At 38.5% G+C, this 113,458-nt stretch overlaps 3 protein-coding genes across 3 annotated transcripts; all 3 read right to left on the reverse strand.

Moving 5' to 3' along the window:
* Positions 1-11,544: 11,544 nt before the first annotated feature.
* On the reverse strand, positions 11,545-20,003 carry LOC140238624 (uncharacterized). The gene is made up of 4 exons (XM_072318526.1): positions 19,458-20,003; positions 17,991-18,122; positions 17,293-17,349; positions 11,545-13,256 (listed from the first exon to the last, which is right to left on the reverse strand). The coding sequence occupies exons 1-4, from the start codon at positions 19,885-19,887 to the stop codon at positions 12,682-12,684; spliced, it is 1,194 nt and encodes a 397-aa protein (XP_072174627.1). The 5' UTR covers positions 19,888-20,003; the 3' UTR covers positions 11,545-12,681.
* A 26,391-nt stretch (positions 20,004-46,394) lies between these two features.
* LOC140238633 (uncharacterized) lies at positions 46,395-84,074 on the reverse strand. The gene is made up of 23 exons (XM_072318536.1): positions 84,003-84,074; positions 76,947-78,949; positions 76,857-76,889; positions 74,672-74,857; positions 72,747-72,944; positions 70,444-70,586; positions 69,722-69,828; positions 67,614-67,711; positions 66,549-66,807; positions 65,752-65,840; positions 64,680-64,923; positions 64,008-64,117; positions 62,344-62,599; positions 61,169-61,257; positions 59,768-59,999; positions 59,096-59,141; positions 58,168-58,256; positions 57,003-57,240; positions 55,477-55,652; positions 54,569-54,891; positions 53,448-53,675; positions 51,823-51,966; positions 46,395-47,436 (listed from the first exon to the last, which is right to left on the reverse strand). Exons 2-23 carry the CDS (start codon positions 78,915-78,917, stop codon positions 47,296-47,298), a joined length of 5,400 nt encoding a protein of 1,799 aa, XP_072174637.1. The 5' UTR covers positions 78,918-78,949; positions 84,003-84,074; the 3' UTR covers positions 46,395-47,295.
* A 15,063-nt stretch (positions 84,075-99,137) lies between these two features.
* Positions 99,138-108,659, reverse strand: LOC140238642 (kelch domain-containing protein 10-like). The gene is made up of 7 exons (XM_072318545.1): positions 108,505-108,659; positions 105,771-105,913; positions 104,394-104,636; positions 103,552-103,821; positions 102,299-102,413; positions 101,509-101,648; positions 99,138-99,776 (listed from the first exon to the last, which is right to left on the reverse strand). Exons 1-7 carry the CDS (start codon positions 108,590-108,592, stop codon positions 99,567-99,569), a joined length of 1,209 nt encoding a protein of 402 aa, XP_072174646.1. The 5' UTR covers positions 108,593-108,659; the 3' UTR covers positions 99,138-99,566.
* Positions 108,660-113,458: the final 4,799 nt, after the last annotated feature.

Here is a 113,458-nt window from a genome sequence, read left to right on the forward strand (position 1 = left end):
CTCGAACGTCAGCTGATAAGGCAGGTTAGGGCAGACATAATCTCAAAGCGACTAAAGGTTTTCTATGGAATTCGTTCTCCCATTGGATTGCGCTGGGAGAACGAATTCCATAGAAAACCTTAGCGCCTTGCCGGACTTTTTCCCATCATTTATATCGATCAGCCTGAAACACCGGATTTTACGCTTGGTCGGGCGACAATCCTACATTTCTTGTCATCATTGTTCAAGGAAAAACACGGCAATTTCGCGTCTCCTCGTTGCTGGCTTTGTTTCTGTTTACGTTTGAGCTCAACACATTTACTGTCCGTGTAATATCTCAGATGTTGAGGCCTAAAGATAATTATATGCCTGCATACAGCACATGAAATGAACAAGGGAATAACAGTTACTACTAGTATGTACTATCACAGTTGGCCTATATGTTGCAAAGGTTGTCCAATACTTACGATGATTTAAGTAGGCGGGAAAGGGACACTAAAAATTGATTTAAATCGAATTGTCGGTTTGTTTTGCTTGATCATTATTTTGGGAGTAGGATTCTAGGGGATGATAAGTTTGGTTTCACATTAGTAGATTTACGAAAGATAGTGGGGAGGGGTGATGGGGAGAATATCACTCTGACATTATCAATCATTTATATACAAATGTATACATGTATTATTTTCCGTCAATTTCAGTGGCCAAGTCACTCGTTGACTGGTACAGCAGCAGGAATGGCATACTCCATGGGTTTACGAATATATTTATGACAATAGTATGACTATGACAGACTCATTGGATAAGCAGTGTTGTAGCGTGAGGGTGTGAGAGTGGATTTTCCCCCTTATATTGCGGCCTGTACAGAGCATTATCATGCTGCACGATGAAGTAGCTAGGGCCTATATGGCGTGTCCCCAGTTCCAGAAAGATAGTAATCGGTATTCTGATTATCGTGTTCATCAATTTGCCTACTCGAAGGATTGTATTTATTAAAAAATAAAAAATAAAAAAAAAACCACTGGTAGCTTATAGGCCTATATAGGAAAAACAGTAATGATAATATTAGTTACTGGTTATAGGATTTTGAGTAGCTCCATGTCCCGACCACTTGGTCCCGACCATGGAGCTATCCCTGGTCCAAAAGAGGTCCGACTCAGCGCTTATTGGCACGGGCACAATCACAGATGCGCAACCTGGATCAGATAAAACTCGGACTATCAAAGTCAGTAGCGTAGCATTGGAGTGTCAATAGCATGATATAGCTTCGATCGATGTACAACGCATAATTATGACAAGCACACCTGCTTTACGTGGAGTAAAATCTTGGCTCTCTGCCTGTGTGGACATCGGAAACAAGCAATGAATCAAGGCCAAGGGTTGGGTGGATGAAATTACCCCCTTTCCGCTATCTCTCACGTTTTTATGAAGACGATATGGATATAAGCATACAAGCTATATAATCCTTCTTGCCTGCTCCGACGTACGATATTGTGGGGGTAGCAGTATAGTACTGTAGTGTGGTTGTTGTATGAATCTTCTTTACACATGTAAGGCTATTCCATGTGTGATAAATCCTTCGTATTATTGTAAGCCTGCTTACTTGGTCCTGTTGTAGAAGGAAAATACAGTTGTAGTGGTTTTCTGCCTTTGAATAAGTCGTCACTTTTCAGACAGCGGCATGACATCATGTACTTCAGTCCTCATGTATACTAGGGGTACCTAGCTGTTATATACTCATGAACATTGTACATTATAATTATCATAACAATTTACTGGCTCGCCTTGTATACACCGTACCTCTTAATGGCTTAAAAAATACACCTGTAGGCTGTAGCATGGATGTAGCTCCAAGGTAACAGCATGTGGAACTCATGGTAACAGTTGGGGCTCCCACCTCCCTGGTAATAGCCAGAAGAGAATCATGCGAATGGGAAAACAAATACATGTAGTCATAACATAATGGACGCGAGACCTGTAATAATATGGCCTCCAGAGAATGGCCATATTGCCATAAACAGGAAACCTCAATACATGTAGTAAAGTGATTGCATTTAGGCGTACGCTGAGCGTCTCGTAAATTTTTATGATCAGCAAATTCTGCCCATGATGGACTTCACATTCAATCGTCGCCCACGCTTGCCCATTGATCCTATCACCAGTGTGTGTGGGTGACTGTATATGCCTGATGTGCATACTTTGTGTGTGAATATATGTGTTGGTGAATGATCGAACCTACTGGAAAAAAAAAAAAGAATAGATCTATATAGCTGTGTTTGTGTATGTAGTCATGTGTTCGTGTCTGTTACTTTATGTGTGCGTCGATTTTCACCAATGCCCAGTTGTGAGAAGAAATAATATTGTTTGCTTGCTCGCTGCCGAGCGCTTACAAGCGTGTGTTGTTGCTTGCTTGTTATGTGTCAGGCAGGGAGGTGAGACAAAAACACGTCCCGGTGTCAGGTTATAGTATATGCAGTGCTGAAAAGATTACACTACATTATTTCCTCGTATCAATTGTACGTAACACAAATTTATAATCTATATTATTTTTGTGTTATCTACTTCCAATTTTCTTTAAGAATATATATCGTATCATATTTGTTATACATAGATAATATCTTGTATGAGACAAAGTGGCTGCTTTTAAAGCACATCTAGAACTATTTGCTATTACATGGGTAGTGCTGCCTCTTTTTTTTCCTTTTTTCCCTTTTTTATTGTATTTCTCTTTTTCCCGATGATTGTTCTTATATACATGTTCATGTATGTATTGATTTGTTTTTTACTCCAATAAAACACATTAAAAAATAAATAAAAAAAAAAGATTACACTACATTACATTACACTACGTACACTAGTGCACATGGCAAGGCAGACGACATCATAAGTGATTAGGCTACTCCATGGAGTTACAACACATGGATACTCTAATAACCAAGAAAATGGACATCCATTCTGGTCTTGTTTCGGAAGCGCAAATTCTGATCAGAAGGCCTACTGAAAGCGTTGAAATTCAAAGGTAGTCTCGTAATACATACAGTACAACGTTTTTTCGCATTAGAATTCGCGAAGAAAGAAAGACAATCCGTTGATTAAATTGTACTTTATTTGATTTACTGAAAATTATTGTATGACCATGACAACAGACACGTGTCATATCTGAATGCACGACATAATTATCAATTTCTATGTCGTGAAATTCATTGCAAAGATTACCGGTTGTACCGTTTTTAATTGACATTGTGGGAAACAACAGATTTTAATATGCTCATCAAGGAAGAAAGGCAGATAACGATGTTCACACTCAAAAACGAACTTTGATCAGTTTGTTTCAAAAAAAAAAAAACTGCTGAAAACTACTTATCAAAATAGTGGAGAACCAATGGAGTATATAAAATGGAATCAAAAGGGGCCTGAGCTTTCGATATGCATATTATGTAGATAAGCATGATGTATGAGCATAATGTATGCACATAATATAAATACAAACCACTCACAATAGTGTGTAAAGGGCTGTGCAAGAGACTTTGACAAGACTAAGGAATCAATTGGGAATAAAAGGCTTGCAGTAGGAAAAAGTGCAAAGAATAAAAAAAAATGCATATGTTTATGCTCATAATATACATGCATGCATATCTACATAAGATATGCATATTTTTCTCTCCCTTGGGGTTCTTGTGCTTTTTCTCCCTTTTTTTCATAATTATTATTCTTTACCATTACCAAATTATCAATATCATCTTTTTGTTGTTTTTATTATGTGTGTGTGTGTGTGTGTGTATAGAAATATAAGACACACACTTTGATATGTTTGATAACTTGCATTTGTTGGTTGACTCTCGCTTTCATTTTGTTGCCTATAATTCTTCGTGCACCAGGTTAATTGGGCTCTCTGCTTGTTCAGTCCCCCCCCCCCCCTCCTTTGCTGTTGCTATTTCACTCTTATCCTTTCTTTTTCCCTCTGTTGTTCCTTATCTTGTTTGATGTTGCCTCCCTATTCATCCTTATCCTTCAGAGGTTGCCTCCATGGTCCTCGGGATCATCACTGACCCTCCTCTGCCTTTTGTCTGTTCACCCTCCTTTAACCCCCCTCCCTTTACCTGTTGGGCTCCTTGCCCATGACCTCCAACCCTCCCCTTTTGTTTTCTTTGTTCTGTGTCCCTAGCCCTCCCCCGACTGTTCTTGTTGTATAGTCCTTATATGTGATTGCTTTCCCAACCTGTTTTTCATTTTGTCCTTGACGAAGATTCTGCTACGATCGAAAGCTCGTTTCAAATTGGGACTTACGAAATTTCTCTGCTCAAATTCTAGATAGAGTCTATTAAACTATGAGTAGAATCTATACTTAAATATGAAAAGAATTCATTCAAAAGTAATTGACCATAAGTGAGTAGAAATCCTGTAAGTCACAATTTGAAATGATTCCTATATTCAAATTTGATTGAGTTTGTTTTTAGAGTTGTTGTATCATTATTATAACACAACCGGATTTTGCAAACAATGCTGTCATGAACTTACCCCCCCCCCGATAAGTTCCCGTCAAAGAGCGGATGTAGTTTCTTATCATCTGTTAATAGGCCTATATCAGTTTCATTTCTCTGAATTTTACAGAACAGAAGTCCCTCGTATTCTAGAAGTACATGTATAAGAAAAAAAATATAGATTGTGAAGTCAAGGGGACACATATATAGTGGAGCTCAAGAGCACTATACATATAGTACATGTACGAGGTTAATTTCGTCTAATTCCAGATAACGTATAGGCCTAACGATACGCGGAAATATCATCTATGCAACCTTTTATGTTCAACTTATCAGCTTTCTCGCAAAATGCGTGCATGATCATTGAATAAACGAATCTGAAAGGTTTCATTTTTGTCTGACCTTCTTATTCTGTTCATGACGAAGAGCTCTCGCTTGACAGAACACGTAATTTATGAAGGGCATCCACGTTTTGTGGGGAATTTACAACATAAAAGAAACAGTATATCAAAAGCATTCGAACAGGACCACAATGTATTCACTATCATCTCATATAAGAAAGATATGACAGATAAACGTGAAATATAATACTATTCATTTCCCTCTTCGTGTTCATTTCAAACAGCTGATTAGAATTTGGCTGCTGCCATGGTAGGTGATTCCTAAAATTGACTGGTTCAGAGAAAACGATCACTGGTTTGTTTAAACCATTCAAGTGTGGTGGATGAAAGAGAGAATATTCCACCTCAAAATGTTTCCATCGAGTATTGTAAAGTCTAACCTGTCTCGTCTGTCGACAGCGGCCACCCTGCCGTACACGGTCGATTGAAAAGTTCTCTCCGAGAGAACAGCCATGTTAACGACCCTGTTCTATAACGGTCACCTTTTTCGTCTCCCTTGCCTCTATAGGTTTGACTGCTTGTAGTATATAATTATGTTCTGTAGGGCCTACTTAGAATTGTATAGTAAGACCAAGGAGGTACTAGGCAGACCTCACGTACTGTTAGTATTCAGCTCGTGATAATTATTATGATGCGTGTTTATCTATTCCCATCACTAAGCATCAAGATGTGCTTATCAGATCCAAACCCTATACCAAGAATTGCTTGCTTTGCTTGTTACACAGAATCCTAGATCTTGATTATACATCACGACACAGCGGGGCGTGCATGCAGTGAACCATTTTTTTAATGCCATTTTATGGCGACGCACTTTGTACTTATGTAGACCTTATTTGTTTCAGGAAAATACTCAGTAAACGTTTACATACAGAAGATGAAACAGTTGGTATCTAGACAGCATTGGTTGATTAAAGTGAATCTCAAGACGGCAATGAAAAATTACATCCGTTCACATGCAGAGCCTTACATGATATTCTTTAATAGAAGACTAAAAAATGACGATGATTACAGTGTGCAAAACGATGGGGTGCGAAACAAACACCTTTGGATTTTATCATTGTATTGCCTCCCCCTCTTGACAATCATTTTGGTCTCTGTATGGGACAGACAAGTATTATTAGGGCCTATAGCTGCAGTACACCAAAGGCGGATCAAGGATTTCCTTAAAGACGGGGCGCACGCCCCCCCCCCCCCCTTTTTTTTTTTTCCTTTTTAACTCTCTTGTTTTGACAAAAAATAAAGGAGGCGCGCCCGGTGCGTTGTGCGTTATAAATGTCTGATGGTTGTTGTTGTTGTTGTTGTTATCATTATTATTATTATTATTATTATTATTATTATTATTATTATTATTATTATTATTATTATTATCATTATTATTATTATTATTATTATTATTATGATTCGATAATGGCTGACTGTAGTCCCACGTATAGTATATAAAGGAAAGTGATGTCAGACCTTCAAGGCTGACATAGGCCAGCGATACCTCTGTGGCTTTCCGATATCACTATTAATCGTAGACGATTGGTTGTACATGTACATTGTAGGTTTCACATAAATTATATACTGTACCTGTTAATAATATAATCTTGATAGTGATCAGTAATAAACAATTAAAAATGGTATCGAAATAGAATATGGATTCTACTAAAGTTTTAGGCCTAAGTGTTTCGAAGTACAATCTTTGCAATCCTTGTAATCCTATTCATGCTCTAGGCGCCTATCTAATAACGGCACGATTTAGAATTACATTGTATATCGAAATAGAATATGGAATCTACGAAAGATTTATGTGTTTCGGAAGTGCAATCCTATTAATACTATCGTAGCTTAATTATCTAATAACTGCACAATTTACAGTTTACAATAGGGCTTTTGGTTGTTTTCAGATAAAACTCCGTTAATTTGATTATTGACCATTCAAAAACTTAGTTTTTATCTGCGTCGAGCGAATAATAATAGTCCAATTGAGCTATAATGCGTAAATTAATAATACGTTTTGTACTATAAATCCTTCGAAGAGATATTCGTCATTAGGCTGGGTTCACATAGAATATTATTATACGGTATGCGGTATACGGTATTCGCTATACGCTATATTACGGGCATGGCGGGTAACATACGCTAGCACGCGTGTCCTACACTTCAAAGTCCCGTTTACCTTTAGGAGCAGTGATTTAAAAATGTTCCAGATATCACATTTCATGCATATGCGTAGGTCTGTTGTACCACAAAACATCATACCATATACAATGTTTGCAATAAAGTCTAAAATACAAGGAGATATCTGTATTTTCTCAATAAACCGTAACTGTAGATGGCTTACACCCTAATCTTTATTACAAATGTATAAGTACAGTATTGTTCACATTCTGTATATTTAATGATACTTAACATCGATTTTACTGATTCAAATTTTCACAGTATGTAGTTGTTTCTGCCCCTAACTCACATTTCAGAACTATCTAAACACTAATGCTGGGTTTTTGTTTCATCTGCAAATGGTAAATTATGCCTGTAATATCCTTTTGGCGCCGTCAAAATGGATACTTCAGACGAAAAAGATGTGGCTCATCTCCTACTGGCCGAGGCTGAGGAGGCACATGTGAGGAAAAAAAAAAAAGAACGGTATGGGTACGACAACACTTCCAAATGCGACTTGCGTTGGGGGAGTTCCACACAACATTTTAGAACCTGCTAAATCACCCCGATGAGAAAGTACAGTATTTTTCAGCTACAACCTGTATATGCGGATGTCATGCAACAGCCACAAAGGTTTATTAAAGGGAAGATAAACCCCAAGAACAATGTGGATTGAGTGAAAGCAGCAACATTAGTAGAACACATCAGTGAAAGTTTGAAGAAAATCGGACAATCGATGCAAAAGTTATGAATTTTTAAAGTTTTGGTGTTGGAACCGCTGGATGAGGAGACTACTAGAGGTTATGACGTATGAGTGGACTACAATATCAAGAAAATATAAAGAAAATACTACAAAAATCCATTTTTCATGAAAATTAGAAATTCCATCAACTTGATATTGACATATGTTAAGGGTAGCAATTATTCCCCCTGCTTTCTGAAAGCGGTTGGTCCACTGCTCTTTCATAATTCTAGAAAAGTGATTTTTTTGTTGAATATCCTTTATATTTTCTTTGTATTGTTGTCCACTCATACGTCATATCCTCTAGTATTCTCCTCATCCAGCGGTTCCAACACCAAAACTTTAAAAATTCATAACTTTTGCATCGACTGTCCGATTTTTCTCAAACTTTCACTGATGTGTTCTACTAATGTTGCTGCTTTCACTCAATCCACATTGCTCTTTGGGTTTACCTTCCCTTTAAACCCTAACTAGGCCGGGCTATTTAGGAAGATCATACTAGAGCCGGGGGGGGGGGGGGGGGGGGCTCCAAATCTCGGCCGTCGACCGCGCGATCGCGACGAAAATTGGCACACACATTGCCTATGATGTAATCTAAAGTACCAGAAGTTAAATTTTAAAAAAAATTATCATTTATGCTAAATTATGCTAATTTATTCGTGATGATGCATGAAATCAGACGATTTGGTATAAATCACTAAATAAAGCTCAAAATGGGCACATTTTTTTGTGTAAATATTCTTTTTAGTGTCCTGAGCAAATATAAGAGAAAAAATTGTGCCATCAGAAAAAATTTCTTAAGTATTTTATTGCTTTTTGAATTTCTTATGTATTTCTTTGTTTTTTCGACTTTATGTTTTTCATTGTTTTTTCGATGAAACTTGTTTGCGACATTGTTCCGAACAAGAAAATATATTAATAATTGATTTTAATCGATAAAACCCCCAAATAATCATGCTTTTGTGAAATTTGCCTGTAAGCACAGTTTGCATTGAAATTGTACACAAATTCATGTTTTTGAGCAATTTTTGGTCTGACATGCACATACATATTTATGCGCAACTTCGAAAGCGCGCCCCCGGGCATCGCAAATTTCGTGTCAAAAGATGCGGGAGACTTGAAAGAAAAAAGTCATGAAACGTCGCGGCGATAGCTTTTCGCGTTAGCGATACATCGCACGGAACGTCGAGGAGGGGGCCTCGGAGGCCCCCCCCCGGCCTAGTTAGGGTTAAAAGACCTGATTTTGCCCCACATCCGTCCCATTGGATCAAACGGGAGGAAACCGATATCAGGGGGGCATTTCATAAAGGAACTTGTCGGATAAAATGTCCGACAAGTCAATTATATCCGACAAGTTCAGAGAAATCAGCCAATCAGACTAAAGAATTTCTCAAAACTTGTCGGATATAATTGACTTGTCAGATATTTTATCAGACAAGTTCCTTCATGAAATGCCCCCCCCCCCCCCAGGACATTTTGACAATCAGGTGAACGAAACAAATATCACTGGAGTACGTGAATACAAATCGACCCAACAATTTTTGGGCAAATTGAGTTAAATATGGGAAATTGTTGCTTATACAGTGAAACCCCGTTATAACGAGGTCCGTGGGACCGGCGAAATTACCTCGTTATAACCGGTACCTCGTTATAACCGTACGCATCAAAAACAAAGAAAAACATAAGCACGACATCGGAATATACCCATCAATGAAAGAAACTTAAGAACATCCTTTGCGTTGTTATTACACAATAATGGATCATTATTATTGAGATAATAAAGGGAAATGATTTGTGAGTTAGACGAAAAAGTAGGGGTTGAAATGAGATAATTCTTTATTGTAATTCTTGTTTGTTAATTTTTCATATCACCAGCGCAAATAGAGTAAAATACAGGCGTTGTTTACCATAACTTGCGAGGTATTTTTACGCTGTTGGTGCCCAGCGGGAATGCGATGATTTCATGAATCATTTCGGCTGTAATCTTGTACAATATATGATCGTTGCGCTCGAAGGGATTAAAAATGCGTCCTTTACTTTCTTCCGAAAATCTCTTCGCGTTTTGTACATCCGTTCTTGAAAAATATGCGACAGGATTGAATGTGAAAGGTTACGTTGTGATCCTTTTTACGCAAATCTGTACCTCATAGACCATTCTGAAAGAAAGAAAAATCTTCATTGTGAAATGCAGTGTTAAAATTGTGATAATGAACAAACCCAGATCTATTCAAACTAATAAATACGTTTGTTTCTTTTTCTGATTTAGGTTAACATGCGTTATACAATTATTTTTTACGCTACTGTCACCTGGCGAGACGCGATAATTTCAGAGTAACATACATGCGTTGTTTTATATCGTTAACTTGAGAGGTATTTTACGCTGTTGGAGCCCAGCGGGAATTCGATAATTTCATGAATCATTTCGGCTGTATTTTATGATCGTTGCGTCCGACGGGATTAAAAATGCGTTCTTTATTTTCTTTCGAAAATCTCTTCGCGTTTTGTACATCCTTGAACTGTTAAATGCGTTTGTTTCTTTTTCCGAACACCGATTAGCTTAACATGCGTTATTCAACTATTTTTACGCTACTGTCACACGGCGAGATCGCGATGATTTCATTAATCATTTCGGCTTTAATCATACACACTCATATTCAAATTATCATTTGTTAAATGATAATGAACAAATCCAGATCTATTCAAATTAATAAATGCGCTTGTTTCTTTTTCTGAACACCGATTAAGTAGGTTTAAACATGCGTTATTCAACTATTTTTACGCTACTGTCACCCGACGAGATCGCGATGATTTTATTAATTATTTCGGCTTTAATCATACACACTCATATTTGAATTATCATTTGTTAAATGATAATGAACAAATCCAGATCTATTCAAGTTAATAAATGCGTTTGTTTCTTTTTCTGAACACCGATTAAGGAGGTTAACATGCGTTATTCAACTATTTTTACGCTACTCTCACCCGACGGGATCGCGATGATTTCATTAATTATTTCGGCTTTAATCATCCACACTCATATTTGCTAAGCAGCAAAAGAACTGGAAGTCGGAACTAAAAATGGAAAGGATATAATAATTAGTTGCACACGCATTCCAATTGTCCATTTTTGGCCAAAAGTGTCGCTACATGAAAAGTTTTTGAATGCGTTATCTTTTTTTTTTTCTCGTTGCGGTGTGGTCTACCCTCACGCACGCGTATCTCGCGGAAAAGAAAATCGAATGATTATGTTTAATGATTTAGTAGGAACATCGGAAGACATTCCTGTGTCTTATCGCGTGATTTAGAAGAAAACATGGAAGGAACGGTTCTCTGCAAAACGGAAAAAGACGTGGATAGCGTGAATTCGGTTTTCAGTGTTTCGTTTGTCGCGTGTTTGAAAGCGGCAATTTAGTCAAGAAATGGAACCTCGTTATATCCGATCAAATTGCTTATGTTTTTCTTTATCATGATGCACCGAAATTGTCCTCGTTATAACCGGAATCTCGTTATAACCGAACTCGTTATAACCGATTCGTTCTGCCATAGGTTTACACGCAAAGGAAAACGGGACCGACGCGATCACCTCGTTATAAGCGGTTCCTCGTTATAACCGAACTCGTTATAACGGGGTTTCACTGTACAGTACATGGGCTTTTCTTATGCGTAAATGCATATTACACTCACATCATCACTATCCATAATCACACGCACACACACACGCCTACACACAGTCTCGAACACAGAATCACCACACGTACACACAAATAAATACATGCAACATGCTCGCTGAAGTTGTGATGCTACATAGCAGAACTAATATTTATTATAGACATGTACCAACCTCACAATTTTCTGCACATTTCACTTAGAGAAAATGACAAAACTCTCATTTTCAGGTAAACTAGAAGTACGTAATCCGTTGTTTACCTTGCATATGCCAAAAAGAAATTATGTTTCACAATTTCATGGATGATATATGTGTTGAATTGTGAGGGTATGACATCACCACTTCACTAAAATGAATATTCATGGGGACTGGTCAAGAAGTGTTTTCCGAAAATATGAGAAAATTCAAAAAATTCATAACTTCCTTTTTTCTCATCCGATTTTCGTGCCATTTTATAGGGAAATTTTGTTCTCTCGTTTATGAAATGATGAAAATTTTGGTCTGGATTTGCCCTTAACGAAAATTAGCATGTAGACTGATATTCTGATGCAGTGTTGTGTATCATGATCAAATGTATTGTTATTAAGGGGCCCTGAAATCCAAATGCATGTTGATTAGTGTTGATTTATGATACCCTCAACATCACCTTTGCGGTAAAACAAATATTAATGTCATATTAATGTGACTAACAAAAGACACGGCTAGGGAACATGCAAGTTATGCTGAGTCGAGGGGAAGGTGCATTCCAATGTCTTTTGTTAAACATTTCAGTACTTTAGCAATGATTGACAGATGAGGGCAACTCAAGAATATCAATATTGATTGGTTTGGAAGGATTTTTTTGTGGGTGTTCCCAAGTAATCTGAAGAAAAATAGAAGAAAAAACTCGTTAAAAATATATGGAATGTTTCTAGATATTCGTTTCACCGCAAAAGTGATGTTGAGGGTATCATAAATCAACACATATCAACGTGCATTTGCATTTCAGGGCCCCTTTAAACAAATTAAAAATAATCAGTTTTAATTGATTTACCCAAAATGACCCACAGTGGAGTTGGGTCAGGTTTTTATTCATATACTGTACTCAAGTTATAACTTTCTTGTAACAAAAATGGTACATTCCAATGTAATCTCAGTTCAGAAACTGATAAGAAGATTGCTGGGATGGTCGTGTAGGAGAAGAAATCCTCCCTGCATGGGATAGGGAATTGATGGTGCGAGTGACGGTGTATCTGGGTCCACTTGACGTTGGCGTTGACCATGTTGCTGGGGTCATACAGGGCGACTGTCATTCAAGCATTCAGGGACAGGATCATGTTGTTGGAAACGTTTGAGACAGCTCAGAACTTCTATCTGGAAGTCTAAAAAACAATTATCTGTCATTTCATCAACACGTGGCATTATTGACTCAAAGAACTTGAGTCGAGGGGATTTTTGTTTTTCTTCCAGACATTGGGTCATAACTTTGTACAATCCAGTTCGCACGTCGTCATGCGCATCATCGGTTGCTTTCCTTTTTGAAGCCCTGCTTTTTGTATTGGGTTTGAATGACGTCGATGGAGCCAAGTTGTCCTCGTCATGAACGTCATAAATGCCCGACTCATCTATGACCTGTTCATACAGTATCCCTCTTCTCGAATTCTCGTCACCTTCAGAATCGCCAATCTCATCCAGATTGGATGTAGTGTTCCTTTTCTCTCTGACGGCTTTCACAAAACTCATTGATGTTTCAAATTTCCATGGCTTTTGATCGTTACCTTGGCCACTACGAGATGTCTTTTTTCGTCGACTCAAGCCACTGTTGAAAGCACGGTTCAGGCCTTCCCAAGTTTGTTTCACTGTCACCCCTAAAAACGAAAAGAAAATTGAAAAAACAAACATGGAATTGCAAATTTATTTATTTTTCTATCAATCTCAATATGTATTTTAAAATAATTCTTTATGTGTTCTGTTTTCAGACATCTTGCCACAGGATCCTCGTTTGCGTCAATGTCAGCACAATTTCACACGTCAAAAAATTTGATAGCGCAACATGTGTATGAAACCTGATAGAAACTATGGAGGGACAGTACTTCAGCCTCTCGAGACCTCCAAACCGTCCGAGGATGACTGGAAACAAATGGCGAAACGTTTCTGCGACTTGTTGGATTATCCTTTTGCAGTTGGTGCACTTGGCTTGAGCTTGAAGAATAGCGCGCTAATGGGGGATCAGAGAAATAAGCCTGAAGTCAGCTGAAATGTGCAATCGCGTCTTCACCAGCTCAAGCTTCAAGCACGGTCGGATTTACGCCCGATGCCGGTGCATGAGCACTTTATGCGAACAAGCGCGCGGTTTTAAATTTTACCCGCGCGAACACATTCCGACCCGACTGCATACGTTCCTGCCTGGTTCACAACGCATGCAGTGCAGGCGATCACAGCCGTCTAGTAGCCGGAGCTTGTCGGTGTACGCTGCGCACGTGTATGCAATTGCGCGAATAGCCACGAGGAGGGATCTCGATCTCAACATTGTGCATGTGAGCTACGAGCTGCACTACAGCGAAGTGGATTCTGAGAATTATCGCGATCGAGATACTCTGTTAACATTTTACCTTTGCCTAGCTAGCACTGTTGTGAAAATATGGACAATTCTCCAATTGCGTAGACCCTCTGGATGATAAGGAAACTTCACAGCTAGCTCATTCACTTTGATAACTGTTTCTATTTTACACAACATATCTTATTTGTCACTTTCGTAACCATAACTGAAGAAGGCCTTCGATCTATACACAATACATGTAGTTCTAGCTGAATGGCCATGTACCCAACACTTTCGTACAGAAACTACACTACGTACTAGTATGTGCAAACTTGGTACACGTCAGCTGAAGTTGGCTGACCATCAGTGTAACACACTCGCACAGCAGAATTGTAATGTCTGACCGTAAATTAACAACAAAATACTTCTTTATGCTCTCATATTTTTTGATTGTCACACAACCATCACAATACCCACTTTTATGGCAGGATAACCAGGCGACTCTCTATCAGAAATAACCCCTTATGGAGCTACGTGTACATGTATTTGGCTGGAAACCCCCAAGTACTGTTCAGAAAAACAAACATATCTGCTTCCATTATCAGTAGCTCTCTGAGGTTACGGACAAATTTTGATGTACATGTCACGCACGTCTACGGTGGCTTCACCTACTGTGGCTTAATCAACAGTTACCTTACAACCAAAATATCTATGAAGTCTTCAAATTGCCACTGTACACAACGAAACCAAACTTTCATCGAAGGAATGTTGATTCAATGGAACCAACCATAGTTCAACACAACAACAAAGAATCTGTCACAGGAAAACAAGATCATACGCCAAGGTAAAAAGAACTCAGAAAGAACGAGACTGGAAAAGGTACAGAAAACTGAAGAAGGGAGCTCAGAAATCTTATTGAAAGGGTTACAACAAATACCTCAATGACATCATCTGTAGCGAACCTGGTGCGAGCAAGACTTGGTGCCATCATCAAAGCAAAACACTGTGACCAAACAGGTGTTGCTCCTCTGAAAGAAGGCCAACAACTGTTCACTGACCCCAAGACTAAGGCTGACCTGCTAAATCGCCAGTTTGCTTCGGTCTTTACTCGCGACTCTACATCAACCTTACCCAATCTGGGACCATCCTCTCACCCGACAATGAATGACATCTTCATCAACACCAATGGAATTGTCAAGTTGCTTAAGAACCTAAACCCATACAAAGCTTCGGGACCAGATGGTGTCCCTGCTAAGCTCCTGAAGGAAAAAAAAAAAAGCCCCAGCCATAACCCTCCTGTATCAGGCATCACTCGACCCAAGGGTCTGTTCCATTGTCATGGATGAACGCACTCATGTTCCATCATCATGGAAGAAAGCACTCATCTTCCCAATCTTTAAAAAGGGTAACAGGTCATCACCAGCTAACTACAGACCGATATCACTGACCAACATACTGTGTAAGCTACATGTATGTGAACATATAGTCCACAGTGCCATTATTACTCACCTGGACAAGCACAGAATTATTAGCAATGCCCAACCAGTTTTCGCAAGCGACGGTCCTGTGACACTCAACTCATTTTGACAATCAATGATCTGGCTAGAGGCATAGAAAACAAGGGCCAAACAGACCTTATCCTTCTAGACTTTGCCAAAGCCTTCAACAAGGTATCCCACAGGTTGCTCCTTCATAAGATGTAGCAATATGGAATTCAGAGTCACACACTGGAGTAGGTCAAAGAATTCCCCAGCGGCCGCTCACAGCAAGTCCTTGTAGATGGAAAGGTCAGCTCTCAGGCTAATGTGGAATCTGGAGTCCCCCATGGCAGTGTCCTTGGTCCTTTACTGTTCTTGATCTTCATTAATGACTTACCAGACTGCATCGAGACCTCCAAAACCCACCTTTTCGCAGATGACTGTGTATTGTACAAGAGGATAGCCTCTAAAGATGATGCTACACTACTACAGGGAAATCTGGATTCCTTACAAAAGTGGGAGCGTACCTGGCGCATGCAATTTCATCCGGCAAAGTGCCAGGTGATTAGAGTCACCAAAAAGCGCAAACCCTTTTCCTTCCCATACTACATCCATGAAACCCTCCTGGAGGAAGTTTCATCTGCCAGATACCTGGGCCTTCATATTGACAACAAGCTCAGCTTGAACACCCATGTTGACATCACAAGCAAGAAAGCAAATTCTACCCGTGCTTTTCTCCGACGCAACTTCAATCATTGCTCTAAGAAGATCAAGGAGATGACCTACAAGACATACAGATGTATGTCAGACCCATTGTTGAGTATGCAGCTGCTTCATGGGATCACCACACTCAAAGAAACATCAAAAGGATTGAACAGATACAACGAAACAGTGCCAGGTATGTGACTGGCCACTAAAACCCAAGAGCAAGTGTTTCAACAATGGTGGGGAAACTTGAGTGGCCCACACTTCAATGCAGGCGTCAACAGATCCGTTTGGCAATGCTGTACAGAATCCACTTTGACCTGGTTGACATAGAATGGGACAACCATCTTACTCCATTGTCTTCAGTCACCAGGGGCCACACATGCCGTTTCTGGACTCCAGTCTGTACTTCCCAGGCTCTGGCTTCCTCCTTCTTCCCACACTTTTAAGCAGGGAATGGAATGCACCCAAGGAGGATCCAGCTGACTTCCCATCACTTGATGCCTTCCAAAAGGCATTACGGGAAGTCAAACTGAAGGAAGTATTCTACAATGAATTTTTAACTGCACCTCACTGTAAATATGTGCACCGAGAGCCCATCTGTGCTCACAGTTTGATAGATGTGCACGCACAACTCTGCAGTGTGATTAATCTTCAGACCCTGAAGGATACACTATGGCCCGAATTAACGAAGGTGGTACAAATGAAACCATGGTTTAAACCATGGACAAAAACCATGGAGCGCCAAGTGCCGCATGGAATATTTCGTTACGAAATCAGTCATTTCGTCGATGAAATGATTATTTTGTAACGAAATGAAAACATTTTGTAACTTAATGAACATTTCGTCCACGAAATGATAATTTCGTTAACGAAACGGCCATTTTGTCGACGAAATGACCAATTTTGTAACGAAATATTCCGTGCGACACTTGGCGCTCCATGGTTTTTGTCCATGGTTTAAACCATGGTTTCATTTGTACCACCTTCGTGAATTCGGGCCTATATGATTAAGTGTAAGACACTCTCTTTACATTTTAAGCAAACAATTAGGTTGAAGAATCTACAAGCATCCTTGATTTATCTGAAAATAAGATATTACGGTTTACTAGTTATTTGTGTTTGCAAAATATCATTTTAATCATACTTCATGTACAAAATAAAGAAGAGACAGGAAATCACCTGGACATTTCCTCGATGCTGTAGCTGGTTGAACTTGTACATCAGTCAGTTCGTTATCTAATTGATTTGTGAAAATAAAAGGTAACATAAAAAAATAAAAAATACAAAGACCAAAATGTTACATCCTATGTCAGTCATATTTGATAATCATAGTTTAAATACAGTGCACTCCTGTTATAACGAACACGGTTATAACAAAATTCCGGTTACAATGAAGTAAAAATTCAGGCCGAAACATTATCAGCTCTATGTATTTTTATTGTTCATTTGTTCTGTTATAACGAAATTTCGAGAACAAAAGGAAACTGCCAGTCCCGAGGACTTTGTTATAACGGGAGTCCACTGTAATCAGATTATCAATTTGGCACTGTGAACTCCATAATTTCAAATTATGGTGAGTCAAACATTTAAATGTTCACATGACCATTTTGTTGAAAAACATTTTGCAATTGTTTAAAACATTTAACCACTAAAAAATAAATTAAGTATTCATAGACCTAAAAATATTCACATACTACATGTACACCCCATACAGTCTCCTAATTACATTGCATGCCTTTATTCCATGGTAAATGGTTTGTGCCTAGAGAAGAGAAATATTTGCACAAAAAAGCACTTTTTCAACTTTCTTATATTATCATTAGTCGAATAAAATTATGCAACACGTGGACATCAAGAACTATGTACGCCTATCTCACCAGCTTCCACAGCAGCAGCATCATCATCTGTTGGTTCTACATTTGGTTCTTCAAAATCATCCGCTTGCAGTTCTAGCACATCGACTGACTCTGCACCAGAATCTATGGCATTTGGACAATCATCGACTTGAACTGGAAAAAAAACCAAAAGAAAATTAATCAATGGTTATCTAATCCCAACAGGATTGTAACAGCATGGAAAACAAGCTTACATTCAGGTAGTTTCCTTGCAATACCACAGTCACATATAGCACATAATATGGGGCAGACAGACAGTGCTTACTTTACTACAGCTCTGGACAAAATGTTCCTTTTTTTCATGTACCAGGTATTCTATGTAGAACCACTTTATAAGAAAAAATCATCGGGACATTCTTGCATGGTGAAGGGGGCTGGTGTCTAGATTTACACTCTAATATTCAAAGCAAACATCTTCATGTAATTTTAAGATTATAAAATGTTTCTTAAACTTGTTTCACTTTTTTTTTTTTTTTTGGGGGGGGGGGGGGGGGGTTGACAGGTTGATGTGGAATAGACTGCATTGGAGGTCAACCTCTTTATTCTAGTATAGACTAGTACGTATGTATATCTAACTGCGACCAGCCCCAACACGCAGTGTTGGGCTCCCACAGTGTGTAACTGTGTACACGGAGCGTCCCGGGGTTAATGTATATCATGATTTTTTTCTTTCTCATGTCCATGCCATGGCAAGAGCTCACCAAAATATAGCTATTAAAGTTGAGTGCTCACGGCTTCAGACAGTGTTTTGTTGTATCTTCCTTCCTCCTTGAAGAGACAAAAACACTGGCTATAGTCTGAAGTCTTTGGACTAGCTAGTGCTCACTAACCTAAATACAGTTTCTGCTTCATGTTTGTTAGCTTCCTTTTTTTTTTTTTTTTTTTTTAGTCTCAATGTCTCAAATTTGATTCTAGAAACAGACCTAGACAAATAGACTGTCTAGGCAATAGACAGAAAGATCCGTCTGTCCGGAGGACTCTATATATTTTGCCATTAACGCTGTCCTTGGAGGGGATCCGTGAAGCCAGACGCAGTCTCCGCGGAACATTCCCCGACGGACAGATACAGACCGATCTTTCGGTCAATCTAGGCAACTGCAACCTCCTACTAATTTTATATAGATAACTCTAACATTACTACTCTATAATTGAGATAGAAGTATGATAACTTATAACCGTGAAACATTGAAATCACATTAAAAATCTTTTTGCCAAATTAGGTATTTCTTAAGGCCAAGAAGTGCCTTTATTAACTGTAAATACATAAAAATACGCCCTAAATAAAATGAAATTTACACATGTTTTCTACGTCCTGTAGGAGGCAGAATAAATTTACTGTTTTTGCCGGTTCCAAACACCAGTGCCTGTCACCTGCATTGGCTTTCATATGTCGAACTTTCAAACAGAAGAAAACAAATTTGTTCGGGGATATTGCAAAAATACACAAACCTTCCAACACGTCCAGCAGATGTCGGCCGCGTTCGTCGGTCTCACTTTCCTCAGGATCGGGGTCATCCTGATCCACACTGCTGTCACCTACAGATGATGCAGGCTTGGTCTCGACAACATTCGGGGGATCAATTGCTGGGCGACCCCCGAGAACTTCATCCAGTATATCATAGTATTTACTTATTTTCCGCTCCCTTCCACTTCTTATGTTACTGTCTTTTTCTTTTTTGTACTCAGCCTTTAAGTTTTTTAGTTTTGACTTCACCTGTTTCGCTGTCTTCTCTATACCAACACTCTTCAGCTTCTCGCTGATGGCATCGTACACTTTCTTACTTCTTGTCGTTGTCGCTGCTACCTGCGAAAAAATAGCGTCTTCCCTCCACAAATTTATGAGAATTGCCGTCTCATATATGGTCCACCACTGCGACATAGCGAGCTATTGATAAAGCCGAAATATCCACCAAATCAAAGGTCGGATCAAAATCAATGAAAATGAAACCACAGTGGTAAATGACGCGACGATCTCAGCTGTTCACGTTTAGCTAGCTGAGTACAGTTTACTATGGAAAGGATAGTGTGATGTGTATAATCAAAGCCGCGAGATATCGCTAGCGCACACACACGTGTGTACGAGTAGCGTACGGATGCCGTACAACATGCTCTGTTGATCGTTGTTGTTGTAAAAACCGGAAATCAACATTCTCGCATTGTATGATGGGATCGATAAGCCCGCTCGAGCTGATGAAGACACGTTTAGATCACTAGGCGTTTTCACATCAGCCCGATAAAAATCCAAGCTCGAAATATTTACCGCGATTGCGAATCAGAGCGCTATTCATTTATTATTCACATCAGCCGGAGAGGGGGTAGCCCGAATAGTTAAAATTTTTAAGATAGCTAATTCGACAGCTGAGTATGTGCAAACAGCATCATATAATGTGTGTGTCCTCTCAAATATTCCTCATAACTTACTAAGTATATTGTGTGCAGTTTGCCTCGATCAGGGAGGTGCGCTCGATCGAGTCACACACGCTAGGCATAATGGGATTCATCGCGCTAATTTCTCGAGTCGTTTTCACATTATCAAATATCCCGCTATTTCAAAAATTTCCCGACTTGGAGTCGAGAAATTTTCTCGATCAGAGCGATACAATTAGCGCGGTAATTTGTGTTCACATTATCAAATAGCGCGCTATTTCGCTATCGGGAAAATTTCCCAAGTCAGAAAATAGCGCGCTATTTGGAGACATCGGGCTGATGTGAAAACGCCTAATGAAATCAGTGGTTTAGATTAGGCGTTTTCACATCAGCCCAATAAAAATCCAAGCTCGAAATATTTTCCGCGATTGCGAATTAGAGCGCTATTTCATTTTTTGTTCACATCAGTCCGAAGAGGGGGTAGCCCGAATAGTTAAAAAATGTACAATAGCTAATTCGACAGCTGAGTATGTGCAAACAGCATCAGTAATGTGTGTGCCCTCTCAAAAATTCCTCATGATTTGTGTACAGTTTGCCTCGATCGATCGGGTCACACACGCTAGGCATGATGGGATTCATCGCGCTAATTTCTCGAGTCGTTTTCACATTATCAAAGAGCGCGCTACTATCCCGCTATTTCAGAAATTTCCTGAGTTGGAGTCGAGAAATTTTCTCGATCAGAGAGCTATACAATTAGCGCGCTAATTTGCGTTCACATTATCAAAATAATAGCGCGGTATTTCGCTATCGCGAAAATTTGCCAAGTCAGAAAATAGCGCGCTATTTCGAAACATCGGGCTGATGTGAAAACGCCTAGTGCGCAGAGCCTTCGCTAGATTGGCGCGCTATTTTGAGAATTGTGGCCATTCTGAAAAAAAAAAAATATATATATATATATACATATATATATATATATATATATATATATATATATATACAGTTCGACCTCGATTATCCGGCCTCCTTTTTTCCGGAAATCTCTATTATCCGGACGCGTTCACGCAGTGAAGGACTTCTTTTGATCCAAAAATTGAGAAAAAACAGTGACTTTAACATCTTTTCATGGATCTATTTCACTAATTTCATAAGATGTGCATGATAGGTTTCTCAATATCTAATGAGGTAAAACATGTATGATTTTCACTTAAAGATATACTTTATTTTTTGTGAAGAAGGGACTACAATTTTGCGCAGGCTAGCATAGATTACACCACCGTTGCGGGGTACGCTACCTGCCTAGCTGCCAGTGCACTGGGACGGCTGCTTGGACGGCAGCTATGTACTATCCGGCCAATTCGCTTATCCGGATGAGCGCCGGTCCCGACATGACCGGATAATCGAGGTCGGATATATATATATATATATATATATATATATATATACAGTATATATATAAATATATATAAGCCAAAAAATTTTTTGGCTTATTTTCCGACCGGAAGAGCGCGCATTGGTCTTCCCAGCAAAATTAGCGGGCTATTTTCTGATTGGGCGAATTGTTTGGATTAGAAATAGCGGGCTATTCATCAAGTTATGAAGACCCACCTAGCAATGCCTAGTGGGCCTGGGTCATTTATGTACTACTACAAAGGATTTCACTCAAGGCATTAAGTGATGCACTTTCTTGTTTCACCTTGGTTGATGAAAGAGTTTGTCTTCCAGTGATATCTGATCTTTTGGAATGGAATCAGCTTAACATTCCAAAGGTATGGCCTATATCTCACAATTAACACGTCAGATGAACAGATTCCGTTCATGATTGTCGGGGATGAAGCGTTCCCCTTGAACATGACTTGTATAGTGTATATAGTTTATGCGCCCTTTTGCAGCCCGTACCCTGAATGATGACAGACGTAAACTATAGACATTCCAGAGCCTTGTGTCGAATGCGCTTCTTATCGGCATTTTGAAAAGAAAAAAAAAAATGAAGTTTTCCAACCCCCTGTGCACCTTCAACCGGACATGGGCAGTTGTAGTTACGAATGCAGGCACGGCTCTTCACAACTATACATGTATCTACGTAGGCCTAGGCCTATGTCAGAAGACGGGATGGCCATGCACATGAAAGATCGCACGTCAGATGTGAAGTATGCAGAAACAACCCAGAATCCAGGAGATGGTTGCATCATCAATCTCCAAGCTCTTCATGCATGGCACAAGGTTTGCTGACGACCCTGTTGGCCTGAGAGATGCTATCACAGATTATTTTTTCTTTGATCCGCAGGGGAGTGAGGAATGGCAACATCATCATGTGTTCTGAAATGTACTACACTCCCCCCAAAAAAAAATAATAATAATTAAAAACAAGTACAGTATCACCAACCTTTATTTGGCGGCTGCATATCACTTTCGAGCTTGTCCCATGCCTGCTGTCGTTGATCCTTGTTTTTATAATCGACATGTTCTCGATCCCACAGCAGAGACATTAAATTGTCTATAACTTTTCTATTACCATGTACTTATAGTCATCCATGATAACCTGATGAAGAAAATCATTTGGTTGATAGAGCATAAAGGTGTAGGGGAGATTCAGGTTAGTTTCACTTTCAGTTTCAGTTTATTTTATTTTGCACCAAGCATTAAAAATAAAAATAAAAAAGAAAAAGAAAAATTCATAGGACATACAACATACAATTAGAAATAATGTGGCGGTATGACTACATACAAAGACAATGTCATTGGTGGGGGAAGCAGCAAGAAAGGAAAAAGCCCTTGTGAGTAGCTGACCCATGTACTGTAACATACATTTTTACACACTTTTAACAGATTAAAAAAAGAAATGTCACTTTAAGTTGACAAAACAGAACAAGTAAAACAATGCAATCATTACAAGACAAAAATACGGAGGTATAGACGATAACACACAAAAAACAGCAACAACAAAATACGCCTTGAATAAGTAGGTATGTGTGTAATCTTCCAATGAAAATTGTTTAAATTAAGTTTTGAAATTTATCTTTATAGATTTTGATGCTTTAATTTCTCTAGGGATAGAATGCCATGAATGAGGACCCTGATGAGGTACCCCCTCTCATTTAAAATAGAAAATAAGAAAAATGTAAATGCCACAATTTATCATACATGTGAAATTATTTGTTATTTTTTATTTATCCATCAGGACTTACGCTCTTCTTCCTACCTGAAGCTAATTTCTGTAAAAAAGACCAAAAAAAAAAACAAACAAACAAACAAAACATATACATGTATATTTTTAATACTTAGGCTATCTACATTCGAAAATTAACTTGTTTTGGACTAACTGCAAGCAGAGAAATCACCTCTGCATTTTTTTTAATGGGGTTAGTTCAGCCAGTCGATCGAATTGGGTTTGAGCCATATGATTTTACACAACAAAAACTAAAATTTTATTCATATTGGGGGGGGGGGGATGGGGAATGTGATTGGAAATAGTTATGTTTCCAAATATATGTTTTAACATTTCAAACACGTATCAGCCGATTTTATCAATTATTCCTATTTTTGCTTTGATGACGTAGCCCCCATCCCAGCTCTGTGAACTCATAGCAAAAATGAAATAATAAAGAAATCATTTTATAAACAATATTTTCTTGGATTAAATTTATTTCCACATTATGTGTTAACTTATTATAAGAATAATCAAAATAATGCTAAGTTAATTAAATATGGCTCAACTAAACACAACAACATGGCTCAACTAACCCGCGCTGCGGGTATAGTTCAGACATTCTGACCTTGTGTCTCCAATCATTTCAAGGTCAAAAAAAAGAAAGACATAAGTGCAGAACCCACATGAATCACACAGAATGTGTATGAGATTTTGTTCTTTCATAAGTTAAAAACCTTCGGAATAACGAAAAGCATCCAAAAAGGGGGGTTAACCCTGAAGTGCTGGATAACAAATATGACGGCATGTGCTATGAAATTTCAATAAAATGAGTACCAAGAAATCCTGTGATTTGTAACTTGTTGACCAAAGCACACATTCAGAATACCAGCTGCCACACCCGAACAGGATGGTATACCCTGCACGAAAATCCTACGCAGCTATACGGCATTTTCGTATAGTGCCCTCGTATGTGACCCATTTAGTTCGAGTCAAGCTATTCGCGTGCCCTCGAAAACGTGCACCGTATACCGTTTCTCGACTCCAACTCGGGAAATTTCTGAAACAGTGGGATAGTAGCGCGCTATTTGATAATGTGAATACGACTCGAGAAATTAGCGCGATGAATCCCATCATGCCTAGCGTGTGTGACCCGATCGATCGAGGCAAACTGCACACAAATCATGAGGAATTTTTGAGAGGGCACACACATTACTGATGCTGTTTGCACATACTCAGCTGTCGAATTAGCTATTTTAAAATTTTTAACTATTCGGGCTACCCCCTCTTCGAGCTGATGTCACTAAGAAATGAAAGAGTGCTCTAATTCCCAATCGCGGAAAATATTTCGAGCTTGGATTTTAATCGGGCTGATGTGAAAATGCCTATTATCCAAGCACCTGAATGTACTCATTAAGATGCACATAATCAGGTGGCCGTGGTGATGATGGGATCAAAGAAAGACCTTCTTTACCAGTCCATGTGTGTGGTAGGTCCATGCTTTACAGCTAAGGTTCCTTTGTTTTTATCCATTTCCCTGGTCTATGTACTCTTTTTTTTTTCTCTCTCTCCAATTTTATCACCAGCTGTTGTGATGACAAAGGTTACAAAATTCCGAAAAGTCTTTTGAATTTCATCAAGGTGGCCTAAAGAGGTAAAGGATATCTATGTCAGCCCATATGCCTGGTGCAGTGTGTGAAGCAAGAAACGTGTGTCCCATGAGATCAAAGTCCATAGCAGTGTAATGTTTGGTAATGGTAAGGTAGTGTGTTTGCACTAATGGTATAGTAGTCTGTTTGCATTCAGTAACCTTTCGTATAGGTGTTCTCGAAAGTTATGACTTCTAACAGGTCTGACACAAGAGTCGCATAACCCCTCCACCACCATCCCCCCCCCCCCCCCGGTTCGTGTCACACTTCTCATTTTTTTTTTTTTTTTTTTTTTGGGGGGGGGATGGTGTACGTGCTCATTTCAGCAGATTTTGTGAGGAGAGCTTACATGCAGACACTCGTGAATGATCTACGATTTGTTTGAAGGTTATACATTTCCGCTTAAAACAAGGTTTACTGCAGTAAAGCCTTGTTTTGTTTACGATGTAATTAACAGTATACCCTATTACCCTGTCTAAATGTTAAGAAAGTCAATCTTGTGAATGGTATAATTAATCATTCAGGGTGATTGATTTTCATCTTATCACTCATGATGACTGTGAAACTAGAGCGCTCACTGCGGATTTTCATAAAACTCTGAATTCTTCCGAATATACTGTATGTTCTTTGATATTTCATAAGAGATTTCCCACTATCTCACAAAAAGTTAAAATAATTATGATCCCCCATCTCAACCAAAGTTCGTGCCCTGACGTACAAGAGATGATGGACAAAACGATTGACTGCTAACAATGCGTGAATGGATGCGTGAATGCCAAACAGGCTCTAAATGACCAACTCGAAACCAGTCGATTGTGATGCTCGTGAAGAATATTTGACACAAAAAGAATCGGTATCGATTATGCAATGTATAGGGCATATAGGTGAAGAGTCATACTCATATTGGTATAGATATTTCCCCCGGTGCTCACACTTCGTCATGATTATATATATATATATATATATATATATATATATATATATATATATATATATCTCCCTAGTTGGCACCTTAGGGAGACATATTGGGGGGAAGTGTCTTCATTAGGGAGACAACTGGTCATTAAGGAGACAATTTTCGTGTCTCCATTGCGTAAACTGCCATTGAACATGTAATAATAAATTTGCATATAAAACAAATGGAAATGTCTTCCAAATGACCCATCTAGGAGTATATATATATATATATATATATATATATATATATATATATATATATATGTATATATGTATATATATATATAAATATATATATATATATATATATATATAATGGTATTATTATCCGCGTGTTGGAATAAGAGCATGAAGACGATGAAGACAAACAAGTTGACATAATGCATTAGAATCCAACTTCATTTATTTGTAAACCAAATTAAACTGTTACCCTGAGGAAGATCCGTGCAAGGGTCGAAAATTTGGTTTACAAATAAATGAAGTTGGATTCTAATGCATTATGTCAACTTGTTTGTCTTCATCGTCTTTATATATATATATATATATATATATATATATATATATATATATATATATATATATAAATATGTATATATATATATCTATATATTGTTATAGAGAGTTATGAAACCTGACTCGTGCAGTTTTCGACATGACCATAATTCATCCGTCTTAAAAAATCGTGCATAATCTGTTAAGCTTTTCATCATATGTAAGCAATATATCGTTAATATTCATTTTGTGCTATGACTATCATTTTGGTCTATATAAATCATTTATATCACTCAAGTCTTGCAGAATACATTGCGCTCTTGTATATAGAACGGTTGATGTTTGTCTTGTTCATAATATTCCCCATCAATTAACTCATCTTTGGGAGCCGAAAATAAACTCTGCTGGATGTCAATTAGATCTATATGCAACGAACGTTATACTTCTTAAAGAAAATGTTTCGTTTTGGACCTATAAGTTTAAAAACTCGCAGGAGATCATTATACATTTCTACAACAGGAAACAAAATGTTTGACACAACTTGGCAAGGGAGAGCTCTGGCGGTGAGAGCAGTCAGTGGTATATTGCATATTGGTATTTGGTGCTTGTTTTTGCTGTGGATGCTGTCGGCCCTATTTTTTAGGACTCTTCCTACACGTCTTTCGATCCTATTTCATCCTTTACTTGGTCTCAACGCCTTGTAGGCCCTATATAGCTGACGTGAGAGAACATCTCTTACTTTGTTAAACTCATACTCTAATTATTCGGTTTCCTTGAAGCCTTCTGACAAATCCGGTTTCATCCGTTCGTCTGTGACCTGAACGTCTTCTTAGTTCCAATATGTAAAGTTTGAGTTTGCTCAAAGTTGTGTACTTTTTTACCTAGCAATGTATAACGCGAGGATACGTTACCATGGTAGGTATACATTGGTTGTGTATGAAGATCACGAGTTGTTTTGTTCGTGTTTTTTTATTTCATCGCAGCAAATTTCCTGTAGCTAGAAGTCATCCTCATTGTGTTGCTCACCATACAATGCTTGTTCTCCACAATTCAACATCGCGCAGTGCCTTTATCATCTCTCTCCACCTGTCATTTACCCCTCTCACTCGCTCTCTCTCCTTCACGTTTCACTGTCACGTGCACTGCGACATACACGGGAATCGTCGCTCATAATTATCAACTAGAGCTCCAGTATACACAAACAAATAATGGAGCCCGAAGTTCACTGGCATGTTTGTGGCTATCGGAGCGAGCAACGTGATCGGCTGTTCACATGCAGACGGGTTTTCGAAACCACTGGAGGACGAAACACGGACGGGGAACTCACGCTGAGCTAGAGGAGTGGGGAGGAGGAAAACAGTTTAGCATGGGGCAGACATCGTCATCGAGCTAGCATGTTAGCGTGGGTCGTGCTTGGCGTGTGAAGACAACACTGACTGCAGTAAGGATTCCGTGAAGATGATTGTGCAGTGTGGACATCACAGTGCAAGGCTGGACGAAAATATACATAAAATATACTGAAAGCTACAGTGGAGCATCAAACGCTTCACAACATATTGTGCTTCCAACTCTAACCATCATCAAACGTACGATCCACTAACAATGTCCTTGGCTTGCCTTAAACACATCTCATGAAAACATGACAAATTTGTACCTCCTTGATATAGCCTACCATAAGAGGTATCATCCTTCCATGGTAGGGCAGTGGGGCTATAGAAGGCCTATTACATGTTGTACATAGCAAAAGCGAAAAGATACATGTAAACTGCACTTAGTATGCAGTTTAAATATAAACGCAAAACGCAAGAATTTATTTACAATTAGGAATCACAATTTATGTCTTGCCTGCATGGTAGCCTATCTGAACAAAATGTATAAACGTGTAGCCTATATGAAGTATGTAGACCTACAGCCAACCGACTTCTCTAATCTGTGCTAAAAGTAAAATCATGTAAGGGCCTTGGATTGTCCATGGAGTAGTAGCTCCATGGTTTGTCGTATTTTTTTCTCTTTTTCGCCTTTGTTTTTCGGAAAGCCTCTCGTATAGGCTCTACTATCGTGTCAAGTTTTCAGACACAGTCACCCGAGAAATTGCTATGCATCCTGTATTGCAGACATACAGGGCAGGGGATATATTTGATAATTGCCCAACTGTTTTCTTTGCTCGTAGAAAGAAGTGTTATTTTACCATGGAGACAAACTCTGTGCTTCGTTCCAGTCCAGAGGGCAGTACGTGTAGTGGCAACCACTGGAAGGCTCGAGTAGACGCCTCTCGATGCCCTTTGACCCTTGCCTTTGTCACTGCGGTTTGTTGACAATGCGAGTTAGGTGCATGCACTCAGCCAGTCCATTTTGGTATCGGCATCATATTAGGAGTACATGTACTAGTCTAATCTGTTCGGACCTTTCATTTCCTCAAACCAAACCAAACCATGGACCCTGTACTTTGCTGCACAAACCGAGTACAATGTAAATGTATAAAGTACGAGGTAGTGATATAAGTTGGCTATCAATGTTTGCTATTCTGTGATAAAAATGACGTCTGCACAGCTGGTAGGTCGATATCTGATCGTTGCTTCCTCGCAATCGGCTCGATAACAGGTCATCTTGAATCAGCACAAACACGACGTCATTGTATCGGGATTGACCTGTCTTGGCTGTGGAGTTTAGTTTTGTACATCATAATTTTTGGAAGTGTTGTCTAGCATTGCAAACTTTCAGGAGAATTAATCCACCAAAATCATTACATGTTATGTGAGTTAAAAAAAAAATATGGAAATGTTATTAGCAATACACATCAGTATTAGAAAGTCTACGTAAAATCGGAAAATCTCCGTTCGAAAGTTGTGATTCTTACTATCAAACATGATAATTTAATAACAATGATGGGTAAAAAGTTGTAACTCCCTAGCTTGATAAAGGTCACTGTGCTGTAACTAGCTGACAAGGAAAGATACAGTGAATGAAAGTCACCAGCCAGCGCTGCTCAGAATGATGTTGGTCAGTAAATTTGTATAGAAAACCATGATCAGTTTATGCGCCAAATTACATAAGGCACTCACCAGATGTTGAAGAGTCATTCATGACAGTGATTAGCTGTAAACTTTGGGGCTAAACATGACCAAGGATTTAAAAAGAGAGGGTCTGTATAAACTGTGAATCTCATAGTGAGCCATTGGAATATAGTGGGTATAGTGATCGAGGGATGGAGGCATTGAGCGAGAATGAAATATTTGGGTCTTGAACTGTGCGTGACGACAGCGATCAAAAATCTGTTCTCTTCGTGGACTGCTCTTGTTGCTATGGTTACAGCATGGAGCTACACTTGGTAGCTCCATGGTTACAGTAGTAGTATCCATGCACTGGGTATGCATGTCTACCCATGGTGCGACTTATCGAGCCAAAAGCTTGCTATTATCAGGGAGGTGTCACCTCCCTGCTATTATTTTGATTCATGCACCAATACCTTGTGCCCCATGCTCGGGCTCTATATAATACATAGGATTAGGCCTTATGTACTATCCATCAATCAGTGAAAGAGTGAATTAATAGAGAGAAATTTTAATTGTATGGGGGAGAGAGAACGAGCTAGAGAGAGAGAGGAGAGGGGGAGAGGCGAGGTATAGATACATAGAAATCAAGATAGATGGATATATTCAGGTAGATAGATACATTACGAGATAATACATACTATATAGATAATGTTAGAAGACGAAAAGATAGACTAATTGATCCCAGTAAGTGGGGTGGCGGATGGGGGAAGAGAAGATGTTGAGCTGCGTAATGTTTTTAAACATGATCCGGGTGTAATGTTGGCGCAGCAAGTTGTATATAAAGCATGATATTGATAACAATCATTTCTATCTACAGAGTCAGTACAATCGACTCTTGGCATTTATATCCACAGCGGGGGGGAGGGACAAAAGGCATTTTGCGGTTTTGAGTATCCTCGTCAGATGTATTGTGCAATGCTCACTGATGACGGCACTTTTGGGGGACTCTGCGTAAACGAAACTATAAAGAAAAGCAATGTACAGCTTACACTTCCCTGGTTTCGTCAATAACCGATTGTTCATGGGTGTGTGTCCGTGTGTGACGAGGGAAAAGTTCGGGCACACACCCACTAAAGCTCCAAGGCTTACCCTGCGCTGGAGGTAACAAAACAATCTTTGTTATCAAACCATCGAGTGGTTCCACCTCCTTGCTTCAGCGATCCCAGGAGTTTGAGATCAGCTTTGATGATTGTTCCATGAACACGCATCTCTCTCAGGTAAGAAGCGAGACATACACTGAGAGACAAAAACATTTCCACGACCCAAACATGTCTGGACCAGAATAGGAATGGAAGCAAATGGAGGAGGATGGATGGGAAATGGGGTGTTTGGGGGGGGGGGGGGGGAGAGGTGGAGGGGATGAACAAAGGAGAAAGAAAGATGTTCTTCTTCTTCATGTTCAGGTTGGATAACATTTTGCCCTTGGTAGGCAGGCGGTTGCCTGATACTGGCGGTGCTACAAACGAAGAATATCGAACGATATCACGATCATTAATATCATCTGTTTTGACAAGCAAATTAATACAAGTGACTACACAACGACAATGCTTTCCAACTGAGCTCATGTAAACTAGATGCATATCCTCTTCTAATATGCTAGTATTCTTCCTCATTCTTGCCCCCCCCCCCCTCTCTCTCTCTCTCTCACTTGTTATCTCTCCCTCATAATACATAATGTAATCAAATATGACAAAGATGAATAGGGGGAGAAAGTGGGAGATCAAAATGAATGGATAGATACACAGAGATGGTGTATATTCATATACACTAGCTGTCGAGAGCAGCTACTCTCTGTCTTTATAGTAACCAAGCGTGCCGAGTTTCACCACTGTGCCTTTAGCCTACACAGATCAAGGGGATCATAACGAGAGAAAAACGTCGCAAAAAGATCGAACTTCTGCCCGATTATAAGGTCACTGTTGCAATTAAGGAGGAACGAATGATTCGTGTGCTTTCCGTAACAGTATATTATTTTATAACTATAGTTATGACATGAAGAGGGATATAAGTTCACAGTCGTAAAGAAAGCAGCCTTTCACTTCCATTATTTTGGGGAAATATATTGCATTTCACGGCCTGCAATTGGTGAATTTATTGCAACAGGCTTCGAGAAGTCTGTTTTGCAGTGAGCTCATGTGTGGGAGTGTCATCGATCGATAACCTCATCACTTTCAAGTGATTAAACACAATGTGCAGTACAATGTACTATGGTCAATTCAAGGAGATATCGCACACTGTGTAACCTCCTGGGTCCACTCCACTTCCGTACATCGATACACTGTCTCCATATGCCTACGAATCGCACCAATGTCATCCCATTGATTGAAGCAATACCGCTGCTGATGACATAGACTTCGAACGAGTTTGTTTTTCATTCATTTATTTCTGTATTAATTCATGAATTTTCGGACTAATTATTGATATTAATTCATTTATCCATAATTCAGTCATTAATTAATTACATGTTCATATAATTCATTTATTCATTCATTTATTTATGTTTTATCATTTTAGGGGTCGGGACTTGATAAGTAAGAATAAAATCATACGGATACAACAGTGAAATTTGATCAAAATCTATCTCTCAAAATTTGATAGAAATTATGTAAGTTATGAATTTATTGTGAAGTTTCACTAATTTCTGCAGAACAGTTCTCGGACAGTTTATTATATGCAAATTAATGAGCTGATGATGTCATCACCTCGCAATTTTGTATGTCTCTCAATGTCTCTGTTATCAAAGTTTAAAACGTGATATTCCTGGTTGAATAACTTCAGAATAATGCTCAATTATGTTGTATCAGGATTTGTTTGAATGAAAAACTGGAATTTTCACAATAATATGTACCATGATAGCGAGGGGATGACATCATCACTTTACATATCATTGACTATTCAAGAACTGTTTACTTAAAGGGATCGTATAGTTTTGGTCCAAACCTGACGTCAGGTTTTTAATATTTTTGTTTGTGTGTGTGTGTGTGTGTGTGTGTGTGGGTGTGTGTGTGTGTGTGTGTGTGTGTGTGTGTGTGTGATACTAGTAAAAAATGATATATGAAAGAGCATGAATTTCCAAGAAGGATTCAACGTTTATTTGATGAAAATTGGTCTTGAAATGACTGAGATATCCAAAAAAGCAATTCTAATATAATTGACAGGACACAACTTCTATCAGTATCGCTTTATTTTACCTTGTTTTTGGATATCTCGGTCATTTTGAAACCGATTTTCATCAAATAAACGTTTGATTCCCCTTAGAATTGTATGCTCTTTAATCATAGAGTGGTTTCTAAATATCTTGCAAAACGTTACACGTAGAAACCTCACCTCAATCAGTACTGTACAGTCCCTTTGAAAACTGGCGACATTTCAAAATGTCGTAACTTCCTTATTTTCGTCTGATTTTGATAAAATATGCATTGTTGTGCTACGAAAATTTTACTCCTAATTATCGAACTATACATCTAGTATCTTTCCAACTGCACAGGAAGGAAAACAGTCGAGACTTGCGAGACTCGCATCGACGCAAGAGGGCGGTAAATCTATTTGCACAGTCATCTCGGTCGCTGCTAGCCAGATTTCAATGGGTTTCAAGGCGTAGCTGATCACTGTGCAAACATTCTGAAGAGATCAGTGGTTTCAGGGTCTGGTGCAACCCGGGAACTCATTGCCATGCAAACTTTTAACAAAAAAAGAAATGAAAAAAAAAATAACAACAACAATAAGAATGGAAAAAAAGAGGAATGACATACATGTAGGCCCTAACGTGCAATAATCAACCTCTCGGTTGTAACCTGTCGGTAAAAGAGTCTTCTCTAGTAATGGGCGACATAATGTTCTGATCGAATAATAATAATGATAATGATAATAATAATAATAATGGTAATAATAATAATACTAATAATAATAATGATAATAATAATAATAATGATAATGATAATAATAATAATAATAATAATAATAATAATAATAATAATAATAATAATAATAATAATAATAATAATAATAATAATAATAATAATAATAATAATAATAACAATAATAATGATACATCACTCCCCAAGAATTAGATTTGGATCTTATTGATCTTGATTGATGAAGATGTCTCCAATACAATAATGTTGGATGTAAACATAGCTATTGTCTCTTCATATTACGACAGAGCAAAAACCGAAAATCTTTACAGTCGTTCATCTTTCATCACATTTATTGCACAGGCAATACGAGTACGCGGATTCAACAAAATAAATGCAGAAATATTTAGTTTATGTACAGAGAATTCAAAATTTTTCGTTAGCGTAATGAAAGAGTCTTGACTCATCTCTTTCGTAAACAGAAGCGATTATATTATCCCTTACAGTGATGTCAGTTCAACAAGTGGTCGAACTTTGTACTTCTCACAGATTTTACACTATGGCGGACCACTCTATATTCTGTTTCTTTCAGTATCATTGCCCTATAAAATTGCAGTGGCATCACGGATGTTGCAGTCTTCATAATATCAAGCGATGACATGGATTCAACCAAAACTTTAAAAATATAACCTTTGAACGGATCGTCCGATTTTCCTCGAACTTCCCCATTGTATACTACCAGTACTTCTGCGTTCACTGAATTCACATGCATACAATTTGAGGTGAATCCCCTTTATAATGCTTACAATGCTACCGTGAGTTATCACTTCCATGGAAAATGAACATCTCGTTAAATGATAGGCCTATGGTTTATCAATCTTTCTCTCAATCAGTCCATTCTTTTTTCTGTTTGTCCGATTATTTGACTTTCCGTTTCTCACAGTAGAAAATTTAGACATTATCAACCGCTTGTATGATGCAAACGCTTACACAGATACACAATAAACAATATTATAATGATATATACCTGAACACACACAGAATGCGCGTGGTGTTTACATACATAAACACAAACCCAAGTACATTCTCGATTCCCATTAAGTATAAATTCCTATACATCACTCTATTCATATCACTTATATCATTCACATAATGTACGTGTGTATTTCTGTCATCGCTGTTTATTCATTGCGCTTAGATCGGACTTGATGTATAGGGGCGTTTCTTTGGTTGAGTGCCAACTAAGGATAAACCTATTATATTGGCTGATTGACTGTAAAAGAATCACGTCATCAGTCATGCGCAAATTTCATTGTTCTAGAAGCAAACATGGCATGGTGGCGTTTTTCAAAAAGTTTCCATTTAGACAAATTGTCAAGAATTTAATGTGCAAATTCATGGATTCACGTTGATTTCGCTAACATGAAACAAAAAGAATTGTGAAGGTTTCCCAGCCTATAATATAGGGCATAAATAAGAATGACAGTTACGGTATTTTAGGGTCGTACAAGCTGTTCATAAATAATTACACTGTACAATAAGTTTTGTTAACATGATGTGGATATACACAGATCATGACATTGTGTTTGGTGGATACTTAAAGGGATAGTATAGTATTGGTTGAGGTGAGAATTAAGCGTTTATTTATTTTTTTTTGCGAGATACTTAAAACACTTTTTGAAACGTTAAAAAGCATACGCTAGGAGGAATTCAATGTTCTCTTTGAGTTTGATGAACTTCCATTTTGAAATGGCTGATAATTTATATCCAAAAACGAAGCGACCCTTATAAAAGATGAGGCCCGCCTTTTATTAAAATCGCTTTGTTTTTTGATATCTCAGCCATTTCAAACCAATTTTCATCAAATAAACTTTAAATTTCTCTCAATCAGACTAAATATGCTCTTTCGTGTTTCATCAGAGGTTTCGCATTGTCTCACAAAATCATCATCGAAAAACAACAAAACAAACATTGGATACCTCAAGCCCAATTTCAACGGAAACTGTAGCGCTTTGATCCTCTGGCAGTCATTGTTACAATGTTGACTGAAAATCTTGATTTGAAATCTAACAGCTTTTCTTCTTGAGCGTGTGCAGCTTTTAAAACAACAACAACAAAGTCCAGGAATTCAGTGAAAATGTTTGTAGGTCGATACGTGAAACTCACTTGTGAAACAACATCATCTTATGAATATATGAATGTTATTGCGACAGTTAATCACTAAAAATAATAGTAACAAAATTTGTAACTTTCCGATTTCGTAGGTCCTATTTCTGTGTGGCCTATTGCACTGTAAAGTTCGCTGAACACGTACGGACATTCCAAGGACCATGAAACTGACAACCACAGAGCTGTTCGACGTATGAAAGCTGGTGTACAGCACAGTGATGAAGTCGGGAGAGAGGTGTTGTAATCAATTTAGTATCGTCGCCCTTGATGACACATTCAATGGAAATAATAGAAGGGGGCCTACACAGCACCACACCCTGATTCAATATTGTCTCGAATGGGCATCTCTTCATATCGAAGATGGCCCAGAGAAAATAACGGTTGTTTTCATTAAAAATAGTGGTTTTTGATGGGGGGGGGGGGGGGAGGGAGTAACTGTTAATAACCGAGATATAAGCATTACCTTTATGAATCAATGACAATGAAAGTCGAATCTAGATCTACCATCAGAGTTTGAGACTATCGCGATTATTGGCTATAATTCTTGCGACGCGGCCAATCTTGGTCGAGCTATTCATTATACCCAAGATTATTTCAGATGCAGAAACTTTACGACTTAAAGGGAAGATAAACCCCAAGAGCAATGTGGATTGAGTGAAAGCAGCAACATTAGTAGAACACATCAGTGACAGTTTGAGGAAAATCGGACAATCGATGCAAAAGTTATGAATTTTTAAAGTTTTGGTGTTGGAACCGCTGGATGAGGAGACTACTAGAGGATATGACGTATGAGTGGACAACAATACAAAGAAAATATAAAGGAAATTCAACAAAAATTCACTTTTCTAGAATCATGAAAGAGCAATGGACCAACCTCTTTCAGAAAGCAGGGGGAATAATTGCTACCCTTAACATATGTCAATATCAAGTTGATGGAATTTGTAGTTTTCATGAAAAATTGATTTTTGTAGAATTTTCTTTATATTTTCTTAGTATTGTTGTCCACTCATACGTCATAACCTCTAGTAGTCTCCTCATCCAGCGGTTCCAACACCAAAACTTTAAAAATTCATAACTTTTGCATCGATTGTCCGATTTTCTTCAAACTTTCACTGATATGTTCTACTAATGTTGCTGCTTTCACTCAATCCACATTGCTCTTGGGGTTTATCTTCCCTTTAACCATGGAACCGGATACAATAGTTAAACAATGAGCCACAAAGAAAGTGTATTTTAATGAATAGTAATAATTCGCAGGTGTTGCGATGTGCTTCTTTTCATGTGTGTCCGCCCACAAGACTAAAGACGTATTCATACTAGATACCTGAATACAATATACGTGTACTAACAAACAGAATACACACACAAAAATATTCCTGCGAGTACGAACAAACAACCCAGATTCAGCACCCCGCGGAGCGAACTTTAGGCTATGACGTCATCATTAGAACTGAGATCGTGACGGTGTGTAAACATTCTAGTATTTTCTTAGTGGCAGACGCCGCATACCAGTGTATGGAATACACCCTATGACGATATGACATTGTGTTGACGCGTTACTCATCTTGCTGGAAATAGTTCGCAGTGAGGCTCCAAATACACATTCATGACCTGAATTAATGATATCTTAGTACATATAGTTTGCCTTTTCAGTGTATTGTTCTTTACTGGAAAACGTAGTCATGGTAGTGGCAGTGGCGTGTCTATTTTCGTGTTATAGGACTCTCTCAGCCGAGCATGCCAAATTGACGTGCCAATCCTTAAATTGGCTTTAAGGAAGTATTATTGCGCTGTCTTTTGAATGCAGAGATGGAGTTTGACGCAAGTCCAACCAGAATGTATTTATGGCTCTTACTGACCTTTCCTAAATAACGTCAGCTGTCAGAAAAATAAATGAAAATATTCTGTCAGCGATACGGTGACATGCATTGTGTGTTGTATATCAACTAACAACCAATATATTGCTATCAAGGGTTTGTAAGATCAAATAGCGCTGGGTATCGCGAAATCAAGCGAAGAAAAGAAGATGAATAGACCTGTAGCCTTTAAAAAAAGACAGAGACAAACAATGTATGGAGGAAAACGTCCCCCTCCTCCTCCTCCTCCTCCTCCTCCTCCTCCTCCTTAAAGTTCTTCACCATAAAAATAGTTTAGATGTTGTAACTCCTCCAACCTTTTTCTAAATGTTAAATTAATTTTAACGCCCAAAATCTTGGTTTTACCATTTCTGAAATGGTAGTTCAACGTTTTAGGTGTACAATTTAACATTTTCAGTTTAAAATATAACATTTCACTAAAGATTTGAGGTGTGAAAACATTTAAAATGTTGATTTATCATTTTTTTTAGAGTGTTCATTCGTCATGCGTAGGTGTGTGTATGTGTGTGTGTGTGTGTATGTGTGTGTGTGTGTGTGTGTGTTTGTGTGAAGTGCAGTGAATTTTTTTTTTCAATATTATACCAAAAAGGTGTTAATTTATGTATGATTTGAATTAAATCAATAAAGATCAAGGGAAAAAAGGTGATATAATTGAGTTTTGTTTTTAAAGAGTATACTCGTTGAAATTCTTCATGTACATTGGATTATTACAGTGGCCCGCATCTCAGATGGAAAGTGCTAATGTATATCATACCAATGAGATCTCAGTGAACTCATCAAGCCATATCATCCTGGTCGTAATCTGCGCTCAAAATAAAAAAATCTCCTCTCTGAAATAAGTGTCAAATCTAAGACATATGGTGATAGGTCTTTTGGAAAAATGGCACCCTCATCATCACTTCTGGAGACAGCTCTAATAAGATGCCAAACACAAATCTCTCGTTTTGCCACAAAGCCGTGAAACTCTGGAATGATCTCCCCCAGTATACCGTCGACATCAAACACAACATGACTTTCAAATCCACATTTCAAAATGAATTCGAATTGTGAAATTATAGAAACTCCACTATCGTCCACTTTCGTCGTACCCCAAGTTATAGTCCCTATAGAGGACCCTTCGGAAATGATGAACACAAGGTATAAAGAAACGAGAATGTAATTTCCTTATTGTTGGATCTAGACATGGCAAATAATGTTTATTGTGGGAAAGGGCGTGATCCATAGTTCCCTCACGTCGCTGTGTTGACTGAGACACATTATGATTTAGTTTGCAGAATTGCATTGATGACGTCAGTCGTGTCTGATTTTATCTGAGGAAAACGAATACAGCAAGAATGAAAGCACTGAATAAAATATAACTCTTCGGCAAAATAGCCATGAATAGAGCGTAATCGACCGAAGTATACCTGAAGAAAGGTTTAAGGATCTTAAAAGAGCGCACTGGCTACAATGGTACAATGGCTGACTGTGACGCTCATTATGTTATATCCCGGATGCTGTCTGCTCTTAAAATGTCACTAATGTCCTCTTATCTCGGCAGTAAAGTTCATCGTCAAGATGTGCAAAAATACAATGCTTTCTGACAGTGAGTTCTCAATAAAAGCAATGTGTTTCCTCCCGAATCATCGGAAGTTTTTCTTTCCTCTACGTGTATCAGAAGCAATAAACAAATCATGAAATGACGACACTCAAAGGTCACAATATATATCGCATTTTGGTCATGATTTCGCAGATACTTTTTTTAATGCCACGGTGTTTATTCAAATAACTTCAATGAAGTCAAAATCCTTGAGAAAGAGAGAGAGAGAGAGAGAGAGAGGTGGAGATAGAGAAGGAGAGAAAAAAAAATAAATGGGAGGTGAGATATCGAAAAGAGACAAGTTTGGCTAAATTAATCCATGAGGGGATATCATGACGTAATGGATGACAGGAGAGAAGAATCATGATCCATCCAAAGGGTTTGAAATGTAATTGAGGAAGGTGAGGAGTTTCAGGATGAAGACAGTGAGTCTATGACTGCCCCGAAATGACATTTAAAGCTTTATGGTTAAATAATTCCGTATACTATTATTCCCGACATCAAACGTCATGTTTTATAATAGTCAAAGTACTTTGAGAATAGCGCATAAGCAATATCTTTAACTTCAAACGTCCGTGATAGTTCTTTAAGCAGTATTACGAACAAGTACATACTGTCTACTGGCTTTGTAAAGCCTATTGCTCCTTCAACGTCTTTGCGCCTCATGATTTTATTACGCTTCCGCAGTTTGCCGTTTGTTTACACAAAATGTTCCTCATTAGGGATATATCTCCAATTTAATGTTCAGCCCATAGAAGTGCATTTCAATGAATCCGCTATTACTTGAACATGTTTGTCAAGTCGTCGACTGACACTTAGCCGACCCATATGAAATAATAGATTGATCCATTTAGCTTTATGTTATTCAGTAAATGGTCAGCATATTAATATGGTCTCATGATCTATTTGTAGCCGTCAATTCCTGCACACAATGGACTCCTCTCTTTCCTCGTCTCATAGCTGGTGTGTATGCACATACAGTGTACACACCTACACATTATACAGAGGTATATAAACATACTGAGATTTCACGTATTGCCACCACAAAGGAATGGAAAAAAACAAACTGGTAATTCATTTGTGCCAAGACTCCTGAAGAAGGCGTGGGACGCTGACAACTAAACATAATCTATAATTATTGATTGGCCAAAAATGCATTACCTTTATTTAAAATTTATGTGTGTTTGTGTGTGGGTGTGTATATGTAATATACAATGTATGTGCATATGTTTATGTGTACATATTATATATATATATATATATATATATATATATATATATATATATATATATATATATATATATATATATATATATATATATATATATATACATATACTGGAATTTTTCGAGTCACGCCATGTCCATCACGAAAAGCTTCGTCATATATATAAATATATATATATGTAAATAAGAAAGACTGCTTCAGTAAAACAATTGAAGGTTAAAAAAAGGTATTGATGACAGTCCTGTGCTTTTTTATTTTCATTTTCAGTGCTAGACTGAATGACACCTGCTTTCATTCAGAGCCAATGTCACCATTTCATTACAGAAATATCATTTTTTTTTTTTCCTCAGAGTAAAACTTCATCATATTATACACACTCGTTTCAGCCACTGATATACTTCCACAAAAGAAGTATCAGTACACCGTGGTATAGCACTGCTATGTACATCACAACAATGAGCCCGCAAAAGAACTGCCGCCCCATTTCATCATATTTACACTGACATTTTGAATAACAATCACATCATTTGTAGTGAAACAATAGTATATCTTCCAAATCAAGTGATAAGAAAATATATATACAAAGTCCTCTTCATCTGTACTTACATTATATTCTTCTCTAGGAATTTTCACTCTTTTATTGTTCTTTTTTTTATGAAAGCAAAACTCTTTAGATTATATACAAGCCATGTTCTTAAGTATGTTACCTCTGCATCAGTGTTTAAGTAAAGACAATAAACATTACGTTCATAAGCACAATTCACAGGCTACAAGATAACACTGGTCCACATTCAATGAGAAACAAGATGATTATCACAAATACAAGTCTGAATGACAGAGTGACCATCAACCTAACTGTTCTTGAGAGAAAACAATCTGAGCTTTGAATGGACTCTCTAGTACCAACATTTTCTGCCCTCCATTGATAAATTTAATAAAATCTTGAACAAAGCTAAAACCTGTACAGACTAGCCCAAAACATCACTTTGCTTGTTACTTTCTTCATCTTTTTGCTTTTGTTATCTGCCAGAGATTCCCCATCACACATTTCAACATCAATAAACTCAAACTTACATTATTTTTGTTCCTAGATAGGGTCCAAATAGTAAATCTATCATTAAAAAAATTGTTTTGAATCCCTCAAAAATAGGAAGATGAAGCTGTATTAGTGTGGAAGCGTACATGTGTCCATACGAAATCAATGTTCTCCAGTCCTTCTCATCAAAGTTGCATTAAGATTACTACCAAAGGTAGTATGACAAGGATCTTTTTCTCCACAATCCTGTTTTATGGACAACAAGAATTATTGCCTATAGTGTCTAGTGGGTACCTAGGTGTAAAATCAAAGAATGGCCATCTAGTAGGTTATGGATGTTTTTCATTTTCACAAATGAAGAAAGAATAGACACCCTATCTTATGCACGTCTACACAGAACTGAAGAATCCAAAATACATAGTGACTTAACAAGATTCATGCCAAATTTCCAGCAAGTATTCCTCTATTTTTTCAATACCATACAAGGCCAACCAACTAGGTTAACATGCCACTGATAAGTCCCTGGTACCTGACTAGGAATATAACAATCAATCAAACAAGTACAAGTCAATGACTGTTCTATCTATGCTACCAGCACGATACAGAGATAGAACCACTTCACAACACCTGTCGCTTGACTACTGAATGAATGAATGTTATCATCAACCATGGGCATTAGATATCACTTCCCCCCCCCCCCCCCCCCCCCCAGCATGCTCTGGTTAAATGTGATAATTGAAACATGACCACTTCACAAATTCTTCGCAGCCAGGTTTATCTGCACATTATTCTTGATATGATCTACTCAACTGTGCAGGTGTTCATTCACACACTTGGTGTGGTCGCGCCAGTTTACAATCAGAAAGTCCCAAGACTTGTATGATTGCTGATCTCAATGTGAATATGAGTCATAAAATCATTGCCAAGACTGTCCCTTCCATGCATCAATACATGAGCTGTGCAAAATCTTATCTTCATCATTCACAATGGCTAACATTATTTTTAACAGCTTTTTAACAGACAGGCAATTTCATAAAGAGTGAAGTGAAACACCTACTGTGACATCTGCATTTCATCTACTGACATTTCATATTGGCAGATTAGATCTCCTCCTAATATTTCTACATTATCTGTTTCACTCATGATTGTCAAACAACTACCTGCTTTCGATTTTAGCTTGGAAAGTGTAATTAGAGCAAAGGCAAAATCATTTCAATATTTGATGTATACTGTCAGATTCAATGCATCACAAAGCAACAGTTTGCAACAGCCTAAGATGAGATGGCACATATATTTATGTTTCGTGTTTCATGATCAAATCACACAGAAGCTCTTTGTTACTACTTCAACCATGTCAGATGGAATATTTGCACCAAAATTTCATGTTGGAGTCATCAAGCCAATCTCTAGAAGAGACAAAATTTCATGTGAGATTGAATGAGGGGAATACTGTTGGATACACAAATGATATCACACTAATTCGCCTCCTAGTACGGGTCAATTTCACAGAATTACTTATTTATCAGTATCTGAAGCTTAACTTCTACCTCAACCTTCCCAGTGATGACCCTGTGGGAGGCTACAAAGCCATAGATGCCACGACGTGTGGAATCTGTGAGACTGGGTTATATGGCTTCTTCTGCGGCTCCCAAAAAAAAAAAAAAAAAAATCAAAAAAGAATTGATGACTTTCAGAAGATGTTTTTGCTGTGCAGGCATAGCAAGATTCTCCCTAAATTAGATGTGAACCCACGCATGAAAGGAAATGAAGTTCGCCCAATACAATACTCGATACAATGTAGCGCAGCCAAATACACACAAATATGATTAGCCTTTCCACAGTCTACCGGAAGTAACCTCTTCCCCCTCCTCTCCTTGGATTGGAAGTATCCTGACATGTTGGGAGCCATCAGTAAACATCCATGCCAACCGGGGAGGGGAGGCGTTTTCTGAAGCTGTGCATGTCATAACTATGTCCTTTCTTCATGCCTTTCGGCCCCACTACGGTGGGGAAACCTGAATATAAATCACTACCATTGGTGATTTCACAATTCATCTTAGAACTTTTTCCACTAAGAAGCAAAATCACCCAGTCACTGCCGTATGTATTCTACATTCTTATTAATTCCTGGTTTGCCTCCTGTTTATCATCCTCAACTCCTGTCTATATCTCCTAACCATCCCTCAGACAGATAATAGTTCACTATGGTTACGAGAGATGCCCAATGCTGTCAAGACACAAGACAAATGGCTATTGATGTTGTGTGATGGGGATCTGTACCCTGCCATACTTGCAAGCAACATATTCATTCTACCTTCACCACTCCGTCAATCCTACCTTACCATAGCAGAATATTTGTCGAACAATCTTTATCCTTCACTGCTACTAAATTTTAACAAGATCTCTTGATGTGCATGACATTCAGTTTCATACAAAGTTGATTTCTGTGGTTTCCCTCCATGAACTAATACTACAATACACAAACATGATCTTTACCACTTTCAAACACGTTACTGCAAAAGTGGAAAATTTTGCAAGAATAATTTTTCATGCTGAGCTAATTTTGGTGAATGTCACTTTTAATTTCATGAATGACAGTTCTTATACAAATGGTTTCTAAACATCTCCAAAAATATCATTGTGTCATTACTTTTGCACTAGTTTAGTGCAGTGCAAATGTCAATGATGTGAATCATTCTATGTTCATAGTACAACAGACAAAGACATATATCTTGGAATGTTAAGCAAAAACCTCCACACCTTATCTTTGCATTAGATGGACATCTATAATTTCTGACATGCAAATAAGTGCACAGCCTACATCAACTATTTCTGCCAAGGATTAATCTGGGCCTGAAGTCGCTCTCAAAATTGATGTAATTATTTCAGAATGAAATTCGATTTGTGGAAAATTGTGAAGTGATGACATCATCAGCTCATTCATTTGCATTTTCAAAACAACTGCTCGAGAACTGTTTTGCAAAAATGAATGAAACTTTATAATTTTATTACTTCGTTCATGTTTTTCAGTTTTTGATAAAATTTTCAGATGTGATTGTAAAATTTTACCCTCTTATCAGATTAAGTTTTACCCTTCTCTACATGTTCCAGCCATCTACATGTCACCCAATGAAGAAAACCTTCTGATTCCAATGTAATTCTAGACTGCTGGAGGTCACATGTTGTTACCTGAATTCAGCACTGCTCTGTAAACTAGACACTACCAATATCATTATGCAATATACTCCCCACCTCATCTTTGCTATGTGTACAACACAACAATGATATGCTAATGTTGCATAATCATATGCAGGGGCGGATCCAGGAATTCCGTAAAGAGGGGGCGTGTTTACAAAATTAAAGGGGGGGCGCACGCACCCCTCCCCCATTTTTTTCTTTTTATTTCTTTTGTTTCAACAAAAAATAAAGGGGGGGCGTGCGCCAGTTGCGGTCCTCCCTGGATCCGCCCCTGATATGAATATGCCTATCATAAAAAAAAAAAAAAATGAATTCTCTTGTCCAAATATATTCCATACAAATCAACTGCAGCTATGAAGTCTCCAATAAAAGGAGAGCGAATGGTTTTTGCAGTTAATGCTACAATTTCCATATCTTTTGATAATAATCCAAGTCAATTCTGCAAAATCCAAAGGCTAAAATTCAATACAACTCTGTGAAAGTAAAAACTGTAATCCTGCTTGTGTCATAATATGTGATCAAGATGGAGTCCCGCTTCACATCATAAAAAATATTCACATTTCATTCATCAACAAATGAAACAATTATTTTTGCGGTCCTGAATCAATGCATTTGATTTTGGTTTTCAGATAGATTCTTCCCAACTGAAATAAAACATAGTGCATTGACCATGTATATTGAATCTCTCCAAGCAATTCATTTCATGAAGCAGGATCCGCTAAGAAATGAATGATGGGACAGATTAGAAGGGGATTTCACATAAGCTTGATGAGTTTTTTGAAGTATAATTTCCCACGACAACACACCTCATGTGAAATTCAGAAATAAAAAAGAGGGAACTGTTTTGACTGCTTCTCCAACATCTACCAGGTAATGCAGCAAGTTTTGTCTTTTCAAAGAAAAGCAAAATTTACAAATAAATCTTGAGTGCTAAAACAATGACATACAGGTAACTTGTAAGTGGCAACATGACAAGTCTAAATCAGTTTTGACAAAGCATACATATCACATTCATCAAGAGGTATGTACAAGAAGACAAGATACATTCCTACATTCAATCAACCAGAACTTGATGGTGTCATTTTTTTTTTTTTTTTTTGCCTTCACTAAAATTAACACAGACACACACTGTACTGAATAGTCTACTTTAAAAAAACACCAGCTAGCACTGAGCATGTCAGTAGTAAAAAAACATAACAGAACACAAAACCAAAAATTGAACATATGTACTACTCTACACTAATTCAAACACAGACAGACGTGACAGAGTTATGAGGCAGCCAAATAGCTTAGCTTCAAAGTAATGTTTACATCAGCTCTTTACAAGCACAGATACCATTTTTTCCATATCTTTGAAGCATTATAGAAAGACAGTGGTAGGACCAAAGGGCATCTTAAGATTTTTTTTTTTCTCTAACTCACTCTGTTATAAGAATTTTCCAGCTGGTAAGCCAGCCGATATGATGGCATGTACCCTCACTCTAAGCTGCATTAAAAAAAAAAAAAAAAATTGTCATTAACCCGTTGAGGATGGACTGATTTTGCTACAACACGCATTTGCCATAGACACCTGCCAGAGTATACTCGGGACTCGTCCTCAACGGGTATTTTAAGAAAAAAAGAAAAAAAAAAAGGTCGGGCAGTAACTATCACCAATAACATAAGCAGTTCTGGTGGAATATTAACGCCCATTTACATCACACACCACTTCAAAGTCTCAAAATGGTTTTATGATAGGTGAAATCAGGAGGTAAACTATGACTGAGATTGTCTATGAACACCATTGATAGAGGCCTCATATGCCATGCACAGAGTGCCAGTACTGTATCGTGCTTTCTATGCCTTGTCATATCATGTCTGGACTAAGCTGGAGAGCTTTAGATCAATTACCCGTAGCTCAGGGACGTAACAGAGGACCACAACATCTTCAAATGGATGACCAATGAACTCAATTCTCTGATGGAGGGTCGTTTTCTCTTGAAGCGGACAAAAAACATTGATTTTCTAGTATAGGTTATGATTAGCATGTCTTCTTGTTTGGCACTTGCAAAAGTTTGAAAGGGGAGATATAAAACACTGATAATCTGATATCATCGATTAATTTTCTTATCCTCTCCTGTGGCACAAGCACAAGCTTGGCAGGTTGACCAGCAATAGTCAGCAAATGGCATCAACCAGCCACATTGAACCATACGCCTGGATGAATGAAACTCGTGGGTTCATCGTCGTATTGCACTCCAATGTGGCACTTGTTTGAAAGTTTGAACTACACAGTGAAGCAAAGCTCTTCTCTCTTTTAGTCCCACTCCATTCGTTGGTTTGCAAGCAAAGCCTTCATCCGTTGCAACCGCACAAAGATGTGGCATTCCTGAGTAAAGAAATAACGCTCAAAAGCTTACAGCAATGCAATTCACAGTGTGAACTCTCACAAAAACTGCATCTTTTTTGCAGCACAGGTCCTCTAGGGTGAGCAGAAACTAGACACCATGCTCTGCATTGGGGAATAGGAGACATCATCACATGTATGAGATACATTGGGTAAGCTGTATTCTGTCTCATACACTCTTTACAATGATCATCCTTTGCAAACAGCACTCTCGGGATCACTTCATGTCTTCCAGAGAACTCATTTTTCCTCACACCTCACTCCTGGGGAGAAGAGAAAGATTTCCCGCCAGCCACGCTACGATGCATACTGTTCGTAGAAGGCGATCTTCACCCTTTCGATGTGGTGGCACAGCTTGATGGCCGGTCCAAGTTTCAGCTCCATGCATTCCTGGACGGTGGGTAGGGTCAGCAGCAGCAGGGCTTGACCATCAATCTCCTGACCAAACAAACAAACACACAAACCCACACGATAACAAACATAAGACAAAAAATTTGTCAACATTGTCAGTGTTTATCTGTGCATTCATTTCTTTCTGTGTGGAGTCATATGGGTGGTAATAAACATTTGGATTTAAAGATAAAAATTTGTATCAAGTAAGTGATCCTGTACATGCATGATTTTTGTATTTTTTTAATATATTTTTTAGCATATCACCTGATGAACATGAGTTCAAACTATTTCTCTACAGAGATTTAAACATTTTAATTTGGGGTTTATAAAATCATCTCTCTCTGGTCTGCTCAGGTAGTCCCAATAATGCATATCTGTGTGAGCACAAAAGCCTTTAGCTCATAAAATAGGGTGCACTGTAAATATTTCAAATGGATAGCTCACTACGTTTGGGCAGATTTGAAAAGTGAAATCTTTATTGCTCAATTCCTCCAAGCTCGCTCTATATGATCAAATTTTCAGTGTGATCCCAAACTGCGTCAGACATATCATCAATACGTGTATCTCATTCAGGCAACTAAGTTATGCATCTCGCTACATCTTTCCCAAAAGGCTCTGAATAATTTGGCTTGTTCTCTGCCCACTCATTGCACCATGTTGCAAATCTGCACAGTGTGTATGACTATAACAACTTCTCAGATTACACGCTCTATGTGTTTTCTTGCTTTCTAATTTGTCAAAATTGCAATCATCATAATTAATGAAAAACAAAGAGAAATTAAGAAAAAGGAAACAAGACCAGTGTTCACTTATAAAGCATGGTAAAGTCCATGAATAAAGAAATCTCATTGTAAGATTAAGTGATGGCCTCAATGATATATCCCATGTGATATGTACTGTCATTTGTAAAGCATTACATGATGCATTTACCATCCGACTTAAGTAATTTATAAGAGAATAGACATCTATTCACTTGGAAATGCTAAAGATGGATAAACTTGCAGCCTGCATTTACTCACACCAATTACATGCTCCATTACTTTCATTCCGATCATAATTACTGGTAAAGATTCACTGTAATAAACAATAATGTTGAAATGTCATGACTTTACCATTTTCGTAACGACTGAAACTATATCAATTTGAGAGCTGTAATTTCAAAGGGTGAGTGAATAAGTAAAGCACTATCGTTACGAACAAATATGACAGAATTTGTATGGCTTCTGGACTACACTGACATTCAACATTCACATGCTTGAGGCCTTCACTTAAGGACAACCTTCATACCTGCTTCAGAAGCGTCAATACAGTTAAACTCGCCTAAGTCGACGTCGCATATGTCGAATAATCGCGTAAGTCGATGATTTTAAAAAGTCCCGATTTTTCCCCATTGACTTACGTGTATTAATTCACTCACAAGTCAAATTTTGTAAGTCGAATACTCGCCTAAGTCGATGAAATTCCAAGAACACTTTCACGGAAAAACCATTGAATTCACTGTGCCTAAGTCGAATAAGATTCTATTGTGTAATAAATCATTGTCATTTATTATTCATTATTTATTACTCATTATTATTTTGTTTGTCGGATGAGTTTGAGGTGACAAAAAAAAAAATGATCTAAAGTACGTACGTACGTACGTACAGCGACTGGGCTGTGTATTGCTCCACTCGCAGTAAGGCGTTCGTACAGTACACATGCGTTCATTTACATGTACAGTATTGAGCTTGCAGTGTAGCTTGGTATTTGCAGCGCTGTGCAGTGGAGTGGTACGGATGAAGCTGCTGAGTTTTCAAAGCGGAAAGTAGGGGGAAAGCTACGGGCACAGGTAAATCAGAATTGCACCTCTACACGCATTTCAAGCCACGGTATGGTAAACTGGAATCAATCACCACTCAAATGTCGTTCATATTCACTTCCCCAAGGTTTAACAAGGGTGTAAAGTAATCGGACCTGTGCCAATACTAATGCACTGTCTATACAAAGTTAGCCGGGGCCCTGCCGGGCGACCCATGCTGCGGCACACCGCTCCAGCTCTCGGCTTCAGAGTAGACAACATACATGTACATCATGTACGTGTGGTGTAACTGTAAGTCAATTTTTTTTTCCGACTTACGCACAAGTCGAAAATCGCCCAAGTCGATGTGTTTTGCTCAGTACCGAGAAGGGAGAACCCATATAGACCGGTACATACGTAAGCAAGAGGCCATACATATCAATAGTTATATTGCTTCAAATAAATCCCGTTTCTATTTTGGTGATTTGCAAACAACTATTTTGTGAAGTCTATGCAGCCCTCTCTTGTTACAAATTGATTAAGATTTCTAAAATGCAGACCCATTGTAATTAGACATAAAGAAAGTTGGCCATATTCCCAGTGCTTTCAGAGTATGGTTCATTCATCTTTCCTCACCAGTGGAAACATATTTTTTTTCCAAGCAAGCAAAGTTTAATCCAAAATTGGATTTTAAACTTGTTTATCACCAAACAACATGTGGCTATGATATCTTCTATACCCTATTCTACGATATAGAGATTTTATGTGAATTGTACAAATGGCAAACAAATAATCCAACCCAGTTTTACTTATGAATTTATTTCCACTGGAATCAGTTATGTAAGACCTGCTTTTCTGCAACATTGTAGCAATGTGATGCCGTGCAAATGTCAACCTTCTTTTGCAAAGGCATCATTCCATATCAAGGAAAACATGGGGACTAAAATGCCAAGGACATAAAAGTTTGGTGATTCAGATTGCAAATTTCTTGACGTATGTCATATGTCTATGGCTTCTGAAGATGACAAAGAGTATATGCCAGAAATAGGAACTGCTGTAAAATGCAAAAAAAAAAAAAAAAATTGTGGCAACTGATTGATGAAGTGCCCTTCATTGATGCCAAAGAATGGAAAAATACAAATCTACTTCTACGTAACATCGTCTCATCTCACCCCATCTGCATGAAAGGAGACTGAAATGAGATAAGATTCTGGGATGAAGCTTTTTCTTGCCCACAGGCACAGAACATTCATGAAAATTAAAAAGAAATCTATCATGTCATCACACATATGCTTACTCCTATGCATACCCTTTGAATTAAAGCAAACCAAAATTGAATAAATGGCTGTAAGCACACAACCATGGGACAAAGAACTTTTACGCATTGGGGATAAAATGCCTTATTCCACTGCCTCATGCACTCATGGTTGGTTCAAACTTTTCAATCACACTGAAGAGTTAAAGGTACTAGCCCACATTTGCAAACCCACGAAAATCAAAACTGCATAAAACAGGTCCAATATGACTTCAAGTACAAGTTATAACAGTAACATACCTCACCTGTTGTTCTTTGTCTATACCATTCAATAAAAGAGAGAAAATCATCGTTTTAAAATCAATTTTCAAACCGGGTCAACCCGACCCAAAATCGAATTACGAGCGCGGGCTAGCTACGTACTAACTGCGACCAGCCCCAGCGTGCAGCATTGGGGCTGTGCCATTTTCGCATTCAGATCGAGGAGTTGTACAAAACGGGTGCCGTTTCGGCGCTATATTTCCTTAATTTTTCAACAAAAAACTACTAGGAATACTTACATGGGTCGATTAAACCTAAATGATTAATTTCGGCGACTGTTTGATGCATTTCAGTGCTTATGATGCAGAAAATGTTGCCTAAACGCGAATATCTTCAGCTCACCGATGCTCACTGAAACTCACAATCACTTGCACAGGCGCACAGCATGCATGCAGTGCAGTGCATTGAGAGCATGTGTAATGCGTACTAATGGATATAGCAGCAAGTCTCTCCACTGTTGCACTAGGGCAGGCCGCTTATTACTCCTAAAAAAAATGTAGAAAATTTTGCAGTTTCTAGATAAATGGGTGAGAAAAACCAAATCGAAAAGGTAATGTATTAATTGTCATTGTGTTTATGATAGAAATTTAGCCGTGCTTTATTTGTGAAGTCGCCGTGAATGTGGCAGTGATTTTTGCTCCCGCTCAGCTGCGAGGTAGCCGCCAGGACCAGGGCTAGCTACTAGTACGTACATGTAACTTACACATGTATCGCATGCAAGTAGTACGTATGTGGACCGGAGCTAGCGAGCGTTATACGCATGCATACGGTGCATTTTCATTTATTTTTGTGAAAGTAATGGACTAATTGGAACGAAATTTTGCACAGGTGTTACTGCAATCATACCCAAACTCCATGCCAACTATGAGACCAATTGCTGCAGGTTTACAAATGTGGGCTAGTACCTTTAAGAGAATGCATGTACTGTGAACAAATGACTTGAACAAAGTTTGCCTAGTTTCCAACAAAGTGTACTGTCAAAACCACCATTTAATCTGCATGTCAAGTCTGTGAGGGGGCAGAGCCTTGGGGGGGGGGGGGGGGGAGGAGTCTGTCTGAGAGGGGGGCAGAATCTTACCTGCTCTTTGAAGATTTTGGCAAGAGGGGCGCAGTCAGTCTTCTTGATGAACTTGACCACTTTGTCTACACTCCAATGCAGTGGGTTGCTGTCAAGGTGAAGGGTGTTTTCGCTCTCATTTGGTCGCTGAATAACGCCAGCATTCTGTAGAAATTTCAATTTACAAAATAGTCACTAGATTATTACAGGGTAAAAGTAAATAATTTGCAGGACTACATCTATCCACTTTTGCTACGAACACTGTTCCAACAAATGCAGCTAAGGAGAACTAGTTTGAAACACACAAACATATTAAGCAAAAGGAGTCAACTAACAAGACTATGGCAGTCTCATGAAAGAGTGAAATAGTAGCAGCAAGGAAGTTTCACACTTGAGCCTCTTAGTTGAAATATTATTTTGGCAGGCAGGAAGAACAATGAAGGCAAGCAAGTTTTCATAATTTCTGCTAAATCTTACTTGAATGTGGTAGTTCACATCAAAACAGTGGGTGTCAAATTTCTTGCAAGAACATAAGATCTTAAGGGGGTAGGTACCTTGACACTGGCAAAAATTAGAATACAAACATAGAATAGTGTGGGAAAGGGTTGTATGCTTCTTTGTATACCTGGTTTGTACTTTTGTCACTCTCAAATCAAATGTTCAGACCAAAGATAATGAAGAGTTTGATAGCAAAATGAGTTGACTCCACTCTCCTTAATTTGAGAAATTTGCAATTAAAGCTGCTAGAAGACAAGAAAATATGGAATATCTATTATCATAACATCAAGAATATCCCTCGTTTATAGCAAGCGAGGAATCAATGTAAAGTTTTATTTTGCTCCGTCTGATGACTGACTTACATTTAATTGTTTAGAAATGGTTCTTAACCCATTTTGCAATAAAGCTCATCATCATGGAGGCGCTGTGGCATAGTGGATAAGACTCCCGACTCTCATTCGGAGGATCCGAGTTCGAATCCTGCCCAGTGCTTACGTCCTTGGACAAAATGTTTTAACCCACTATGTCCCTCAACCCAGGTGTATAAATGGGTACCTGGCGACACTAGGGTAATAACAATGGCACAGCCATCTGGTAGGCTACCCTGGGTAAATAAGACATCATCATCATCATCATCATCACCATCATCACCATCATCACCATCATCACCATCACCACCATCACCACCATCATCATCAGCATCACCACCATCATCATCAGCATCACCACCATCATCATCATCATCACCATCATCATCACCATCATCATCGTCATCATCATCATCAGCATCATCATCACCATCACCACCATCATCACCATCATCACCATCACCACCATCATCATCATCATCATCAGCAGCATCATCATCAGCATTATCAGCATCACCATCATCATCATCACCATCAGCATCATCGTCATCATCATCATCATCAGCATCATCACCATCACCACCATCATCATCAGCATCACCACCATCACCACCATTATCATCATCACTACCATCATCATCATCATCATCATCATCATCACCATCATCATCACCATCATCATCGTCATCATCATCATCATCATCACCATCATCATCACCATCATCATCGTCATCATCATCATCATCATAATCATCATTTGTGAAGAGGAGAGGGACTCACAGGCTTTTTGTCTTTGGTATGTTTGTGCTTGTGGCGCTCCTGCTCCTGTTGCTGCTGTTTCTGCCGTTTCTGGTGCTGCTCCATCAGCAGCCGTTCCTGCTCCTCTTGTCTCTGACGCTCTTCTTCCTTCTTCTGGGCCCGGGAGGACGTCAGGCGGGCAGCAAACGTCTTCATCTTGGTGCCTCGCTCTCGGTGGGGGAGCACCAGCTTGGGGGCACTGTGCTGAAGCTGTGGGAGAGGGATAATGAGAAAGACAGGAGACAGGAGATAGATAGATAGATAGACAGATAGATAGATAGATGGATGGATAGAGAGTTAGATAGAGAGATAGATATATAGATAGAAAGATATGGATAGACAGATAGATAGAGAGATGGATAGACAGAGATATATATAGAAAGATGGATAGAAATAGATAAATAGATGAATAGATATAGATAGATAGATAGAAAGATCGATAGAAATAGATGAATAGATATAGATAGAAAGATCGATAGAAATAGATAAATAGATATAGATAGATAGAGAGACAGATAGATAGACAGATAGATAGAGAGAGAGAAAGATGGGTAGAGACAGATAGAGGTATATATAGAGAGATAGATAGGTGGAGATAGATAAAAATAGAGACAGACAGATTGGTGGATAGATAGATAGATAGATAGAGAGATATTGCAATGAGTAAAGTCAGTTTCTTGTGTTATAACATTTGTTATTAAAATCCCCATTTTGTAAATTTGTCTATATCAAATCAATACTGACTGAAACTAAAAAAGATATAGGGGCATATAACTCCTAAACATGTTTGTTTCACTCAAGGAAATAACGACAGGCGAGGAGCTTGTGATACAATACAGTGACCAATGAATTTCCCAGTGGGTGGTTGTCTGTTCCTGTAGTTTATTCCCGGAGTCTTAGAACATTCTTGAAATCTATGATTCCTGGTACACTGAAATCCTTCTGATAAAACTTTACATACAAGTTTCAACAGGGATGTGTGTTCAATCAGTTCAAAGACACTCCTCATGTGTTTATTTCTTTGTGAATAAGAATTCATCAATAATACTATTATAAGTTTCATTTTAGTCAAGAATGTAACGGATATCAGTATAGCAACTGACCTTTGTTCTTTTGGCCGAGTCCAGCAAGGCCTTGGCCACACTGACCAATGGTTTCTTGGCTGAATGCATCACCTCTCTCCTCCTAGCCTCAGCCTCGGGACCCCCACCACCAGCAACCCCTTCACCCCTGGGTGTGGCTGGGTCACCCCTGCCTTGCTCTGGAGACTCCGTCTTTAGGTTGTGCTTCTTGCGGTGGATGAAGAGCTGCCGGCGCTTCTTGCGCTTTCGTCCCGGGCCTCCCTTCTTCTCGGCCGTCTTTGCTGGCTTGCAGCCTGGAGGTCTGCCGATACGTACCATCTTGTGTTTCCTGCCATAGGCTTGGACTGAAAGAAGTGGCGGTCATGTCAAAAATACATCTCAGTTTCTAATAGAGCTTACTTGTCAAAAAACAATAGCACTCGGTTTCACCAAGAAACACACATGATGAGCTGAACAGTTGTTAGTTTTGATATTGATAGATCGTCCTATGTTTTAAGATGTAGGTACATAAGGCAAAGATGAAAATAAACAGCAGATAGTTATACCAAGATAACTACAGCAGTGCAGCAGACATACTGTACTATACATATACTATACATACTAGTAAGCTGTTATTTTTTGTGAATTTCGCAAATCACTGTTGGACCGCGAATTTAACAACACATGAAAATATTGCCATGCGCTAGGGTAATAGTGCATTTACAATGTAGCCTGTGTCAATTTGTGAAAGCAACATCTCGCAAAAATGTCACGAAAATTCACGAAAATAACAGCTTATACAGTACCACACTCTGCATTGCACAAATAGGCTGCAATAAGATAAGAAATACTATATAGGGGGCTATGAAAATGACTGACATGTATGTGGAGCAGGGTGTGGTATGATTGGAGTTGGATAAAAAGGTTATGATATGTAGAGCTGAACTCACTGTACTTGCTCTTAGTCAGGTTAAAGCACTGTTCAGGGCAGGTGTCAGTGACCTGGTTGAGGGAGACCAGGTTGGGACAGCACTCCAGGTTCAGACAGGTGCTGCGAAGAAAACCTGGCACCTCACTGGCCGTCTTACACAGCTCTATCATGGCATGGTAGCTTTTGCCCTTGTACCTGCACAATGGAGTCATTTTCAGATAGTTCAGTTAAACTCAGTGAGAATATAAAAGAAGTTATTTCATGCTAGCACAGAAGATCAGATTTCTAAAAATCCCCAACATATCTGTCCATAAGTCATTCAAGCCATGTGGATAAAGTGGCCATAGTACCTCATGCAAAGTATTTTCATTTGTGTGATATTAAATTGACCAAAATATGATTATTATATCAAAGCACATTGGAATATTCCACACACACACAAATCAATAATGACAAGCTTTTACAACCCACAATGCAAACTTGCTCACCTATTCTTCATCTTCTGATATACACAGTACTAAGACACATGCTGACTGTATAACCCCCTAGGAGAGGTGTCAAGCCTGTCAACTGTGACTGTTTCCAGAATTTTTTCTTTGTAATTCACCCCCATTCTCCCCATCACAAAGTTCTACAATTCCATGCCATAAATAACTCACTCAACTTCTGCAAAATATGGCGATATAGGTTAATTGATTCATCACCCTATGACTGAAAGAGCAATTGAGGACTGGGAGAAATTAACAAAAACAGCACAACTCTTATAAACAAAAACAGCAACTATATACCATCATATTTCATCACATTCTTTCTCTCCCTCGAAAACAGTGTACAAACTATGTATCTATGAAGTACAATCTTCATATTTATCCAGTTATCTATCCATATTTCTATTACGAGTATGTTAACTGCTCAATTTTCATCAATCCGAGAAACCATCAAAGCAGAGTCTATCTGAAAACCAAATCTAGCTGTCGAAACTGATTGACAAATTGCCCCACATCAACATAGATAAGCACTGAATTGATCAGTGTTTTAGTAGTAGCCACGATAAACAATCATGGGCATAAATACTCAACAGGATTCGAACCTACGACCTCCTGATCACTGGACAGGTGTCATTTCCACTAGACCACCGAGCTTGCGCTCGACAGCAAGTTTCAATCAGTTGCAGTGAAAACATCTCAATGGAAGAATTTCATGAATTTGAATGATTACACAGTACCCGCTGCATGCTATAGGGATTAGAACCAACACTTGCTGTCAGGCGAAAGCTCGGTGGTCTAGTGGAGATGATGCCTGTCCGGAGATCAGGAGGTCCTAGGTTTGAATCCTGCTCGAGTATGTACACTCATGATTTTTTTGTCATGGCTACTACTAAAACACTGATCAATTCAGTGCTTATCTATGTCAATGTAGGGCAATTTGTCAATCAGTTGCAATTAAAACATCTTGACGGAAGAATTTCATGCATTTGGAAAAAATCTAGCTGTCTACGATTATTTCTGCCTAACGCTAGAGTGACAAGAGTTGGTTTGCACTAACTTTGCCTTCATGACGTGTAGGGAGCCATTCATCCCTGCTGTCTCCTCATTCTCAACCTGGAGCTCTCGCAACACCCTGGGAGGCTTGTAGGCCGCATTGATGAGCATGTGGAGCACCTCTCGGAGCACCAGGGGTACCATACCGGGCCCCACTGACTTGGGCAGCTCAGCGATGCGACCCTTGTTCAGGTACGGGCCTGAGAAACACTTGTGGTTGTAGTACACCTTGTCGATCCAGTCTGGTGAGCGTATAAGGCAAACGAGAATGAATGAAGATTTAAATGTGGAACAGATGCTTAGGATGAGGTTATTATCATTGACAAAATCTGTTGCTTGAAAAAAAAGGCTTAGCTACAAGCAGTCATGAATTGAAATCACAGAGATTTGAAAACTTAAGAAGACATGATGGAGATAAAGCACTACAGTCACAGACAGAATTTGAATTGTTCTGCACCAGAAGACATTGGGATCTACCATTTAAAAGGTTCGTCATTCATGACAAACTTGTTTTAGATACCGCAGAGAAATTTTGGTGTCATTTCAAATCATTGAACTGTCTACAAGTTCTCATACAAACTTACCCAAAAACTACGCCTGCAGGAATCGCTAATATCCTTTTTGTTTAAAAATCTTGCCTAAATTCTCTTTAAATATTAATATATATATTAATATATATATTTAAAAACTAAATGCTTCTTATCAAATTATCTCAGTCTTCAAAATGTAGCTCAACTCTTTCCTTTTAAAGACCTTAATACTTAATAAAAATCTATATTTTCAGTTTGTAAAACTAATGGGAGTTTGACTTCCTCCCCTCATTAACTTGCATGTGTGAATGCAACCACGATATGAAAACATATAAAACCTTCAACTCCAGATCTTTCTTACTTTCGATATCATTCTACTCAAACTGTTGCCGTTCTATTTGACCTTTTTTCTTTTATTGAAAATAACTTGAAACATGGGGTAGACTTTCTCTTTGATATTCTTTGCCAAGGAAGCATATTACTTCTTTTCTGGATTCTTGAGCCAGTGCTAGTACAGCCCAGCATCCTTGAGTATACAGAGCAAATATCAAACGACAAAAAGCTGTACTGAATCTAAGTTCAGTCAGTACTTCCTGGACATCATACACTGTAAGTTTATCATTTAATGATCCTCCATACCTTCCTCAGCTCCATCCTCGTCTCTGGCAGCTTCTCTCACCTCACGAACTCTGTGGTAGAGGTCGCGACCTGGGCTCATGGGGGTCAACCTACAAAGACATAGTCACAGCAAATGTGATAGTTGTGTAAACTGCTGTGGTTTGATTGGGGTGGCCTTACAAAAATTGGGTCTTTGCCAGGTATAATATCACTGTAAAATAAAACCTTGCTACAGCACATGATCACATTCTGTGCATGCCTTTTAAATCAAAGTCTGGTATTATTTGCAATATGCTTTCTTTTCCCTTTTTTTTTGAGACTGCATATTTTTGGCTCTCCCAATTTGCTAGCAGAAGAAGCACTTCCAAATTCATAATCTTTCCTGATATTGGTATTCAGTGCCAGATTATTAAGCAGCTTACAAACTACTGGAGAATGATACTATAGGTATCTCATGACTTTTGTCTGCATTTCATGCCTTATCTAATTCAGGTTATTGTTGCATTCCTACAACCTTCATGAACTTCCTTGCTACACCATATACCTTCACTGACTTCCAACACAAATCTGATGGGTCCATATCCTATCAATTGCTCAAGACATTTAGGACAGACAAACTACTCCATTACATTCTTCTGGCATTCTTGCTACAGACATACTTATTTCTGTTGTACTGAATATGTCTGTGAGAGAACCAAAGGTTATGTGTTATAGCTCCCCAGAGAAATGCTCACAAATGTGACACAAACACAACATCATTACAATTCCTTTTTATCTTTCACTGCAAAAAGCATACATAACTGTATCAACCATAATCATGTAAAAATAACTTATAAAATTGAAGAATTTTCAAGGGTCTTAGACAATTTGTCTTTGTCGTCATATTACTTTCTGATGAACAGTAAAACAAATATACAGACAAAAAAATAGACCACAAAGCCACACCCACCTCATTTTTTCTGGCCACACAATAGCCACTCTCTTTGTCTTTCGTGCTGCAGAAATAAATACACACATATGACAACTTACTGACTGTAGTAAAAACAGATAACACATCACTAGATCTTCATCAAAGTTTTCATATAAAGATCCTTCTTTTTAAGATATGCTCATTAAATAAATGTTTTGCTCATTTATTTGTGTTTCTAAGGAGGTTCGCTTTCAGCACACCAGGTTTACTGTCAGGAAATATTGCATGCATTTATCCTTGTGAAGCAAGCAGGCAGTGGCTAACATCTTGTCGTATAGTTTGGACACAAAATCTTGAAACTTCAAACATTTATATTTTGTTCAAATGCAATTATGCCCAAGTCTCAAATCTTAACTTCTAACTATCAAATCATCAAATCTTAACTTCTAACTATCAAATCATCATTTTGAAGTTAATCAGCCAAGAATTATTTTGCTTGACATTTTTATAGCAGAAAAAATAAAAAATTCATCAGTTTCATCCATGGAAAAATGTGAAATTATGACATCATCAAATCAACTGTTCAAGAACTGTTTGGCAAAAATTAGCGAAACTTCAAAATGTAATAACATCCCTAATTTCTCATCCAACTTTGATCACATTCATATTGTTGTGCTATTGTTGCTGTGCTGACAACAAACCCTGACTCACCCAGCAGCTTCTTTGGTGTGCGCAGGTGATGGCCACTGCTCTCGCACCAACCCACTGGGAAGATATCCGTGGACTCCACGTCGACGATGTGGTTGGGCAATTTGCTGCCATCGAAGTGCAGCCACATGTGGCGGCCAGCAATCTTGGTCACTGTCGCTGGACACACCTGGTTGGCATTGAAGGGGTTAACGGCCTCCAGCTTCATCCCATGCTGAAAGTCATGTTCAGTATTCTGTGGACAATCACAAGCACAAAGGAAATTTTCCGTCACAATTTTTTTTTTTTTTTTAATATAGCTGTGTCATGTAACAACATACAAGTAATAACTAATCTCTCTACTTCCAAACTATACTCTCCTTGCAAGAAAGAAGTATTTCAGAAGCATCAATAGGTAACATCCAAACATATGATATGATTGGGGATGTCATACACATAAAAGTGCAAAGTTTCTCTTTCATGTCACAACTATCAGATATTCAAATTACTTTGTATTCATTGCAACTGATTTGACAAATTGCCCTGACAGGCATGAGACATGAGGCATGGCTGATTCAAAGTTTCACAATTCTGGTCAGGGCATCATCTAGGATGATGTGAAGCAAATTCATCACGACTAAACAAAATAAAACCAAATAGATAGATAGATAGATAGATAGATAGATAGATAGATAGATAGATAGAAACATAAATAGATACATAAATAGATAAATAGATATATAGAAAGATAGATAGAAACATAGATAGATAGATAGATAGATAGATAGATAGATAGATAGAAACATAGATAGATAGACACATAAATAGATAAATAGATATATATATGAAGAGTTTGTTTGCAAAAACCGATAAGTCCATTTTTGAAGATTTTGAAGTACGGTCTCTGTTATAAAGTACAAAATAATACCTTTTAAATGATATATTAGTCAATACATATAAAGGTATATTTTTGAAGTTATGGTCAAAAGAAGCAAAAATTTTCTTATTATTCTCTTTATTTTTCTTGACCTTTAATCGCAAATATCTCCATTTGACAGATATGGATTTATCGGTTTTTGCAAACAAACTCTTCATATATATATATATATATATATATATATATATATATATATATATATATATATATAATATATATATATATATAGATAGATAGATAGATAGATAGACAGATGTATAGAAAGGTAGATAGATAGGTAGATCAGTAGATAGATAGATATGTAGATAGGCAGATAGATAGGGAACTGGATTGATAGATGAAAGTAAAAATGCAGGAGGGATGGAAAGATAGATAGCTAGACATTAAGACAAGGAAAGACAAACAGAAGTACAGCACAACATTAGCAGCCTTTATTCAGACTGAATAACACCAAAGTTTTCATCACAAATGACAATCTGTACACTTACTAATTTAAAGAGGGCTCTGTGGGCAGGTTTTCCTTTCACGTGTCGCAAGTAGCCATTCCAGTCAAAGTGGTTTCCTTGCTGTAGGTAACCTGTAAAACACATCCAGTAAGAGTGCAGGAATAATTTATGTCTCATGTGAGAGGTCAGGTGTATTCTATTTCTATTTAGCACAGAGAGACAGGACTGCCATCCTGGGGTACATTTCATGACAGTCTAACAAGATACTTTTTGCTCATAAGACACACTTATGAATGAGTTCATGAAATGGATTTTACTTCTCTTTGAAAGTCGTACATAGATACATATGAGCGACTTTGGTCATTCTGAGATTTATGTAAAGACTTTTATGTGATGACTCCATGAAACGGACCCCTGGTTCCTGTCACACCACAGGACAGCACTATTCAGTGGGATCTCTGTAACAAATAAGAATGCAGCCAAGCCTCTGACCATATGAGCACTGCATACACCAAGAATCCTAGCATAGTTAGAGATGAGATTCATAGTCCATAAATTAACTCTATAACAGCTTATAAGCAGAGCTATTTCAATTCAACTGAATTCAGTTTTATCTATTTCAATCACCAAAAGTAATACATAAAGTATGCATCTGTTTCCATAGCATCAGTGTGTTATCAGTTGAGAATTTCATCTTGATGGTTTGAATGTTGATATTACAGGTTGCTATTTTAGAGAGAAATTTGTGAGACTTATATGGGTCAAAAATGCTAAACATTTGGACTGCAAGCAAAAATCAACAAAATGTCACGCCACTCCATTTCATTACTATCTGTTTCAGGGAATTTTTGTCATCAAGTTTTGTTTGTTGCTGTTTTTTCTTTTTCTTTTTTTTTGTTGTTTTTTTTAAACTGGTGTCTCTTGCATGTAAGTCTTTAGTTTCATACAAGTGGTTTCACTTAACATTATCAAAAGAAAAAAGAATTCCACGAGGAAAGATTTGGATAATTTGCAATGAGGCAGTGAATGTCAACCTCTATTCCCACATTCTCATTTACAAATATTGTGCATTTGCAGTAACTCATCAGCTTGTTAGACCAATAATCCTTTCAGAGTTACAGATAATCACCACAGCGTACGATTACCATGAAGTGAGTAGCCTACAAATCTCAAAGCCAGCAACATTGTGAGGGTGCAAGTGTTTACATTATTCATACCTTTTGGTGGCGTTACTGCCACTCCGTTTTGGTGAGCCCAGCCAACAGGGAAGATTCCGCCAGACATGCCATGACAGGTCACCCTAATCTCCTCCCTCTCTGCTTCAGGTCGGAGGTCGTCTATCGTGACCCGGAAGAAGTAGACATTGAAGACGTCGGTCACAGTGGCTGGACAGATTTGTGACGGTGCCTTCGGGTTGACCGCTTCCAGACGCATGCCGGCCAAGAACTTGTGGACATTAATTTTATTGTGCTCCTGCAAGTCAAAAAAGTGAAAAATGAAATGACAGTAGCATTGCTTCAGTAACAATATGAAGATTCTGAAACTTCCCCATAAATTGACCTAATTGATAACCTGTTCTGTATCAACATGGACGGCTTGCACTGCACAGCGACTGCTTTTACACTTCTATTTCTATATTATCACCTCATGGGAAATGGATAAGGTCAACAATGGAAGTGCTATAACATGAGCCACAGACCAACACAGATTTCTACAGGGCATGCTGGGATAGAGTTCATTAGATGTATGTAAGCTCCATGATGACTCAATGGCTAAACTACTGACTGTCACATTGGTATACTCCATCACAGTCCATTTCCTTTGAAGACTACATTAGACTACTAAGTGTCCTCAGTATGGAAAATTAACACTGTGATATACAGAAGTGTGATTCATGCTTTTATTCCTTAATAATGGCACAGTATTAAATCAAGAAAATACTGAACAGTCTTTCTGTGCAATCACTACGGTCTCACTAGACATAATAGACAATATGCAGTACTAGAACATTAGTAAAGAAAATGAAATGAAATTACAAATTCATCAAAATGAAAAATAGACATCTGTCACAGATGCAGAATAACAGCTGCCACATATCTGGTCATGTAACACATGAACAACACATCAGCCTTGAGATGGCAAAACAGCGTATCTACATCCAACAACAATTCCAGTAAATTGAATTTGAAGTTTTGCAATCCTACAACTCTCTTTTTCTGTTTTTGTTAAACACTTCATATCTTACCCTAGAAGGACCAACAGTATCAGTAATAAAGTAAATGCAAATTGATTTCACTAGACCCATTTAGAATAATTTGCATTTAATAAAAACATACATTGTTTTGCCGTCGTAACATTACCACGCTATTGCCATTGTTACGGCAAAACAACGTAAGTCTCAATCACTGGCGAGGGTATGATGTCCAACAACGTAAATATGCGCTCAGTGCTGCAGCTGCGCACGGCACACAGCCTATTACTGTGTAAACATGTAGATGGCAAAAAAACGTATTGCATGTAAATATGCTGTTTCGCCAAGCCCATGCCTGACGTGTGTTGAGCAGGAGCAAGCGTATTGCCGCTTACGTTGTTTTGCCAACAAGGTCTGAACAATTCCCAGTGGGAGGGAGCGTCATATCTCAGGAACGGAATGGGTTCCGATTTCAAAATTTGGTCAGAAATTAGATTATACTAAAAAAAAGCTGAGATATGTGACAAAGTCAATTTTCATGAATTTTCGACATACATTATTTTGTCATCTCACGTCCGACATTACATTTTAGAATTGGGGGAAAGGGAGGCAGAGAGTAAGCAGTGCAGGGTTGGAGGGAATTCCAGTAAGAAAGGTGCAGCAGACTGAGACGGGGGCGAGGTATCTTACCTTGAAGAGTTCTGGTGGTAGACTCGGATCCATCCCAGCTTTAGTGAGAGCAGCTTTGTACAGTGACTGGTAGTTACCTGCATTGCACTGGGGGTTCTGGTCCTTCACAACTAGCAGTCATGAATAGTGAAAGTCACACAGTAACAGTTGAACATCATCTCATATAAGTGGGAGTCACAATGTAATGAATATTGCTTAATTTGCTTGAAACTTTCAATAATTTCATGCTCTTCTTATTACCATTATTGCCTGAATTACCTGAATGATTTATGATGATGCCCAGTAAGTCAAAGACTTGTAGAGGGCCATTCAAAGGATCCAATCCTGAGCCCGAGGAATTCCATGTGATGAATCCACAGGGTGGTCAATTTATGCAATCTGGATTAAATTTATCATGCTTCTGTTTCCAGTGATCACTGAGTTTAGTCTTAAAGGCGTTAACTAATTATGCATTATGATTTGCTTTACATAGTATCCTCTAAAGATTTCTGAAGAAAGAATGAATGCTGATATGCCAGCATATTCATATTGTACGGCCAAACTTAATATTCAATTCATGCTCGCTTATGAATAATTCTCATCACGGATACTACACCAAATAGATCAGTCTTCAACAACAGACATCATGCAGCAGCCTAGGCTGTGTGGGTTTATTCATGAAGAAGGGCTTACTTTTAGGGGGTCCAATGGCCACCTTTCTGTCCTTAGCCCAGCCCAGCGGGTGGACCCGCCAGGATTGATAGAAGAGCCAGAAGTCTTGGTCCTCGTGGGTGTAGCCCAGGTAACGCAGCTTGAGCCGGCCCCCACAGTTCTCCATGATGGTGCAGATCCAGGCCTGAAGAGGGCAGCGTTCATCAATGACGTCCACCTGTAAGCCCCTCTTGAGGCCCATGACTGGGTAGAGGCTGGTTGGAGCCTGTTAATCAATCACAGATTTTTGAAATCAACCACAGGTTGGAAAGAAGAATCAGATACACTGCTCGGGAATTATGATACAATTTCCCATGCCCAGAAAAATCTTCCATTACTGTAACATACAGTATTTTTGCGGCATGAAATTTTCGCTAATTGGAGCCGACGGCCTTTTTCGCGGCATGAAATTTTCACAAGTTGCCTCTAACATTCAATGCGTATAGTGTAGACAAGAACTTTCACATGGATTTAAAATTTGGGAATCTTGGCTCTCGCGAAATTAAAATGCACGCAAACATTCCTTGTTCTACAGAAGTTACGTGTTTTGTCATGACACCTGCTTCTCACAATTTAAAATTCTATTAGTGGAAAAATGAGCACAGAAAATGGGATTCCAACTTTCAAATATTGTATGCGAGACTTCTAAAGACTGCTTCAAAAACTAGAAAACTAGAAAGAGAAGGATGGAGCACTTAACCAAAGTATTTCTATTGGAGCAGAATATCTCTCCAGCAAAAAGTGTCACACATAATTGTATGTAACACAATTTGACAGCAGTAAACTAGAGAGCAATGACATGTTCCCTGTAATATCGAGAGTAAAATCTAAACATACAGAAAAAGTATGGTTCATATGGTAAACTTTTAATTCAAAAAAAAAAGACATGTGGTAAAAGTTTCATTAAAGGAAAGACATTAAATATGTTTTGGAATTACAAATTTCCGATATTTTTATTGAAATTGCACTTCTAAAACAAAATGGAATGAAACTACTTATCTGACTAACTAACATAAGCTTCTTAATTGAGTATAAAGGAAAGAATTGACCTTACCTCTCTCAGGATCTGCTCAGGAATTGTTTTTGTTCCTGTGAGTGTCTGGATCAGGAATTCTTGCCAGTTGACAGGTTTTTGAATGAGGGCTGGAAAGAAAAACATGGACACAACTTTAACAAATGCCTTCATGAGTGTACACATTATTGGTATCTCCCATTGGATATATCAATTCGTCGACGGTCATCCGAACCATCGTATAGGCAATTTTTGCGCAAGAATGACATTTCGAGATAATCGCATTTGAAGTTTACCCATTTTTTTTTATTATGATTGCTACACTGTCATATATCTGGCATTTGCAATTATTTTTGCAATACGTAAGAGTCTAATTCTTACTCTAAAGTGTGATGTATTTGTCGAATTGTATTGTGAGAAATTATGTGAGAAATTGTAAGAGATCTACATGTTTGTTTTTCGGTTTACAAAGACTGTTGTCATTTATCACGTATACAACAGTTTTGTTGACTGCGCATACTGTACTTGCGGTCACGAACCGTCGTGTATCACTAAGATTACGCACAACATCGATGCGCCCGATATACAACGGTTTGTTGACCGTGAGCATTGTGTTTGCGGTCATCCGAACCGTCGTATATAGGAGAGGACGGCGTATTGCAGTGTTTTAACACGCACACCTATGGGGAAATGAACAAAATGAAATGATATGACTCTATAAAAGTGAAAACTACACAAAAATTACAGCAAGTTAGAAACAGTGCAATACTTCCTTCTACACTGCCAACCAAGAAATGATGGATGGCTGAATAGAAGGATGACTGATAGGAGGAACTGACCATTGGGAGGTTGGAGGACGTAGCCATTTCGGGCACACCATCCAATGGGATGAACCTCCATGTTGACCAGGTCCCACCAGAAATCCCCTGACCGGTCCCCCTCATCCCAGCCGTCGTAGCGCAGCAGTATCAGGGAGCCCGAGACGGCCACGATGGTAGCCACCCAGTAGCTCTTGACGTGGATCGGTAAGGTCATCACCGGGTTGGGCACCTCAACTTTCATGCCTGTCTTCACGTAGCACTGCAGGCTGGCCTCCACCTAAATCAGTGTTCATGGGAAGGGGAAATACATTGTCAGTCATGAAATAGCACGGATTTTAGATTCAAGAATGCTTTGATGAAATTTAGACTGTAAAGCTTCTTGAATGCCGTAATATCTCTCACACAATGAATCATATAATATTCTTTCTAGACCTACATTTATGTTGAAATCATAATATAAGCTAATTTCCTTTTTTTTTTCTTTATACCTTTCAAACCTTCAGCCTTCTAAAGCATCCTGGTTCTCTAAATACCAAACAAATATTTATAAAATAAAAGTATAGCCTCTGTAGTGTGGAATATTTCATAGATTAACAGACTGTTTGAAATCCTGGTCAACATAGAATACTTACCAGTCATGACTGTAATAAACAGTTCTCATGAAAAATAACAGTTCAAATTCTCAGTTATTAAATTGTGTGTTTGTCTTGCCATGACTGTCAGATCTTGCTGTAAAAGATATATTTGTGTGCACTTTAATTTCGCGAATTTTGAGAGAGCCAAGATATGCAAATTTCAAGAGAGTCAAGATTTGAGAAATGAAAATGCAGCAAAGATTTTTGTTTCCACAATAAGCATTGAATGCCAGGGGTAATTTGCGAAAATTTCATGTCCCAAATATTTCTTGCTTTACAGAAGTGCGCACACTAGAGCAGCACAGTAGATCAGCCTCAACTGCATGAAATTTGGCTGACTCGCGGTAAAGTGCTGCGATTCACACAGATCCGAGGTCACTATCAATTCATGAGAATTTGCACATGCATATCACACAGTGGGCATTGGGCATTAAATTGAGAAACTTACATGAGGGAAGCAAGGGCTAGGTGCTGCCGTCGCTCCAGTCATCTCTAGGTACTCATCCCAGGAGAAATCAGGGTTTTCTTCCTCAGGTTTGGATTCCACTTTAGGAGAAAGAGAGAAAAAAAAAAAAAAAAAACCACACACATCAAATCCAACTCGAGGATTGATATTAAGCATTTATCCATGTATAGTTCATTTCTATTAGATATAACCAGTACTGACTCTATCTTTACACTTTGATATTCTTTGAAAATAAGTCCATGATGTAAGCACGACAAGACAGAAAGATTGAAATCTGCTGCAAATCATGCCTTTTTGGTTCCATTAACTGGGCTCAAACAGACTCAAAGTATCAATCCATCATGCTTTACAGTGTACATATAAGGAAGAAAATGATGACAAAGTGTCCCGAGGAATGCTGGCTGCTTTAAACACCATATTGACACCAATCTATAAGGAAGAAAATGATGACAAAGTGTCCCAAGGAATGCTGGCTCCTTTAAACACCATATTGACACCAATCTCCTTCTCAGTTCCCTTGGTGTATTTGCATATGTTGCATAGAGGGTGACACAATTTAGCATATAAAATACATAATACTTTTCTGCAGCACTATGGAATGTTGACACTTTTACAGGCAAGGATGGAAGAACCAAGATTTGGATCACACAAGAACAAGGCAAGTGCCAATTTGTCTGTAAATTAATCTACATATCAGCAGTTGCGATCTTAACAAATTTAATTTGTAGAGGGAGACAAAGTGAAGAAACTCGAATCTGAACCTTCACCCCTCTGAATAATTATCTTTCTTTCAAAATTTATGTTTTTCTAAATCCCGGAAGTTCATTGACCCCATCTACGACCTTTGACCTTGTGACCTTCAACTCCCCAAGGGACATCTACCAGCCAAGTTTGGTCACAAACGGACATGTGGATCAAAAGTTATGAGCCATAATTGAAACACACCGTAAAAACTTAACATTGGGCCCTAAAAGTTTGTTGACCCCTGTCTGTGACCTTTGACCTTGTGATGACCTTCAACTCCCCAAGGGACATCTACCATCCAAGTTTGGTCACAAACAGACATAGGGATCAAAAGTTATGAGCCATAATCGAAACATGCTGTAAAAACTTAACATTGGGCCCTTAAAGTTTGTTGTTCCCTGTCTGTGACCTTTGACCTTGTGGTGACCTTTAACTCCCCAAGGGACATTTACCAGCCAAGTTTGGTCACAAACGGACATGTGGATCAAAAGCTATGAGCCATAATTGAAACACACTGTAAAAACTTAACATTGGGCCCTAAAAGTTTGTTGACCCCTGTGTGACCTTTGACCTTGTGATGACCTTCAACTCCCCAAGGGACATCTACCATCCAGGTTTGGTCACAAACAGACATAGGGATCAAAAGTTATGAGCCATAATCGAAACATGCTGTAAAAACTTAACATTGGGCCCTAAAAGTTTGTTGACCCCCTGTCTGTGACCTTTGACCTTGTGGTGACCTTCGACTCCCCAAGGGACATCTACCATCCAAGTTTGGTAACAAACGGACATAAGCATCAAAAGTTATGAGCCATAATCAAAACGCGCCATAAAAACTTAACATTGGGCCCTAAAGTTCATTGACCCCTGCCTGTGACCTTTGACCTTGATGTGACCTTCATGTTTGGTAAAATGTGTAACTTTGTATAACCACTCTTCCCTCCAAGTTTGATTGAAATTAAAGTCTTCAGTAGAGAGTTATTCAAGTTTTTGTAGCGTTATGGATGGACGACGGATGGACGACGGACGGACAGACGCCACAGCCGATCCCTTAGTCTCCCCACACCTCCGGTGGGCTCGACAAAAAATTAGTTCTCTTCATTCTTGTTAATGTGATATATATTAGCAATTATAGCAGCTGTAAAAGAAATGAAAATGATAAGAAACTATGGGGTATTTTCAATAACTTCAAGAATATTTTATATTGCAATTGTTTGTTACAAATGAGGTATCATTGGAAAGGTTTCATTCTGCTCTGTCTGATGATGGACTATGGCGCTTAACTGATTTTGCAATCACACTCTTTAAGTGAACAGCTGATAAAGTCTCCTTTATTGTGTACTTACCATCTACTTTGAGAACCTTATTCATGTCATCCTTCCCCACTTCATCATCCATCTCAGCAGCTTTTCGCTTGCCCATGGGAATCGGTGCTTGGGGATAAGTTCCATACCTAGGGTTCAAAGCGAAAGGACAGAACTAAGTACTGGGAAATAAAAGCACTGTGAAAAATATATAAATATCCTAAAGAGATCTAGGGAGATTGGTGAATGTGATACACAGTAGTATTACCTACACAGTGCACTCTCGATATAATGAACATGGTTGTAATGAAATTAGGGATAAAACTAAGTGAAATTCAGATCCCAGAATTATCATCTATACATCTAACAAAAAAACAACAACAACAACAAAACCTTCTGGTCCAGAGGACTTTGTTATAACAGGAGTTGCCTGTATCTAGTACTGGAAGCAATTATACCTAGAAAAAGTAAAAAAAAAAAAAAAGAGAGAGAAGAGCCAACATCAGTACAAAAGAAATTATTCACTGCTCAATATATCAGTAGTAAATAGTACTCTTTAAAAAAAAAAAACAGCAGGTCAATGTACTTACAATAACTAATGTTTCTTGAGACTCTAAATCCTAGATTTAAACCACAAGTACATATACTCGGTTGAGGTTTAGGCAATACTGTGTGGATATTACATGACAAGACAAAAGAGACAGTCTGGACCACTAGCAAATTTCATGGCATTCTTCTGGGTGTAGGACAGAATATAATCTCACTTGATGGCGACATCAATACTGGAAAGTGGTTCCTTGGGTTCCTCCTTAACCACCACCGTCTGTTCTACCTTCTCCACTGGCTTGACAGCAGGCTTGATGGCCGGGGCAATAGGGATAGGCGTCGAGGCATGCTTGGCTTCAATCTACGCACACAGAATTACAAAAGCAACATCAAAGGTCACCATACTTTCTTGGTAAGCTCTCTCAAATTTCACAACATATCAACACCATAGCTTATGCCAAGTGTCATATGTAATAGACAACTGATGTCACAGCAGCCCATATGGTTCTATAATTCTATATTCCTTTTCTGCATGACAGATGTAAACATATCCAATTGAAATATATCATGAATACTCTATGCTAGTACCTCATGACAAAAGTCCTAACACTCATAATCTTTACCTAGTTTAGACACTTATTATCAACATGGTGACTGATAACATCATGTTCTACTGCATTGAAGAGTATCAGTATTGCACTTTTGCTTGATGGCATACAATGCACTTTTCTATAATGGCAATATTATATAACAAACTCTTAGGGCATTCAGATCAGCATTATTTATCCCAGTAACATGAATGATAAATCCCAGTCATACGCACACAACAGAGTTTAATGTTTGAACCATAAACAATGTAAAACAATCTCCATGATACCCTGATAAAGACAGAAAAATGAAAGTTCAGAATACTGCACAGGTCACTTAGATGACAATTAAGAAATTGATATTTGACAAAGAAGAAAAGAAAAGAAGTTATATATCATAGCACATCCCTTGTCAGAACCTTAGTGTGGGAATGTTTAGTAATTGCAAACTTTCCAGTCATTTTGAAACATGTTGCTACTGACACAATCTCTGTGTTTACATACCCTAATTTTCTGCATGTTTAATTGCACCTTAACTTCATTATTACCTCCGCCAAGAGAGGAGGTTATGTTTTCGTTACCGTTGGTTTGCGTGTTTGTGTGTTTGTTTGTCCTTGTGCAAAATAACTCAAAAAGTAGTTAACGGATTTGGATGAAACTTGCAGGTAAGGTTTAGAATGAAACTTGCAGGAAAGGTTTAGAATGATACAAGTAGCAGATGATTAAATTTTGGTAGTGATCCGAGAATTTTGGGGGAATTTATGAAGGATTTTTTATATTTTGGCAGGTAGGGTCAATGAACTTGGGAGTTCAGGCTGTGCGTATTTGAGGTTTGCATGCACGCACTAAAGTGCGTGCTCTAGTTTCTACTAGGGCGAGGCGCGCCATGCAGCTGAGGGTTTATGACGTAACAAAGGCTTCTATATTGGGAAATCGGGCGACTTTCAGCACACAATGCCATAAGTACATATGGGTAGAAATCACTGAAATCTCTATGGAAGATCAGTGGTGGAAATGAGCTGCATGCTTGGCGGAGGTCTGCGCTCTCGAGAGTGCTTCTCTAGTTAGTAACTTTCTTTAAATGGTATCATACACGGTAGCCCCTTCTAACCGTTTAGTGGGCAAACTTTGGAAACAAAATGAGACAGTTTAAGAAGAGAATATTAAGAGTTTGGAGACCTAAAAAAATCCAGGATCCTGAAATCAATGTTTGGCAAATTTCATCAGGCTTTCATTGTTATAGGTCCCAACATATTTTCTTCAGAGAATGTAGGCCATGAGAGAGAAAGAAAAAAAAAAGGAGGAGAGATAAAGCGTATAGAGAGAGAGGGAGACATAGAAGAGAGAGAGGAAAAAAATTGAGAGAAAAGAGATAGAGGTTGAAAAGGGGAGCTATAGAAAAGAGAAAGAGAGGGAGAAGAGAGGAGAGAGAAAAGAGATAGTGAAGAGAAAGAGATATAAAAGAGATAGATGGTGCAGAGAAAGAATATATGAATATATAAAAGAGAGAGACAGCAGAGAGAAAGGTAGAAGATAGAAGAGATAGAAGAGAGAGAGAAGAGATAGAAGGGGAAGAGAATAGAGGATGAAGAGAAAGAGATAGAAGGAAAGTGATAGAAGAGGTAGAAGAGAGAGGTAGAACAGATGGGAGAGGAGAGATAGAAAGAGAAGAGATAGAGGGTGAAGAGAAAGAGATATCATTAAAAGACAAAGAAAGATATAGAAAAGAGATAGACAGTAAAGACAAGGAGAGATAGAAGACAGGAAAGATAGAGAAGAGATGGAGAGAAAGGAGATAGAGGGTGATGAGAGAGAGAAGGGAGGAGGAGAGATATAGAGGGTGCAGAGAAAGAGAAACAGAAGAGATAGAGGAGAGACAGATAGAAAACAGATAGAGGGTGACGAGAGGGAAAAAGAGAAAGAGTAGTACTCACATCTTTGAGGGCTGGGGAAAGGATGGGGAGTTTCCCAGGGGCCTGAACCAGCTGAAAGATCTGGCCTGGTGAGATGGCGTTGCTAGCAACCAGCTGGGGGGTTGTACTACTGCTCTTCACCAGCTCTGCGTTGGTACTGGGTGCCAGGGCAGAGGGGCCAGCTGTTGTTGGAAGCTGGATAGGATGGCTCAGGTTCACCTAGTTTGAAAGGTTTTGGGTGAGAGGGATGCACACAGGGGTGAGCTCCAACATAAGAATAAAGAACTGATGGATTTGGAATGTTTACCATTATATCATAAAATCTTCACCTGCATTATGAACATAACATATTGCTCCATATCCTAAAACTTTATATTAACAAAGGAGATATAAAACCAAATGTTTTGCATGCTGAAACAAGAATTAAGAAATCTCATTTATTTTGATAAGAAACTGTAGCTAACTGCAAAATCCTTGTTTCTGTAACCTTAACCTGGATCATCCTGCTACCTGGTCTTTGAGTCTAAACAACTTCGTCACTCTATTCCAATGATGACTTATTCCCAATGATGACTTATTCTCTAGATCACAAATACCTTAACAACATTCCTTGAAATTGTTTTGAATAACAAAAATCACTGGCAAACCATGTGGAAACATGGGTGAGTTTTATTCCTCTGCTTCCAAAACAGAATTTCTTTGCTCCTGAACAAATATGCTTGTGGCTTGATGCCAGCATGAGTCAACGCCTGTAAAACTCTTTGTCTCCTATGTCAAAACAGCAAGCCAAGCAAAGGACTCAAACACTGATAACAAGACATTCTTCTTTTTGTCGTGATCATTCCTAACCAAAAGTGAATGCATTCCCAACTGCACATCACATACAAACATCCACCATCGCCATATGTACACAAGAGCACACATATAGATTCTTTTCTACTTTCATTCCTTTTCATTTCACACGACTAGGGTTTCTTTCACCATACAATCATATCCCACGCAGTAGAAACTGTTCATATCTCCAATACAAAGGGTTTCCTATACAACACGATTGTGACAAAATTATTGTATGAAATACACAACACGAACAATAACCTTTACATAGTTGAAATATACAATAGATGTTAAAGAAATGAATTACACTCTACTGATCATTTTGCATTCATGATTGTATACATCCTTTGATTTTGTACTCGAACATTTTTTTTTTTCAGTTAAAAAAAAAAACTAGTGTGGGTGGGGGTATAAAAATCAAGTTTTTCTATCAACCTGTCATTTTCTCGTTTTAGCAAGCTGAATTTATAGGTATGGCATCTCTTTGGCTCTCCAACTTTTTTTTTTAAACGTGCATGTTTCCTATAGAGACCTACGCTATCGACTCCTCTTTAGCGCTTACGCTTTGGCCCACTTCCCCAAGTCCGAAGAAGTCTGATCCACTGTAGTCAGTGGTCCGATCACAGTTCGGCTCATGATTCGGCTGAGAGGAATGACAGCTTAAGCAACCTTCTTTTGTGAAGTCATAATAAGAAGCACATATGCACGCACCATGGCTACTACAGACTGCGCGATGCGCAGAGAAGACAACGAAGGCAACGTTACTTAGCAACACTTACGCACTTTACTCTTAATGACAGTTCAACTTCGGTAATCTTCGTATCATTCTTCTTATCAATGCTAATGGTGATCGGCAGTATCATCAACAGCGCCCTATACACTACCGGGACTATGCACCTTTAAGTTACCTCATGTGATAAAATACTGACATGAAGAAATGCAGCTAAAGACAGTGCACCGTTTTCAAGCCTTTCTACACACCCATCAGTTGTGAGGATGCCAGGTAAGAAGATTGGCACAAATTTTTTTTATACACATATGTCTACTGATAAGCCCATATGAAAAAAGAAGAAAAAAACAAACAAAAAAAGTGCTTAGAAGAAACATGTTACCATGGGAACTTGGATCAGTCCAATGGTAGCCTGAGCACCACATGTCTGCAGTAGCTGGGGCTGCATGAGGGTGGATGGTTGCGTCACTAGGGTCCCACCTGAACTCTGGGAGGCCGGTGGAGGCAGGACCACAGGCTTGGTATCTGGGAGCTTGTTGGGTGCACTGGCTGCAGGGGCACTTGCAATCTTTGGTTGGGATGGAAATAAATCACAATATACTCAGAATTCACAGCTTCTGAATCTAGAAATAGACTCATATCAAGCAAGCCAAACAATTACAACGAAGAAACAATCACTGTATATTCTACATCACAATATTGAAAATAATACTTCTGAATGTCCCATGATATTCAATTCACCCGACTTTACTCCAATAGCATGACAAACTTCATGCTCCTGACACATTATAAACATAGATGTTTTATTTATTAATGCATGGTTTGACAGTCGATTAAAAGGATCGTATAGTTTTGGTTGAGACCTAATTTCAGATTTCTAACATCTGTTGGTGAGATAATGAGAAATCTCTTATGAAATATGAAAGAGCACCTAATTCTATGAGGAATTCAACATTTATTTAATGAAAATTGGTTTTGAAATGGCCGAGATATCTAAAACAGAGCAATTCTAAGTAAGTGTGGGACCCACACTTTTTTTTACGATCGCTTTGTTTTACTTTGTTTTTGGATGTTTCAGTAATGCCAAACCCGATTTTCATCAAATAGACTTTGAATTCCTCTTAAAATGGTATGCTCTGTACTATTTCTTAAGTGTTTTCTTGTTATCTCGCAAAAAGTTAAAAGCCAAATTCTCATCTCCACCAATACTGTGCCATCCCTTTAAGCACAGATGGCTTTACAGCAATTGATATCATTTTTTTAAAGACTATTATGGATGTGCTTTGGGGCTGTAGGAAAATCTCTGATTGACACCAAATTATGCCAAATATTCATCTATCATCCCAGGCATATTCAGCAAAAGTTAAATCATCTATGATACATGTCTTTCATTCTACATTTCAGCTTTAAATTATCAAGCAATAACTGAATTAATGGATTCTACTAATAGCATGATGAATCATGAAACCAACCAAATCTACTGTCACCCTTCTGAAATCATGCATCTTTACCACAATGAGACATCTTGTACTATAAACATATCATATTCTACAAATAAAAGGCATAATTTACCATTTGCAGATGACACAAAAACCCAGCAATAGAGCTTTAAACTGGTTCTAAAATGTGAGTTAGGGATAGAAACAACCACTGTAAAAATTTGAATCGGTAAAATTGATGTTAAGTACTGTTAAATATACAAAATGTGAACAAAAGTTATAACAGAAATGTTTCCAGACTAAACCGTCTACAGTTACGGTTTATTGAGAAAAATAGAGATATCTCCTTATATTTTAGGCTTTATTGCAACAATTGTATATGACAGGATGTTTTGTGGTAAAACAGACACTCTACACATATACATGCATTAAATGTCATATCTTGAAAATTTTTAAAATCACTATTCCCAAAGGTAAACAAGACCTTTAACACAGTCTCTTGAATAAAAAGCGACATATTCATGATTAAAGAATGAGCTCATGAGATTTAGTCATATATGATAATGTAATCATAGAGTCAATATCAGCTGTCTGGGGTCTTATCAGAAAACATTGCACCATGGGTGGGCATAGCACCATCTGATACACTGATAGGGCCCAGATTATCACTTCTTATCTTATTTGGTAATGGTCAGGGCAAATGACGTCTACCGAGTTCATAGAGTTCAGATAATGACAATGGCAGCATTTTTTTTTTTTTTTGAATGTTGATGTGTTTTCATTTAAAAGAAAATGAATTGCATAGAGGGAAATGTAATGCTTTTAAATTGTACATTTAGATGTGAGGTATACTGTACTATGGACATTCAATGCATAAAACTGCCACAAAATAATCTAAATTGTTATACCTGATTTTGCAATATGCATTCTTTAATATAGAATAAAATCTGCGCGATTACAGTTTCATGTAATCATCTTGAAAACAAATATGTGAGTCTGCACTGGACAATTTTTCCTTTGACTTTTGTATGATGTTTAACTATAAGCATGCACAGAGAAAAGACATAATCTTTACAGAAATCAATACATTGATTCCAGACCACAAGGCAGGCTACCCTGTATACCTACCTGTACAGGAGCTTGAACAATCTTAGTCCGCATCTGCTGTGGTGTTATGTTACCAGAGTTGGGAGTGACGTGGGCGCCATCCGCAAGAACTGGCTGTATGCTCTGCAGAAGAATCTGATTGTTCCCACCTGCTATAATGTGGTGTGGTATTAGCTGCTGCAGAGTGGTGGTAGTGGTCTTCGCAGGTTGGTTGCCTGTGGCAGGCTTGGCCATGACAATAGTGTTCTTTGAGCCCTGAACAGGAGGCTGGTAGATGACGCTCACTGGTGTTGTTGGTACTGTTGTTGGGGTTGGTGGGTTGATGGTTCCACTGGACTGTACGCCTTGAGGTTTAGGAATCCCTGGCTGAGGGTTATTGGTCAGAGCACCAACTTGCCCCAAGGTGGTGATCTTTGCCTGCGGTGATTTTATACCTGGGGTTATCAGTGTCTGTGCACCACTTGTAAGGGTTAGGCCAGGAATCAGGCTGAGGTTGGACTTACCCTGGACGGTGGGAAGTATCTGAATCCTTTGTCCACCACTGACATGGGCTGATGTGGCTATCTTGGCGAGAGCCTGCTGGACTGGTACTGGTTTACCCTTAATAACAGCACCAGACACCTGCTGGAGGGTTTGTTTTCCATGCTGAATCTGGGCACTGCCCGAGTTCACTGAAGCATTGGCAGCACCAAGTTGAAGAGTTATAGGCTGGTTGACTGCAGGCAATGCAGGACTTTGCACATTCGATGCACTTGTCTGTACCTGAGCCACGTTGCCTTGTGAGGTCGTTGTGAAAGTGGGAAACAGGGAGGATGTCAGCACGTATTTTTGTCCATTTGCAGCCACAAACTGGAACTGACCACTCTGCAATTTTGCTGATGAAACTGTTATCTGCTGGGCAACTTGGGTGGTATTTGGCTGTGCTGTTGGAACTGGCTGCTGCACAGCCTGTATTCCAGAAATATTCACCTGCTGAGGTGCACTGCCTTTATTTCCATGTGATGCAGGAGCACCAACAACAACTTTTGGTGATATAGAAGCTGGTACAAGCCTTGCTTTTGGTAGGTTGGGCAGCACCTTGCCTAACTGAACTTGACTAGTGGCATCAGTGGGAATGGCAGTTTGCAATTGTGCCTTTACATCTCCTGTACCAAGACTCTGAGGATTGGTCACAAATACTTTCAGTGGACGTAACTGCTGTTGTTCAGATTGTGAATCCGGACGCACAATAGGAATCTGGGCTGGCTGAGAGATATTAACTGCCTGAGATCCCTCTGTCTTTATTGGGACACTCTGTACTGGTGTGGCTGCCAGAACTGCCAGTTTTTTAAGCGGAGGTTGCTGAGAGCTAACTGGAGCTTGGACTGGTACTGGTGTTGGTGGTGTTTGCACTTGAGGTGGTGTTACCATTGTGGCTTGGATTCTTGGAGCAGGTGGTTGAACGATCGCAGAAGTGGTGTCAAGAGGTTTCTTTGAAGGAACTACAGGTCTCTGCACAGCAACACCCGAAGCAGCTGGGATTGGACTGGGGACAGGACTCTGTACAGCAGTCTTTGGAGGAGTGGGTGAATATGGAAGGGTACAGGTTGATGATGTCTTTGCTCTTATTGCAGCTGCAGCTGCAGCAGCTGCTGCGGCAGCAGAAGCAGTGGCTTTTGCTTCAGCTATGGCAGCAGCTTCATCATCCACTGGCAAGGTGGGCATTATCTTCTGAGGCTGGGATGGAACTGCAAGAATGGGAGCACCAGGTGACGGCAGGCGTTTCTTGACAATGACTGGCCTCTCCTTGAGAACATTTTTCTTTGGCATTATTCCGGTTGGCTTCATCCTGATTGGTGGTAGAGAGGTCTGTTTGAAGGATCTAACGAATCCTGGTCTTGGCTGCTGCAGGATGACGATACCTTGTTTGCCTGGTGCTCCACCATTGTTGTCGCTACTGACTGCCGTGACAGGTGCAGCTGGCTGCAGCCCAGTAGGCGGCTGCTGCTGGTGGGGTGAGCCAGGCCCTGCTGGCAAGGGCACTGTGGGTACAGAACTCTCCGAGTCTGAGGGTGCAGTCTCACCTACTCCGTTTCCTTCCATAGCTCCTCCTGCTTTCTATTCAATCATTTGGCCTGCGAAAATATAGAGTTATGAATCACCATTGTATCGAAATGAGACATTGTTGAAATATAGTGTTATTTCATGGAAGAGATTGAGTCAAATGAATCTTTTAGATTCAACTTTCACAAATACAGTTTAGGCAGAAGAAACATCATATCGCGGACATGAAATACACACTATCTTTAACATGTTTTGATTGCACATATGTATTATGTAAAGGTTGGCTGAGTGATACTTGGGGTGAATCTTTTCATTCATATTTCAGAAGATGCTCAGGATATTTCTTTTCTGAGGTACAAGACTTCACAAATTAACTTTATTTCTACCAAATTCATAAAAAAGACTGCAGAATTTTTCAAGATGATTATAAGACATACTGAGGAAAACCAAGGGCAGCAACAGCATACTGTAGCTATTTGTACAAGGCTGTCCAATGATGACAGGTAAAATGTCAGAGGTAAAAATGTCAGAGGTAATAATGTCAGAGGTTTTAAAAGTGTCAGAGGTAATAATGTCAGTGGTAAAAATGTCTGATGAAAAAAAAATAGAAAAAATATCACGCTTTCACCCATTTATTCAAATTCATTTAATTACTTATCAAATAATTTCGTATTCCAAGATTTACTATTATTTCCAGTATTAAAAGTTGATAAAGAAATCTAGACTAAAATATGACCCCTAGAATATAATCAATTTACAATGTAAAAGAAATATACTACATACTACAACTGCATACCTGCCAACCCTAAGACTTAATATATCTGAACAAACAAAGAAAAATTATTTAAAAATCTGAACTTTCAGGAATTTGATATACTTTACTATTAACAGATATTTCCCCCAAAAAAAGAACACACTGAAATTAATGATTTTTCTATCAGTGAAAAATCTGAATATTCAGATTAAAACTGAACAGGTGGCAGATATCTGTAAAAGGAAGGGTGCTAGGATGCCGGGGGCTTCGCACAACTAATCTTTTGCGCTCAGCTGGGTAAGAAGAATTTCGCGTGTTTATAATTCCGCGGAATCAAGACATCAACTACTGGAACATATATATGGCAAGCAAAAGTATTCATGTGCTTTTATTTTTGCGCTAGTTTCTGGTTGCGTGAAATTCACAAAAATTCAAACCCCGCAAAAATTCCAACTTTTACAGTGGGGTTAGCAATATTCGGACAAATGCCATGTAATATCATCTCTTAAAGATTGCGACATTTCATGATGCAAATCACGTATCGGTGATCATCACTGCCATACCCAGAAAGGTGATTTCAAGTTGATACAAGGAAAAGGAAATGACATGAAAGTCACTGCATCCAGTAAGGGTCACATGAAAATCATTAATGACAGACACAAACATACAAAACCTCTGACATTTTTACCTCTGAGACATTAATACTACTGATATTTTTATCCCTGATGTTATTACCTCTACCATATTTACCTCTTATTCTTTTTCTTTTTTTTACACTGAACCTATCCAATTCTGTCATCAAAATCTGCGATTAGAATCAATTGACAAAGTGCCTCCAATCGAGGAATCTCTTCAATAAATTATGGACCTACTGTGCACGGACAACCACTGCTCGCTAAATTATTCATGCACGTATTTCTGTCAAAAGCATCACAATAACCATGGACCTACTACACACATGGACTGTGAACAGAGGTCTTTCTTTGATAAGACTTGCATCGCAACCACCTGATTATGTGCATCTTGATGAGTACATTCAGATGTTTGGACAATGACGATTGTGTAATCGTTCATCGTCACTGACAAAAGAACCGTTTCCCTCTATTTGGTTTTATTTCACTGAGGTGCCTTTCCAGACTTAACTGCCTTTGGAAAATCGACAATGGGGAGCAACAAACCTCAAATCATTACGAATTTCATGTCACAAAATTTGTAATTACTGAAGTGAACGTTTGTGGACACACATGTAACGCTGCTTAATGGTAAGACATATCATCTACCATTACTGTCCATGTTTACTCTGAAACAATGTGTGCAAAATGGCAAAAATTAGATTACAAATTGCAACCAACATGCCAAAATACTTGCCTTCTCTCGTAAAGTATGTGCATTTCACAAATTAAATTACCTGAGCAATGATTTCCCAATGTATACCAGAACTGCACATGCATTTTTCTTGATTTAAGAGAGTTATCTTCTGTGCATGTAGTTTTTTGATATCTCAAGGCGCCGTCTTGTTTTTACTTAAGGCTGGCTGTCAGTGATTCACAATGAGATCAAAGCAGGAAAGCATCTTTAGAATGTTATTGTGACGCTTTTCACAGAAACAGGTGTTTGAATTAATAAACGAGCGATGAATGTCCATGTGTGTTACATGTAGGTCTGTGCAATAACAATGTAAACATGCTTTCCTGCTTTGATCTCATCATCACTGCTGTCAGCCAGCTGGGATAAAAATAAGACAGCGCTTTGAGAAATCTTTGAGAAGATAATAACTCTATTAATTCATAAAATATGCATAATGTGCAGTTGAAGTGTACACTGGGAAATCATTGCTACAAGGAAAATTATGAAATGCACATATATATCTACAAGAGAAGTAAGTATTTTGGTAGGTTGATTGTGATCTGTAATCCAATTTTTCAAATTTTCACACATTGTTTCCAAGTAAACATGGACAATAATGACAGACAACATGTCTTACCATCAAGCAATGTTACATACATGTCCACAAGTGCCCACTTCCGTGATTACCAATTCTGTGAATTTGTCCTTGTTTGAGGTTTGCTACTTCCCATTATTGGTGTTTATTCAAAGGCAGTTGAGTCTGAAAAGGCACCTCTGCCAAGGACTGAAATGAGGGAAACTGTTCTTTTGTCAGTGAAGATCATGCACGATTACAAAATCTTCAATACCCAAACATCTGAATGTACTCATTAAGATGCACATAGATTAGGCGGCGGCAGTGATGATGGGATCAAAGAAAGACCTTCATTCATAGTCCATGTATATGTAGTAGGTCCATACCTTTAAAACAAATTGGAACTTAGGAATTAAAGGTTTTATGACATACAAATGCCTGTTGATTTGTGTCGATTCATGATACCCTCAACATCACTTTTGTGGTAAAACGAAATAGAAACAATCCATATATTTTTAAACAATTTTTCTTCTATTTTTCATCAGATTACTTGGATATGCCCCCCCCCCCCCAAAAAAAAAAAACAAACAAAGAAAAAAAAAACCTGAACCAAGATTCTGGTTGTGACCTCATCTGTCAATCATTGCTAAAGTACCGATATGTTTAACAAGACATTGGAATACACCTTCCTCTCGACTCATCATAACTTGCATGTTTCTGTGATATTAATTTGATTAACAAAAGACACAGCTAGGGTTTAAGTACTGATGACTTAAGGGCAGAGTGTTAGAGTTACTGAATATAGACAAAAAGAATGGTTTTATGATATCTTTGTAAAATATTAAAAAAAACAGTGGGAGAATTGCGAGGCACTGACATCTGGCTTTGTGTAAGTGCATATCAATCATGTGCAGGATATGGACTGTTACCAATATCACAGCTCATAAGTATGATAAAATGTGACACTTTACGTAATGTTGATTTTACTTTCCGGAATGTTGATTTTTTTGGGGGGGGATTTTTTTTTTTTAAATCTTGATACAAAACAAACATCAGAATTTAATGTTAAATATATCATGTCAGTTTACCAAACTCTCTCTTCTTTTTTTAAGGAGTTGCTTATCGGGTGGGTATTCAACTTCATATCTATGTAAACTCAGTATAACATTGCAAGCTTTTGCATTCACTAGTAATAGAATCAAATGTTGCATTTAATTTCCTAATTTTTTTCTCATGTCTGAGTAAAATGCCATTTCAGGACAACTTTGGAAATGAATCATGTGGAACACAACCCATTTTTATACAGGCGTCCTTGATTTTGATTAATTTGTAGTATCATAATTCAGTATAAACTACAGCGCTGACAGTATAAGAAATATTTAGTGTGCAAGAAGAAATTTCTAGGCCCACCGTACGTACATTCTAACATTTTATAAATGTGGCTTGTAAATGATAACACGAAAAAAAACAACTGTACAACCAAAAGTTACACAAGTTAATTTGGATAACTATTTGATTTCACATCAGATTATCTTTCAAAGTAAAACAAATCTAGGCATTTGTTAATATATTATGTATACATGCATTCCACATAATGTTGAAAAAAGTTATATTTTTTATAAACTAAAAAGATTAGATAAAACAAACTGGATAAGTCCAGTCAAAATATGTTGGACCAACTGCAATCACAAAGTGAGGAGGAGAAAAGAATATAGTGGTTCACTACGCCTAAAACATAACAAATTATGAAAAAACAGTGAACGTTGTCTCGGTATGCCTCCCTTTGAAGCTTTGCCTCTACTCAATGCAGAAATCCCTTACTCGACACTACACTATCATTGACTATGGTTATACGCTTCCTACGTCCTCGTGAAACAGTAGCACTTGTATTTTGCATATGTGTACATTTCTCTCGTGCTCTCTCCGCCTAGCGCCTCTAGGGCAGCGCGCCTCTCCAGCACCGTTTACTCGGGGAATACACAGAGCGCGCATGTGCACCACTAATATTAGCATATTCAACAAACGGCAATACTAAACATTCTACATGGAATCCTCGTGTACTGTGTCTACTTTTGAACTACGGCGAATCTGACGTACAATATTATAACATGAACTGCAGTGAAAAGAGATGTGGCCAACTCTCCAAGTTTGGAGAAAACTATAGTCAAGTAATCGATTTTGGTTTTCCATGTGGCAGGACAGTGAGGCATATCCTGTAACACACGGAAAAACGTTAAATAAGTTACGGGTAATTGGCTTACCGATCGGTGTTCCTGCAAGACCACTACACAGTAGAATGAATACGCTTGTTGGTTTATTGAATAACACACGCCCACAAACAAATTTGTGCGTTGAAAATAAGACTAGAAAACTGCTTCCCAATTCATACGAATCTTATTCATCAATGCAATAGTATATATTGTAGGTATTGTCATCAAAATTCACTCACCATAACCCTGTTTCGTGCTCTAAAAACAATTTTTTGATCCACAGATTTCCACGTAAATTGACGACGTCTTCGCCAAGATGGCAGCTCAAAAGTATTCTGCGCATGATCGGAATAGTCAATGTTTACGTAGGGGAATTTTAGGGAGAAGGGTGTGTAATTCTTTCAAATATCAGGTTTAATAGCATTCATAAGGATCTTGAAAATTATCCGTATCACTTAAATATTTTCGATTAGTATACTCCATACGTTGTATAATAAGATATAGTTGAAATCTTTTTCACATTTGTATTTAGCCTTCGCACTTAGAGACTGGATGGCCATTGTCAGTCTGTTGGACGAATCCAATAACATTTTAACCTGCTTGCTGGCTGTACAAGCTCGCAACCAACCTCGCCATCTGAGCTTGTAGGTGACCCATTCGCTTTCAGTAGTGCTCGTCAATGTAGACAAGACGATGAATACCTTACTTTGATGAAAAAATGGGCAATCTCTCAAATGTAGGAGAGCATAGAGCTCCACATAGATATGCACGTCAAAATTTCCAGTTGGTCATTTGTGACGCATATGTCTGGTAATCTTCGCCAAAATTTAATGAAAATCTCCTTAGATCCCTAAATGGTGAGAATGTAATATCATTTACAAAAGAAAATGGCAAGCAAAACAAACACAATGGCAAAGTATTGTATACATTTTTTTTTCTCTCTCTTCGGTAACTTATTTTAAAGGTATGATAGGTTGTGCATAATCATATCGCGACTTCACATGATAGTGAAAAAGAACAACAAACACGTTATGACTGCTCACACGGTTACACCCGATTTTAGATAACTATATATGCATGGGGCTATAACCGAGGATAACAAACAAACGAAAAGTTTTGCACGGACATACAATGCTTGAACGCCGGCTTCATCATTCATCTTTCAAAAGCTATATAAGATGCATACAGTTTTAGTTGAGGTGGGGCTTCCTTCAACGATTTTGGATTAGGCCTATAATTTTTTGAGATAATTAGAAACCTCTCATGAAATGTGAAAGAGCATATAATTCTCAGAGGAAATGAAAGTTAATTCGATGAAAATGGTTTTGAAATGGCTGAGATGTCCAAAATAAAATCATCCTATTTAAATAAAAGGGGGCCCGCCTTTTATTAGGTTCACTTTGTTTTATTTTGTTTTTGGACATCTCAGCCATTTCAAAACTGATCACAATTCATCAAATAAACGCAGGTGGGTCAATCTTCACTCCCTCCCTCCCCCCCCCCCGATAACAACATAAACAAAAAACGGGAACACAGATCGTGGCAAAAAGAGAAAACAATCACTCCAGGTTTGGCAGTCCAAGATGACAGCCAATGTTCTTACAGTTTTCCTCAGACTTCGAAATGATTCTGGAATGAGATAGAATGGGCCTACTTAAAAAAAAAAAAAAAAAAATGATTGAAATCCATATGCATCATGACTGTACATATTCTCGACCACAACGGATACATGACGCCCATTCAGGGTTGGCTCTGGGGTTTGGTTTGTTTTTCTTGTGTGTGTGTGTGTGTGTGTGTGTGTGTGTGTGTGTGTGTGTGTGTGTGTGTGTGTGTGTGTGTGTGTGTGTCTGTGCGTTTTGTTTTGTTTTGTTTTTGTTTTTGTTTTTTTTTTTGGGGGGGGGAGGGGTAACCAAATGGCGATGGGTCATTATACATTAAGAAAATCTTAATATTTGTTTCTTTTCTCTCAAAATCGGCTGACAAGCCATTCACCCCCCCCCACCCAGCTTAATTAAGGGGGGGGGGCTTAAACCCCTACCATCCCCCCCCCCCCGAATCAGTCACTGACATGTTATTCATAAATCATAATGTTCCAGACTAAAGTCGACAATAAACGTCTCTTTTGAACAAGGACTGTAAGCTTGTAAGAGTTCTAATTCACTCCATCGAATGCACAATGAATGATTATTAAATCCGAGTACAAGTATACATATCATCGTTGTTGTTGTTGTTGTTGTTGTTTTATTCAGGCCTACATAAAAGACAGGATCCACTCCAAAAGTTGACGATGCTTATTTTTCCCCCCTGATTTGTTACTTTCGGTCTCAAACGTAATCAGCTTATTTACCACTGAATATTTTTGGCATGATACTGGTTTTGAATTTGGGTTTTATGTTGTATTTCACTATAAGTAATTGTACTTATTGTAGTTAGAGGACCGAAAAGCTCAATGTTTTGTTTATCTTCATTCAGTTCAGCAAGTTCCCATTAATTATTTCACCAGTGCCCGCCCCCCCCCCTTCTCTCTCTTTCTCTTGGTTTCCTTAGAATTGGTATCGTAATGTGTGTGCACCATCTCTCCCCTTCCATTTCCGGGTTTCTTCAGCTGAAGAAGCAAAAAAAAAAATTATTATTTTTTTTTTTTTTTGGGGGGGGGTTGTTTCCGCCAGTTTTCGAGCACTAGTAATCTTGAACGCTTTCCATGTGTGCCTTATGACGACTATACAAGCCATAGAGATAATGTTTCATCAGACTTGCGTTGAGGCAAAATGTGTATGATTTTGTGACTAGCCGTATACTGATGTCATCAGAAATAATCTGACGCAGAGCAGTAAGCCTAATGATTTTTTAATCCAGTGAAAATTACAAAATATATTAAAGAGGCCTAAATGGGACCGTGTAACTGGTTTCCACTTTGGACGGTCGCAGTTGCCGTAATGTTCTGTTTTGCCTAGCTAATAGGAATATGTCTGTGATGTTTAAAAAAACCTGTTATGATTTACTTCATGTCAGTAGCCTCTTGATTTTTTTCCCGCTCCGCAGAGTTCGATACATCACAGAAAATTTAGAAAAAATAAACGCCTATTTGTCTCCTTGACTTTGTGTTTGCGCTGTACATGCATTAATTAATCATTAGTCAGTAGTAGACGTCGCCACTATAACAGAAACAATTTTCATTGCCGACGACATTTGAATGAGATCGGGTAGACATTCGGTCTTTTATTTTCTGGCTTACACAACACTAGAATCTCGGGCGCGACTGATTTATCGCATGCTTCGTGGAGTGACTGTATACGTCCGACTCCGACAGCCGTGCTTTTCTGGAAGCATCGCGCATCACTGCACCAACGGCACTGCGCATGTGCTCCTGCGTGACGACATGGAGGGGGGGGGGGGGGGGGGGACATACCGCAAGTAGGGCCTCCCCATAGAGCTGTATAAGAGCTCTATGGGCCTCCCCATAGAGCTGTGTGCTCACTGTAAAACGCAGTAGAGAATATGGGTAGGCTAGTGAATGGCTATCTGTTGACATCAACAATGACAATGACTGCTACTTGCGATAATGTGCGTATCAAGAGGCGAGTTGTGCACTAACGTAACATTGGCTATGTCATCGTTTTCTGGGCACGTCACTGAAGAGTAAATACCCAGCAACGACTACTACAAGAAGAGAGGATTTTTGTGCGCAGCAAACTCAAGAACAAACAAGCAAACAAGTAAAAAAAAAAGAAAGGCACGCGTTGATAATGCTATAGAATGTGTTCATCATTCGCCGCTTAGGGGTCTACCACCTGACTTTTAGGTTAAACATTTGTGGCCAACCGTACAGAAAAAGGCACGCAATGATTATGTTATAATATTCATCGTCGTTCACCGCCCACCGTTGGACCTAAATTAGGTGAAACAAGAAAAACGCATTCGGGTATCGCCAATTGCTCTCGTCTCTTATTATAGAATAAATGTCTAACTTGCTATAACCATCTCAGTTTACCATTATTGTACAGCTAGCCAGTGGTAGGCCTATCATTGAAAAAAAAAAATCAAAAAAACAATAGAACCGACGGTTTAAACATTGCAAACAAAAGCAAAAACGCGGAATCTGCAAATACTAACACACTTTGGCAATTATTGAACAAACAAGAGAGTATGTAGCGTGTTTATTGGAGTAGCAGAAGGGAATGTCCTTATACAGCTAGGCCATTTTAGTACTTCTCTTCCAACGAGCCGGAAATGACTGCACTCACTGTCAGCACACGAGCAAAGCCATCCCTTATAGCTGTGGCTTCCCCAACACCCACGCAACTGCCACATATAGGCCTCTATTCCTTCCAAAGTTCCATAGGCCTACACCAACCTTACTAATATCAAATCGCATTGACCGTGTGGTACATTAAAGTTGAAGATGAGGAGACTACTGCAGGTTATCGACGTCATTGTCGACAACAATATAAAGAAAATATAAAGGGAATTCCACAAAAATTCATTTTCTTGAAAATTACACATTCCATCAATTTGATACTGACAACTGTTGTAAACTTAACATGCTTAAGTAGTCTTCTCATCCAGCGGTTCCAACATCAAAACTTTAAGAATTCATAACTTTTGTATCGATTGTCCGATTTTCCTCAAACTTTCACTGATGTGTTCTACTAAAAATGTTGTTGCTTTCACTCAATCCACATTTCTCTTTCGGTCTGGGTTTCCTTTAAGTATACAATATAAATCTGACATCTGCAGTTACCTGAATTCCTTGCTGTGTGGCAGGTAAGTGTATGTTTGTTGTTATTTTCTAACGACAATTAAGTGTAAAGAAGCATTTGTTTAGCACCATTTAAGGTATTGTATACTTGATACCATAATTTGCAGTTCCATGACATCTGCTCCTGCGACAGTATTGCTCCCATAATGAAATATCTGCATACACGCTAAGCCCAACCTAAATTACACCCACAAACATATTACCCTATATAATCCTAATCCTCACATCAAACTATTTAAAAACTCTATCTCACACGAACCCTATCATAACTCTTGGTCCTTGGAGAAAATAAGACCGGAGCAATTGTGGCAGGAGCAAATAATCGTGCCATCACCATAACTACGTATAGGAAATGTGACACCCTTTGTAACGACATTTTACACGGTATATATTATTTTCCAGGTGTGACGCAATTTATAGACATGCGATAATTTTGAGTTGCCGAACTAGCTTTACGCCATCAATAGGGTCTTATACTCGCAGGCGTTCTCAGGTGTGTATATAGCCAAGGAAGTACGAGAGAACTCGTATACCTCCTTGGTACAGCACATTATTTTCGTCCCCTACCCCACTCCCTCCGATTTAAAGGCCTAAACTTCATTTTCATGAAAACAAATTCATACGCACGTGGACAGTGTGCTGACGTCATGACAAAGTTTACATTTGTTTTAAGAGCTATAATGCAGCCAGGTCAAATCTTATTCTGCTACATTTGACATTTTCTGTAACAAAGAATGTAAGTAATCACGTCCAATTAAGTTAATGTTCTTGAAATACAACATGCAGTATACTGTTTTTATTTACAAATAGAACAGATATCTGTCAACATTATGGCGAATGATTTAACACAAAGAATGCACATGGTTTATACAGCAAATCATTACAGTATCGTGGTAACGCATAATAGGGCCTGACTACCTTTTTAAGACATCAAGAGGTTGTACGCCTAGTTGCTAACTTATACCAATGTTATTGAAATACAACAGGCAGTATACTGTTTTTGTTTACAAATAGAACAGATATCTGTAAACATTATACTGTGTATTATCTAATTGAAGGTTTACAACAGTTTAATAAAGCCCACTTGGAGTGGTATAGATTATTGAATATACCTTTAATTCTTAATGGTAAACGATTTAACGCAAAGAATGCACATAATTAATTACAGTAAATCACACAGTCTCGTGATAACGTATAATGATGACCTTTTTAAGACAAAGGGTTGTACGCCTAGTTGCTATAACTTAACGACAAAACAACAAAAACAAAAACAAAATCTTTATATGATTTCTGTGTACAAACCAGAAGAAGAGTTGGGAAGTGATGATATACCAAGATCGTCTGCCTAAAATTTTTGACTTGCACACAAAACTATGGTTGATGCTTATAGTTGTGTTGTACAACTGATTGTATAAGTTATACTGACAAGCACTGTAATTATCGTGTTCGAATTCACTTCAAACACGTAATGGAGAGAAAATAAACCCGTCAAACCAGAGATCTGTATTGATGTAAGTTGGCTCCCCAAAGACCCTGGTCCACCTTTATAAACTTGCTATAGCAAAATTAACTCCGGTCAGGCCGCACATTGTGTAATTCATGAGCCTAGATATACTTTAAACTAACAAAAGAAAGATGTTTTGAAATATGACTATTACTATGTGTGTGTGTTTGTTTGATGCGTGAATGTGTTGGTGGCATGCTTTGTGTGCGGGGAGTTTGAGTTTCATGTGGGTGCGGCTTACAACTAATTATGTTCGACAAAATTTGTAGATGTTAGTTTTGTTTTTAATGGATCACACAAAATCATATGTATTCATGTCATTGTGAAAACAGTTGCGATATTGAACAAAATTCGAATTAAAAATCATTACAAAAATATCTTTGTGACTTTGGTTGGGGACTGGGATTTGATTTGGAGAAGATTATAAGAATTTGTTTCAGTTGGGGGAACTGATAGGGCTTTTAAGATTTTATTCTTGAGTTGTATATAATGTACTTTTTTGCATATAATATCTTTTTCTAAAGGTGGAATATGAGTTATATGTTTAAATTTTAAGTGAAATATGTTTAAATATGTAAATATATTCAAATGGAATATATGCATATCATAATAAAAATGTTGTTTCGTTAGTATGGTTAGTTGGCTTGACTTCAATTGATAATAAATAAATGACTTTAATTGATTTATCACCATTGTCGATGTTACAGTGAGAGGTTATGGCAATAAATACTACAAAATGATGTTGATTTTGTCTTCAACTGTATATTTCTATGTTTTACGTTGTATCCAGAACGGACTGTTTGTTCATGTATAATTTGAGAATAAAGTCGATAAAGATCAATTAGGGGAAAAGTGTAAATATGTGTTCCGAATCTTTTCATGTTTTCTCAGGTACTCGACAGACATTCGCTCATTTCGTATCAACAATAAAATCAACAGCCTCGAAAAGGACCAATTTGCCCTATCCACTTTGTTTTCGGTTCCCGAGTGGTTTTCCTTCGATGTTTTCTGATTTGCTCTTTTCCTTGTCCCGTCTCCAAATTGCAATTTATACTTCCGACGCTCATCTCTCTTCATATTTTGTTTCTTTCTTGTCGTGTACACAACTCAGTATGCACCAACACACACGCGAGCTCGCGCGCGCGCGCGCACACACACACACACACACAAATACACGCACGCACGCACCGACACAGACAAACACAAGCACACACACACATAAAGAAGTACTACATTGAAAGACCTAACACAAAAAAAAATGTATAAGTTCAATTCAATTCAACAAAATCCAGACACTAATTTGACAAAGTTTTGTAAAATGGTGTTTCACATTGTTTGATTTCTTTTTTTAGTTACCTTTTGCATTTTACATTTGAAAACACTAAAATGGAAAATAGAGATAGAAATACTTGTTTATTTTTACTTTGTTATCAATGTTTCTCTGTTCGGAAACCATTATGCTTTGCTGGTGCCTTTTGATTTGATAACTTTTTTTTGTTCCGTATTTTGATTTGTATCAAGATTATTTTTGTTTTAATTGTATAATATGTTGGTCATCATTCTTAGTCATTTGGAAGTATCATCCTTATCGATTAGGTTCTATCAGGGAGGTGTATTGTAAATAGTCATGTAAATAATCGTATATAAAGTACTAAAAAAAAATCATTGTATTGAATGTTTTTCAAATGCTGGGTGCCGTGATTTGTAATAAACTGTCAAACACGTACAAGATATATTACTGTAATTCTTCTCTTCTTTTTTTTTCCTCCGCATGCGCTCTCTTGCCCTCACCCCCTCAGTCTAAAGGGCCCCCATGTCGAGAAACAACTTCCTATCCTCATCGCTTTGTAAATTTGGGCGGTGAAAAAAAAAGATATCACATGAAAGTTTAGCGTTTTCTATCCCAAGTGCATTTTTGGCTGGGGTATAGTACATTTTAACAGCGAGAAAGAGTGCCGACATTTTTCTTTTTTATCTGTTCGGTAAACGTTTAATCTGTGAATTCTGGAAACAATGAAGTTTGATATCTCTACTGTTACTGACAAGCGAAATAAGTAGCACGCTTTGAAAAACGCACACTGTACATGCTGCATTGCCTAACCACATTCTAGTGGAATTTCTGCAGTCGGATGTGCCACTGAAAAACAACGAGTTCCATGATTTACCACAGGCCATATTTACGCATGTTGCCCGGAAGCTAGATGTACATGACCATGTGTAACACCCTATATAACGTTAAGGATGGGTCGGGAGAGGGATATACCCTTGGGTATTTGTCTCCTGGTCATGAAAAAAAAAATGTCCTTAAATCGGACAATTTTTCCCTTATTATAATAGTCCCCAACGGATTAGACAGTACAGTGTATAATGGGAGCTGAATTTCGTATGTACTCTTATTTATGGACGCTTCTTTCAGCTGATAAAGATATTTGCATCTCCCTCTATGATCACCTGTTTTTTGAAGCTTTGAAAAATCAGAGAATTTACATTCCTCAATTGTTGCCATGCAGATATTCAGCCAAAGAAAGACATTATAAGCTTTCTGGTTCCTTAAAAATACAGTCAACTCCGCTAAGCAATATGCCAAGTAATTGGCTAAGCCGATGAAAATAAAAAGTTATTTCGTACATTCGTAGCCTTGATGCTGATACGTGTGTTATTCCTCTGTAAATGCATAAAGTCAAATACATGTCTCTAGAAGTCGATCCGTTTTCCTCGGTCCAGTCAAGATCGACTTACGCGGAGTTGACTGAACTTTGTTTTCAGCGTTCATGCAAACACTTTGATAATATCAAACAACATTCTTTCTGTTGGCGCACACATCACTCCTCTTGCAAAACTTGTTGCATCAGGTTATACTATAGATTACATTTTTGATTTCCATAATATCGACAGGGAGGTGACTCACCTCCCTGATACAGATAACATCTCCATGGTAAGACGTTGGCCGCAGACGCATGACTTTGATGTTTATATAAAAGGCACCACATTTTTACGCTTCCAAGCATTACTTTTTGAAGATTTCTCTTGTCTCACTTTATCCTACTCATAAGAAGTATATGATACAGACAATGATGCTCATAACGATAGGAGCACCATGCAGTAATAATAATTCCATATCAAAAACTGATTATTAGGATGATGATTTATAAGATGTCATGAAAGGAGCTAACATCATTCTGAATATTTCTGTGTCACTGCTTTACTATTTCTCACCAAAAAAAAAAATTAACTCCAAAAGAAAGAGAAAAAAAATCCCTATACAAAGCATTTAAAAAAATGACAAAAATCGGATATGAAATAAGGAAGATATGACATTTTGAAATTCAATTTGTTGAAAAAAAAACATAATTTTCATGTATGTTATATAATGAAATTTCGAAAATTTGTTTTAAGCTAACACCAGTCAAAGCATATTCCCATACCAAAATGCATCACAGATTACATTTGTTCTTCTTATGTATTTTGGTTTTGAGGCAAGTTTTTATTTATACAGCTGAAATATGAGATTTTTGTCATTCCTGTATATGAAATGAATAAGAAATTATGAGAGAATGACATCATTAACTTGGTCATTTGACATAACAACTGGTCAAGAAGTGTTTTTCAAAAAAATTTGAAATTGAGAATGTCAATGCAAACAATTTTCACCTATATGTAATTGCCTGATCTCATATTTGCACTGATGCTTCTACAAGTTTGCTATTTTTCTCACACATCTCCCTCTCTTAGACAATTCATGTATTAACTAGGAAAGTATAATACACACAAGAATGTTTGGTATATGTGATACGTTGAAATGTGCATCATGGAATATACGTTGAAATGTGCATCATGGAATATAATTGATAGGTATGTGGTGTCCTTTTGCCATATTTTGGTCTGCTTGACTTTTTTTTTTTTTGTGGTCAGTACTCACAATGACACACTGCTCTCTTCAGTCAAAGACGGCACCAAAAATTCATTCATTTTTGTCAAAACACATTCACACAGCAGTTTGATAATTACAAGGTATGTGCAAAATTCTCATCATTAGACTTTCACAGGTTTATTTGTTTATTGATGTCATAATATAACGAGTAGAACTGCCCAATTGTGGTGCAAATATAATATGCACTCACTGCTTTTCATTTTTCGAGATACAGGCAATAGCAATAGAAAACACAACTTAGTCTTTCGTGTGTATGCATGAGTGGATGTATATGCATACACATTTCATGTATATTTGATATAAGAAAGAGAAACTTTGAAATAGAACATGTAAACATTGCAAACTGTTCTGAGAAATTCCTACTCATGTTCAAGTAAGGGATAAAATGATTTGAATACGAAACCATTTGTATTACCATCTGATACAAATATTGATAGCCAAAAAATATGATGTCTCATTCCAGTTGTTAGTATTGTACATGTATACATGTATATTTCAGAGCAACATGGGGGATCAGTAAAGCCTACAGACACTGCAAATATGATATGATTGACAGAGCTGATGAAAAATGCTGAAAAAAAAGATGCCTTTATTCCATTATCTTCTTTGCTTCTTCCCCCAATACATGTACGGATGCATGAACTTACTAAAAACACTGCAATAACATTGACTGGAGCAGTCAATGGCAACTTTTAAAATTCCACAGTCCCAACAACTTGTAATGTGTCAGCTATTCAGGCATGATCAAAGACAGGGAACTCCAGGAACATCTTGTAAAGTTAGAATAAAAGAACAACAAAGGGGTAATATCTCCTGCCTTTACTTAAATTTATTTTAAGCAGTCATCATTGAAAGATTGTAAACATCTCTACCATAGTAATGATCACTTCGCAAGGCATAATTCACATTTTACATGGTTTGATCAAAAACTATTTTCTTTCAGAGAGGAGGCCTACAATTGCAATCATCAATTGCAATGACCCTACTTTCACGACTAACATGGTATGTAAACACGCAGTCTCCACTACATAATACGCTACACTGATATATGTTTGCCCTACATATTATATTACAGTTGAAATAGAAATATCAGTACTTTGTAGGACAAGGCTAATGTTGATAACTTGCGTACATTTTGGGAGAAATATTTTAAAACACATTAACATATCATTGCATGTGGGAAGTGGCCAGGTTTCATAAATGCCTAAAGGTTCATATACATTTTTCGGGACTGATACATTTTAAATACAGTATGCAATTGCTGACTTGTGTACTTTCCAAAACTGCAAAATTAAAAAGCTTGTACAGCTGAGTCCCACACATCCATTAATTTGCTGGCAGTTTACAGCATGTAATTGCGCCTATAATCAAGTTGGCTGTTTGACCAGCAAAAGTGATAAGGAATTCATGGAAACTTGTACACTACTGTGAAGCCTTTAGATACATTCTCTAGAGGTACAGTAGTTCTTTGGTGATGACAATACACTGGGGCAGTAAAGAAGCATTTACATCACATTCTATTTCTGACAGCAAATGAATAAACACATACTGCTTGAACAACTTACATTGTCCTCTTCACCACAGAGTGATAAATGGGTGTAAAGCATTTTAACCTATCGAGGATGAGCTGATTACTGCATACGCCGAATATTTTGCGAGGCTTTTATTTTCGCGAATTTCGCAAGTCAGGTCCAATTCGTGAAATCAAAGACACACGAAAATAATAACTCTGATCCTGATATGAATGTGATGCACACATAGTTATTTCTCTGTTCAATACAATTCTCCACGACTGCAAATTTAACCAATCATGAAATCGTAAGGAAGTCTCGATTCGAGAAAATTTAGACTAGCTAAATATATGGCGTATACAGTATGTAATATAACACACTTTTCCCATACACAATAATATTGGCCACAGTATATTCCGAACTAGTCTTCAACAGGTTATCAAACGAGATATGGGGTGTACTTTGAAGTATGAATTTTGTCACAAATAGACCTAGTCACAATTGTTTTCTACTTGACAGATTCCACGGAAGACTTGTGAACATGCTGCTGCTAGTTTTTCAACTTTCTCGTTCAAAGTTAATACAGTCAACTCAACACAGATTTATCTTATTGGGACTGAGGGAAATGAATCAACTCGTGCGATATCTGACTTCTATATGTACAGAGGAATGACATGCTGAAGGCTATTATGAAATATTGTGACTTTGTATTTCCATTGATTTAGCCATTTTTTTGACACATATGCCATCGACTTACACAGAGTTGACCATACATTTGAACACTGTTCCTGAACTCTTGCTAAGGAGTTTCATAATGCATCTACATTAATGGATGATTTTTTTCCCTGTTTGGGGCATTTTCAAAGTCCTTGTTGAAACCTCCAGTTTACGGTATATGCCGAATATTTCACAAGGTTTTTATTTTTGCCAATTTCGCGAGTCAGGTGCTTTTTGTGAAATTAAAGACACATGAAAATATTGACTCTGATCCCCGATATGAATGTGACGCACACGTATACATTTCTCCGTTCAGTTCAGTACTCCACGACTGCGCATTTAACCACTTGCGAAATCGTCGGGAAGTCCTGATTCGCGAAAATTTACACTCGCTAAATATATGGCGTATACGGTACATTCATTAGTCAGTGCTATCTGGAGAGAGAAGGACAGGCTGTCTGTTTGCTGCGGAAAATGTTGTGATTTCGGTTTGTGCGTTTAACATGAATACATTTACAAACTCCATTATCTACATACACACATGTGCAATCAAACCTGCCTTAGCAGACCACCTGCCGTATATGGCCACTTAAATGATCCCCTTACTGTTTTGCTATGACATGGAAGTCTAGGACAAAAATACTAGATGTATCTAGTAAGAAAAATAACAAAGAAAGCCCATATCCAGGATGTTGACATATATTGACTATTACACAACTAAAAAGATCCTAGCTATCCGATTAGTCGGTTGCTCATCACGTGAAATGCAGCTCAGAGTACCATTGCACGCTGTCGCTGTTGAGCATGTAATTTTTGTCAATCAATTCTGGGTATTCCACGCTGACATCACCCATTAGCTCATAATCAACACATAATTTTTGCACCATTAGACACCTCTGATATAAAAAAAAAAAAAAATACATAATTTTGCTGAACACATACAATCAGTTAATATAAGAGCATACTCAGTCATTCATTCTTACTGTCAACAACTTCGACCGATCGCTTTCTCGTAAGACTGTGCCACACTGCAATGTAGAACCATTCACCTTCCATGGATAATGGTTGTCAATTCTATACTATATTGACGTCCGAGGTATTGTATACATCAAAGAGTGTGTGGCCTTCGTATTTACTCGAGCAAAAGAACAAGGTTTCACCCTTGTGACCATTCACTATTAATTCTACTTGTATATATACAATCAAACCTGCCTTAGTGACCACCTGTCAACACCAGCCATGTGCCGTATATGACCACTAAAAACAATTCCCTCTGAGAGAAAAAAAATTCAAAGAATCCATCTATAACGGTGTGCTTGTTTTTTTTTTTTTTGTTTTTTTTTTGTTTTTTAAATCTCCCGTGGGAGCTGCTATAGACAGGTTTGACTGTTCTAATACACAACTCATTTTGGGGTTTTGAGCATCTGTAGTAATTCTTTGACAGGCTAGAAGTACATTCATGAGTGTGCAACTTGAATATTGATAGAATCATTTTTTTCTGTACTGTCAATTCATGTATTAGCAGAACTACATGCTATTTGGAAGACTTACATATCATGGGCCAGCAGGTCTCATTTGTAACTGAAGACACATAGACCCGGTGGTTTAGTCGAATGCGTACGTGGGTGCACGGCGCAAGTTTCCTACAGAGAACAATGCTATTGACTCCTCTTTAGCACTTACGCTTTGACCCATTTCCCCGAGTCCGAAGAAGTCTGATCCACTGTGGTCAGTTGTCCGATCACAGTTTGGTTCATGATTCGGCTTAGGGGATGACAGCTTTAGCAAACTTCTTCTGTGACGTCATACTAAGAAGCACATGTGCATGCACCCTGGCATTACTACAGACTGCATGATGCGCAGAGAAGACAACAAAGGCAACATTACCTAGCAACATCTACGCGCTTTAGTCTTCATGACAGCTCAACTTCGGTAATCTTTGTATCAATGCTAATGGTGATCGGCACTATCATCCAACAGCCCCCCCCCCCCCCCTCCACGACTACAGGGTCTATACACCTTTTACAATATTTGTGAGCAATTACAGAAACGCATGTGATAGGGGAGAGATATTATTTCTGTTTGTTTGTTTTTAAATGATAGTGACCACTGGCTTTGACAAATTTAGCATTGACTTGAATGTGAGACTTTGAAACACAAGGTCAGGAAACCAGTGCTCAATAAATACCTGGCAATTATATTTTATCATGGGGTGGGGACAGATAAAATAGCTTTCCAGTTAAAGAGTCTTTCTGGGATCATATTTCATATTATATGCTCTTATCAAGCCAAGACACTGCAGGTAATAATGTGCATTACGAACAGGGATGCCAACTTTGTAATCCGCATTGCAGTATTCTGAGGACTAAAAGGCATATTTTTTGGTAGAAAAACAGTATTTTTACCTTTCTTGCAATAGACATGCGTATCAATCAATTTTGGGATGAACTGTATTTTCTATGAAACCTGCTGTTTTTTAGCAAAAAACAGTAAAAAATATTGCAAAACAAGATAACAGTTGGCATTTCTGTACATATCATTAAACAAAGCCTCACCACATCTTATACTGTTCATGCAGTGCATTTTATGGTGTTTACATCTTCACAAATTTTGTATGTCTCCAGATATCCGCAAAATATACAAATCATGGAAATATTGCCGCCAATTAACAAAAAATATGTTGTATATTGTCTCCAAGGCTAGAAATCTCTAACATTTTTTATGATAAGGGATAATACTTATTTTTTATCCTGCCACTATGGTTCTCCATCTTAAAATCAACTACTTACACAATTGTCTTACTAATCTCAATTTGTGAAATATCATACATGTGAAATACTGTATGAGCTGAAATGTTCGCGGTGGTTTTATTTTCGCGAATTTCGCGAATCGCCTTTGAACCGCGAAAATAACAACATGCGAAAATAACAACGCGTGAATACCTAAGTTCAGTTAGACCCTCGCAACCGCGAAATTAACAACACGCGAAAATGTCCTCCAAGTAGCAATTCGCGAAAATATCTGTATGCGAAAATTTCAGCTCGTACAGTATATGGTGTTTTAATCAGTATATAGTCTCCTTCATTGGCTGCTGCTGGGGAAATTTGAGTTAGGTTGATATCACTCCCACCCTTGTCCATAACTGAAGAAGCAACACTGAGCGTTTTGCTAATTTGACTACATGTTGTGCCCCTTTCATCAAACATGACCTTTACATTCAGGTCATGCAGATATTGAACCTAGAGCATACCTCAAACAGTACCGCAAGTTGTGCGATTCTCTGATGCCCTCTCGCAGCAGAGTCTGATCAGATACAAGTGTCCCTGTCACCATGGCAACAGCACAATGTCTTTATCATCATTTTCGTCATCATCATCCTCATCATCCAATGTCTGGTAGGAGACAAGGGGGTACTCCCATGGCCTGCAGTGTGTCTTTCCTCACAGTTGAAGGATCCTTCAGCAGCGAGCGGACACAGCTCCAGGCCAATTGGAGGAGGGGCTGCATCCTCACCCACACCCTCACCAAACTCTTGGTGCGCCTCCTGCCTTCCTTATCCAAGACTCCTCCATGAATGAAGAGGCATCCACTCTGTGGATGGACACATGAGACATTATAGAACGGGTAGCGAGAATTCTGCAATATCATTGGTCGAGAACTGTGTGTGGATTTTCTACTGGCCACACGCTGCCTCACAGTGGTAAACATGTTATCACGCACTTGTAGCAGGAGCATGCGCACTTGTCACAGTACTTTTGCCATGCATCCAGTAATAACTGGATGCATGGTTTTGAAGTACTGGATGCATGATTTTCAGGCTTTTGTCTCTGGAAGCCAAAAGGAAATGCATCCAGTAAATTTGCCATCGGGCAACACATTCAAAAAATGGAGTTTTGGCAAGAAAATTGTTCCATTCTATAACACAGATGACGCACATGTCTTTTCGTGTGTCAGTCGGATTATAGTGTGCATGCGGTAACTATGGAATTAAGCCTAAACCCACTCAGCTTTGCCTCGTGGGTTAAGCATTCCATAGTTACCTTATGCACACAATGCCGACTGATGCACTCAGACCTGTGCGTCATTTGTACATTTGTATATTGGAAAACACATTTTTACAACCAAGCTAAGGATTCAGTTGTATGAAACCAACAACAAACAAGAACAAAACAAATTATCATAAAACATCAACCAAAACAGAGCCATTCAGGCAGATCAAGAAATTGTGCTGGTAATTTTCTACAAAGCTAAAGTTGGTTCGGATGCCATTCACAAGGCTACCATTAGGATCAAACAAAATGTTTGCAGGCTTGGAGAAGCCATTCAATTCACATTATGAGTACCAGTTTAAATAGAAACTTCACTTTGAGTAGCTTCACTGTGCAATGAAAATGTACCCCAGGAGCTAATACATAATCTGTGAACACAGCAACATAACTGACATAAATTTCTTGGTACTTTACTGAGTTTACAAAAATTAATGTATTGCTTTACTATTACAGATTTCCCACTTCACATGTGCCAATGTTTTCTCATTGATCCTATCAATAACCATGTGAAATGCAGTAATTATAAAATGTGATTATCATCTTTTTACGAAGGTTTAGAATACAGCCAATAAGAAGTGTTAAAGTGAGTCATGTGTGCACTCTTTATCTTTACACTACAACATGTTTGAATTTTTCTTTTTGGACCTCTTGGATCATATGAGTAAGTTCTACATGTAGCTGACTGGTATTTACCCACAAAGGTAAATGAAAAATAGTTCACTGACCCATTCTATAAAACAAATAATGCACAGGTGTAAAATGAAAAATAGTTCATTGACCCATTTTATAAAACAAATAATGCACAGGTTTAAAATGAAAATAGTTCATTGACCCATTCTATAAAACAAATAATGCACAGGTTAAAGATTGTACCGCTATTTGAGATGGGGCACTCTCTCAGATATTAACAATGTCATGCAACATGCACTTGGATGTGCCTCGTGCATGTTTCACCATTGCAAATACCCTTGAGAGCACCGCATCTCCACCAGCACACTCTCACCTTTGCAGAATTTACATAATAAGCAAAATTTGAAAATATCGAGTCATAAAATAGTGAAAAAAGTGAAAGGATTGCTTTCACAATATGCACACTATGTGTGCTAGGTGACTTCTCTGAATGAAACCAGCCCCCAGGAGAGTCGGGTCCAACATCTTCCAGGGTATGAAACTCTCTGGCTTGTGAGAACCAGCACCAAACACTCCATACTCTTGCAAGTATGTTTCCCTTAAATTTATTTGGAGTCATAAAGAAACAATCTACCTGTACTTACCGGTGTTATTGCTGATGCATGGAAGTACACAGGTTGTGGTAATTTGGCTGTCAATTTAGTCCACTTGCGTGTGTCTAGTGATAAGGTCCATATATCGTCATAGATTCGCTCCCCATCGTAGCCACCTGTGATGTAGCCAACTGAATATTAATGAAAAAGAGGGAAAGGAAGATTAGAGTTCTTAACTGTTCCAACTCAATTTTGATTCAATATCAATGTGACGGAGCATAAGAAATGATCAGGATCCCCTAGGAGTGGATGAATACGGCTATACTGATATGTTTATGTATCTTATGACAAGATAACATACTTTAGAGATGGTTTTGAGTAGGATTTTTCTGTTTACCAGACAAACTCATCTTGGTTGACTACCCCTAGTCAACTAGGATAAACTGAAAAGGGGATTGGGAACACTCATTAGCATTTTATGACACAAAATAAACTCCGAATATTTAACCATTACACTCCATCCTGCTTACAATTAACTTCACATCGCTGGGGTGACAAGACCTCATATCTGCAAAATGTCAAATGTTCAGGAGAGCAAAAAACATGGCAGCCAAAGCACTATATCAAATAGGACAGACTTTCCTTTGACATGTCGTGGTGGCTTCATTTTTGGGGTATGACAGCTAGGATATATGGACAGGACATCACTTATCTAATTATCTGACCATTAATCAAAAAGTCATTTTCACCAAAATTTGAGATACAGGTAACAAGGTCTTGTCACCCCAGCATTGTTATACTCTATTAAGGTGAAAGAGCAATACCTCCTGTTTACACTCACCATTATCTAACTGTGCGCAACCATGGCAACGACGTGGTCCAGGAAAGCCATGGATTGCATCAGGGTATGTATCCATCAATTCCCATTGCCTTGTCTCTGTGTCAAACACATTCAGCTGGTTTGGGCAAAACAACAACAACAATAAATGAAACAGTAACACAACATCAGAAGAAAACCAAATCTCAAAAAGGAGAGAGGTATTCACCAAATATTTCATAGGGGTAACAAGGATCATCCTTTGCTAAAGAAAAAATAACATTAGCACAAAAAGAACTTAGACCCTGTTTACAGTGCGGGGCCGGGTTCGGCCGCGGCTCGGCCGTGGCCGAGCCTCGCAATTTTGTCCGTTTACACTGCTGGGCTCGGCCGCGCTTTTAATTCAAACCTTTCAATATTTTGTCGTAGTGGCGCTCTGCTTGTAAACAAACGCAATTTGGTATAGCCTGGTTTTCAGACCCTTTGCCAACTGGATTCCGTGGCAACAAAGTCGCCGTTCGGGCAAAGGCCTTTGCCGAAGGAAAAATCCTTTGCAGGACAAAACCACCTTAAACTATACTTGTTTTCGACGTTGAGGGGGTTAATATCGTGAATAGCGAGATAGTACGGGCAGAGGGTCTGGAAGCCAGACTAAAATTGGCCGCGCATTTGGCCCAGTTTGCGTTTACACCAAGAAGAGTCGAGCCGCGGCCGAGACCACCTCCAGAGCGTGGCTAAATGCGCGGCCAATTTTGGCCTCGCACTTGGCCTTTTGCGCGTTTACACTGAAATGAAGGAGGGCTCGGCCACGGCCGAGTCTCGCACTGTAAACAGGGTCTTATTTCCCATTTCACTGAAAAAGTTTTGATGAACATGAGCCAGAAAATGCAAGGTGTTACTGAGGAAATTCTTTTGATATTCCATTTCTTTCCCTAAAACATTGCTATGGACTACATTTTGCAAAGTTTTATGTTGAAAAGAACAGGAAATCAAATCTTACATAATACAAAAACCAAGTGTTTATGTTCAGCTTGAACTCCCAAGTGCATTGACCCTATCTGCAAAAAGAAAAAAGAAAATCCATCAGAAATCCATACAAATTCCCGGACCACTACCAAAGTTTAATCATCTGTTCCTTGGGTCATTATCAACATTTCCTGGAAGTTTCATTCAAATCTGTTTACAACTTTTTGAGCTATTTTTCAAAAAGAAAAACCAACGCAGATGATCCTCCTTCCTTGGCGGAGGTAACAATGCAAAGCCAATGAGTAACGCACCTGTTCCAGTGTAAACGCCATCTGAGATGTACCTCCTCCAATGACATACAGCCGACGCCCATCACTCAGCATCTCATGCCTGTATCGAGGGTCAGGCACGCCCCTGTTCCTCTCCGTTAGGCCCTTGACCACTTTGGTCTCATGCACCTGGAGGTCAAACACTCGTTCCCACTTGCTGGTGTGCAGGTGACAGCGATGGACGTCGGAGCAGTAGACCCACCCCGTTGTTCCTCCAAACACGTACAGGTATGGATCGAGAATTGCTATAGTCTGCAGATTAGGAACAACAGGCATACAAATAGTCACTGACCACTCAAACCATAAAGCCTCATTGTTTCAGTAAATTTCTATTTCAGGGCAACAAAACCAAGTCAAGCGGTCGGTATATAGGGTAACAACTGAGGTAGTTGCAGCGATACTCTCTGTCAAAATGTATAGTTTACTCACAAATTGTTCCCGACAATAATTTCTCAATAGATTAACTGAATAGATATGTATCAAAATATATCATATGGCATTACAGAATTAAAATTTTGCTGTTGTTTCTTTTTATAGTTTTTGACAAATTTCTTTTTGCACTAATCAAGAATTAATACAAGACTTAATCAAATTTTGGGCATAATTTCGTGATTCTAGAATTAGAATTACATCTCCTCCGAAGCAGAGAGAAAATTTACTTGTGCAAAATATCCATGTTCACAGTAAATTTTGCAACAAGATAATTGTATTATTACACAAATTGGCATGGTTACTTGTTCTATCAAAATCAACCCATAAAAACAGCAGACTGCCCATATTCTCCACCCCTTTCTATCCCCCCCCCCCCTCAGTCCTTGGCTCACCTGGCCATAGCTGTTGATAGGCTTCTTCTCCCCTTCTGCACTCCTATGATGCCACTCAATGCTGCGCACATCCAGCCAAGTTATCTGGTTACTGCTAGTGTGCCCAAAGGGGAAACTGGTACCCCCATAGATGAGGACCGTCCGACCCCGCCGAACGGCCGACATGGAGGCAAGCTTGAAGTGGCTGCGGCACTCATCAGCAAGCAGATGCCATTGATTGGATGGAATGTGATACCTCCATACCTACAGGGAGTGGGACACATCAGTGCTCTTTGTCATGAGTTTTTTGTTTTACTTGGATCAACTAACTATTAAACTTTACACTCTTTTAGGGAATTAGAGTCAACCTGAAATACTGCATTTCAGATCTGGATCAGTTAATAGTTAACTTCCCAAATTTTTGTCTGATTTTTATCAAATTTGTATAGTGAGGTGGCCACACCTCGTCAGGGGACCTAATAATATCACCATGCTTAAAATTGTTACGAGCGCTCTGAACAAAAATTTATGCCCTGGACTGTGTTCAGGGTGTACGCTTGAAACTTGGCAGGGTTACCACAACCAAGCAAATTATGGTGAAAACCGAGCAGTCTTTTCGCGAAAATCATAAATTTATTTTAGGAATACGTGTTATAAGTATCATCACGGTCACCCACACACATCTTTTACGTGCTTGTCTATGGGAGCATCACGGTCACCCGCACACGTCTTTTATGTGCTTTGTCTATGGGAGCATGGGTGACAAGTTGCAGGCCCCTTCCTTAGCGTACAACCATTCCGCATCGTTCGCGTTTGACTACGATAGCCGCATATTTCCGGTATCGGTCAGTGAACTTGTGGTTCTACTGGAATCTTCAGAATTTTTCATGTACCGGTATGTGAGTGGGCTTTCATAGAATTTCAGTGACGAAATGTGATTCAAACATGCATAAACATCAACTTTGATGAGGTGCGGGTCACTCAACTATACTGATTGTGTTCATACAAGGTTACTCCTTCTTATTAGACTAACTTTAACTGATCCAGAATAGCTCTCTCAGAATCCATTATTGGATACAGGATAAAATTTATGCTTCCTTGGAAGACATAAGATCATTAGTTTTGCATTCTTTGGCAAAAGAATCTCTAGTAATCTACATATTAGACAAACAACTTAAGCTCCTATATCTACAAAGAAAACAAAATATTTCCTATTTTGAGGAGTACCCTGAGATTTTTTTTCACTAAATTAAGCCCAAACAAATGAGCATGACATTTACGATGTATCTTGCTATATTCAAAGAATAACCTTTAGCATTTTGAAAAATAAATTCTAGATAGTTTCAGTTATATTTTCTATTTTTCAAAAGACACAGTTTTTTTATTCACTAATCTTACCTCTCCAAACAGTGGCTCTCTGATATCCCCGAAGTATTGAAAGACTGTTTCTTCATCTGGATTATAGCCACCAAACAGGTAAACGTTGGTTTCATCAGCCACAGCACAGTGACCACTTCTAGCACACGGCTTCCTTTGCCTCGCTGTGGTGAAGATAGAAGGAAACCCAATAGGTGGTAGAATGTATTAGATGACATTGCTTTGCAAAATAACATACTATAAAAGTGAAAATTTTCGCGGTGTTGACATTTTTGCGCATTTCGCGCAACCCGAAACTAGTGCGAAAATAAAAGCACGCAAATATTTTTGCTTGCCATATGTTCCAGTAGTTGATGTCTTGATTCCGCGGAATTAAAAACATGCAAAACTCTTCTTATCCCACTGAGCACGAAAAATTAGTCGCGCGAAAATATCCACTTTTACAGTAAACAGAACTCAGTCTCAGTTTTGCTTTCCTGGACTGGAGCTGCTGCAAGGTTCTCACGGCCAAGGGATCCTAGGGATTAGCTTCATTCAAGATAGCCCGACCAGACGCTGTTAATACGCTACGCGAATACAGCGTCTGACCAGCGAGCGGGCACCTTCAAAGTGGGGAACCACAACACAACTACAAAACTTGTGAAAATTTATACGTTCTTTATAAACAATGTACACGTTACCAAACGTTACTCACCTTAAGTGCTAACTATACACAGCCCAGTCGCTGTACATGGTACGTCGCGACAGGGCTGTACGAGTGCGACCACCAACCACTAGGAGAGCGACGTAATCGTATCACGATAGCTTTGACTTTTGATACTTACGATCATTTTTGTCACCTCAAACTCATCGAGTATACTCTTCAATATTTACTCTACATCTGATCCTATCAGTACTCAAATGTACGTAATGAAACTTACCGAAATTGATCATCATATCCAGCATGTCCACACCGTACACAATCTTTCACGCCAGGCCAAGTTTAGATATCGGGTGGTCACGTGATGTGAATGCCCTTTCAAAAGGTCGCGCTGTCGATCGTGCTGCTACACTCAAGCAGCGTACGCACGGTTACTAGTATACGGCTATAAACTGTACTGGGCTTGGCGGCGGCTGGCGTCTGGTCGGGCGAGGAACATTGAGCTCCATACCACGGTATTTGTTGTGTAGCAGACGCCAAGGTTTGTTCGACACTTTCAACGCACACGCGCTCGCTCTGGAGCACATCCGGTCACGCATGCGCATAAGTCAAAGCGCCATTTTGAATCCTGCAACGACAAAGCCCGACGGTCAGGAATTGCGCCAGAAAGTGTCATTTATTTGTTCCACGGACTTATCGCAAGTGGTCTCCATGGACCCAGTGTGGCGAACTATTCTTCTGTAATAGAAACATGCATTTAACGTGAGTAAAGTATTCTGTTTAAAGGAGAAAAGTATACATGTTCCTAAGTTTTGTAGTTGTGTTGAGGTTCCTCACTTCGAGGCTGCATGCCATGCTCGTCAGACGCTGTTTTCGCATAGCGTAACAGTGTCTGGTCGGGCTACTTAAGTGCATGCTTGTATTACAGAAGGTTCGTAAGTCCATTGAGAGCCCTCATGATAAGTCCGTGGAACCAAAAAAATGATACTTTCTGGCGGATTCCCTAACACCGTCGGGGTTCATTGTTGCAGAATTCAAAATGGCGCCTTGATCTCTGCGGAAATCTTTTGCGTGCGTGCGATGCGCTGCTTGAGTGTTGGTGTAGCAGCACGGTCGACAGCACGACCTTTTGAAAGGGCATTCAGATCATGTGACCTCCCGGATATTGGAAATGGCCTGGCGTGAAAGATGATGTACCGTTCATGAACCGTTCACACATGCTGCATATAACTATCATTTTAGGTAAGTTATTAAATCTAGAGTTCTAAATTTCAATATTCATAGCATAGATATGAAGTCTCATTATCATTTTGTTCGTCAGATGAGTTTGAAGTGACAAAAAAATGATCAAAAGTACCAAAATTCAATCCGATCTCATGCGATCATTGGACCCTCTTCGTGTTTGGAGCTTCGCTGGTACAGCCCTGTCGCGCGACGTATGTACAGCGGCGACTGGGCTGTGTATAGTTACATTCAAGATAAGTCTAACGTTAGCACTAGAATATTTGAAATTTATTTAATGTCTCTCATCTATCTAACTGTTACCCAGATGCCACATTATAACAGGCCTAAAATGCTGAAAATGTTTGATTGGCATTCACATGAATTCTGCCCCCATCAACCCATAACCCATGCATATTATTCATAAATAATGCATGGTCTCATCTTTTTTTTTATCTTATTTTTTGTTAAATTTATTTCACTTCTGGACTGCTTTCTTCCTTCATCGTACCATACTTTCGATGATCGGATGTCACAGCTGCCTGAAATTAAATGAAAATCGAACTACACAACTTTGCAATCGCGTGGTACATTCGTAAAATAACGAACGGTTTTCACTTAGGTGTCTACAGTGACTACACTTGTGAAGTTTACTGCCAGGCCAGTACGCCAGGCCAGTAGCCTGACCAGCACACCAGGCACTGTGCTGCGATTCGCGACAGCGGCTGCGTGTAGTTACTAGCCAGGCCAGTAACGTTACAGTGCTACTTTCCTGTACGCGGATTGTCATGCAAGGTTATGGTGTTCCCAAACCCCACGTATTGGGTATGGTGTTGGGTTCTTACCATCTCAGAACCGACTTAAATCATACGCAAAATGTGATGATGTGCATACCTCGACGGTATCCTCTGTCCGATTCAGGGCATGCTACAGGCTCTAGTACAACTGCTGAACCAATTTTCAAAGGATAAAGGTGATCCATTCTTGAACTACTAGAAATGGAATCTTCGTTCGCCGAGTAGTGTTATCCAACATTTATCAACGTGGGACTTTCCCCAACCGCAGTGCGCGTAAAAGTACGCACAGCTACAGCACCTAAACTCACCTTGCACAGCTACAGCAGCTGCGGTGCAACTGCGCGACGCACTCAGTAGGCAAAAGGTACCGGTGACTACCGGATAGACTTTGTAATAGATGTATCATTAGTCTGGGTGCCAAAGCCACTTTTTGGGCCTAACCTTGTTTTACCGTCCACCCAATGTTTTTTGATGGTTTTGTCCTATTTCGAGGGTGCTGAATCCGAATCTGGATGATGCAACTCTTGCATCCTTGAGGGTTTTGAGATATTCAAGATGGCCGCCAAAATGGCTGCCAAAACCGGAAATTCCCATGTATTTCCCTCTAAATGGTGAGAAATTGAGAACAATTGATGGTTTTACCCTATTTCGAGGGTGCTGAATCCAAATCTGGATTATGCAACTTTTGCATCCTTGAGGATTTTGAGATATTCAAGATGGCCGCCAAAATGGCCGCCCAAACCGGAAATTCCTCTGTATTCCCTTCTAAATGGTGAGAAATTGAAAACAATTGATGGTTTTACCCTATTTCGATGGTGTTGAATCCGAATCTGGATGATGCAACTCTTGCATCCTTGAGGGTTTTGAGATATTCAAGATGGCCGCCAAAGTGGCCGCCAAAATGACCGCCAATTAAAACCAGAAATTCCGACATTCCTTCTAAATGGTAAGAAATTGAAAACAATTGATGGTTTTACCCTGATTGGAGGGTGCTGAATCCGAATCTGGATGATGCATCTCCTGCATCCTTGAGGATTTTGAGATATTCAAGATGGCCGTCAAAATGGCCGCCAAAACCGGAAATTTCCACGTACTTTAATTTTAATGTTTCGCAATTGAGAACAATTCTATTGATGACTCTACCCTTTTTCGATCACTGTGCTGAATGCAAATCTGTGCTGAATGCAAATCTGGACGTCAAAATGGCCGCCAAAACCGGAAATTTCCACGTACTTTAATTTTAATGTTTCGCAATTGAGAACAATTCTATTGATGATTCTACCCTTTTTCGATCACTGTGCTGAATGCATATCTGGACGATACCACCCTTGCATCATTGAGAATTTGGAGATATTCAAGATAGCCGCCAAAATGCTCGTCAGAATGGTGAGAAATTGATAACAATTGATGGTTTTACCCTATTTCAGGTTTTCGTCAATGGCAAAATCTAAACCCAACCATACTCTGCTGATAAACGAACGCATATTGTACATCCCAGTTGGAACTTGCTGTCTCAGTGAAACCAGCTTTACCGGATATCTTGGAGTTTGTAAGATACAGCTGTGCCAGGAATGAATCCTGCAAGACTACAGATGCGGTTGAATATTTGAAAGATTACACTATTTCATGTATATATCATGGATATGTTTTGAACACTAACAATCAGTGGACAAGACATACCCATCTCGATCATATTGTGATAGTGATATTTTACTGAGATTCCCAACATTACCTGTTTTAATCCATGAACAGTTTTAATCGTTTCATCCATGAACACTCACATTGGTTAATTGGTTTATATTGGTGGTCTTGATGACATTGTTGAAGACAAGAGTTGGACATTTTTATAGTTCTGCTTCAAATTTTTCTTCAATATGATGTGATATCATATATATATATTTATATGAAAAGTTTGTTTGCAAAAACCGATAAGTCCATTTTTGAAGATTTTGAGTTACGTTCTCTGTCATTAAGTACAAAATAATACCTTTTAAATGATATGTTGGTCACTACATATCAAGGTACATTTTTGAAGTTATGGTCAAAAGAAGTAGAAATTTTCTTATTATTTTCTTTATTTTTCTTGACCTTTAATCGCAAATATCTCCATTTGGCAAATATGGACTTATCGGTTTTTGCAAACAAACTCTTCATATATATACATACATATATTGGGCGACAAACCTCGTATCTACAAAATGTCCAGGAGAGAAATGTTCAGGAGAGAAAAACAAAAACAAAAACAAAAAGCAAACAAACATGGCATCCAAAGCACTATACAAATGAGAGAACCTTTCCTTTGACATGCCATGGTAGCTTCATTTTTGGGGTAAGACAGCTAAGGTTTGGACAGGACATCATTAACTGATTATCTGACTGTTTATTCAAAAAAGTCATTTTCACTAAAAATTTCAGATACAGGGTCTTGTCGCCCAAATGACGATACGATATCATATATACACACGAGGGGATGGAAAAATCACAGGTGACGCGCAGTGAAAAAATAGAAATAAAAAACAAAACAAACGACAACATGTAAAGTAATAGTTGATAGTCCAGTACTTACGAACATCATAATCACGCAGAGTGCTTTTGAAATTACCCTTATATTGATATCTACTATAGTGGTCATGGACGCAACCATTTCTAGTGACGTAATCAGAATATGGCACAAGTTTCATAAGAGTACGCGGCGAGACTCAAAAGAATACAAGACAAATTTCAACACCAAATACCAGCAGGCTAAAATTTAATATTACTCTTATAGCCAAAAAGGATTAACTTCACATGAGTCTCCGGAGCCCTTATTGGCTACCACAGGCATTACTTTATAACAATTGTGCATATAAAAAAATTCAGTCTTATCTTTGTGTTTGTACGTTTCAGTATGATGTCAATATCATTTTTCTTGCCATTACGTGTTAAAGTTCCGTTTGAGACATATCGGAATATCTCAGTATATTACAATACCATTGTGACAGTCATTTTGGATGCCATTAATTGTTGGCTGATTTGACAAATTTGCTCAACCGAGTTGAATTCAAGAATACGGATTATTGCTTTTAATCCCTCGCTTCACGTTGTAGCACAATATTTCACAATTTATAAGAAAATATCAAGTAATTTCCGTTTATACAGGACATTTGTAAATATCTCAAAACCTTCAGCACCCTCGAAATGGGGTGAGACTATCAATTTATTTTCAAATTTTCACCATTTAGAAAAAAAAATATTAATATTGGAATGTCAATTTCTGCCAATTATTTTGGCGGTCATCTTGGACATCTGAAAACCCTAAGGATTACAAAAATAGCAACAACAAAATGTCGAGGGTGCTGAATAGGGTCTCAAAAATTTCAATATTGACAGTTATTTTGGCGGTTATCTTGGAAGTCTCAAAACCCCCAAAACACAAGAGTTGCATCAACCAGGTTCGGATTCAGCACCCTCAAAATAGGGTAAAACCACCAATTGTTTTCAATTTTACACCATTTAGAACGAATTAGGGGCCTACATGGGAATTTCCGTTTTTGACGGCCATTTGGGGGCCATTTTGGCGGCCATCTTTATCATCTCAAAACCATCAAGGATGCAAGAACTGTATCCTGCAGCTTCAAATTCAGCAAACTCAAAACAGGGTAAAACCATCAATTTGTTTTCAATTCTACACCATTTAAAAGGAAAAAGGGGGTCTACATGTGAGTTTCCATTTTTGGCGGTCATTTTGGTGGCCATCTTTATTATCTCAAAACCCTTAAGGATACAAGAGTTTTATCAAGATTCTGATCCAGCACCCTCGAACTAGGGTAAAACCATCAACAGTTTTTCAATTTCTCACCATTTAGAAGGAAATACAAGGGAATTTCCGGTTTTGGCGGCCATTTTGGCGGCCATCTTGAATATCTCAGAACCCTTAACGATGCAAGAGTTGCATCATCCTGATTCGGATTCACCACCGTCGAAATAGCTTCGAACAATCAATTGTTTTCAATTACTCACCATTAAGAAGGAAATACATAGGAATTTCCGATTTGGGCGGCCATTTTGGCGGCCATCTTGAATATCTCAAAATCCTCAAGGATGCAAGAGGCGCATCAGCCAGATTCGGATACAGCACCCTCGAAATAGCTTAGAACCATCAATTGTTTTGAACTTCTTACCATTTAGAAGGAAATACATAGGAATTTCCGGTTTGGGCGGCCATTTTGGCGGCCATCTTAAATATCTCAAAATCCTGAAGGATGCACGAGGCGCATCAGCCAGATTCGGATTCAGCACCCTCGAAATAGCTTAGAACCATCAATTGTTTTCAATTGCTCATCATTCAGAAGGAAATACATGGGAATTTCCGGTTTTGGCGGCCATTTTGACGGCCATCTTGAATATCTCAAAACCTTCAAGGATGCAAGAGTTGCATCATGCAGATTCGGATTCAGCACCCCCGAAAAAGGGTGAAACCATCAAAAAACATTGGGTGGACGGTAAAACAAGGTTCAGCCTTTGGCACCCAGACTATTATGCCTATAGGCCTACTTCTTTGGACATCTTTGTAGTGTTCTTAGCATTCATTGCATTGTATACCTCTACGTAGGACATGTTGTTATTGTCAGGCCGGCAACCTTTTTTTTTTTTTTTTTTTTTTTTGAGGGGGGGGGGGGGCGGGGTTGGGTGAGCTGGGGTTCATGATTGGAAAACTGGACCTTTCTTTTAAAAAGAATATAATCCTCCCTGACTGTACCCTTTTTATAAAGAGATGTTTTCTTGGGAGGGTTATATGTTTTCAAACGTAAAAATCAAATATTTCTATTGTTATTGTTATTATTTTTTTTTTTACCATTAATAGCTTGGTTTGACTTGTCTCCTTCTTCTTCAAAGTTAGTGCATCCCTCTTGCAGAGTATTGTCGCACTTGAGTATAAAAAGGTAGTGACGTCACGGAAACACGCATGTGGAGGTGCGGAAATTAACACAAAATTGATGTATCACCAATAAAGAGAAAATATCTGAACTTCTTTGCCGATACCGAATTGCTCTAACCTATATCATACAAAG

The sequence above is a fragment of the Diadema setosum genome, chromosome 2 (assembly GCF_964275005.1).
Source record: "Diadema setosum chromosome 2, eeDiaSeto1, whole genome shotgun sequence".
Taxonomy (NCBI): domain Eukaryota; kingdom Metazoa; phylum Echinodermata; class Echinoidea; order Diadematoida; family Diadematidae; genus Diadema; species Diadema setosum.

Excerpts from the sequence above, each read along its gene's own strand:
- LOC140238624 (XM_072318526.1), bottom strand. The coding sequence starts at position 19,887 with ATGTCGCAGTGGTGGACCATATATGAGACGGCAATTCTCATAAATTTG. Across the intron at positions 18,123-19,457 it reads TCTGCTGGACGTGTTGGAAG|TTCAAGTCGATGATTGTCCA; the intron begins GTTTGTGTATTT and ends TTTTTTTTCCAG. Across the intron at positions 17,350-17,990 it reads TGCTGCTGCTGTGGAAGCTG|ATAACGAACTGACTGATGTA; the intron begins GTGAGATAGGCG and ends CAAATCAATTAG.
- LOC140238633 (XM_072318536.1), bottom strand. The coding sequence starts at position 78,917 with ATGGAAGGAAACGGAGTAGGTGAGACTGCACCCTCAGACTCGGAGAGT. Across the intron at positions 74,858-76,856 it reads TTGTTCAAGCTCCTGTACAG|ATTGCAAGTGCCCCTGCAGC; the intron begins GTAGGTATACAG and ends TCCCAACCAAAG. Across the intron at positions 54,892-55,476 it reads CCTGACTAAGAGCAAGTACA|TCCAAGCCTATGGCAGGAAA; the intron begins GTGAGTTCAGCT and ends CACTTCTTTCAG.
- LOC140238642 (XM_072318545.1), bottom strand. The coding sequence starts at position 108,592 with ATGGATCACCTTTATCCTTTGAAAATTGGTTCAGCAGTTGTACTAGAG. Across the intron at positions 105,914-108,504 it reads GGACAGAGGATACCGTCGAG|CGAGGCAAAGGAAGCCGTGT; the intron begins GTATGCACATCA and ends TCTTCACCACAG. Across the intron at positions 101,649-102,298 it reads TTGCGCACAGTTAGATAATG|TTGGCTACATCACAGGTGGC; the intron begins GTGAGTGTAAAC and ends ATTAATATTCAG.